General features: G+C 38.1%; 7 protein-coding genes across 9 annotated transcripts; 5 read left to right on the plus strand and 2 right to left on the minus strand.

Moving 5' to 3' along the window:
* Positions 1 to 34,313: 34,313 nt before the first annotated feature.
* On the plus strand, positions 34,314 to 38,050 carry LOC311300689 (uncharacterized protein). Its single transcript, XM_084425132.1, has 12 exons — positions 34,314 to 34,337; positions 34,535 to 34,592; positions 34,689 to 34,714; positions 34,968 to 34,992; positions 35,088 to 35,122; positions 35,221 to 35,346; positions 35,440 to 35,645; positions 35,742 to 35,836; positions 35,952 to 36,067; positions 37,088 to 37,228; positions 37,310 to 37,384; positions 37,797 to 38,050. The coding sequence occupies exons 2-12, from the start codon at positions 34,556 to 34,558 to the stop codon at positions 37,995 to 37,997; spliced, it is 1,083 nt and encodes a 360-aa protein (XP_084281258.1). The 5' UTR covers positions 34,314 to 34,337; positions 34,535 to 34,555; the 3' UTR covers positions 37,998 to 38,050.
* Positions 38,051 to 41,666: 3,616 nt separating this feature from the next.
* LOC311300679 (uncharacterized protein) lies at positions 41,667 to 54,096 on the plus strand. The gene is made up of 34 exons (XM_084425118.1): positions 41,667 to 41,740; positions 42,066 to 42,093; positions 42,182 to 42,281; positions 42,363 to 42,503; positions 42,998 to 43,209; positions 43,301 to 43,437; positions 43,651 to 43,769; positions 43,854 to 44,009; positions 44,118 to 44,326; positions 44,421 to 44,503; positions 45,619 to 45,749; positions 45,832 to 45,957; positions 46,081 to 46,271; positions 46,365 to 46,456; positions 46,910 to 47,040; positions 47,180 to 47,304; positions 47,392 to 47,509; positions 47,597 to 47,809; positions 47,920 to 48,090; positions 48,178 to 48,330; positions 48,417 to 48,466; positions 48,567 to 48,699; positions 48,800 to 48,882; positions 48,965 to 49,094; positions 49,579 to 49,769; positions 49,904 to 49,994; positions 50,247 to 50,370; positions 51,019 to 51,206; positions 51,293 to 51,448; positions 51,541 to 51,674; positions 52,367 to 52,506; positions 52,664 to 52,758; positions 52,852 to 53,104; positions 53,557 to 54,096. The coding sequence occupies exons 3-34, from the start codon at positions 42,210 to 42,212 to the stop codon at positions 53,637 to 53,639; spliced, it is 4,431 nt and encodes a 1,476-aa protein (XP_084281244.1). The 5' UTR covers positions 41,667 to 41,740; positions 42,066 to 42,093; positions 42,182 to 42,209; the 3' UTR covers positions 53,640 to 54,096.
* Positions 54,097 to 55,536: 1,440 nt separating this feature from the next.
* On the plus strand, positions 55,537 to 62,869 carry rmi2 (RecQ mediated genome instability 2; the record flags this gene model as incomplete). Its single annotated transcript, XM_084391476.1, has 2 exons — positions 55,537 to 55,907; positions 62,718 to 62,869. Exons 1-2 carry the CDS (start codon positions 55,610 to 55,612, stop codon positions 62,867 to 62,869), a joined length of 450 nt encoding a protein of 149 aa, XP_084247602.1. The 5' UTR covers positions 55,537 to 55,609.
* A 111-nt stretch (positions 62,870 to 62,980) lies between these two features.
* litaf (lipopolysaccharide-induced TNF factor) lies at positions 62,981 to 67,174 on the minus strand. Of its 2 annotated transcripts, none has more exons than XM_084391273.1 (4): positions 66,893 to 67,174; positions 66,409 to 66,633; positions 63,531 to 63,687; positions 62,981 to 63,441 (listed from the first exon to the last, which is right to left on the minus strand). In XM_084391273.1, exons 2-4 carry the CDS (start codon positions 66,620 to 66,622, stop codon positions 63,333 to 63,335), a joined length of 480 nt encoding a protein of 159 aa, XP_084247399.1. In that variant the 5' UTR covers positions 66,623 to 66,633; positions 66,893 to 67,174; the 3' UTR covers positions 62,981 to 63,332. The 2 variants fall into 2 exon arrangements, with proteins under 2 accessions (XP_084247399.1, XP_084247400.1); XM_084391274.1 differs by having other exon boundaries at positions 66,409 to 66,630; positions 66,893 to 67,091.
* A 1,229-nt stretch (positions 67,175 to 68,403) lies between these two features.
* snn (stannin) lies at positions 68,404 to 71,478 on the plus strand. Its single transcript, XM_084391599.1, has 2 exons — positions 68,404 to 68,545; positions 69,814 to 71,478. The coding sequence occupies exon 2, from the start codon at positions 69,912 to 69,914 to the stop codon at positions 70,173 to 70,175; it is 264 nt and encodes an 87-aa protein (XP_084247725.1). The 5' UTR covers positions 68,404 to 68,545; positions 69,814 to 69,911; the 3' UTR covers positions 70,176 to 71,478.
* Positions 71,479 to 73,393: 1,915 nt separating this feature from the next.
* Positions 73,394 to 92,636, minus strand: zc3h7a (zinc finger CCCH-type containing 7A). 2 transcript variants are annotated; one of them, XM_084420910.1, is made up of 23 exons: positions 92,451 to 92,636; positions 90,524 to 90,629; positions 90,153 to 90,192; positions 89,868 to 90,065; positions 88,939 to 89,097; positions 88,780 to 88,860; positions 88,537 to 88,590; positions 88,418 to 88,457; positions 87,625 to 87,929; positions 87,292 to 87,535; positions 86,221 to 86,252; positions 85,964 to 86,135; positions 85,692 to 85,850; positions 85,396 to 85,601; positions 84,985 to 85,085; positions 83,892 to 84,073; positions 82,654 to 82,724; positions 82,427 to 82,563; positions 81,644 to 81,749; positions 81,420 to 81,528; positions 75,558 to 75,691; positions 74,171 to 74,334; positions 73,394 to 74,084 (listed from the first exon to the last, which is right to left on the minus strand). In XM_084420910.1, the coding sequence occupies exons 2-23, from the start codon at positions 90,589 to 90,591 to the stop codon at positions 73,895 to 73,897; spliced, it is 2,952 nt and encodes a 983-aa protein (XP_084277036.1). In that variant the 5' UTR covers positions 90,592 to 90,629; positions 92,451 to 92,636; the 3' UTR covers positions 73,394 to 73,894. The 2 variants fall into 2 exon arrangements, with proteins under 2 accessions (XP_084277036.1, XP_084277037.1); XM_084420911.1 differs by having other exon boundaries at positions 87,625 to 87,926; positions 92,451 to 92,575.
* Positions 92,637 to 96,150: 3,514 nt separating this feature from the next.
* Positions 96,151 to 100,708, plus strand: pla2g10 (phospholipase A2 group X). Its single transcript, XM_084425922.1, has 4 exons — positions 96,151 to 96,447; positions 97,670 to 97,838; positions 98,394 to 98,500; positions 99,685 to 100,708. The coding sequence occupies exons 1-4, from the start codon at positions 96,411 to 96,413 to the stop codon at positions 99,831 to 99,833; spliced, it is 462 nt and encodes a 153-aa protein (XP_084282048.1). The 5' UTR covers positions 96,151 to 96,410; the 3' UTR covers positions 99,834 to 100,708.
* The last annotated feature ends 6,765 nt before the right edge of the window (positions 100,709 to 107,473 follow it).

The raw sequence follows: 107,473 nt of genomic DNA on the forward strand, positions 1-107,473 counted from the left end.
TCAGCTGCCCTGCTGTGTTGGAAAAATAAATTACATACTTTCGGAAAAAATCTTGTTTGACAGTAACTGTGTACAGCCATAATTACAGGGATGTGTTTGTCATGTTTTCATACCTTTACACAACAACGATGAATAGATATAGAAGAGATGTTCCTTTTTTCCGGGCACAGACGACAACATTGTCAAAAGGATCCCATTCACACGAAAACGACTAAAAACGCTGTATTATTCATGCCAGGCCAGTGGTTGGTGATGTCACTTTGTAAAGAAACAACTGCGCACCTATAGACTAAACATGTAATACACATGCACAAATTTCACGATATTTATCAGTTTCAAAAACTTTGAAACTGTTTTCAAAAGTTTGCGTTTTAGGCGGCCCCTAAAATGCAGTCGTCATGTAAATGAATGGGTATGACGCATACCATTTTCTTCGTTTCTAGTTGAAGAATAGTTAGGAACTCACAGCGCCTTAAAATGAGTCCAAATGATGTGCGTAGACTTTTTACAGTCTATGGCGCAGACAAAAGAAATTCCAATTAGAGAGGCATCATAAAAGCAAGATGAAATCAATGCTTTACTGAAGAAAGGGCAAACGTTTCGGTCACGTGACCTTTATCAATGGTTACAATGATAAGTGCAGGAGAGTAAGCAAGAGCCCTTCAGTAAAGCATTTATTTTATCTCGCTTTTTTGATGACTCGCCTTTGGTGGAACGTGCGCATGTGCGGACTCTCTTGAAGTGCCTTTCTTCGTTTGTAGTTGAAAAAGGTGTCGTGCCCCCTAGTTCTATACAGTTGTTGCTCTTACCCAGAGCCACTTACAAATAATAATAGGTAGACCCCCAGAAACTACTAGTATCACAGAGCGGGCGTGTTACGGATATGTGGTTTAAAATTTTTAGTAATCAAAAAGCATGTCTAATTAAGTGAAATCATGAAACTTATACAATTATTAAACTTATAGAACTTTTTCTTTATTATTCAATGAAGGTTTTTTTTTTTTTTTTTTTTTTACACAAATTTGGTGTTGTTTTTTTCCTGGTAATTAAATGAAGACATAAAACTTTAATTTAATTTAATATGAAATTAAACAAACTTTTTGTCAAACAACGTGCTCCACAATGATGAGCTTTACTGTTAAAATTAAAACATGGAAGAAAAATGTATTATTCCTCAAAAAAAAAAAGTTTTGATGATAATTTATTTGTATTAGTGTTAGTATTATTATTTCATTGAGGCGTATATAAATTCTACTGTACAACAGTAGCCTAATATATTTCTGTTAAACCGAACTTTTATTTTGACGGGTTGCCATGAAGACCTTTGAGTTTCTGTGTTTATGACATGACGATAGTTTCTCAAATGAAGCGGTTAAATGCTCACGAAGTGACTTTCAAAGCGGATCTAGAGTCTGGATATGAAGTCCATGCATTCATGTCCTCATATTAGGCAAAAAAACAGCGCGAGCGTGCTTCGTTGTGTGTGTGTGTGTGTGAGAGAGAGAGAGAGAATGTAGAGAGAGGTAAATGAAACTGCGCGTCGGCTGCAACATTCATTCATGCAGTATTCGTATTTAAATAGTCTTTTTGCGGTTTAATATTCACACACACTAGTCCAGATCGCGATCTGATTTCAAGTTTACTGTACTGCTTTTTATTTATTCATCAAAAAATGTACAAATTCCGTGAAATTCCGCGTTACAGTAAATTCCGTTCCCTTTCGAGAACAGTTCACTCGTATTGCATCGCTAAACGCTATGGGAAAACTCCTTTTCTCGAGAATATTGAAGCCTTTATTTTAAAACGCAGTGCAGCTGCACAGCCAGCACAGTGCAGAGCTGTATAGCGTGCTGATTGGCTGGGCTGCTGGAACTGCAGGAACCTATGGCGAAGTGGCGCTGATGCGCGAACCTATCAGGGCACTTCCCGCCTCGCTGGCGCCTCCCTGGCTACTGACTATATTAGCGGCCCATTTCGCCATAGGAATCAGATTTAATCTCCTTCAGCGACGACGACTCACCTCTTCGCTGATCTTCTCCTGCTTGAAAGCCTTCTCGCCATCGAACAAGCCCAGCAGCGGAACACAGCGAATCTGCAGCAGCAGTTCAGAGGACGGCGGCATCCTGCTCAGCGCTTCTGACTCGACGCCGTCCTCTGCTGATTCGCCGTTTCCCTGCGGCCATCCGGCGACGTACAGGGGTGCAAACAGCGCGCTTTTCGGCGCCTCCCGCTTTTTTCACTTCAGTTTGGGTGACTTGTGTGAATCGTGCAGATCCGAAGAGTTTTTTCTTTAGGGGGGGGGGGGTTGAGAGGGTCTGATTATAATGTATAATTACATTTTGATGCTTGAAAGTCTCTCGGTTTTGACAAATGCATATATAATTGTAATTTAAAAAATAGGCCTAATTATCGATTTTCAAATATTGCCCCTGTCAGTAGGCCTACAGAACGAAATATTCTGTAGCCTATTTTGCCGTCAATACTGCCGACGTTTCTTATATCAGGCTATATATTTTATGTTTAACATCCAAATGTAGATGGTCTGTCGGCGCACAGAGCCACGCAGTCGCAGACAGCACGCGAAGTTCGTGAACACCGAATTCCCTTTTCTTTCTTATCTATTTGTGTTTGAACAGACATGTGCACGGAAAAATAAGCCAGTGTCCGTCTCAACGAGTTTCCCCGTAAACGCAGTCAAAATAAAACGGATGCGTGTCATTACCGGTATTAGATACGTGCATTCGTCTTAAAGGGACAGGACCCAATATACCAATATATTTCTCAGAGAAAGAGAAAAATCACGTTTTGTCAAAAGATAAACTGTATTAATACTTAATACAGTCAAGTTACCTGAAAAACATAAAGCACTGCTTTATTTCTCGTGTATTTGTGTTTTATTGTATTTATATTTGTATTTTGTTTATTAGTTTCTATGCAGATGCACTAGGCCTACCCTACACAATTACCCCAATCATCCTAGAATTATTAATTCTTTACAAAAAGAGCTATTCAAATCATCAGGTGAAATTGTTTTCAGGAAGTAGCAGTAAAGCAAGAAGAAGAAGTGCAAGATAGTTTTTCTAAATTTCATTTGACTCTATGTGCCTAAAGGGCTGGGTTGGGGATGGTGGCAATGTAGTATCTGGATATTTACTGCGGGACGAGGGCTTCGATTACCTCTCTCTTTTTTGACCATACATGTGTTTGCACCCCTGGACGTATCCTTTTAACGAGCAAAAACTAAAAGGCAAATTTCCATCTAAAACAGCAGTGCGCCGTTGTTTCAAAGGCCGTGCCCCTACTGTGTCACATGCAGAGCCCCTCTGCATCACACAGAAGAGCACCATGAGTGCGTTTTCTGCCTAGGCAAAAACCATGCAGAAACTGCAATCACTCAGGGCGGCTGCTCATTGCGAGAACATGCCGCTCTCCTCTCTGTGCTCACGGATAGCTTTCTTTTTAGAGAGCGACCCCGCCCCTCGCGCCCTCCCGTTTCCCGCCTGCCAGGAACCTCGGAGGAAGAAACGGTGGTGTCAGAGGACACGAGGGCACGGAGACGAGTGAGTTGTCGAGACAGTTCCCCCTTCACAGAGCAAATCAGGCTTGTACAGCTGTTACTTCCTTGTGCCGAAAAAGGATGGCGGCCTCAGGCCTATTCTAGATCTCAGACACCTGAACAAGGCCCTCATTAGACGGCCATTCAGGATGTTAACGACCAAACAAATCCTCTCGCAGATTCGCCCAGGGGATTGGTTTTTGTCAGTGGATCTGAAAGATGCTTACTCTCACATCCAAATAGCCCCCCATCACAGGCCATTCTTGAGATTCACCCTCGAGGGGCAGGCTCATCAGTACACAGTCCTGCCATTCGGTCTGCCACTGGCACCTCGTATGTTTACAAAATGCATGGATGCAGCTCTCTTCCCCCTGAGACAGTGGGGAATGCGCATTCTGAACTACCTTGATGACTGGCTCATTTTGGCCCTGTCAGAGGCCGAGTTACGGCTCCTCAGCCATCTAGAATGCCTTGGGCTCAGGATAAACTTCTCCGAGAGTGTACTGTCCCCCAGCCAAAGTATAACCTTCCTGGGAAAAGTTATCAACTCTGTTGAGAGTTGCCTCACGCCAACCCGCACTCTCTCCATTCAACAGCTAGCGGCTTCATTCAAAGCGGGCTCTTACCTGCCCCTCAGAATGTTTCCAAAGGGCACTGGGCCTTATGGCCTCCGCATCGTCAGTACTCCAGTTAGGCCTACTGCGTATGTGTCCCCTCCAGCACTGGCTGAAGCCCAGTGTCCCGGCCCATGCGTGGCAGTTTGGCCACCTGCGTATCAGGGTGAACCAAGGCCGTACCAAAGCCCTGGCCCCTTGGAAAGACACCAACTGGTACCAGTCAGGTGTAAACATGGGTCTAGTCTCGAGGAGGAAGGTGGTCACGACGGATGCCTCCAACTTAGGTTGGGGGGCTCTCTGCGAGGGCAGGCCAACCTCCGGCCTCTGGTCGAGCTCAGAGAAATGCCTACACATCAACTGCCTCGAAATGAGAGCAGTCTTTCTAGCCCTGAAAATCTTCCTCCCGAGCCTGGTGGGACACCACGTCCTGGTCCGGACGAACAACATGGCAGTGGTGTCATATATACAGTGAGGAAAATAAGTATTTGAACACCCTGCTATTTTGCAAGTTCTCCCACTTAGAAATCATGGAGGGGTCTGAAATTGTCATCGTAGGTGCACGTCCATTGTGAGAGACATAATAAAAATAAAAAAAATCCAGAAATCACAATGTATGATTTTTTAACTATTTATTTGTATGATACAGCTGCAAATAAGTATTTGAACACCTGAGAAAATCAATGTTAATATTTGGTACAGTAGCCTTTGTTTGCAATTACAGAGGTCAAACGTTTCCTGTAGTTTTTCCTGGTTTCCTGGTGTTCAAATACTTATTTGCAGCTGTATCATACAAATAAATAGTTAAAAAATAAATCACTGTAAATCGCCAGAGTAGTCTCAGGTCAAGGCCAAGCAGCTTCTGCTATGGGCACACGCCAACCTGCGCTCGTTACGAGCAGTGCATGTACCAGGCATACTGAACCAGGGAGCAGACATGCTATCTAGAGACAATGTCCCCCCCGGGGAATGGTCTCTCCACCCTCAGACGGTTCACTTAATTTGGAGTGTCTTCGGGAGGGCAGAGGTGGACCTCTTCGCCTCAGAAGACAACTCTCACTGCCCAACATTCTTTGCAAAGAACAGGGATGCGCTGGCCCACGAATGGCCCAGTCGCCCTCTTTATGCATTTCCTCCGGTCTTGATGCTCCCTCAGGTCATCGAACGGATCAGGGAGAACAAATGTGTAGTCCTCCTAATAGCTCCTCTCTGGGGGACCCAGACATGGTTCCCCGAGTTGATGCAGCTGATAGAGACAGCTCCTTGGCCCATACCGCTGAGGAAGGACCTCCTTACTCAGGCGAACTGGACGATCTAGCACCCCCACCCCGACTTGTGGGCCCTCCATGTATGGCCCCTTCAATTTAAGTCCAAGATGACCTTTCTATCTAGAGGATTATAGCTGGTATAACCAAAGTTCTCCACTGTACCTCAAATCGGAGAAAACAGAACTTTCAAGCATTACCATTCCATATTGGATTAAGCATATTTTTTGCATATGAACAATGTCTTAAAACAAGAGTTGAGACTTGACTTATGTACTGCTATACTATATGAAGTGAACTGCATGAAAAGTGAGTAATGTTATGCTCCTAGGTCAGGGCTATTCAATTAGTTTAATTCGAGGGCCGGATTATTAAAGCGGAATGTTGAGGAGGGCCGGTGGGTTTAGCTTATTTATTGAAACATTATTTATTACTTATTGAAACATAACAGTATCAATAAATAAGCTAAAGTAAACCTAAACAAGTATTGTATTTACTTGGAAATGTGGTACCCAACAGTATGCAGATTTATGAGTCTTTAATAAATAACTTATTGACAGCTATGTACAAAAATATGAATTATATAAGATCATAGCTATTGGTAAGAATTATTTTATTTATAATTATTATAGGCTTAAATGAAAATATTCTGACAGTGAGACTTGATAACCACAGGTAAAACCATGCATGGCTACTCACTCACTACCACTGTATAACAAAATGCCTAAACACAGGTAAAAACTATACACAAAATGAATTATATATTCCTCTACCCACCTAATTAATCTACTGCAATATAAATGACTATAAGATAGTATTCAGTATAAATATTCCACATTTCTGCCCAAAGCATAGTAAATTACTACAGAACATTCATGGTAAATGTTTGTAAAGCTGATGATTAGGGGATTTAAAGTCTTCTAACTTCGTTCAAGGCACAATGTTTCTGCTGTTTACCTCATCAGTCGTGTTGGGAATGTTGAGGCTGCTTCATCTGATTTAAAACTAGTTAAATCATCGAGTGATTTGTGGTCTGTAACAGAGATGTGTCGAATTGAATCACTTCTCACTGGATGTCGCAATGCTGTTTAATAATAGTGTCCAAAACCGGGAGTAAACGCAACTCCTTTAAGCTTGCATTCCGTTATCCACTGGGCGGTGCTGCGCAGTTCAAAGTAAATGAAACTGCGAGTTGAACTGAAACTAAACTGAAAACAGTGCTAATTGTTCCATATTTGTTGTTACTGACCGAGAAACAGCTTCAGATGATTCAGTGACAGAGCGGTCCGAACGAATCTGAATCATTTCAGACCATTATGCAAGCGCATTTGGCCAATTCATGGAAAGGAAATAATTGAACCAAAGATCGAACAAAAGATTCGCACCATTCACAAATGATTGGTATCGCTGGTTCAGTCGACAGAAATACGGGACACACATAATAAATGCTGAAATATTCGGACTGAAAACGTTTCTCATATTTAGTCGGAGCGCTCATGGTACGCACAGTGCATATAGACGTACAGCTGCACGCGCCACTACGGCCACTCGCTTATCTAACCAAATGTAGCCACACCGCCAGGAAAAGAGGCGGAGGGAGGTTGGGGTGCCTTTGGGCCAGATGGAGATGATTGAATTGAATAGCCCTGCCCTAGGTGGACTGGGGTCAGGGTGCAACATAGGGTACATTCACACAAAATCAATTAACCAATTAATCAATTAATCAATTATTAAAGATTTATTAAAATCCACAAAGTCCTCGCAACACAAGGAATAAAGATGACCCTAGTGTGCAGTCTGTTATCAAAAAGCCAACCTTCAATAGAGTGCAGTTAGTAATCTTCTGTACAGGTAAACATTCTTTACAGCCAAATGGCGAAACGTCTCGGTTACATATGGTAACCCTCGTTCCCTGAGGGAGGGAATGGAGACGTACGTCATGACCGACTGATAGGAATCTCGCTAGAGAGGCCAATCTACTTCGAGTAAAACTATAACAAGCTCCTTTTTTGCTGAGGAGCCAAGCCTGGTAAGCTGGCCGCCCCGGCGGGCAGCAGCAGATGTGACGATGGGATGTATGTCTCCGTTCCCTCCCTCAGGAAATGAGGGTTACCATATGTAACCGAGACGTTCCCTTATCGGTTGGTCACTCTCGACTTATGTCGTGACCGACTGATAGGAATCCCTACCAAAGCACCACAGCTGCTGCACCCTATCCAGCGCCCGGTGTAAGCCTGTACCCCTTCTTGCCTGGACAGACGATAGGAAAGGGCTTACACAGAGCGTATCTGTCACTGTTGTTCCGTGATAACCCATACAGTGAGATTATTGGATAACACTGAGAAAGCATGCCCTTTCTATGGAAGGGGAACGCTGCGGAAGCCACTTTCTTCGAGGAAGTTATGTGGAAAAATACATATGGACTAGCCCGAAGGTTGTACTGCATATGAATATTGGGTAACTTAACCCAAGGGAAAGACACGAGGCTTCGATTAGGAGCAGCCATGGACGTATACACATATGGAATCCCCATAGGGTCACACATATGGAACCCAGCCTAACACCTGATCTCTGAAGGGAGTGGTAGGAACCTTGGGCACATAGAGTTCCCATGTTGTACTGAGATGTTCCCATGTTGTACTGACAACCATGTTGTACTGAGACCCCGGCCCGAACTCTAGGCACGATTCGTCGACCGAAAATGCTTGCAGGCCCCCTACCCTCTTGATAGAGGCCAGTGCAATCAGCAGCAAAGTCTTCAAAGAGAGAAGCTTTAAGTCTGCTGACTGCAAAGGCTCAAAGGGAGCATCCTGAAGAGCTTGAAGCACCAGGGAAAGGTCCCAAGAGAGTATGGAGGGGGGACGAGGAGGGTTTAACCGTCTCGCCCCCCTAAGGAACCTGACGACCAGGTCGTGCTTTCCAACTGATTTGCCATCTATGTGATCGTGATAATCTGAAATAGCGGCAGCATGTACTTTGAGGGTGGAGGGAGACAGCCTTCGCTCCAACCCTTGCTGCAAGAAGGAAAGCACGGACCCTATCGAACATCTTCGGGGGTCCTCTCGGCGAGAAGAAAACCACTCGACGAACAGGTTCCACTTCAAGGGACACGTCTCGTGGACGGCACCCGTGCAGAAGTGATGGTGTTAAGTACCTCTGGGGGTAAGTCACCTAGAACCAGAGATGGAGTTTCCAGAGGTCCGGAAGCGGGTGCCATAGGGTGCCCCGTCTCGGAGTCAGAAGGTCCTTCCTCAGAGGAATGGGCCAGGGAGGGACTGTCACGAGGAGCATGAGTTCTGGGAACCAGGTCTGGGTGGGCTAATAGGGGGCCACCAGAAGGACCTGCTCCTCGTCTTCCCTAAATTTGCACAGGGTCTGTGCAAGTAGGCTCACCGAGGGGAACGCATATTTGCGGAGGCCCCGGGGCCGGCTGTGTGCCAGTGCATCCGTGCCGAGTGTTCCCTCAGTCAGGGAGTAAAACAGCTGGCAGTGGGAGGTCTCTGAGGAGGCAAACAGGTCTACCTGTGCCTCCCCGAACTCTTTCCAGATCAGCTGAACTGCCTGGGGGTGGAGCCGCCATTCTCCCGGGAGCACAGCTCAAGATAGCTCGTCGGCCACACGGTTGAGCACACTGGGGACATACATGGCTCGAGGTGACCTCAGATGCTTCTGACTCCAGAGGAGGAGATGGCGGGCGAGTTGCGACATGCGACGGGAGCATAGACCACCTTGTCGGTGGATGTATGCAACGGTTGCAGTGTTGTCCGTACGGACCAGCACGTCTCTGCCCTGTAGCGGCCTCTTTAAGCGGCTCAGAGCGAGACGTACTGCTAGCAACTCGAGGCAGTTGATGTGCCAATGCAGTTGAGGGCCCGTCCACATCCCTGACACTGCATGCCTGTTGTACGTGGCACCCCATCCGGTGGCAGAGGCGTCTGTGAACACCACAGCACCACGGACTGAAGGTCTGGCGGCACGCCGTTGTGATTGTCACCCGGTGAGTGCCGTGATGGACTCGGCCATGAAGCCAGTGCTGAAGCGGTCTCATATGGAGCAGTCTGAGCTGAGTTACCGCTGCTGCCGCTGCCATATGCCCCAGGAGCCTCTGAAAGAATTTCAGTGGGACCGCCATCCTGCCTTTGAAGGTGTTCAAGCAGTTCAGCACCGACTGAGCGCGTTGCTCTGTGAGGCGCGCTGTCTGTGCGACCGAATCAAACTCCATACCGAGAAAAGAGATCCTCTGCATGGGGGCGAGTTTGCTCTTCTCCCAGCTGACCGGAAGACCCAACTGGCTGAGGTGCCTGAGCGCGAGGTCCCTGTGTTCGCATAACTGATCTCGAGAGTGTGCTAATATGAGCCAGTCGTCGAAAAAGTTGAGGATGCGAACGCCCTGTTCGCTCCGTGACTTTCGTGAAGACACGGGGAGACAGGGACAGCCCGAAGGGCAGGACCTTGTACTGATATGCTCGACCCTCGAACGCAAAGCGCAGAAATGGCCTGTGTCGAGGAAGAATCAAGACATGAAAGTACGCGTCCTTCAGGTTGATCGCTGCAAACCAATCTTGGGGACAGATGCATTTGAAAATGCGTTTCTGCGTGAGCATTTTGAACCCACCACCTTTCTTGGGTACAATGAAGTAGGGACTGTAGTGCCCTGACCTCATATTGGCTGGAGGGACATTTATTTGGTTCTTAGATCTTTTTGCTGCTTATCCATGCTGTACTTCGATGACTGGTCATGTTAGTGTATTGTATTAGTGTAGAATATAAATATTACTATATTACTAACCAGACTGACTTTATTTTCTGTCACATGTCTACAGAAGTTTTTACTGAGAATTAACAGAGGTTTAGATGTTGATGTCTTATTGAAAATGTTTTCGTTTGAGGTCACCATCATGGAGAGCATGAAACAGGTGATGATGATTTGACTGATGAAATCCATATGAATATAGATGAAGATGAGGAAGAGGAAAATGATGATTGAGAGTTTATATTCTACACTAATACAATACACTAACATGACCAGTAGTCGAAGTACAGCATGGATAAGCAGCAAAAAGATCTAAAAACCAAATAACTGTTTTCTATTTTATGTTTGAACTGTATTTTAGTTTCGCCATTTGACTGTAAAGAATGTTTACCTGTACAGAAGGTTACTAACGTTTACTCTATTGAAGGTTGGCTTTTTGAGAACAAACTAGAGTCATTTTTATTCCTTGTGTTGCGAGGACTTTGTGGACTTATGGAACCCATATGGAATGGTAATGCTTGAAAGTTTTCTCCGATTTGAGGTACAGTGGAGAACTTTGGTTATACCAGCTCTAATCCTCTAGATAGAAAGGTCATCTTGGACTTAAATTGAAGCTTATAAACTTGGGAAGTTTATCATGTACATTTGAGGCAGTGATATATCTAATAAAATGCTTGAAAATGATCACTTTTGATGACAATTTGTCAGGCGGACAAACATTTTTTTGTCTTTTGGGGTATGTTGAGGGTGATATTTGACAGCAAAAAGGCAGCAATCCCCATAATTTTTTTCTGCTAGTTTCCCCTATGTGTCAGGATACACCATGCAAAATTGTAGGGTTATATGGCCATTTATGTAGCTGCAGTACCGTAATATTCACAATTACATCATTCCGCCAGAAGCTTTTCCCAAAAAGGGTGTTTTTTGGCCCCTGAGACCAAATGGGGCCGAGTTGGGGGTGGTCATTATCAACTTGTGATGGCCCAAGGTATGAGATAATAGGAAATAATAGTGATAAAAAGGTAGCAAAAAACATCCTGAGGAGTGGACCTGGCTCCCGGCCTATAAGCACTATCGCCGAGGCTAGAGCTCCGTCCACGAGACGCCTCTATGCCCTCAAGTGGTCAGTGAGCTCAGCTCGGAACCTAGACCCCTACTCATGTGAAGTACCACTGGTACTTTCATTTCTACAAGAGCTACTGGATACGGGTCGTACCCCCTCCACACTCAAAGTATACGTGGCGGCCATAGCAGTCTTCCATGCTCCTGTGGCCAGCCAATCCTTAGGAAGGAACGACCAGGTCGTACGCCTGGAGGCTGAACCTGCCTCGTCCTCCCTCTATACCCTCATGGGACCAATCCACAGTCCTCAGGGCCCTTAGGGGGACCCCCTTTCGAGCCGCTTCAGTCGGCTGACTTAAAGCCACTTTCGCTCAAGGCAGCACTCCTACTAGCCCTAGCATCGGTCAAGCGAGTGTGCTATTTGCAAGCGCTCTCCATGAACGCTTCCTGCCTTGAGTTTGGGCCCAACGACTCCAAAGTCGTCCTCAAACCAAGACATGGCTATGTACCCAAGGTGCTCTCAACTCCGTTCAGAGCCCAGATCATTTCACTGTCTGCCATTCCTCTGTCAGAAGAGTTTATATAGAGTGTTCTGCCCCGTTCAGGCAGTGGGGAACAGCTCTTTGCATGCTTCGGCGGCCGCACCAAAGGGCTCCTGTTCACGAAGCAAAGATTGTCACGTTAGATAGTAGATACTATCTCTTTGGCCTACGCCTCAATGGGGCTTCAATGCCCCATAGGCATCAGGGCTCATTCCACAAGGGGTATGGCCTCTTCATGGGCATGGTCCAGTGGTGTACCAATTGAACACATTTGTGCGGCGGCTGGCTGGTCTTTGCTGTCCACATTTGTGAGGTTTTACAACTTGGAGGTGCCGGCTCTGCAGGCACGAGTCCTTTCTATCTAGGAGATCTTGGCCCCTGAAGGGCCCAAGCCTCTAGGTATCCTTTCGTGGGCTCCGACATCTGTCCGGTCCCCGTTGGTTTTGACTTTTAGTTCTACTATAAGCCTCGAGTTTCACAGCCCCAGACAGTAGTTCAGAGCGAAGTCGTCAGCTAATAGCACGGCATTTTGAAATGGGTTCCCGTAGCGTCTAGCGACGCAATACGAGTGAACCGTTCTCGAAAGGGAACGTACTCGGTTACTAACGTAACCTCGGTTCCCTGAGAGTAACAGGAATGAGTATTGCGTAGACGGCCGTGCTATTAAGCTTCACGTTCAGGTACTGTCGCTTCAGTCGATTTAGACTGATTCCTATGGCGATATGGGCCGCTAATGTATACAGTAGCCACGCCCATTTTGGCGGTTTACATTGCGTGAGGCGGGAAGTGCCCTGATAGGTTCGCGCATCAGCGCCACTTCGCCATAGGTTCGTGCAGTTCCCGCAGCCCAGCCAATCAGCATGCTATACAGCTCTGCACTGTGTTTTAAAATAAAGGCTTCAATATTCTTGAGAAAAGGAGTTTTCCCATAGCGTCTAGCGAAGTAATACTTGTTCCCGTTACTCTCAGAAAACCGAGGTTATGTAAGTAAAAGAGTACGGTTTTATGACTGGATTCCTTCCGTGTTTTCTGCATCGCGAAAAGCATAACTCCTAAAGGTACTATGGCGCTCCCACGTCCTTTTTTTTATATATATATTTTTGTCATTCTTTCACATGACCAGTGTTGGGACTAACGCGCTACAAAGTAACGCGTTACTGTAATTCCACTACTTCTAGCAGTAACGAGCATGTAACTAATTTTTTTTTTAATCAAGTAACGCAAAATTACTGAAATTTAAATGAGTTTGTTACTCGCGTTACTCTCTTTTGTGAAAAATGAACGCTTGCAGACAAGAAGACAGATAGACCTACTTTAGCTGCTTCTGATATAATGTCGCAGGACCTTATGGTGGCGCAATGATACACCAATCGAACAATGAGCATTAAACCACAGCATGGCTGATAGTGCGGATAGAATGAGCTTTCTCTCCTGTAAGTATGGACATTACTTTTCGCTCGTCGAAATTAAAGACAAAAATGTAGCGTTGAGTTGTCAATTATGTGCAGGTGTAAAGAACTTATCCACATCTAAGAGTAGCAATTCAAATCTTATTAACCACCTGTTGAAGCAACACGCTTCGACAAAGCTAGTAGCGAAAGACCCCAGCCTATACGATGCTGAAGGCGCCACTCCATGTAAACAACCAAAGCAAGATTTTACACGGACTGCAGTGCAGCCGATAAGCCAGGCAGAGCTGAATAAATTGATTGCTAGGAATGTTGTCAATGACATGCATCCTCTGTCAACTGTCGAGTCAGTTGCCTTCAGGCAACTAATAAGCAAAATACCAGTGACAAATGGAGGCTTGGAGCAAATGTGCAGGAAGATGTTTTCCAGCTATTTAAACAGAGAATATGCTAAAATGCAGGTCGAGCTAAAAACAACATTTGAGGGTTTACAACATGTTTCTACCACAGCAGACATCTGGACTGCTTACAATAAAAGCTTTCTAGGTGTAACTGCACATTGGATTAATCCGAACAACATGCTACATGGGAAATCAGCCCTGGCATGGCAGAGATTCAAGGGCCGACATACGTACGACATTATTGCATCAGAAATAGACAACATCCACTTATCCTATGCCCTATCTTTCAAAGTGACAGCAACTGTTACTGACAATGGCTCTAATTTTAAGGCGTTTCAAATGTACCAGCCACCTGAGTCAGACACTGAAGATAATTTGGAGGAGGATGAGGCCACTTTTACAAACATTGGGGATGTACTAGATAATGCTGTCGATGTCAATTATGTGGTTTTACCCCCGCATCACAGATGCGCATCGCAAACATTGAACCTCATCTCATGCACTGATGTCGATAAGTGGCTAATGTCAAAACTGGAAACGAAATCTATCTACAGAAATGCTACCACAAAATGCGCAGGGCTGTGGAACAAGGCAAGTTGGTCAGCGGTGGCTTCGGAGATTGTCAACAACGTTATGGCTAAGAAGCTGCTTGTACCTTGCACCACCAGGTGGAATTCGTTCTACGATGCTGTAGCTCAAATTTGTGAGATACCTGTGGCCGAATTAAATACAATATCCTCCCAACTTCAGCTGAAATCTATCAGTGAAAGGGAACATCAGGTCTTTAAAGAGTATTGTATTGTGATGAAGCCACTTACTGTGACTAATGACATTCTGCAAGGAGAGGACAATTGTTTTTACGGAACACTCTTGCCCACTCTGGAGACGTTGATGTCCAAGACTCTGGAATTAAAAAAACACCTTGCAATCCTTGATGGCCTACCAGAGGCATTTGTTCAGGTAAGAGCTGCTATTTTATTTTGAATTTATATTTATCCAATCTGTCTCTAGGCAATGTGAAGTAATTATAAGTGCAGGTCAATTTATTAGTGATTGCTCTGTAGTCAGATTTATGCTATGGAAGACATTTTATTCTTTTAATTCTAACTATTTATAACGTTTATCTTATTTAAAACACTGATTAGATTAAGACAACAGTTGATGGAGAAAAATGTTTGTTTTACCTCAGGTAACTGATATCCTGAAATGTTTATATCTGAATTTGGTCACACTTTAGATTAGTGTACAATTCTCACTATAATCTAGTATAATGTAGTGACATTTGCCTCAATAAACTCCTAGTTACTGCTTATTAATAGTTAGTAAGGTTGTTAACCCATTTAAGCCCACCGGCAACTATAGTTGCCGCAGTGCATAGTTGTCATTTTCCTTTTATAAGTATTTTTCTAGAGGTTGTCCATGTTTTATTTCTCAATGGCATGCAAGCAAACAACCAAATAAAGGATTTCAAGAAAAAAAAAAAGGTATTCACTTCCTCCCTGTCACATGAGGCTGTCAACTTCCTACCCCTACTTCCAGGAAGCATAGCGAAGGCAAACCCTCCCAAAGAAAGGTCATTTTCATGTTACTAATAAGTATTTTTTGTTGACATATATATATCTACATAATCATGAAGGTCTCTAGAATCATCCAAACAAAACAAATCTTACAAGAGATCTATAGTTTTTTGTATACTTAGTCAAAAGTACATATATCATGGGAAAATGGGGTATACTGTGTTAATAGGTTAATAAATCAAGTTCATTGGTCTTGCTTAGTGCATAAACATAACTTAACCCTTTAAATGACATCTCTATATAGATATATTTTTTTTCTTCATTCTATTTATTTGTATTTATTTATTTTCATTTAGCTTTTGATACACAATGCCCTGTTATGGCTGCACTTTGTTCTGCACTATGTTCCACAACTTTAACCCTTGTGCGCTGTTCGTTTGCGGTTTACAGTCAGGCTATTTGGGGTCTGAGAGACTCCAGGCAACAAAATGTAATTTTGTAACAATATATATATATATTTTAAACAAATGTAATTTTACTCAGTTTATGAATCTTTTACTCTACATTTGGACATTTTTACTCCACAAAATGTTTAAAAAAAGAATAGAAAAATTCTCCAAAAAGAAAAAAAAATTAATAAAAAATGTGCCTTATAAAATACCCACATTTCTAACTTCCATTCATGGGGATAACATGGATAATTTGACATGGTTTAGTGTAAGACTTTTGCCCAAATTTTGGAAAATGCCGTTGTTAAAGTAAAAAAAATCACTTTAACCAGTAGATGGATGCAGAGCTCTAAAAGTACTAAAAGTTTCAAACTAAAAGACATCTTTTCACAAGTTTTTCCAGTTAGATTCATATCAGAAATCACAATTATAACAATAAAAGTTACTTTTTGTCAAAGTTTAGCAGTTTTTGTACTGAAAAAAAAAAATCAGTTTTTCAATAATATTACATTATGATTAGAATCAAACCTGATCAGGATGTTAAAAAGAGAAAAGTTGGAGTTTTTAGAGTTTATCATTTATTTCAAACATCTGTTTTTCATATAATTCTACAAATTTAAAGTGTGCCACTTTATTTCTATGCGTGTTCTGTGTTGTTTCTGATTTTGAGGATGAATTTTGTCCATTGATCAAATTCATTTGATTCTAATCATAATATAACATTACTGAAAAACAGATTTTTATTTTTCAGTACAAAAAGTGCCTAAACTTTGACAAAAAGTAACTTTTATTATTATAATTGTGATTTCATAATATGTAGATATGAATACAATTGGAAAAACTTGTGAAAAGATGTCTTTCATTTAGTCAAAAAGCATATAGTGGTGCTCTGCAGCCATCTGCTGGTTAAAGTGATAATTTGTTACTTTTAAAACAGCATTTTCCAAAAGATGGGCAAAAATCTTACACTAAACCATGTCAAATTATCCATGTTATCCCCATGAATGAAAGTTAAAAATGTGGGTCAAAAAGCCCCTGAACAGCGCACAATGGTTAAAGCAAATGGATTTGTTGTGTTTTCATATTCAAGAGATTATAAGCTAGATGCAGTTTTTTTGGGTCTGCATCAAATGTTCTTCGACTTTTATACATAATAAATTTGTTTATGAATTAAGATTGATCTGTTGAAAGCAGTTATTTTGAGATAAATGCCTAATGTTCTCCTCCTATTCATATTTTACATTGAGGGGGTGCATACAACATATTTGCCCACCGGCAACTATAGTTGCCGCACATTCAAATATGATTTTCAAGAAAGAAAAAAAAAAAACCTGGGGAAAATAAATGCAGAACATGTTCACATAGGACACTATTAACAGGATTATATGCATGAAACCATTCAGAAAAATTTGGGCACAAATGGGTTAAGTTTAGGAATAAGGGATGTAAAAAATGGTCATGCATAATAAGGCATTAATATGTGCTTTATAATTATTAATAAACAGCCAATATCCCAGTATTATGCATGCTAATAAGCAACTAGTTAATAGTGAGAATTGGACCCTAAACTAAAGTGTTACCCTGAATTTTTTGTATTTTACCCGTTTTGTATTATAATGTTGATTTTGGGCAAAAGTATGGCTTTAATGTAAGTGTTTAAAACAATCAAATAACTACAAATGTGCTGTAAAATAACAGTAATCTACTGGCAGCTGTGGTTGCCAGCAATGGTCTGTTAATTTACAGCCCTTTACAGTTAATTTACAGCTCTCCTTTTTTACAGTATGTTACCGTAAAAATACCATGGAAGGTGACTCATATCATTTGGGAAACCAATTGCTTCAAACAGTTCGAGCTCAAAAACTAGTATTTATTTATACTGATAGTACTGTGAACTTACTTCATTTGAGTCCACTGAAAATTAAAATCTCTTAATATTAAACTGCAAACACCTAATGTGTAATAGTGAATTCATTAAAACCATGACTTTAACTGAAATCTTTGCAGTTCATATTTAGCGAACAATAGCACACATGTAGGCCTATATGCTAAAGTACTTAGCAAGGAGATTGTCACTGCATCAGCAACAGTTACTGTTTTTAAATAAACTAAAGCAACAGGCAGCATAACATCAGTATTTCTCTGCTCATCTTTGACTGAAGCACAGGCTCTACTCTCCAGCACAATGGTGACCCACAAAACTAATGAATTAAACTAACAGATCTCTCCTGTATCATCTTGTGCAAAAACACATAAAACACTTCAGATTAATATTTACACTCCTTATTAGTTATTGACATCGCATTAACTTTTTTCTATGAATTTTCAGTGAAATTAACTTCTTTCGTTTAATAAATCTGACTGTTACATTTTACAATATATTACTGTTTTTCCTTGATTTTACGGTAATCTACTGACACCTGGGTTGCCAGTAAATTGCTGTTTTTCTCCAGTTTTATGCCGTAAACTAATTTACAGTTGATTACTGTTAAATTACTCTGTTTTTTTATTTATTATTTAACACATTTAACCCTTTTAACCCCACTGCAAAATCTTCAGTTTTAAATGAACACTTGTGTGTCCACACTAGTTAATGATATAATTCAGTGATTAATTAACTGATGATTGAGCATTAGGGATGAACAATCTGGGGCCCTATTTTAATGATCGGTTACCAATGTAACCCTCGTTCCCTGAAGGAGGGAACGGAGACTTAGTCGATCGTACCAACTGTATGGGATAACGCCTAGTGAGCCCGATCAATCTGATTACTCTTAAAATCAAGCCAACAAGCTTTGGCAGGTACGTAATCAACACCCCGCCTTACCCGGCGGGTATAAACACGGAAGTGGATGCACCTACCAGTTGTTTTTCGCTGAGGAGCAGATCGTGCCCCAGTCAGCGGTGGTCCAGTAGAAGTGGATCGACTAAGTCTCCGTTCCCTCCTTCAGGGAACGATGGTTACATTGGTAACCGAGACGTTCCCTTTCAGTCGGGTAACGTTCGACTTAGTCGATCGTACCGTCTGTATGGGATCCTCTAACACGCCACTACTACTGTCACCTTCCAGTGCCTAAACACAAAGCTGCAAGAGCCTCCGCATGTCGGACAGTCGAGCTTAGGTCAGGAAGTCACTGCTGTTCCACAGGACCACTGGGAAAACGTACCTTGAAGGAGAGGTCTACGCTGCGAAGCAAACACGTGGAAAACACATATGGACCAGGCCCCTAAGCAGGTAGTACAACATATGGGATGTCATTGAGGTGGCTCCAGCCGCAGAAGGGGGGGGGAGACACAACCAGTCAATGACGGCAGAGGTGACTCTGCCGAAGGAAGATACGAGCTTACCGTAGGAAGCATGCCGTAGAGAAATACACATACGGGATCACCGTAGGGATCACAACGTACGGGCCCCACCTAATACAAGTTTCACAAGCATACAAGTGATTGGACTAGTATCAGACGCTCCGCCACGTCTACTACCGACAGGGTGCTCGGAGGAACTCAATAGGGTTCCGTAGAACTCACCAGAGTAAATTTACACACTTATCCAGTCCAAGGAGGGGAATGGCGTAGCAAGCCGACACTAAACTCAGGCTAATGGCGCTTTTCCATTACCAGTACCAGCTCGACTCGACTCGCCTCATATCGGCTCGGCTCGCTTTTCGCTCCGTTTTCCATTGCAGATAGTACCTCCACAATAGTACCTGGTCGTCATAGCGACGCTGCAGGAAACTGCCGTGACTTAATTTTCTACGTGACACACACCCGCTACCCACAGACACAGGACAATGGTGGAAACTGAGTGTATGCTGTTTTTGGATGTTTTTGTTTTTGTTGTTTTTTATTCAGGATACTCCGTCTGGCGCGTGCAATGATGACGCAGTGAATAGTGATGATTCTCTCTGACCAATCAGCAGTCTGCCGTGTTTTCACGTCACATTTTAGTATCACCCCAGCTCGCCTCAGCTCGCTCAGAACCTCGCCGGAGGTGATACGAAAAAAAGTACCTGGAAGCAGGTACAGGTACAACTTTTACACAGTGGAAAACCAAACAAAGGCGAGTCGAGCCCAGCCGAGGCGAGCTGGTACTGTGTAGTGGAAAAGCGCCATAAGTGAGGCTGACTTAAATGAAGGAGCCTACTAAGCCGTGAGTTCAGTACACATTAGTGTAATGTCGCCCAACCCCTAACACAATACCTGTTCAGCGAGGCACCCATGTCGATGCTTAGGAAAGAGCACACGCTCCAGATGGAGGGACTCTTAACCCAAGTGGACACGGTGCACCTTGGACTTTCACCAAGATGATGGCCACACATTCCCATGTGGGCCAACCATCGCACAGGGAACCGCCCTCCTTTCTGCTGGTCCCCAAACAGACAAGTAGTTAGTCCGGTACCGAGACTTTGCGTTCTGTTCTACCACCGCAGAGCGAGAGAAGCAGAGAAAAGTCAGGGCTGAGTCTGCCTCCTCCGAGGCAGCGCTCACAGGCTCACTATCTATTCCCATTACAGGAGAGATAGGAGCCTTGGCATATATCCAGGCCAGGGTCCCCTGCAGGAGAAGCCCTGGCACGAATCCAGGCACACTTCGTCAACTGAAATGATGCAAGTTCCCACCTTCTGAGGAGTAAAACACAATAGGAGAACTGTTACTTAAAACAGGTTTTTAACTCGCTACCTGACTACTCAGGGGACCGCTCCGAGTGCATGGCACTGGAGAAGTCTCAGAGAAGGTAAGAGCTATGCAAGAAGGATGACCCCTTGCATTGCTCAGAAACCAGACGATCAAATTGTACCCCCCTCAGAAGCCGCACCTCGACGTGCCCATGAGAACATCGTCACCCAGAAAGGTGGAGCGGAAGCCGCACCCCACAATTCTAGTGCAGGAGTTCTTATTTCTAAGAACGCCAACAAACCGGTTCTACTTCGGATCACAAGCAGGCCTCCAGTATAGAGGGGGCTCACGCAGAAGTATTAGTATCCATAGCTCTTTTAGAGATAGATACTGAACCACCACAACCAAGCTGCCGTTTAGGGCTCAGTGCGGGTGCCATCGATGCCCATCTCTGAGTGACTCAGAGGAAGTCAGAAGCTCTCGAGGAACAAGTCTAGTTGGGCCGGAACGGGGCCCATTCTGACATAGCACGCTGACGTGCAAGAAAGCTCACCGGGGAACGCCCTTAGCGTGAACCCTGGCGTCAGTTCGTTCCGATACAACCACTATCCCCAGTGAGTAGCGAAAAGATAGGGTAATACCCAAAGCAGCACGGATGACCCAGTGCAGCCCCGAGAATCCTCCCTACTGACACCTAGGGGGATCGGGTTTCCACTCTTATGGCGTTTGCTATCATGAGGCCCTGAGGCAGCATGATTGAGCAGGCCAGAGTTCTACTGTGGAGAAGCGTACCCAGCTTCAGCCCCATCGGAGGTAGTGGCAGGCGAGTTTGGACCAGCGTGGAAGCCCTTGAATTATCTTCGCTGAAACTCTAGGCGAAAAGACGCCAATGTAGTCTGATGCGCCCAACTTAACTGACTACATGCCCGTTATACATGGCCCCTGCGCTCATGTCCCCAGATCTGGTCTAGAGTCACTGACTCGAAAACCAAGACCTGTACACGGCTAAGGGTTTGGTAGCACACCACGTGAGTGTGCTACTCTGCCACGGCCACTAGCGAATCTGGTCTTTCCGACTCCGGCACACTCGTTGTATAGTCGCTCGATCAGAGACCATCAGAATGAACCGATCAGCTCCGAAAGCGAAAGACAACTGGTAGGTGCATCCACTTCCGTGTTTATACCCGCAGGGTAAGGCAGGGCATTGATTACGCACCTGCCAAAGCTTGTTGGCTTGATTTTAAGAGTAATCAGAGTGATCGGGCTCACTAGGCGTTATCCCATACAGTCGGTACAATCGACTAAGTCAAACGTTACCCGACTGAAAGGGAACGCAAGTATCAATTGCGAAACGCAAGTAACTTTGTGGGCGGATCTCGGGCGCTTTTGCTATTATACCGGCGGGATAAATGGATAAATATATATATATAGAGTGCAGAAGTTATGACGTCACTTTGTAGGCCAAAACGCGGAAGTGCGTTAGCATTTTAGCACTTCCGGTTCCCTCGCCCTAAAGTCTATGGGTTTTTTGAATGGGTTTTTGCTAAATCGCCTGAAATAAGGTCTGTGGTTAACAAAGCCTCTAAATATTTTCATGTTTTGATCTAGTGACATAAAACACACCAGTTATAACCTGCTTGTGATTTTTAAAACTTTATTGTGTCTTAAAAACGGTGGTTGCTAACAAGTTGCTAAAAGGGACTACATCCTTTTTGCGGGGACTTTAGACGTCATCATGACAAACATGAAATCTCTCACTAGCCCACGTTTCAGCTTCACGTTCTTAGAAGTTTACCTTTCAGTTAATATACATAACGTTATATACTTAGTCTTTTCAAATTGTAGTTTTTCCAAATATTGTTGTACACAGAATTCTGTGATATTAAGGTAACCGATTACCAGTTCTTTATTTCTGTGGAGAGACAATGTCAATGGTGTTTTGTTTTGTCCCGAGATGCAACCACAAGTCGTCGAATGAAAGATGCTCGTTTTACCGTTTTCCGTCCGATGTTACCCAGCGGAGACTCTGGGTTCGTGCCGTAAGGTAAGCTCACACAACGATGATTTCCATGTGAACACCGTATTTACTGCCTTAATGTGGCCACGACGAAACTTTAATGGTGCATATTGCTTAACACGCTAATGTTACTTTGGCGGTCAGATGGAGTAAAAAAGGCTAGCAGTAGCAAGAATAAACGTTTTTCATAACCAAATCAACAGCTAAAATACCTTTTGTCTTTCTCTTAAAATATCTAAAAGCTTGTTTACTTTGCCACTGTTTAATAGATTAGATCCGCTGCAGTCTTATTAAAGGCTAACGTTACGTCGAGAAATGTGTTTAATTAAAATATTCAAAATAATACCTGGTTTATTGACTTTTATTGTAACTTGTTTGGATATAATTATAGAAAGGGTGGGTCCTGCACCATGATATTTGTGAACTTGGCTTTTACCCACTTATAATAATATGATTGTATTTGTAAACAGCATTACCGGTAGTTAAGGCATTAGGTAACGATATTAATCTTTGTTATTTTAGTAGTAAATGTTAACTATATTTTATGTGCTATATAAACGTGGACAGATCAATGAAGAAGATTAATGTAAATGCTGAAAAACTCCATTCTAATTTAATAAAAAAATTATTGTGTGACCCCTCCCCCTCCCTTTGTAATTTTAATCTGTAAAGGTGTAACTTCCATAAAACCAACATTGCTTATTTTGAATTTATCCTTAGACGATCTGACCGGAAGCCCAGTGTCCATTCTCGCATCTGCAGCTGTCATTTTCCTGCAGGGGAAAAAAATTTCCCTGTTTTGTTTTTTATCCACAAATGATGTTCCCACTGGACAAATTTTGGAAGATCATTCATACTCCCTGAGACAGAATAGCGCTGATGTGCCTAAAAATGTTCCACCACCCATGGATGAAGAGGAGGAAATGGCTACACAATTTATGGCTGACAAAGATGATGAACAAAATATAGTTTGTTTACTTATTTTATGAAAATAAAGATGTTTACTACAACTCTTGCTGTGAGGTTTCTGTGGCTCAGTGATTAGAGCATTTTGTTAACTGTGCAAAAGGTTGCAAGTTCAATTCCCAGAGAACACGCTGACATGTATAGCCTTAATGCACTGTAAATTGCATGTCTGACAAATACACAAATTAAATGTTAAACTATTGTATACTACTACTTGTATACTATTGTAACTACACTCCAGTCAGCTCACAGTAATGTGAATGTGAGATAAAATTTACTACACTGGCTCTCACATTGGGGCTTGTGGATTACCAGGTAAAAATATATAGAAAATGTTAACAAAATGAGTATATATGGTTTATTTAGGGAACATATTATAATATATTATAATAAGCATTTGTTGATGCTATTGGACAATTCTATTTAAATTCAACATATATAATTAAATACAACTATTATATTAAATGTTTGGAATTTAACTGTGTTATGCTTGTTCAGATATTATTTGTATAGTTATCTTAAATACATAGAACACTATTATAACTCCTCTATCTCTCCCTAGTTTTACTTACCGAGACTCGATAAACCTTGTCCCTCATGCTGGCCCTTACAATACCGGCAAGTAAACCAGCATCTAAGCTGCACTGTTCTACATGTCCAGATTTACATAGTGGTTCTCTCTCGATCTATGGTTTTTCTATCGTCTAAGAAAAAGGACATAAGATTGGAAATTGATACGGCCATAGCTAACGTTAGTGCTTCTGAGATGGTAAAAGCGCGTTTTTTTCCTGGCGAATTAGCAAATGGTATGCAAACATACAATCAAACATAATACAGTGAAAGATAATCTTTAAAGTTTATTTGGGGCACAATGATCAGGCATAATAATCTTAATCACAAAGAAAATAATATTAAGGTTTATATAAACTAACAAAGTAATAAACGAATAAATAAAACATTAACAATAGATAAAAAAAATCTCAGAGAGGCACGCATAAACAAAATTAGTTTCTAACATTTTTGGAAAAAACTAATGGCCAATATTTCTCATGAAAAAGTGGATAAGTGTTCATACCATAGACTGTAAAAATAGGTTCATACAGTTCATACACAGCGCAGATCATAATGAGCGAGCGTGTTTTTTAAATTAAGTTTGAGGAATCTTGATGATGACGTTGATCCGCGACCATGGTGTGCTGGTGTGCTGTAGTCCGTTTATAGCCTACCGTTAGCATTTTATATCTGACGGCTTTATTTAGGCTTCAAAATGTATACATTTTGGATTAACTTGTAAAGATTATCTTGATAGACAAAACGTGTAAGGGTCACAACTCTTTGTTGAACACAGATCTTATTTTTTGCGATTTTCCAAAAGTCAATGGGGAAAATGCATAGCTTTTCGATCGAGGGAACCCATGCGCCGCTAACTTCCGGGTTGTCCTACAAAATGACGTCATAACTTCGGCACTCTATGCCGAACGCAAATCTGTAATGGGTTGGTCTGAAGTAGCTACATTATCATAGGTGTGGTTTGGGCGTAACGTGAAATAAACCAATCAGAGCATCATCTCACATTCCCTTTAAATGTGTATGCTAGATTTATGCCTATTTTTTCACATCTTCACGGACACCACAATGATTTTCCTCGTGTCGAATATTTTTCCTTGTAATTATGTATGGTTTGCAAAAATGTCAACTGCTGCGTCTGTGTAGATGAGAGAAGCAAAGTGTATGCGCGTTGTGCTCACGCTACATTATGGCCAAGCTTGTGCCCTTAAAATAGCATCTGAATGCGCCACTGAAAACGCACCACTGACTTTAGACTAGGTTTTTCCTGGTCTATGACGGAATTGTTTTCCGGAACTGCAAAATAGCACTAGGTAACGTTTGCGCCGGAACACGCCGCCTCTTTGCGCTGAACCGCCCCCCGGAGCGCAAGTTCATTCCCTAATTTACGTGCGTCTGTGGAGGGAACAGTCCGCTGTGCATCGGGTGCAAAATAGGAATGATACATGGTGTACAAAGTCATTTGCACTGGTTGCAAGATAGGGCCCCTGATGTTAACAAGCAGAATCACTGAAGGACAGAGGAACAACAAGAAGATAAAAAAGCGAAACACAAGAACTACAACTGACTTCAGCCACAGAAGACATTAAATCTCTCAAGATCTCAGCAAAGGAGGATTAAACAACTCAAAAAAAATAGCATTACCAGCTTCACTTATTACTAACTATTATTCATACGTCTACAGAAATTCCTATTGAGAATAAAAAGAGGTTTAGATGTTGTTTTGTTTCATTTGAAGTTACCATGATGGTGATCAGTGACTGCTTTAGATGGGCTCTCAACCCTTGACTTTAACATTAGTTTTTCTTTGGCTGCTATAACTGTGTTTTTGAGACACATTTGTTGTGGCAGAAACAAAGCCAACAAAAATGAGATCAGGTGTTGTTGATTATGATGTCATCACATAATGTTTGGATCATCAATTTCATCCCGTGTCTAATCCCTTATCAAATATGTGTTGTTTTAATACAGCTAAATTTTTTATTACTACACGGTGAAACTACAGCAAAAGATCAAGCAGTGCTGCGCGATCAGTTATGAAGGATTTTTTAAACTTATCATTCTCTAAAAAGATTTGATCTATGGCTTCAGATAGACGCACACAGACATCAAGAATCAGCCAATGAATCTCAACAATGTTGACAATCAACAAAAAAGATATCAAATCTGACAAAACACGCTACTAAATGTAAACACAAAACCAACAGCAAAAATTAAAGCAAAAAGTAAAAATTAAAGAAAATAACCAGACAATTCAGCTGCATAATTTATTCATTCTGCAATGCATGCTGGGAGTCATGGATGATTGTTTTGTACTATGCTGGTATCTAACATGCATTGCAGTATGAAACTTTTGATTGTCACCATTGTTGAGATTCATACACCGATTCTTGATTTCTGTGTGTGTCTGGCTGATCTAGAAGTTCAAAATGTTCTGAACATAAACCTCTTAAAATCCTTCATATTTTCTGGATGTCAAATCACAGTGATACAATCATCAGAAATAACAAAACATCATCCATAAAAATAAATTAGAAAATAAATGAGATCAGTGAATCGGACCACTAGATGATGATTGTGACCATTAACAAACAGCCATTGTCATCTGATCCTGTTTTCTTTCAGCTTTTTTACCAGAGCAAATGTATTTTAAAGACACAGCTATCGCAGCCAAAGAAAAACTTATGTTCAAAAGTCAAGGGTCCAGAGCCCAACTAAAGCAAACACTGATCACCATCATGGTAACATCAAATGAAAATAAAATGACATCTAAACCTCTGTCACCTTTTAATAATAACTTCTTTAGATGTCTGACAGAAATAGTCAAACTGGTTAGTAATAAGTGAAACTGGTAATGCTGTATCCTCTGCTGAGATCTTCAGAGATTTAATGTATTTTATATTCAGTTGATTTAATCTTTTTTTTCTGTTCTTCTTGTTCCTCTTTCCTTCAGTGATTCTGCTTGTTAACAGCAGTTGTTCATCAGTGTCTGAATTAACTTAGAAAATTAACTGAATTAACTATGAAATTGTTCGCTCAGTCGAGTGGACTATATTATTGAACTAATGTAGGGAATAGTGAATGAGCGTGTGATTTTGAACACAGCCTCTGAGTGTCAACTTTGAGCGCTGTTAATTCACAGTATATTCCTGTAGGCTACTTTCTCGAAAACGACAAATATCACCCAGAATGCATTTTTTTCTACGGTATATTACTGTTTTAATGGAAAACAGCATGTTACTGTAAAAATGTGGGTTTTTTTACAGCAATTTTTTACAGTAGTCTAGCAATCATAAAACAATGACCTAAATTATTTCAAAACCAAAGAATAACTTTCTTTCTCATTAGAAAAATGTCTAGGCTGATGGGACCCCCTGATGCCAAATATGCTTATTGTATAATACACTTGTTTTTAAAACTTATTTTAATACTCTTGTTATGTCTTTTGTGTCATGTATTTCAGGCAATCAAAACACGATTTGCATGTGTTCTTGAGGATAAAGATGCTCTACTGACTGCTGCAACCCTACCCAAGTTTAAGTTACGTTGGCTGCGTGACCAGGAGAATAAGGACCTGGTAAAAGCAAGTCTAGTAGCAGAATGCAGAGAATGTGCCAGAGCAGGATCAGCACCCAGGGGAAACCCCAACAACACAGCACCAGCCATCTAGCAAAGAGGATGAATTCTTTTGCTGTGATGGGAGTGAGGAGGATGCCTATGTCTCTGTTGAAAATGAAGTAGCTGATTACTTCAGATTAGGAGCCACAGGGATGGACGCTCTGAATCAGTTTCCCTTAATAAAGAGAGTATCACTTAAATATAATGCAGCCACTACATCCAGTGCCCCGGTGGAAAGACTCTTTAGCCTTGGAAACCTGATTCTCTCTCCAAAGAGAAATAGGCTCTCAGACCAAAAGTTTCAGAAGCTTCTCCTCTTGAGGTACAATAACTGGTTTGGGAGCTAGCAATGTTGTGGCTACTGGTCAGAGGTGAGAGATGAGACTTGTTAGCCCATTTTAACATTTGTTGAGAATCTCTTCTCTTTATCTCTATTTAGCTTTGCCATGAGGCATGTTTGTTAAACCATTTTGTTAAGCTTTTGTTAAATCACATATTCAATTATATGCAGCACCTCAAGGCACCTTTGTTTTCTCTTCTAATCAGTGTTAATACTGTAGGCCAATCACTTTTATTTTATTGGGCCTAATGTGGTAAAAAAAAAAAAAAAAGACAGTTGTTATTTCGTTTCAAGTCTTAAAAGGGACTTTTGTACTACTGCTTGATTTGAAGGCCTGTTATCCTGTTGATTAGGCTACAATAAATAGGTCTAAAAATTGTTTGTGTTTGACTGTTCAGTACTGTTCATATTTACATTTAAAAAGCAGACATAAAAGTGACTTAAAAGTTACTTTCCCCTTGTAACTAATTACTTTTGATGTACAGTAATTGGTAATTCAGTTACTTTTAAAAGAAGTAACTGTAACTAATTACAAATTTTCAGTAACTTGCCCAACACTGCACATGACAAAAACATGATGTCACATGTCATTCTTTCACAAGACAAAGCAATGGGCGTGTAGTGTTTCTTCACAAAGTGACTTTGCCAGTTACTGGCCTGAATAATACAGCGTTTTTAATGTGAACTTGTGAACTGGGATTGTTTTGACAATGTTTCCGTCTGTATGCGAAAAAAACAAAGGATTTTTTTATTTATTTTTTGCTTTAGAACATTGCTGTCATGTAAACATATCCTAAGATTGCTGTTTATATATATTTTTGTTAATAATGACAGAACAATTTATAATTTCAGTTAATTTAATTAATTTTCCTTTAAATGAGCTATTGGGCAGTCAGAAACAAGGTTTTTGTATACTGTGAGTGAACATACCATTCAAAAGTTTGGGATCAGTAAGATTTATATACTTTATTTCGGCAAGGATGCATTCAGTTGATCAAAAGTGACAGAAACGACTTTTACATTGTTTACATTGCATTTAACCAGCTTCGGCTTTTAACAAAGAACAATAAGGAAAAGGAACACAAAATGTGTTTATTACTACAGGGGAGCATGAAGAGAAATATCTGATAAAATATTTTTTTGTTCGAAAGAAAAAATGCAATGGAAACAATGCAAACAATTACACAACAAGATATCTCGCACATCCAAATATTAGCACCATATTTTATTTTGCAGTAAATGAAGTTAGTATCTTATGTTTTTCCTTACACCAAACTGTTTCCTGATGCATTGCAGACTACAGGGTCACAATAAAGCTTATAGCCTGCTTCAGAGCTGAAGTGCATCTTTATATGTAATTTGATAATTCTGTTGAAATATGGTTAAAGTGTAGTGCCGAATGTTTTTTAATATATTTGTAATTACACATTTGCAATAATAAAGTTTAAAATTTAGTACATTTAGAATATATTAACTTTAAATGTAATATGGAATAACACTCAAATTATAATCAAGTAGGCCATACTTTACATGTACTTTAGTGTGTTAGTCAGCACATCAAAATAAGTGCACTTCTTTAAAGCACGACAAAAGACTTAAGACTCCAACGTAAAACTTTTAATTTATCATTACAAAGTTCAAGTTCAAAGTTCAAAAGTGAAAGAAAACTGAAACAGTCATGAAAGCGTAAGTGGCCTTTTATTTCATTAATATTACATCATCTGCAATTATTTTTAATTTTTTTTACTTTTAAGATTTGAGCACACTACAAGTGCACATTATAGAAATACTGGGATTTAAAAATAATAATACTAATAAATTCTCAAGAATCCAGAATTTCCAGATGGCAGTCTATTCAAACAGGGATCTTGAACGAAGTCAACCATCAAGTTGAACAGGTTTTGATTGCCTTAAGTATTTTTTTTTTCTGTGCAAAAGTGCACTTCACAAGTGAAACTGAATCTAGTCAGACCCAGATCAATTCACTTTACTTTTTACTTGTCATGTTTGTGTGATTCACTACATGAATACCATAGCTACAGTACAAGGAGATAAATAAGCATTTGAAAAAATCTCCACCGAATGATTATTGGGACACATCCTAACACTTTTTGACTTTCTCAGTTTGTGTAAATCCACTTGGGGTTCAGATCATTTATTTTTCCCACATGTCTAGTACAATTATGTGGTTTTGTTTCAGTGTATACTTTTTTCTTGATTTAACCCGAAAGAATGGAAGTGAAAGGTGGTGCACGTTGTAACATGATCATAAAACAGATTAAAATGTTATTTGATCTAATAAAAAAAATATACAAAACAAATTAAAATAATTTGTCGATAAATAATTATTAATCAATAATATCCACAAAATCACAATCACACAAAAAACACAGCTATACAGCATAGTTCAAAACATAATAATAATGAATAATTTCTGAACATTGACTCTGTCTTTATTCACCTTTTTCTCAAGGTTTCTCAATAGAATTCATAAAAGTATAGAATAGAATAGCATAGTTCTAATAGTTCACCTGCGCAACTGGGATTTAAAGTGTCTTCTGCTGGTTAGATAAGCATTATAGTGCAGCAGATTAGTAAAAAAAATCGTTCACTTTGGTATACAAGCATGAAATTTGGCACAGATACTCTCTAAGGGCCACTATTTTGGAAAAAGGCATTGGCCACTCAAAAATTCAATATGGCGGCCATTTTTCAAGATGCCCGCTATTGCTATTCAATGCTTATTATATCAATTATTCAAACAGTGATCCAAGCTTAACATTTGATACAAATACTCTCTAAAGGACATCAAGAAAAATTCAAGATGGCCACCATTTTTAAAGATGACCACCGTTCCTGTCGAATATTAATTATTTCAATTGTTCAAATGGTGATGCAAGCATACAATTAGGCAGAAATACTCTTCAAGGAACACTCTTTTGGAAAAAGGTATGTGCCACTCAAAAATTCAGGATGGCCACCATTTTCAAGATGGCCACCATTTCTGTCAAATAGTCATAATGTCTGCTTTGTCTGCCTCCTCTCCTTTGACCAGATTAGTTAAACTTGCCAGGGATATAAAATCCGCGCCGGCATAGCTCTCAGGTTCATTGGAGTACACAAGCCTCTCCACCACGGCAAGGTGTAGTCCACAGAGAGGAAGGGCCACTGTTAGAAAAAGGATACGCTGCTGGTATAGGTTGCACATATCTGCGAGACGGAAGGCGGAAGGACCATCACAATTGAGACTGGTTTCATCATTATAGGTGATCAGTTCAGAAAGAGCCATAGGAAAGAATGCTGGTTGAATCGTTTCACTCTGTGACTCTTTCTCAAGCCTTCTGAGGTGGAGTTTCTCTCTGTTGTAAAGATGAATGAGACACAAATGATGGTATTTCAGCTCCTGGGCATTGGCATCAGCACCACTTAGTTGAGACAATAATTTAGCTTTTTTGAGTGTTTGTGCACATTCATGTAGTCTGTCATTCAGGTGCATTGTCATTACCTGACGTAGGTCAGATTCAGGAGATATGTTATCACAAAGAAAGCAAACCTGATCGTCTAGACTTTTTTGCATCATGGTTCTGCGACGCTTTGTTTAGCCTTTATCTCACTACATTGTTGCTTCTGGACACGAAGTAACTTTGTGTTGTTGAACCGAAGTGGACAATTGTAATGATACTTCGCTTGGTTCCTTCTCAAAGTAGCTTCTATACCACCACCTTCATCCAGTCGTTCCAGATCCAGGGTCATTGGCATTTTGTTCATCTTGTGAAAGAGTGGAATGTTGGTGGCAATCATTTTATAGCCATCATGTTCAGAAACATGATGGGTACGTGGTGATTGGAGGGGTTCCTTTGTGTCTGTCTGACAAAGACAACATTTCATCCAATCAGTTGGCCTCTTCGCTGACATGGGATTTTCATTTGCCATTTTGGGGGTTTGTTGTCTGATTAAGGCAGAGGGGTTATCCTTTTACCACCTCAATCATAGACATAGTACACATTCAGGTATGGGATACAACTAGGTACGGGTCACCTACACCTAGCCCGATCAATCATCCAGTGCCATTTAAGTCCTGTGTGATCTGATTTCACAAAATGTTATGCCTACATCACTGTTTGAACAATTGACAATGAGCATTTGACAGAAATAGGGGCCATCTTGAAAAAATGGCCGCCATGGTGAATTTTTGGGTGGCCCAAAAAGTGACCCTTAGAGAGTATCTGTGCCAAATTCCATGTTTGTATACCAATTTGAACGATTCTCTTGAAATATGCCATTAATCTGCTGCACTATTAAAGAACTATCTCAACTGTTAAATAACAGATACAGTATAAGTTTCAAATAATATCAGGTTTGTCTCATTTTAAATAAACAGAAAACAGAGATGAAAAATTAACCTCAGTAAGAAATTTACTTTTGCCATGGTTAAATAAATGTTCAGTTATATCTTCCAAAGATTAAAAAAAATATATATATTTTTTTTTTTGGCACAACTTTTTCTCTATAGTGTTGATATGGCAATTAGTAAATACACTAAGTTTCGTCATGCTAGCATGTGTGGAAAGTTTTAAACCATATATGTCATTCCTGTTCGTTTGTGCCCCGCTCACCCCTAGACACATGATTACTGAGTTTCCGTCAACTGATAAGCAGGTCTGTAAATTATAAGTAGTAGTTTCTAAAAGTTACAGTGTCTTTTTCTCAAGGGCTTCGTGTTAATGCTCCGCACGTATGGTATCATTTTCTTTGTACTGGGCCACTGACAATCAATGCAGCAGTGATTCCTGACATTTCTAAGATGATTTGATGGTTTGATGCTACCTATAATTACTGATTTTGTTTGTCACTCTGAAAAGAAGTCTTTCTGCACAAGTGCACATCTGGAATCTGGAAAATCCATTGCCAGATTAGTTTTTTTAATTACATTTTTTTTTACCCCTGGTTTCACAAGCAAGGTTCCCGCATATTCACAGACTTCTTTAAACTGAAAGCAATCTGCACTGTCAAATCTTAAAATATGTCAGTGCCATTGGTTTGTCTCAAGATGCACACACATGTTTTGTTTGGTTTTTTTCTAAGGCACCTTTATTAAACCTAAATGTCCTAATTGAGCTAAGGCCTAATAATATACTCTAAGCCCTGTCTGTGAAACCAGGGGCTGTTGCATAAACTGCTAAGAATAGTCTTAAAAGCTAGTCATCAAATGTTTTTTTTTTTTTTTTTATGTTTTTTTTATAGACTGTTCATAACTTTTTTAAATCAGTTACATAGATTGGTCTAATTTGATACCAAAAAGTAAGACTGCTTGCCCCTTGGCAAACTACTATTTGGTTCTATATATCTTAAGACACAGTCTTAACATAATGGCTATATGTTTATGCAATATTATTCATTTTGGTCCTTAATCAAAAATTCCATCACAGATTGTTTGAATAATCAATCATTTCTTGCTTTTTTTAATAGTTTCACTGATATGTTCACACTAGTTTGTTACAATGCTGTCATTTATGTTTGATTAGCATAATTTCACCTAGTTCAACTGAACAAAACAGACAAAGCAATGTTCTCAGTTATAATCTTATGCAAGAGGATGTTGTAAAAACAGCTATGCCAGACATTTCAGCTAACATATCAACACGTCTCCTCAATGGGTTCTAAAAGCAACAGTTCATCTATTGTATAAGTCTGTTGTATAGTTCAAGTGGGTTGCAGCTGAAAGCAGGTTAGACAATCTAAACTGGTTTAGTCTGTTGATGGTATGATCTATTAATGGCTTTTGTACAGTAAATGGCAGGCGCCAGAACCAGGCACCAGGCACTCATTGTAACACATCCAGACTTGTGTCAACAAGTGTGAAGTCAAATTAAACTGCTTCCAAATACACATTCAATAGAGCACTTCATGTAATTATGCACGGTTTATACACTACTGATGCATAGCAGGGTTCATTTGTTTTATTAGCTACTGTAAATGTCTGCGATTGACCTGTTTAGAATATTCGTGTTGAAGTAGATCACCTCAAAAGGCATTACACTGCATGTTAATGTTTTAAACAGATTATTAATGTTTTAAAAAATGCTGAGTTGTTTGAACCCAAACATGATGGCTTAAAACAACCCAGCATTTTAATGCATCAAAAAATGTAACTAATGTGGCCTTATTGTAAAGTGTTGCAATTTCATAAAAGGACACTGCACATTTATTGACATGAGCACTGTATCCATCATGTAAATTACAGAAGTGTCAACAGTGTAATAATAGACCTAATTACAACTGTAATCAAGCAATATAAGTACCGTAAGTGGATAAATCAATAAGTGGATTTTATACATTTGAACGTTAGTAGCCTACATGTATTTAAAAACGCCGATTAAAGGGGGTCTGTTTAATTTCCAAAGAAAAAGATATGCTGTATATAATTGATGAATCGCAGTTAAAATTTAAAGGAAACTTGCTTCTTTTTTGTTGTGTATGTAATCATGCATCTTGTTTTGCCCATTTCGAGAGCAGCCTAGTTGTTGGTCTTGTTTTGGATTTGCTGACGTGGGTAAGTTGACCCACACCCCTTTGATACCTCAGTTAATAGTGGAACTGCTAGGCTGCTGACTGACACACACGCAGAGAGACTCCTGTCAAAGGTAAGTGCTTGTGTCCTCCTCGCATTCCTGTGTTTGATGTTTGAAAAAACACAAATAAAAAGAAATATATATATATATATTATATGTAGAATAAAGAAGAAGATAATTATTCATCACATTGATCATTAATGCAATTTTTTCCTATGCAAGTTCAGTTTGTTTGAAATAATGCCATTGTTGCATTGTATTTGTTTTAGATCAGGGGTGTCTGTGTGAAAATGGCACACTTACAGCTTTCTGTGCTGTTTGCTTTAGGTAAGAGGAGCTGTTTTTTACTGATCTTAATCACCCAGTGCGAGAAATTATTATTTTTTAAATATATGTTCATGAGTCACACTTTCTCTTTTGTAGGATTCGTCACACTGATAAACGGACAGGTATTTAGCACTTTCTACACAACATTATTTTGTGGATGCTGCTTGTTAAATGTTAGAATCAATAAAAAATGTATCCTTGGTAAATATTTATTCAATCATTTTCCAAGTTTTGCTTGATTGAAAATATAAATGAGTGTTCTTGCACACTAGCTTTGATAGAAAGAAAACTAGCTTGAATGTGGTGATGATGAATCATTTACAATTAACAATGAACAGTTTTATGGATTTGATTTATTTTGTTATTTTTCTTCAGTGTACAGTGGTGGACTTTACAAATGGTGCGTTTTGAATCATTTTTGCCACAAAACTGAATATTCCAGTCAACTCTTTTCTTTCATACATTTCCACAATCATTTTTTATTTATTTTTACAGGCACAGTTTATAATAATGGTTCAGCATGCTCTTCAGTGAGTTTTTATCTTTTGATGCAATATGATGTGTGGGCAATATTAAGTTTCCATATTATGTGACTCATTCCTCACTTGTTTCCCCATTCCTCTTTCAGTTCTCAAATTCAGTGCTCAACAATGTCCTCACCTGTTCAGGGATACAACTTTCAGGCTTATCGCAGGGGAATCTCACTAATCTCAAAGCATTTACTGACTCAGCCTTTGATTTGTACACATTGCTGGTACAGTAAATCTGAATATCAACATATTTCAAACATATTAAAACTGCTCTTAAAAAAAAAGTCACCTATTTAATTTTTTAATCATCCAAACAGAGATCTAGACTTAACGTTAGTCTTGTGGTGAGCTCCATCAATAAGGTCAGGCTCAGTGGGCCAATAGTGGGAGCACTGAGTGATGTGGGTTTTGCAAGGCTCTGGTTCCAAGTGAAGCTCAGTCCATACCTGTCATCTCTGTCCAGAGAGACTCTCTCCTGCCTGAGTCAAAGCAGCAGCCTCACCTGCCTGAGCTTCCAAGCACTGTTTGTATATCCCTAGGCTACATAAATCATGCTAACATTCTCAGATATTTCAGCTATTTGGTGACGAAGAAAATCAACTTAATTTACATTTTACAGGGTACATGATCTAAGCACTCAAATCGGCCCTGAAAGACAAAGAATGGTGTATCAGAACTTCATAAAACCTTTTCTGGCAAGAAATACATCTGACGGTAGGCCTGCTGTATTTTGTGCAATAATATATTTTTTTAGATGTCAGCTATAGGCTACAGTTAAAAGACGAGGTTCTGGCTATGAGTTTGCTGACTTTAGATTTTTTTTCTCAAGCTGGCTGTGTGAAAATTACAACCAACACCACGGATTGGCTTATACGGAACTTTCAATCATTCTCTACTAGCGCAAGTCTGGGAGATTTCACAGCTCTGAAAAAGGACTTTAATGGGGTAAGTAGATAAAACCGAGCAGTTGAATCATAGCATTAAAGCCTGTTCACTCCAAGGACGATAATTATAACGGTAAAGATAGGGCCTTATTTTAACGATCTAAGCGCATGGTCACTTAGGGCATGTCCGAATCCACTTTTTCTAGTTTAATGATGGGAAAAATGGTCGCGCGCTAGGCGCATGATCTAAAAGGGTTGTCCCTATTCTCTTAATGAGTAATGGGTGTGTTTGGGGATTTACGTGAGTTAAACCAATCATCTCCCATTCCCTTTAAATGCCAGTTGCGCTCGCGCCATCACAGATTCGCTATTTACATGACGGAATTTGATAGTGGAAAAAGACCGAACGCGTCTCCAGAGCGCAAACGGAACTGCTCGTGCGCGACGTAAAAGTGCACAAGCAGACCATCTACGGGACAAGCCGGATTTCACCATATCTTTATGTACACAATAATAATCTTTTACATTGAAATCCTTTTATTTTAAATAGGCATGTTTGTGTGCTGCTGCTGCTGTGCGTCCCTGTGTGTTTAATAAGCAGAGTGTACGCGCGTTGTGGACATAGTAAAGCGCTCTTTAAATAACAATATATATATATATATATATATATATATATATATATATATATATATATATATATATATATATATATATATTGTGCCATTGACTTTAGACCAGGTTTCAGCTGGTCAATGGCGCAGTCTATTTCTGTTGCCTCAAAATAGCAACGTGCCAACAATGCGCCAGAACACATTTCGTTTTCAGACCAGCACGCCCATGGGCGCACAAATGGGCACAAGTGCATTTGCTATTTAAACAATGTGGCCCACAAACACATTTACTCACTATTTATCCCCTCAGGGGATTTTTAAGAGGCATTTAGACATTTAGACGTTTAGAATAAACTGAATGTTATCATCCTTTGGTGTGGAAGCTAAATATAGTCGTCATTATAGTTCTCGGTGTGAACGGGCCTTTACTGTTGAGGTCATTCATTTGAATCTGTTTTGTTTCTTTGCAGCTGGATGTCCTAGAGAGACTCAGTCCAGAGCAGAAAGCTGAGCTGATCTTTCAGTTGAATGCAAATGATGCCATCAATAAGACCTTCCAGAGTTTCCTGCCGCCGCAGCCGCCCACGACCATAACTTTTAACATTACCATTGTAAGATATGATGATGATGAAGTCCAATGATGAAACATGAATGAAGAAGATGATGCTAATTCTTGTCATTTCTGTGTGCAGAACCTCGTAGACATCCAGGTATATTTGAGACAACTGGGAAGATTCATCACATCATGTGTGACCATTGCTCAGACAGTAAGTGTGTGTGTGTGTGTGTGTGTGTGTGTGTGTGTGTGTGTGTGTGTGTGTGTGTGTGAAATGAAATAGTATAATAGGCCTATTTAGGCCGGGATTTTTTGAACATATGAATAGTTTGAAATACCAAATGATGAATCAAATTATCTGTATTTATAAAGATTTGCTATTAAATAATCCCAAATGAATAATTCAAAGACATTACATTATTGTGTCAGATGAAAACAAGGAATAGATGTTAAAAAAGGTGGCTTTAGAGTCAATATAATACATATACATAACCTAATCCTATTAACTGCCTCTCTTAGTTTTTCTTGTGCCAGGAGCATCACATTTTTAAAATGCCTTTAACTTAATTGCCTTAATATGCATAAGCCTGTTTGACAGATTTTCTGGGTTTGTTCTCTTTCAGACAGATATAAGCAGTATCAGAAACAAAACGCAAAAGCTTCTGGTGGACTGGGCCCTGAGCACCAACCAAACCTCAATAAATACTTTTAACATCGCCAACATCACTGAATGGCTCCAGATTGTGGTTATTCCTGTGGTGAAGAATTATCTGCAAACTAACCAGACTTTAACTGTCGAAGAAATATCCAAATTTGTTTTGTGAGTAGCACTTCTGTCTGCATTATAAAATTAGAGCACTCAGAAGAAACAGGAGGTAAAAATAAAAAATGATTACAGAAAATTGTTGACCTCTTTTTTTTAAGGCAACACAGGATGCCAACAAAGTGCAAAAAGTCTTTTTAATCCTTATTTTTGTTTTGTTTTCCATTAAAACAAAAAGCAAATCTTATTAAAACATGATAAATTAATTTGTACAAGATGCTAAGAGAACTGTTTTCAGAGAATCTGGAATTAAAGCTAACTTTTGGCCCTCAGCTAAATAAAACTGCATGTAATAAATATATTCTTTGATAACAAGTTTGACTATTTTCCCCCATATCTCTAAGGATTATTTCATATTTGGAAAACAAGACAAACATTCACTGGAAAACAAAACTAAAATGACTAATTAAGAAAAGGATTGGATTGCAGTGTATATATAGGATTGCCACTAGTACATATGTACTACAATTAAAAACATAATTTCCTCACAGCATGTCTGATTTGTTTTAACTAATGCTGTGCTCTTTATAATTTTTTCAGTGATCCAGAACCTCAAACTGCAGATCCTGTCAACATTTGTAAAGTCACCAGCAATAATAGTTCCTGTCTTGTAAGTCTTTCATAAACCACAAGTTTTCATTCTTATGCATAGTTCACCACACCCTGAGCAGGTCCAACAATGTCACACTTAAGAATGTGAAAGATAAAACTACCGCACAATGTTGTTTTGTTCGCATGTAGAAAAACTGGAACACCTAGTACAAGATGCAAATATCTCAAACAGATTTACAGCCCAGATATCAGCTGACTGCAGTTTTGGTATAAAGCTACTTTCTGGTCATTTGCAGATATCGCAGACTGGAGAGAGTCTGGAGAAAGCGATAAATTGTGTTGCTCAATCAAATCTGAGCTTCACTGAGGAAAACCTGCGACTTCTGATCACTAATCTCGCCATACCACTGCAGACACAGATGGAGCAATCCGTAAGGATACAAATTTAACTGGGGGGGGGGGTGTTATATTCAAAGAACTGGCTTTTTTGACAAGACGTAACTTATTTTTGATTCAGGTAACAAGCTCATCTCAGAGCAACCTCACAGCCTTGTTTGCAGAACTTCCAGCTGAAAGCTTCACATCTGGAAATCTTGCTGATGTGGAGTTCATGAGATTCTGGTTCCAAATCAAGATGAAGCCTCTGCTGCCCAAAATTTCAAGAGAATTCCTGTCTTGCCTCGCCACCCGTAACTTCAGCTGTCAGGCCTACAACGCCCTGTATGTTCCTCACATTCCGTTCAGCTGATATCTGAATTCACTTTCTGGATGTATGCGGATCCAGAAACACTATGGAAGCCCGTTTCCGCCATAGTTGAGTAAAAAATATAATTCTGTAAGACATAATAATGAGAAACGTTCTCATAATTATGACTTAAGTATCTCATTATATTGAGAAAGTTTCTCGTAATGAGTTATTTTGTCGCACTTCTACGCATGCGCAAAGCAGTGGAGCAGAAGGGAGTGCCACGCTAGCGACATCCGCTGGTCAAAGCCGTGTAAATGCATCACAGCAAACATTGCACGCTCTGCAGTGAATAACATTAATGATACATTATCAGTATATGAGACCGGCTGCCATACTAGATAGTATTTTATTCATTTGTAATATTCATTTGTATTTTTGTGTATGAACAAGCAGCAACACAGAAGGGTGATCCATGGATTTCAAATATTTCAAGATAAACTGATGATTTTTAATTGATGTTATTTAATGATACTACAGATTGCACTTCGTAGATCACACTGACTTTAATGAAAACAACTGTTTTGCAGAGCGTGCCATGTTTTCTGTGATGCATTTACACGGCTTTGAACAGCGGATGTCGCTAGCTAACCCTTCTGCCCCGCTGCTTTGCGCATGCGTAGAAGTGCGACAAAATAAGTCCTTACGAGAAAGTTTATCATTATCATATGTTAAGTTATTATTACGAGAAAGTTTCTCATTATTATGAGATACTAAGTCATTATTATGAGAAACTTTCTCAATATAATGAGATACTAATTAATAATTATGAGAAAGTGAATTATCTTTCTATATAAGTTATTATATAAGTTAAGTCTCATTATTAGGACTTAAAAAATCTTCTTTTTTTACTCAACCGCGGTGGAAACGAGCTTCAATAATATACAAAAATTCAAAATAATGAATAATAAAAAACGAATAAAAATAACATAAACAAGATAATAGCAATAGTGACAATAGAAATTATTATTAAATTAACCTATTACAAACACGTTATTGTTTGTTTTCTGCCTTCTAAAATATCTTGGTACTATTTCGGTGTGGCTAAAATTGATTCAGTTTGTGAGTGAACTGTCTGAGTGAATCAAATTGAATCACGATTTCATTAATTTGCAAATCTGGCAACACTAGTTAAGGAAAACACACATGACATAATTGTATCAATGAAAATGATTCTCAAGTCAGTGAACGGTAATCTCCATTGACATAATATTGTATTGTGGCACCGCAGTATTTCACTGGGACTTGTAAAAAGGATCTAGTGATGCCCCTGAGAAATGTGCTTGTCAAAAATACTTTTGTAATCGCTATCCTCTTACATCCTCTGTCTTATTTCTGCAGTTTTGTGGGGCTAAATAATAATTTAGGACTGATGAACAATGCAACACAGGGATGGATCCTCAACGACTTCATTGTTCCTTTCCTGTCACAACGTCAAAACACAAGTAGATGTTATTTATCATTCTATTTAACAGACACATTAAGAGTATTGTTAGACTCTTCATCATTTTTAATTTGACACATAATAGGCTACTTTACAGGACTCCATATAAAGAACTCAGTTTTTTCATGTTGTCGTTTCAGGTGTCGATTGCACGTTGCCATTTTACAACAGTTCGGACTTCATCCTGCAAAACTTTGGCGGTTTCTTTCCGTTCGCACAGCTTCAAGTTCTTTCAAAATTGAACCGCAATTTTTCAGCTGTGAGTCAAACGTTTTTGCTGTTAGTGATGATTCGAGTAAAGACTGACTGAACTCATATATAAAAGCTTTGTATGTGTGCCAGTGAAGCTTGTGTCTCATGTCGTCTGCAGGTGGACGTGCTTCCTTTTCTCACACCGGTGCAACTGGATGAACTGGTGTTCAGTCCTCCCGCTTCACCAACAGACCGAACGAACATCCTCACAAGAGTCTTTGACTTCCTTCTTCAAGCCCCTAACAGAGACAAACTAAACAACTTCCTCCCCTCTCTTCAGACTCAGGCCAGAAAGGTGCATACTGCCACAATTTAGATGTAACCTGTGTAGAAATAGCCTACTTCATTTAATAATAATGATATTTAAAAATATTTAAAACAAAATTAGTATTACTATTATTGATGTTGTTGTTTGTTTATGTATCAACTTTATTATCCATTTTGTTCCTGTCCAACAATGTAATGTTTTCTCTTTTGTCTCTTTTGCAGGCAAACTTCAGTTGTGAAAACTACAAAATCTTGTAAGTGGCTTTTAAAAATCAAAACAAATAGCGATCTGGATGTATTAGTGTTGATTAAGATCACATTTGTTTTGTCTTTTCTCTGTGAATCAGCTTTGACAAGATGGATCAGACATTATCATCAGTCCCTTCTAACCAGGCTGAAGCCCTGCTGGCGATCAGAGACTCAGTGATGATGATTCCTCCCGATGGTGAGGCAGAATCGAGCAATAACACTTGCTCATAAATACGTTGATCACATCAAAATAACTGAATTAAAATTAAAATTCTGCCCGAATTAAAGTGCGAATTGTGTTTTATTTCCCTCCAGAGTGCATTGAGAGAGCGAGTCAAGTAAGTAATGATGAACAAAAAGATACATTTCATGTTCAGTAGATTGTCTGTCTGTTTTTATGTTTCAACAACAAAAAAACAATTGTAATGCAACATTTGTTCTCACTCTTGCAGTGCACAACAACTCCTGTAAATGGTAAGCGACTGATTATATCCTACTTGATTTGAGATGTCAGTGATGTTTCTAAAACTTAAAGTCTTTGTTGTCTCGTCCTTTTCCAGAGTCTTCCCTCTGTGCAAGTGTCAACAGGTGAGCTTTTCTTTCTGCGCTCAAATGAGCTAAAGCACTGAGGACACAATGGTCTGTAATACATGTTGCATGCTCTTCTGGTTTGCAGCCGTGCTTTGGCTCAGTTCTTGAACGTGATGGCTCCGAATGCAACAGGCCCACAGAATCTTTGCAACTTCACTGTGCTGCAGTTTGCCTGTCTATCAACGGTAATATTACACAAGAGAAAAACACTTTGCTTTTTTTTAGTCATTGATTTAGTTTTAGTAAAAGCTCATTTGTGTCATCAGTTGTCACAGTTAAACTCTCAACAAGTGGCCGTCGTGTTGGCTTGCAAACAGCCCAGCAATGTGGGAAAAGAGACCTGGAAGCTTTTCTTCACTAAAACCAGCGCAAACCTTGATGATGCACTGCTAACATTTTCCAACATGGTAAGAAGCCTGTTTTTTAATATCACACTACTGGACAAATTCTTGGGGGCAGGAAGATTTTATAATTTTTTGCAAAGAAGTCTCTTATGCTCACCATTATACTTATCATTATTACTCGTCTTCAGTGTCACATGATCCTTCAGAAATCATACTGATTTGATGCTTAAGAATTTTTTTATCATTATTAATGTTGAAAACAGATGTGCTGCTTAATATTTTTGTGGAAACTGTGATTAATTAGCATTCGTTTGACATAGAAATATTATGTATTTACTGTCCTTGTTGAATAAAAGTAAAAAAAATAAAGAAACTCTGACTTACCCCAGACTTTTGAAATGCAGTGTATATATAAAATATTAAAAGAAAGTTACCAAAAAAAAAAAAAAAAAGTCTGAATTCATTTTAAACTAAATAAAATAAAACACTTACCAACCTCATATTACATTATGTTATATCATATTTAATGTGATATCTAAAATGTGTTTATTTTCCAGACTCCGAGTCCCAGCAATGTGTCTTTGTCTGATGTTCTGGATGTGCTTGTTGACGTCCGGGTCGATCGCTTTAGTCCTCAGAGGCTGAGAGATCCTGTCTTCATTCGCTCATGGTTTCAGGGGCGACTAAAGCCCTTCTTACCATCAGTATCTCAAAGAGCCCTGTCCTGTCTCAGCAGCAAAAACCTCACCTGTGAAAGTTACCGCACAATGTAAGTTGGTCTTAGTTACATTGTACGAAGTGACGAGGTAATTTTCAGACACTAAGATAAAAAATGAAATACGGTGTTTGTTATCTTTCAGCACTGAGGCTTTTGTGAATGCTCCTCTACGAGATGGACAAGACGTTTGCAATCCACTGAAACCTAATGCCACTGAAAGACAGGATCTGATCTACAAAGAGTTCATGAAAGCTTTCCTCTCTCGCAATGACACTGATGGTTGGTTTGGGATATTTTAACCCTCTTTGAATTCAACATGAAAGTATGCAAACGTTCACAATGTGAAATCATTTGCACAAATATTGTGTCATGCCCCGTTTAAAAGATCAAGTGCCAATGCCAAATACCAACTGTAAGACAACTTACAAATTTTGGGTTCACATTAAACTAATATAATGAATCACAATGAAAATGTTCTTGTGGCTCTTTCAGATCCCAGGTGCCTTACAAATTCAACCAACAGTACGCAGTGGATCAACAGAAACTTTGGGCCGTTCGTTCAGTCAGCTCCCCTAACGGACCTTGCGGAACTGAACAGAAACTTCACAGCGGTGAGTGTTAAATGTTGCAATTTATGCAAAACACCTTTGAAAAAACAACAACCATTGTGACAGTCAATTTGTTTGTCAATTTAGGTGGATGTTCTACCTCTTTTGGGTCTAAAACAACTAGTTGAGTTTTCAGTCACTCCTGGTGCACTTAAGGATCCTCCAAGTGTCATCAATGTCATGCAGCTTGTTAAGGATTGCCAGCTCTCCGTTTTCTTTGACCTTCTTTCCCTGAAAGTGAAGGTGTGAAAACGATGTTCATACTAATCAAACTTTTTTAAAAAGTACTAAAACAACTTTTTAAAGAGTAACTATGCTAATGATGCAATGATATTATTGTCTCCTGTCCAGGACGCCCGACTCACACCAGATGTAAACGCAGCACTGATAAAACAGATATTTGACAGAGCCAACCTGTCTAATATAAATGTCACTAATCAGGAAGTTCTAGTCTGGTTCCAGGACAGACTAAAACCTCTGTTAGCCAACCTTTCAGAAAGCCTTGTGTCTCCGTTTTTTACCATCCTCAGAGCAAGGGACTGCAATATCACTCAATCCGCGTAAGAACAAAAGATCTGTACATTGCATTTATGTGAGTATACATTGGAACACGTTGAAAGAAAACATTATACACTGTTAATTTTCAATTCACAGACTGAGGCTGTTAAACTTAGAATCTTCAATACCCACAAATACCAAAAATGCAATCTACAACAGCATTCTTCAGTCCTTCAGAGGTATTTCTTCATTAAACATCACATAAAAGTCATTGAGTGATGATACAACTAAAAAAGAATAAACTTAGTAATTTTATAAATATAAAAACAGTACATTTTATACTTATAAAATTTAAAGGGGTCATGACATGAGAAACCAAATTTGCCTTGATCTTTTGGTATATAAGAGGTCTTTGTACCATTAAAACTTCCTGCAAGTTTCATAGCTTTAGACGCCCTCCCCATTATAAACGAATCATTTATTTAATCAAGCTCTAAATACTGGATCCATGGTAAGAAGTGACGTCACGGTACGAAGTGACGCACCAGTCGTTTGCATATGACCGCCTCCAGCACAAGACTACTGTCTGTGCCTCATAGTCATTTCGCATCGTCGCATGATTCGTTGTCACGCGCCCCACAGGAGTCCAGTCGTCGACGTGCAGCGAGTGGGTCTCTTTACAAGATTGCTATGTGGCCGCCAAAGCCTTATTTGATCGGTGAGTGATGTGTAGAGACGATTGTGACAGGGCGCATGTTACGGAGAGAGCGAGCGAGAGCGCCCCGGCCGCGCGCGCGCTCTCTCACTGTCTTTCTCTCTCTCTCTCTCCCTCCCTCCCTCGCGCATATGCATCAAAATAACCCGTATTCAAGTGTTTCTGGTTACAAATCTGACATATTCATTCAAAATAGCTTCACACTGTCCATGTGGACACGGGGTAATCCATTCTTAGTTGTTAGTGGTGGACAGATGGTTCATTTTCTGGCTTTCTCTATCTATGTTAATAATTGATGCATAGGCGCTGACGTTAGCCAATCATAACAGTGGGTGTTAACACTGAACTCTTAAAGGGGAAACACCCCCAAAACAGACTGTTTGATTTAGAGCATGAGAAACAGGGTGGGAAAAGGTCATAAATAACTCAATTTTAAACGTTTTTTGTCCAAAAAACTATAGTAATACTATAATTGCACCTAAGGGAATATAATAAAATAAAATAAAAAACCATGTCATGTCTTTAATAAATGATATTTAGAAATTATTTTATTTTTATCAGTATCTTGTTTTATTCACTTAACATTGGATAAGATACAACATTTATATGTTTTTTTTTTTGTTTTGTTTTTTCTTGCAGGGCCACAGCCTCTGAGGTGCTACAGAAACAACAGCTTTATCACGTTCCTAAACGAAAGCCTGTTCGGCTTTGGGCCGCTTCCAAATCTGACCACCTTCCTCTCTCTGATACCACAATCTCGGATATCTGAGGTACGCTCCATATCAACTCTACAGTTCTGATGCTCAGTGTAGATGATGTAACTGTAACTGGTGTTTAATTCATGTATTTCAGCTCGTAAACTCTGCATCTCCTTCTGAGCTGGGAGCCTACCTCAGACAGCTGGAAGTGGTGAACAATGATTCACAAATCTGTGTCATCTTTAACAACTTTGTCAGAACCCCTCAGTTCTTTGACACCGTGAGTTTTGCTTTATTTGCACATAATACAATGTTCAAAACACATTTATGTAGGGACACTTACATATAATAATATTACAATTCAATGTTTTAATCATTGTGCGTGCTTATTTCTTTTTTGCAGGAAGAGGTTCCAGATCATCTTAAAAGCGCCATCCTTCCCTGTGTCTGGCCTCTGGCACTGAAAAGTGACAACCAGACGGAAATTGATTTGTGGTTTAACCATAGATTGAGGCTCTACTTGAAGTTCCTGAACAAAGATACACTAGGGTCAAAAGACACGCTGAATGCATCTTGCCTGTCATACAGGAAAATGTCAGTGCAAATGGCTACAGTCAAATCTGTTTGCTTGGAAGTTTAAATGCAAAGTCTTTTGTAACTTTTAAAGTGCTTTCTCTGTTCTTCTAGGGTCAATGTTTTAGGAAACAATTTCACCTTTAATGGTTCTCAGATTTCCCGTGCAGATGTGTACACCATCATTAAGACCTATCTGAAAGCAGGTGAATTAGTCTTTTTTTTCTCTTCAAAAATGGACTTATATATATTAAAGAAATTAATACTTTTATTCACCAAAGATCAAAAGTGACAACAAAGACATTTATAATATTACAAAAGATTTTTATTTCAAACTCTATTCATTAAAAAATCTTGAGCAAATATATGATGGTTTCCACAAAAAAATATTAAACAGCGCAACAGTTTTTAACATTGATAATATAAAATGTTTCTTGAGCAGCAAATCATCATATTAGGATGATTTTTGAAGGATCATGTGACACTAAAGATGAGTAATGATGCTAAAAAATAAATTAGGCTGGAAAAAATTCCTTTTAAAAACATGTTTTAAAATAGTAAACTGTTATTCAGTTGTAATAATATTTAACAATATAACTTTTTTTCTTACTGAAATGTATGTATATAACAAAAAATAATAAAATGTTAATACATTTCAGACGCTGCTCCAAAATGCTTCAACCAATCTGACGCGACACTTAACTCAACTGCGTGGTTTGTAAACCACATTGGTACATTTATAACTTTTCTGAGTCTGGACGATCTCTACTCTTTCGGTTCTGAGAGCACGGTATGAACTATATCCACTTGTTTGCATAGATAAACCATCAATACTTGATTTATCATCAGACCATGTTTTGAGTGACATTATACTGGTGAAAGCGAATTAATACATATTGCTTATTCCTGTCCCATTTTGTTGTTTGCAGATACAAATCTTCACTGTGAACCCTGAAAACTTAAAACTTTTCGATCAAAAGACACTTCCACGGAATGTGCTCAGCCGCTACACTGAACTCCTCTTTCGGCAAAACCCCAGCTTTAGTTTGTTTGAGTAAGTTTGAACTGAGACCAGATCAAAATCTCAGAGCGTTCTCCGAGTTCAGTTGTCAAAGCATTAACTATGTTCTCTGTGCTCTAGCTTGCCTTTAGTTTTGCAGTGCGATGCCCCAGTATTAGCCTTTACAGCACTAAACGAGACTCAAACTAATACTGTTCTTACAAACTTTAAGTCATCTTGCTCCAATGTGGATCCTGCAGTAAGTATTCCATCATAACTCAAAGTCAAGTCATTTCTTCATGTAACTGTGTTGTAACTGGCTGATATTCCTTATACACGTGTTCAGATATCTACAGCCCTTGCGGGAAACATCAAAACCATAGATGCTAATGCTATTAGCAGTTTGGGAAATCAAGTCGTTGGCTTAACAACTGCACAATTAAGCTCCGCATCTCCATCGGTTCTTATCTCTGGGCTCTCAACACTGAGCAATGTGTCTGGATGGAGCTTTGGACAAGCCCAGACAATCATAAAAGTGCTTCTCAGTGGAACATTTCAGGTATTTTTTAAGTTTCCAATGGAAGAAACTTCCCTTAAAAGTTGTTGAAATTACCTCTTCATCAGAACCTCAAAATAAATACAAGAAATAACTTTTTGTACTTTCTGCAGATCACCAGTTCCAGCAGCTTGCAGAGTATTGGATCCCTGATTGTTGGGATCCCTTCAACAATACTGACATTAATTAATACGGCACAAATTCTCGAAACATCTAAAAACATAGAATTTGTAAGAAACATACTGAGTGCCCCAGATATTGTTCAGAAGACCTTTGTGACCCAGGTATGCGAACAACATTCATGCGCATTAAGAGACATTTCGAGTGCAAACCATATAAAGTTGGGTCTTAAACGTCTTTTCTATCTTTAGATAATCAGAGTGGGTTCGACACCATCTGACCTAGTGACAAACATTCCCGATGATATGGCTGTTCAGATTCCAAGAAACTTTGTGAATATTCCCTCCGATTTAGATGTAACAGTCGTGAAAAAGTTTAACAATAAAAAATGGAAACCTGAACAGGTACTATAACTTACAAAAATAAAAATGATTCTATAGTTTTTACATGTAGATGGTTTTTTCTGCTAATGGCATGTTTTTATTTATAGGCAGTTCTGTTCTTTGATACTGTTGCGAATGCTTTTAATCAATCTGATGAGTAAGGATCTTTGCAAACTTTTTTTAACTGGTTTATGCAAAAATACATTATGAGTATGCATTGAAAGTAACAATGGTAAATGCATGACTTTTTTCGACAGCTTGTCAGTGGACGTTTTGCAAGGATTTACATGCTCCCGTGTACAGACATTTCTCCCAGCTAAAACCAAAGGCCTGATCAAAGCCTGCCGACGGAGATCAGGCAGACCTAAGGTGGTACTGAGCGAGACTCAGGTGAGAGCTGACAAAAACTGGTATTTAAAAATATGTTCAGTTGAGCTTAAACTCAAAACGTGAACAAATGAACATGATTTGTTGCTAATTGTTTTCCTAGCTGACTTGCATGTACAACATTATTAGAAAGGACTCAATTGTGGATTTTACCAGCTATCCCTCTGATATGTTGCTGTACTACAAGTAAGTTTTATCTGTAATTTTATTAATGTTCAGAAATTTTTCAATGGACTATTCTGTTAAAGTTGTCTGTTGTCCTCCTCAGTTATGAAACAATCAACAAAACCCTCTGCAAGGCATATTTTGCTGAGGTCGGAGCAGCAGATCTCTCAATCTTTTCAAGCACACTGAGTGGAAGAAGGGACATCTTGTGGAGAAATGCTGTAAATTGCTTTGTAAGTATCGTCCAGTGATATTGATTATTTAAGGCCCAGACACACCAAACTGACATCAGAGAACTAGCAATGACGAAACCCGACTGCGGCGTCGCCTGCATCTAGGCCAAAATGTTGTGCTTGAACACACCGCAAACTAGCATGTTGAGAGGAAATAACTCTCCATACCAGCAGATGGCAGTAGTCATTCCAAAAAGCCAAACCGTCACTTTTGTTTTTCTTTTTTTGTGCACTGGTTCACTAAGCTAAACAGCCAATCAGAGTGATCTCTCTCACCAAAGGGCTCAGCCGCAGATTTAACATGCTCAATCAGCCGAAAAGCCACCAACACTGTTGTGTAATTGTCCGAATTGTGTGTAAAATGCACTGCAAAAATCAGCTCAACGACGGCCCGACGATGTCCGATTGTCGGCTTGGTGTGTCACGGCCTGAAGATATTATGATTTGATATTTTTATTAAAAATGTACATATTATACAATTCAGGGCATTAATGGAACAAGCATCCAGAAACAGGATTTAGCAGTGCTGGGCAACTTGGCATGTGCTGCGAACCGTGAATTCATTACAAACTCAGACCCAGAAATCCTTGAGAACTTGAAGAACTGCAGTACTCTCTCAACTGAGCAAATAACAGCCATGGAAGCTGTTCTTCAGAAGGGAACTTCAAAATATGGGCAAGTTATCTTGATATTAAAGGAGTCAACTTATCATTATGCAGAGAATCTTTTTTTCAGTCCTTATTATGTGCATTAGTAAGTGCACTGGTTATGACTGTCTGGTAATGAAAGATTATGATTGTATTATTTAGACCATCAGGAAGCTGGAATCAGAAAACGCTTAGTGATCTGGGAATTCTGCCCTTGTACTTCTCAAACAAGTTTTGGGGATCATTCAAACAGGTACATTACATATGAAAACCATACACAGTTGAGCTTCACTGTAAAACTACTTGGATTGCGTTTTACAAGAAAATACAGTGTTAGCCAAAATTGCACATTTAATTCAATGTTACCTGTCATTTCCTTGTAATTATTGGTGAATTTTACTAGCAATTTCGGAGTGAAAAGTGTTTCAAAGTAAAACCTACACCAGATTTCAGTAAACACTGACTAAACCTGTAATATTTTAAATGTCCCTCTTGTTTTAAACAGAGTGATTTGAGCAAGTTCTTCAAAACCTTCTTAAAATTTGTGCGTGTACGAAACACACCAAAACCACAACTGAAAAGTCTGTTTAGGGCAATCATTCTACCCTTCACAAGAGCCAGAAGAGCAGGTATGCCATATTTATCTCAGATATTCTTTTTAAATATATTCTCATATTTTTACAATTAAACAATGTTGTCCTGAGTGTGCAAGTGTGATCCATATCCACCTAGTTTTTCAATGTGAAAGTAATCTATTTCCAGTAAATGTGCTAGGTTTCAGATTTATTAGCTGCTATAGGTAAATAACTAGAAGAATAACAAAGTGCAGTAAACAGTAAAACTATTTACCATTGTAAATGGTTACGTGATTTGTGATTGAAACCAGTTTATGATTTCAATAATAAGTTAAAATAAATTAACAAACACCAGTTTGCATTATCATAATGGACTGTTTTTAATCGGATTCAAGTTCAAGTTGCAAATGGCGCCCGCTCTTATGTTAAAAATAAAGTGGATAGAGTATGGAAGCTTGTTTCCCCCCACGGAATAAATAAATAAATAAAAGTCACAATTATGACTTTGTTTTTTTGTAATTGCAAGTTTATATCTCACAATTCTGATTCTATAAACTCGCAGTCGCAGAGAAAAGTCAAAATATTGTGAGATAAAATGTCACAATTACCTTCTTTTTTTTTTTGTGGTGGAAACGAGCTTCCATAATAGAGTAACATTTAACCACAAAATTTCCTAAATCATTTGTTCACTTGTGTTTCAAGCGGGTGATTGTACCACTGGCACCATCACTAGTACTATCATCAGCGATGACGCCTTCCCCTTTGGATATGATGAGTTGCAGTTCAGAAACTGTCTGAATGCTATTGTAGTGAGGGACAACCTCGCTAGCCTGTGTGCAAAGATTGAGGATAGCGCCTTCCAGAGAATCATTCTGGACAAACTCAATGAGGTAATATGTCATATATTAAGATCTGATCAAATCATCCAGGACATCCAGGACAGTTTTAATGTATATGCATTGCTCTTGTCCATCAGACATCACCAAATGGCCTTTCAGAGGATCAGGTCCTGGTGCTGAAGTCAGTGTCCAGGAACGCAACAGCAAATGAAATAAGCAAGTGGAACATCACTAAAATCGACACACTGGCTGCGCTGATGAATTCGGATGATGGCGGATGGTCCTCTGAACAGGTGCAGATTTTGACATGAATTTTCTGACGAATCTTACTTCTTACAGATGCCAACTATTTGGTTTTGTGTTAAAATATTCATTTATCTTTCAGAGCAAACAAATCATTACCAAATACCTAAGCGCTAACAATAACCTGACTGCCACTGAGCTGAATGTAGTGAAAGGACCAAATCTCTGCTCTCTGAATGTCAGCACAGTGTCAACAATATTGCCTGAAAGCATACGGTAAAGACTTAAGCCAGATGTAGTACTCTGAAATGTTTATTATTGGTTGGTGTATATTTATGTGTATATATATATATATATATATATATATATATATATGCACACACACACACACACACATGCTATTTTTCAAAAGTTTGGGGTCTGTAAGATTTTTTCATGTTTTTGAAAGAAGTCTCTTATGGTCACCTAAGCAGCAATTATTTTTTAATAAAAATATAGCAATATAACAGCAATATTGTGAAATATTAAATACAATTCAAACTACATTTGATTGAATTTTACAATGTAATGTATTCCTGAATCTTCTGCATGATTCCTCCCGTCTTCAGTGTCACATGATCCATCAGAAATTATTCTAATATCCAGAAACATTTCTTATTATTATCAATGTTGAAAACTGTTAACTACAGCTGATTAATATTTTTTTTGTGGAAACCATGTTGCATTTTTTCAGGATTGTTTGGTGATTAAAATTCCGCAACGATTTCTTCAAAATAGAAATTTATTTTAACATTAAAAATGTCTGTACTGTCAGATTTGATGAATTGAATGCATCCTTGCTGAACCCAACATTTTTTTAATGGTATTGTGTGTGTGTATATATATTTTTCCTGACAATACATAGTTATATATTTGTATTGCATTTAATGCTCAATCACAAGATTTCTCTGTATTATCCTCAATAACAGCCAGACCGATGCTTTGGATGTGTCTCAATGTTCATCTGACAACAAGAAGGCCCTCTTCACCATTGCTAACAGAGCATTTCCCATACCTGTAAACCAGAGTGGAATTATGTCCATTTTCCAGTTAATGGAACCCTTTCTTGGTAAGTGAGCACTTTAATTGTCAATTAAAGCCCACCGAATGACCGAATGCACATGCACCTTGACGAATCGTCGTGCCACTTTTAAAATACCAGCTCTGGTGTGCACACAGATTGACAAACAATCAGTTCACTTTACGCTTTTCTTGTTTTCTTGTAGGTGGTGCAGATCTAGCTTACATTAGGAATCTGACAACATATAATGTCAGCATGAGCCTGTCCACTTTCAGAAATCTGGACACAAACGTGATCTTGGTGAGCAAAGAAAATCATTTTATATTTGTCATTTCTTCCTCTATGTTTTCATCATGTATACACATCACGACGTCCACTTGTTTTATGTTACAGAGCCTCAGTGTGTCAGAGGTCGTGGGTCTTCTTGGTAACAATTTGCAGGATCTGAAAACATTTGAAAATGACACGGTCGTACGGGCCTGGATCTCACTGCAGTTCCAGTCGGAGCTGGACAAACTGGGTATCAGTCTGACTGGAGGAAAAGCAGACCCAACAACTGCTGTCACGACTGTCACGACTGTCACAACTGTCACGACTGTCAAAGCTACCACTGCTGTCACTAAGCAGACTACTTCAGGCGCTCCAGGTGAGTTGGCAAAAAATAATCTTAAACCCTGCCATCATTTACTCACCCTCATGTCGTTCCAAAAACTAAGATATTTTTAATGAAATCTGAAAGATTTCTGTCCCTCCAGACGGAAATGTTTATAATACGTGAATAAAAGCCTAAATTAAATCTGTTCATCATATAAAGTGACCATGTCTCTTATAAACCGCTCCATTCGTATGGATTCGTTTTGAGATAAGAAGTCTTTATGAACGTTTTGAAGCATCAGAGTTTAGGGTGAATAGACTTTCAGTGGAGGGACAGAAATCTCTCAGATTTCATTAAAAGATGAACATAAGTCTTATTGTTTTGGAATCACATGAGGGTGAGTAATTAATGACAGAATTTTCCTTTTTGACTGAACTAACCCGACAAGTTTTAAAATGCTGAAGCCTATTAGAAATCATAACTTTATGTTGTTGTTTTTCAAGGAATTGGACGCAGTGGATGGTCAGTTTCTCTCAGCATACTTGTACTCATTTTTACCATCATCAAAGTGGAGATTATATACTGACCCCAAATCGGCCACACAGTAACTTGACCAAATAATGCAACTATGAGACTCTCCAGTGGACTAAATATATAAATATATAGAATTATTACAATCTAGTCTACTTAATCTGTTTAAAATCACACATTTTTTTTTGGCTTGTCATTTGTCTTATTCTATAATTCATCCTATTTATAATTGTCCTATATATATATATATATATAGTAATTGACATATATGGAAAGAGAAATGTTTTACTAATAGTCCAAGGATGTACAACCTTTTGATTGAAATATGTATACAACTCTCTTATACAATAAAGCTTCTATATTTAAGTGCTTCAAATATTTAGAATCGTTATATGAATGTCTTTACTTTAGCATCACAAAAAAATTAAATGTTCTATGAATGGTGCCTAATTATTTATTATTTATGTCAATGAATAAAATGGTATAAAATGAATAAATGGTACTCTATGATGAACAAAATTACAGCTATCCGGTTTATTATTTCTTCATAAGTTTTTACAGAAGATTCTAAAGAACCAAAATCAGAATGTATAGGTTGCTATACGTATCTTTATTCCTAACTTTAAAATCAAGATGAGCTTTATATATGTATTGATTTTGAAGTTAGGAATAAAGATACTTACACATGTATGATTACACACACATTGCTGGCTGAGTATTAACTGTTTACATGAAGGTTCCAAAAATTAAGAGAAGTAAATTAGATTATATAAAAAAACTACAGTAATCTACAGTAACCTTTTTATTGATTACACGATCGAGTTATTCTCACAAAGGGTAGTACATTTTTCATAATTTACTTCCATAACATTCATATAAAGCCTACTGCTTATATATGGTATGTTCAGAAGGTTTTCCAGGTTTGTGGAATCGCACACACAAGTCATGTGCTGATCAATGAAAACTCAGATCCACACAGTATGTGATCACTGGAACACATTAATTCTTATATGAATTATCACTCAGTGAGTCATTTAACCACTTATTACTGTCTTTGAAAGGCTATTGTCTTTAAAACACATTAAAATGTACAAATTCACGCCATTTCATATTTACATGCAATGCAGGGATACCTCAACTTGTTTTGTCATCTGAACCTCTTTGACCTAATATTTGTTCTTGAAGTACCCCCTGAGATTTTAAGGAAAAAGGTTAGATCAATAATAATAAATAAGTAAATAATAAATAATAATAAAATTAAGTTCACAGTTCTCTGATGTCAGTTAATGGTCATATGACATGCAAGTAAACATAAATTATTTCAAATTATTAATTTTTTCTATACTTTTTATTTATAATTATTAATTATAATTAAATTAATAGCTTTAATTAAACACTGCACGAACCCATACAATTGTATGCGCTTCATGTTGATAATGGAGTGTATTTTATTCTCTTTGAATTTTTATATAAATATGGTACAAGATTATCCAATTCAAAACAATTTGATAAACGAGGTCAAAATAATCACAAAGTATTCTGATTATATTACTTTAAAGCCTGGTTTCACAGACAGGTCTTAGATTAAACCAGGATTAGGCCTTAGTTCAATTAGGATGTTTAAGTAGCTTTTAAAAGCGTGCCTTAAAACACATTACTGTGTGCATCTTGAGACAAAACAATGGCACTGACACATTACTTTCAGTTAAAACAACTCAAACATGCGAGTTCCCTTGTCTGTGAATCCGGGGGTAAAATGTTATGTAAAGGACTAAATTACTTACTCAAATAATTGTAATGTAATCTGGAATCAGTAATACCCAGTAATCTACCCAGCAAATACATCAATGTTACTGTACATACATAGTAACAACAATACATAGTTATATCAATGTTTTTGTTACATTTTTGGTAACACTTGTTCTACTGAATACTCTGAGCCTTTATTTTGAAATAAAGTCGTCACGTCCGGTTCCTTTAAAATAAAAATAGCGCGCTTTTCACCAGCGGCAGCCAGGATAAAAGATGATGGGAGCAAGCGTTCTCTGTGCAGAAAAAACTCGAAGTCCTCCAGTGAAAGTGTTATCCAGCCAGCTGCGTGAAGGGAAAGAGTGCCAAACATCCAGCGGGAGGCCAGCGTATGTTATTCGACGACTGGGAGCGGCTGAGCGGAGCTCGTTACAGGTGTCAACGGTCTGGATGCAGGGGACAGTGCTGGAGGTGCAGCCCGATCACAACACGGTGCTCATTCTGGACGAGACAGGAAACTTCCTCGTCAGCGGCATCAACAGCGTGCCGAAAGGAAAACCCTGCCTGAGTCCTGGTTAGTCGCTTTTCAAATGTTTTTAAGACCATCTTTAGAATATTGTCTTTGAACTTCCGTTTTTGCGGTCGCTCTGTATATTTCTATGGCATTGCTGTCCAGGACTAATTAGCTTTTGAAGTGGATTTACTTAATGTAAAGTTAACTAAAGTTATCATTAGGATTGCAACATTTAAAGCAGATGTATTAACAAATGTCAGTAGACCGGTAAGATTTTAAAACGAGCCATTCATAAATACGCAAGATCGCTGTGAAAATGAAAATGCAGACCGGTGTTACAATATATTCGGTTCCTGAAATATTTGGTTCCAATGGGTGGAGCTACCATGAATATTCACGAGACCATAGCGTGCATGGGCGGGGCATATACAAGCGAGTGGAACAGAAATTATTAGCGTGAGCGCCTCAGATCGCGTTTTGTCCTAAACTACTGCTAACTGTTCGTTTCTCACGAATGACTGAGATTAAACTTTTTAAATGTATATTATTGAATGTTTAAATAAATATTTACAAATATATTCTTGTGTTTTGATTCTGTCTCCCAAAGTTGTCTGTAGGCTATTATTGAAATAGCTTGATGATAGCTCAAGACAACATAGGCTACTTGGAGTTGCATGTTGTTGCATGCTTTGAATGTTGCTTTACACTCAACTGAAAATCTTTTTGATACACAACTGTCAAAGGTTATCATAAATGTTAAGCTTCAGTTGCTTTAACAGTTGTTTTCTCTAGCAATGCTTTAGAACATTGGTCAAATTAAGTGATAATTATTTCAATTGTATTGATGTATACATAGCAAGGTCCAACTAAGTAATTTTATACTCAGTTTGTGCAATTTTTAGTTTTGAATGTACCATTCCAAAGGTAAGTGCACTTAATTGTAATAAAACAGAGACAAAACTCCAGCAAATTGATTCATTTAATTTAGTTTTTTATTTGGCAATGCCAAATTTAAAATTTTCTTTCATTGATATCATGCATGGGAGTACAAAATTAAGGGTGTTTGCATCTAGGGCAAATAAAAACCTCACTGTATAATATAGTATAAAACCTCATCTAAAAGTAGTATGGTGTTACTTAACTCACCTCTCATTGTGAAGTTCTGTGCCCTTCTAAGAAGGACATATTTTTAATTTCTTTTAGAAACACCATGAGGAACCTTTCCAGATTTTTTTAATCCATACAAGGTTTTAAACATTTCCTTATCTATATTGACAGCCCAAGTGACAAATTCAACAAAGATGGGTTGGTTTATTTATATGAATTGTGGTTGAGACTCGTTATTATTTTAAAACATCACCATAGCTAATTGGATGTTGAATTCTTCACAAACAATATGTACTGAACCAATTATTTATTGGCCAAAGCTGTGTACAATAGTAAATTGCACAGACATAGAGGTCAGAAATAGAGGTCAGTTTCTCAGGTGTGGTGGGATATGGGCATATAATTAAAAAGTATTCTCATTTAAAGAATATAATACATATAATTTTTATAATATAAATCTATATGCATAAAGTTATCTACCTATCCTAAATATGATCTATTCTAGACTGTTTAAAACTGATAAACAAAAACATCTGTTTTTTTAAAGCATTCATTCATTAACTCGAAATTATTTTTATAGTAAGATACAGTGTCTTAAAATTACATATTTTATTCATATTCAGCTGTAAAAACAAGAATGTTAGACAAGAGAAAAAAAATGGGATCAAGGACAAAATGAATACAGCAGGACTAATAAAATATTTACTATATTATTCAAATATGTATTTATAAATATACCTTTCCTTAATATTTTGGTATACCCATGCCCTTTTCTGTTCACTTGTTTACAAAAAGATTACATAAGAATGATAACAATACTAAACTGATAAGATGTAGGCCTAATTTTTATCATTAATTGTTAGTCATTATTATCAATTAATTTGACCACTGTGCATTGCTAGAGAAAACAACTGTTAATGCATCTGAAGCTTAACATTTATGACAACCTTTGATAAAGTAAAGGTTGTGTATCAAAAATATTTTCAGTTGAGTCAAAGCAACATCCAAAGCATGCAACATGCAACTCCAAGTTCTTATGTCGTCTTGAGCTATCAGCCTATAATTTAAAGGCAATTTAATAATATGCAGACAACTTTGGGAGACAGAATAAAGACACAAGAATATATTTGTAAATATTTATTTAAACAGCAATCACACACCTTTAAAAATCCTAATCTCAGTCACTCATGAGAAACTAACAGTTCTATAATGTCAGCAACAACTAATCTGGGAAAATTTGGAGAAATATGCCTTTATTGTAGCCAGGTCTTGCAACGCTTCCTACAGGATTAGTTCAGTTCAGGTAAACTCAGAGTACTGAAACACATGCTACAAAACGATGAATTATTTATAAAATATATACGACTAGTTTAAGATTAACTTCGTTCAACTTTATTACCTGTTTGAAATAAATAATCCATAAAACAAAACGAGCAGGCGCTCACGTTAATAATTTCCGTTCCACTCGCTTGTATTTGTCGCCCCGCCCACGCTATGGTCTCGTAAATATTCATGGTAGCTGCTCCACCCATTGGAACCAAATATTTCAGGAACCGAATATATTGTAACACCGGAACGAGCACAGCGCTGAAAAGGGGCGGGGCTTCATAAGGTCTGTAATATTCCTTTTTCTGCCAAATTATATTTTATAAATAATTCATCGTTTTGTAGCATGTGTTTCAGTACTCTGAGGCGAAACTCAATAGAACCAAACTGTCTATGAATAGAACGCTCCATAGCAACAGTTGCCCCCATGACGTGACGGCGCGGCCGCCATTATGGACTGAAAACTGAAGGAAAACGCCGAAAATAATGGGAGTCAATGGCACTGAACCAACTTAACATAACAAAAACTTAACATAACTTAATTTTTTCTGGCCGTCATATCTAAATATGAAAACAATTTAAAATACATTAATGAGGATGACCGACGTTAAATGGCAGAAAATGTTACGTCTATGTGTTGGTTATGCATGGCCTAATTACCCTTAGGAAAATTGTATTTTGGGACAAAATATTACTATAGCGGCTCTAGGATATTATAGAGGTATTACAGAACATAACATACTTCTGTGATGTTCTGTAATACCTCTATAATATTTTAAAGCTGCTATAGTATTTCTATAGTAGTCTTATCGTACTTCTATAGTATGTCCCAAATTACTATAGTATTCCTATAAGATTACTATAATTTTTTGTCCCAAAATACTATAAGATTCCTATAGTACTTTTTCGTAAGGGTACGTCCCCCACCGAATCGGCTTCATTAGCCTACCACTTACGGTTTGCAAAGATACAATTATAAAATTACTGCAAACCTTTAATCTATCAATATTTATGTTCTATTATGCATTTTCCTTGTTATATGAATAACAGAAATTCATGAAATATATAGGCAGACACACAGTAATAAGATATTTATTCAAATGTTGATTTTGAAATTAGTGAACATCACCATATATATGATTTGGAAAAATAAATAAATAAAATTATAAATGAACATTTCTAAAGACAGTTAATCTTTTACATAGAATATCACAAAAATATTAACAACTTGTTTTTTCAACATCTTCAGTGAAAGTGCACACAGTGAACGTTTCAATGGCAAGAACAAAAACAATCTGTGAATGTCCTATTACAGGCGGAAAGGTACAAAAAAGATGTGCAATCTAGCAAGTGCACACATGAACTATAAACAGTACTAAAATGGAAGTGGTGCCATAAGATCTCAGTAATTAATCAGACACCACCATCTATTGTGTGTGCATTTGTGTATGAGAAGTTTTTTTGTATTTTTTTCTTTTTGTGAGAGAAGAGGCATTGACATAGAATGGAAGCATTAGTCAAAAATGATTGCAGAACACTGCTTGCGGTTTGACCACTTGCTCATCTTCACAGTTTGGTTGTGTGGCGTGCAAACTGGCGCTAACGATTTCAGCAGCTTTCAGTCCATAATAGACCTTTCTCACAACTTCCGTATTTGTGACCGGAAATACGCAATCGTCGTGGTAATCTACTTCCTCCGCAGTCAAAGCAACATAAACAAATGGCGCAAGCAACTAGCAAGAGCTATTGACACGCTAATGATGTGTCATTTTAATTAACAGTTCAGTAACAGTTAGCCTCGCTCTCTACTTACCTTGATATTTATGGACAAATTCCGTGTGGAATTTTTTTTACCCTTTATTTCGTTTTTTCTTTTTGGTGATGAAGTTTTCCTCTACGAGTCGTCACATCAGCAAATGTATTATTTGGCAAATCCGTTAATGAAGTTGTGTAGACTCTTTGATCCATTTTAAACTTGCCCGCGTTTATGTTTTTCTGGTGTGTTGACGCTTGACAGGAACTCCGCTTCCACAACGATTACGTATTTCCGGTTATTGTGAGAAAGGTCTATGGCGGACGCGCCTCCGCAGCGCCATCTACAGACTGTTACCCATAACACAACAGAGTTCCAATCATAGATATCATATATAAGCCTTTATATGATATCTATGGTTCCAATAGCTTCTATACTCTTTGATAGAGCTGGTAACTTAAGTCCCACCCATCCGTAAAACCCCGCTGGACCTCTAGGTTGAAAAATCGTCAATGCAAGTGAATGTGAGAAAATAATTATTTTCTGGTCCCGTTTGAATTGTGCCATGAATGTGAACATATGTTGTCTGTGAATTTTTTTATATAATTTTTCATGTTACGAGTTTGACAGTATATGGTATGATTCTTTGGCTAGCAGTTGTGGAAAAGACATAACGAGAAAGACTACATGTCGCCTATGTGACGTCACCCCATAACACATTTTCCCTCCACTTGTCAAATCACGGTGCTAATGCTGGATAATCTATGGAGACAGATCGAGATGCCTGTGTGTTTTGTACCCAAATGTCACCATTCAAACCAAATGGGCTGTTCTTTCTTCAGATTCCCGCGTCGAAAGCAGCGAAGAGTTGTAGTCCACAAAGTGCTCTCACACAAAGTCTAACCGTATCAAACTTCTACCCGCTAAATTGTAGCATTCTTCACACGAAAAATTCTATAAAAAATTCACAGACAACACACGTTCAAATTCATGGCAAAATTCAAACGGGACCAGAAAATAATTATTTTCTCACATTCACTTGCATTGACGATTTTTCAACCTAGAGGTCCAGTGGGATTAGCGGAAGGGGCGGGACTTGCCAGCTCTGTTAACTAAATATGTGTTGCTATGTGTTATTTGTTGCTTAAAGTCCCTGTAAAGTCAAAATTAAGTATGTGTTCTGAGTTTGTCATACCACCGAAAAATGTGTTATTAGCCACCCAGCCCAAATTCAATGATTAAAAAAGCCGCCAAGTAAATAAAATAAGCTATCAAAATCTCGAAAAAATGAGCAGTAGTCTCAGCTCTCAAACGCTGGGGGCGTGTCCGCTGGCTGCGCTGAAACCACGCCCACTCGCGGGAAATATGACTCGCGCACAGCTCGTGCATGTCGGCGCGACGGGAGGATGAAGGCCGAAGCGGACAGCGGGAGATAGTCGGTTCGGCCCCATTCACCAGTAACAGCGGATTATCAGTGAATTCCAGTTGTCTCCAACGAAAGTAAACTATCCTGATCTCTACAGAGGCGGGTGTGGTGGTGATCATCAGCTCTCCATCAAGGTAACGTTAGCTCTTCACAAGATAAATCCACCTCCTCTTGATATGATCATTTTTCGGAAATTTAAATAAGGACACCAATCTGTTTTCTAAGTGATTGCATCCAGGGAATACGCATTTACATGACGAAGGCATAGCCAGAGCCGTGGGCATAGTAGCTAGCAAACTGTAGGCTGTCTGATAGTAACTCGCGATTGAGCGATAGGCTTAGTGACTCCGTGCGTCATCAAGTAGGGGCCCAATCAAGCTCAGGGGGTCGCAGTGCGTCATCGAGCCCCCGTTTTAGCCCCGCCCAAAAAATCCGGCTCACAGCAAGGGTGAAAAACTGTTAAACGGTCTAACTCCACAATTTAGTACTTCACAGTTCTCAGTCTTTGTAACATGTTTTAGCAATACATTTCTAGCACTTATAATGTGTTTAGAATTTTTTTGTAGAATTGCCTTTACAGGGACTTTAATATTTTTTTTGGAACCTATTATACTTTTTTTTCAGGATTAATTGATGAATAAAAAGTTCAAAAGAACAGCATGCATTCTAGAAAAATCATTTTAACCCATCCTTGCTAGTTGCTACATAAAAGTAGTAATTTCTTTCAAAAAAGAAAAGGAAATAAATTACTGTCCCCAAACTTTTGAATGATTAGTGCATATTGTTACAAAACATAAATAAATTGTTCTTAAAAAAATATATATATATATTATTATTATTATTTTTTTTTTTTAAATAGAGAACCATTATTAAATTGTAATAATATTTCACAGTAGTAGTGTGAGTAGTGTTTTCACACTGAAAAAGTGCACTTCATTGGACACTTCATGTCACACACTTCCTACGATCTAGAGAGGGCGAGGGCATTAGACTCTCAGAACAAAATAACCGTATAAAAATCATACACTAGAGGGATGAGTTCATAGTGCATAGTAAGTCATTTGGACCACAACAATACTGTTAGTGTTACTTTGTGCTTATTTACATGTCCTGTATGACCCGTGAATATTAATTGGGTTACATCCGCGAACATGCCACAAAGGAGATCTTTTCACCAGTGAGGTATTTTTATTTTAGCATTTGCAGTGTTATCAGACTATCTTTCCTATGAAAACAAATAGATTGTTTTTGTCCACAGGTAAATACGTCATGGTTATGGGTGTCATCCAGTCTCACAATCCAGAGCCAGTGTTGCGTGCTGTGAAGATGGCGGATCTTTCTGAAAATGCGTTGATTCACCGGAAAAACTGGATCTATGAAGTAGAAGATCTCCAGCAGATTTTGCCCTAAATCTTTTGTTTTACTGATTTCATTTTCTTTGTGCAGCTCTGTGCTCTCACAGTATTTGCTAAGCAAACTAAGGGAGCAAATAGAAGTCACAAAACATGTACACAACAGGCGTTTTAAGTGAGAAAGCATAGACGTATTTATTTATATACATGTGATATTTTTCTGTGTCAGTTTGATTAACTGAGCATAACTACTGTAATTATGCAAGAATCACATACAGAGAGTACAGAGATTACTTTACGATTGTGACATTAATACAATTGTAAAAAAAAAAAAGATTACATTTATTTTTCAATTAAATCAGTTTACAAAGAAAAGACGAGTATGTTTAGGTGTGCGTTTATATTTGAATACATGTCTGTGTCGATACCCAGATATATTGAAACGCCTCTTGCTAAATAATTGATTCACTGTAACCTTTTTTTCCTTTATAAATACACAGTAGGTGTGTTTCACGACCGCTTCAGAGTCTCCTGTGGGATCCTAAAACGCTGCTGCAGTTCGGGCAATAGTGTGTCACATCCTTCAGGTTGTCTACACAGAAGGGAATCAGGCAGCAGCCGTAGATGCATCTACAACACAAGAGACACGAGCAGAACAATCAGGGGAATGTCCTTGTGCTAAAGACCAAAACTGGATATCATGCAATGCTTGATCTTACCCAAAAATGGCCAGGCCCGCACAAGAGAGCCAGACTAATGCTCCTGATGTATGCTCTAAACGGGTTATCACGTTCTGTTGGCATATTGGACAGTTTGCCTGCACCGGAACATCCCCGAAAACCAGACCAGGCTGAACGTACACGGTCTGAACCGATACTGAAGGACAACAAGAAGAATGTTTAGAAATACTGTGCATGTTTATTATTATTCAGAGTGAAAGAGTTCTGATACATTAACTAGGACATTTTAGGACCCCCTTGAAAACGAGATGGTTCATCTCAAGGGGATTATCCTATTCAATAAACGTGTGGAGTGTGTGAGTGAGTGTGTGAGTGAGTGTGTGAGTGAGTGTGTGAGTGAGTGTGTGAGTGAGTGTGTGAGTGAGTGTGTGAGTGAGTGTGTGAGTGAGTGTGTGAGTGAGTGAGTGTGTGTGTGAGTGAGAGAGTGAGAGAGTGTGTGAGAGAGTGAGTGTGTGAGCGAGTGTGTGAGAGTGTGATAACAGTTAAAATATCAGGGGCTTCCTAAAAAATAGATATACTGGGAACAGTGTGAGAGAGAGGAAAAAAAAAAACACATTAACATGATCAGTAACGGGAAGGCTAGAGAAAATGCCTCAGGTATTGATCATGGCGGTGTCCGAAAGCTGGAAATATTGGAAAGGACGCGTTCCAAGGTAAGTCCGAATCCAATGTTAGCTTCACTTCCTGTCTCCTGAGATCCCTTCATCTGATCATAGATGTATCCTTTGCTCCCTATGATATCTCACAATACTGTGCTTTACATTCTGTGACAGTTAAGATAAAAATCTGAAAGTTGGTTGGTGGTCAGTTTGTGTAAACTTTTTCCACTTTTGATGTTATTTCTAGCTAGAAATTACTACTGTAGTAGTAATTAAATATTCACTTAGTTTTCACCAAAGCTCTGTCTGTTTAGTTGTAGATAATTAAACTGTTACACTGCCTCAGAAGTCTGTCCGAAATCAGTTTCTTGAGGTGCTTGCGTGCACAAACACTGCCTGCGAAGTCGATCGAGGCAACAAGTCACTGCCTAAGCTTTCGGACGCAGCCGATGTATGTGTGCTTTTATTGGTTTTAACTCAGGTAGGAAAATGTTTAATGAAAGATATATTTGTCCTATTGAAAAAATAAAGATTTTAAATATAATCATGTGAAAGGAAATATATATATATATATATACAGTACCAGTCAAAAGTTTGGAAACACTACTATTTTTAATGGTTTTGAAAGAAGTATCTTATGCTCATCAAGCCTGCAGTTAAAAAAAAAAAACTAAAAAAAAAAACAGTAATATTATGAAATATTATTACAATTTAAAATAATGGTTCTCTTTTTTAATATACTTTAAAATGTAATTTATTTTTGTGATGCAAAGCTGAATTTTCATCAGCAAGTACTCCAGTCTTTGGTGTCTTATGATCCTTCAGAAATCATTCTAATATGCTGATTTGATACTCAGTTATTATCAATGATGGAAACAGTTGTGCTGTTTAATATATTTTTTTGGTATAATTAAAATTAAATAATTATAATATAAAATAATTAAAAAAAATTTTAACTGCAGGCTTGATGAGCATAAGAGACTTCTTGCAAAAGCATTAAAAATAGTACTTCCAAACTTTTGACTGGTACTGTACATATATATATATATATATATATATATATATATATATATATATATATATATATATATATATATATATATATATATATATACATTTAAATAAATTATAATCAAATATCTAAAGTATTTTTTTTATTAAAAGATTTTACATGAAATATAATTTCTTATATGCAAGATATTTTTATTTAAATTATAAATAAATATTTAAAAGAAATTATCAACAATTTTTTTTATTGTGGGTTCAGCAGGACAAACACAAATCTCAGTTGTTTAACCCAAACCTTGCTCACTCGAGGTAAGCAGGTTCAAAAACCGGTGTCTGAAGTAAGTTCAGTCAACCCGGGGTATGAAACTCAGAGTTAACGGTGACCGCACAAAGACATTCTCAACCGAGTGCCATATCCAGGAGTCACCATGAAAACAGACCCCAAGAAGGCGGCTATGTGTGAAATCGCCCCCTCTACCCTTAAAGGTATAGGCACCATTCGAAGGAAAAGCCATTTGTTGTGGTGTCCGAAACCATAGTGGACATTATTGAGTTCACTCATTTAATTCCATAATGCACCGCAATAACGAGTTTACAACCGATATACTAAAAATACTCATAATGCACTGAGGTTCATGCTGAATTAATTCTGCGTTTGGCGGGAAGATGGCGTATGCAGATGAATCCATTTTCCAAGCCGCTATAAATTTCTATTGAATTGATTATTAAATTGTTTAAATAAGGTTTATATTAGCTAGTTTCCATGACAGAGTTCAAGATAAATCTTTTCATGTTACTACTGAAGTTACACCTCTGAAGTAAACTAACCCTGGAACATAACCTAATCTGGAGCAAATAAGAAAATAAGTTGCTTTGGCAACTTAAATACCCTAACAGTTACCTAACCTCATAAGTTGAGGTTATCGGCTTCTGAGTAAACATACCCAGGTAAATCAAACAACCTGGAAGTGTTCTGGAATACCTCCCTGAACTAGTTGCTAATAGAAAATCCTAAATATGAAAGTGTTTAGCCTAATTAGAAAATGCAGATACAACCAGCTTCTGTTTTTAGCTGGTCCAAGTCGGTTTATGTGGTTCATCAACAGCAGAAGTCAACTAAGATAGATCTGGCTTAAGACAATTATTCTTACCTTCTGAGTGATGTATACAACCTGTATCTTGTAAATACTTGGTTTTTTTCTGAGTTTAAAAATGTGTGGTCAGATAAAGTCATGAGTGAAAGCCATTACCAACAGGGGTGGTGACAGGTTGACCTTGTTGGGGTGGTGTTGGATACATCTGGCCGTAGCCTTGTGGTGGATATGGAGGCACAGGTGCCTTCTGGTCAGCCGGAGCATAGGGCCCTGCTGGGTACATTGGGTTTGATCCCAATGCCTCATCATATGATGGAGGAGGCGGGTATCCCACAAGTGTTCCTGTCTCCATTGGGGGTGCGCTAGCCATCGCCTCGACTGCTGGTTCAAATTCAAATCAACAAAAGCTTTTTAGTAAATATAAGAACAGTGGTTATTGTACTGTCACGTTATTCAGAGTAGCCTATTGCATAATTCCTGACGGATCAGCGCAAGCTTCACTTTTCTGAGAATACAAGTAATCTAAAAAAACTAATAAGCTACAAATAGCAATAAAGTTGTGAGAGTTGTAACATCAAAACGATAAAGCGACGATCGGTCAGAAGATAGAAACACTTACTTGAAAGGAATACACACTTACTGTTTGTTTCGTTTTCTTGTGAACAGACTCGCGAGCGACGAAGGAAACGTTTCCTGTTTGTTAGTTCTGTTACGTAGCCTAACGTTACTTGCTGTATTTCCGCAATACAGATGGGTGGGCTGAGCTCTGTTTAAGATCACACTGGAAAGTGTCGATTATATTATATGTGTTATGCGAAGTCAATATCTATACATAAAGTATAGGTAAAGACAAGTAGCGATTGGGGATTTTTACAAAAGCGAGATGTTTCGACCTTCCCTCAAGTTCCGTATTTGGTCACATGAGTTACAGGCAGCGCGTCCCTCGTGAGACTGTTTGTTAGTGTTAACTCGGTTCAGTACTACTCACTATTTAATTTATTTGTGCTCGTATATCTTTACCTTGGGGGGAAATATAGGAGCTACTCTTGGTTAAATGCCTTGATAAGAATGATATAGCTTTTGGTTTGGCTAGCATTGTTTCCATTATTTTTATCTATCCATCTATTTACATATTTATTTGCATTTGCATGAATATATAAATGTATGAAGTGTCAGTAGTACATATTGATAAAAAAAAGTGCATTTACATCCTTTCTTTGGAAGACACGGAATTAAACAAAACATTGTGCATTTAATTATATTTGTAGCTAACGTAAGAATACAATTTATTTTATTTTTATTATATATATTTTGTACACACACACTCTCTCTCTCTCTCTCTCTCTCTCTATATATATATATATATATATATAAACTAAAACTTTTATTCATATGCATATGTGTGTGTAAACACCCATATATTTAGATATAGCCTAGATGTGTCTGTACACACACACACACACACAGGCTCTCTCTCTCTCTCTCTATATATATATATATATATAAACAAACTTTTAATTATATATGCATATGTGTGTGTAAACACCCATATATTTAGATATAGATGTGTCTGTACACACACACACACACAGGCTCTCTCTCTCTCTCTCTCTCTCTCTCTATATATATATATATATATAAATAAAATAGTTTATGTTAGATGTGATTAATCACGATTAATCGATTTGACAGCACTTTTTTATTTTTTACATTATGGTGTCTCTATGTTGTGTTGTGTTTTGCTTTTTCTATTTTTATCTTTCTCCCCCAAAGGACTTCGAGAGATAGTGCACTCCTGCAGAAGAGAGTAGGCTATACGTGCAAAACATTATATAGGCTAGTGCATGTCTGTAGGTGGAAAGGTGTAGAAAGATGCAATGTCTCATGTTCACAAATACATCTTTTACTGTCTATGTACATAAGTTAGTCTCTTTCCATTTATTTGTGAATGCAAAACGAATATCACCCCCATAGGAAGTCCTTCTGTACTGCATATACTGAGCACCATTAGATTTGATTGGATATTTGCCTTTTTTGCAGCCGTGATCTCATTTCCTGCACAGTGACAAGCTGTGTGCATTTATTTATTTATATATCTGCTCGGACTGGAGATGTAAGCGACTGGATTTAGATGTTGCTGTATATAACATAACATCTGGATCACTGGACGCGGACGAGCGGACTGTGTTCTTGCAGCTGTCAGCGCGCGCGAGCGTGAACTATCGTGATTGCACGAAATGGTTCGCAAAACGCACATAAGTGTTATTCTTTGATAAAAATCGGCCTAGTTTAGGTAAGATTGACTTTAAATTACATTCTGTTCTTCTTTTTATATCTCTAATTGTACTCGATAAAACCTGTCCATTACGTCTAGGGCTTGTTTAGATCGCGTAAAATCGCTGTTTTGTGGCAAATGTCTATTTTTTTCCCGTTCAAAATAATTGTTTGGGCAAAAATAATAAAACAACGGCGGCAGCGATACTTGCTGCTGTCGTTTTTGTTGATATAGCTCTGTGCTGCATGAATGTTGTATGGTGCTTCAGTTAGTGCTACCGGAAAGGCCTCGTGCCACTCTTATAATTCAAGCTCGAGCGCATTTAACACTGGCGCGTGGGCAAAATGGAAAGTCTTCGCCAAGATGCTCGTGGCAAATGCGTTGCATAACCTGTGGCTTTAAGGAACCATGGCGTTTAATTAACTGTGACGCAGGTAAAGTTGAAAAATGAAGTGTTTGTCGCATATCTCAAGAAGCAGAACATTTTCAGGAAGTTTCTTGGAATATGTGATTATTGTACACTAAAAAAAAAAACTGGCTGCTGTGGTTTCCGGAATGTTTCTGTAAAAATACAGTAAAAATGTAAACACATTTACAGAACAGCCTGTACATTTTACAATTTAAAACAAAAGATAATATGTTTTGACTGGAAAATCTTACAGCTCTTTTTTGCTGAATTAAGCCAGGTACTAAAATCTGTTTTATAGCCTACCTTTAATCGCAAGTCCACGATAAACACTTAATTATGGAAGTTGCACAGTGTCTTGTCATGTAGCCGCCTGCCCTACATATACAAAACACCATCATGGTATCTCAAATGACTCCCATAATGTACATAATTTATAAAAATAAAAAAAAATGTCACACAGGGAATTCTGGAAATGTCAGTTTACGGCTTTTCACTGCAAATAATTCGATGATTTGTTCTTTTGTACTTCCAAAAATGGCAAGTAGGTATAGCTGCAGACCCGAGATCTCCAAAATGAGAAGATCTGAAGAAGAAATAGGAAGAAGCCACACTTCTTAATAAGCAAATGAATATGTTTATAAGGGAGATCTCCGATTTGGCTGCAGCTCTACCCTTCTCAAAAATGACACAGTTAACAGTATTTTACTGTGAAATGAAATGTAAGGTTAGATCTAATAGTTTTGCCTCAAATGTAGTAAGGGAACTTTTTTACTGTAGCATTTTTAGTCTTTTACAGGTAAAATTACAATGTTTTTTTTGTTTTCATTTTTACAGCGAAGAATCATCCTGAGTTTGTCAGTCATCTTTTGTCTTTCAGATGTAGGAGGAGCGATCAGCCAAACCTACACGAACCCTGCAGAACTGCCTCTGGTGGACTTGTGAAGGCCAGCAACTGAATTTCCCTCGACTGACAGGATGTCTATCATGGATCATAGCCCCACCACCGGGGTCGTCACCATTATTGTAATACTCATCGCCGTCGCCGCACTGGGGGCTTTAATTCTTGCCTGTTGGTGCTACTTGCGGCTGCAGCGCATCGGCCAGTCTGAAGATGAGGAAAGCATCGTCGGAGAAGGCGAAACCAAGGAGCCCTTCCTGCTGGTCCAGTATTCGGCCAGAGGCCCGCGGGTAGAGCACAAGACCAAGCTCACTCCTAATGGCACCGAGAGCCACACCTAGTTCCCCTCATCTGCCTTCGCAATGCATACTATGTAGTGGGTCCAGTTTTTAGACTCCGTCAGTCTCGAAGAATTTCAACCCTTACAATATCACTCAACACTGAAATGAAACCACTCCGTGTTTTAAACAAGCTGATAAACGAAGGCAAACCTAGTGCATGCAGTTGTCTAGTTGCTTTGACTGTTGATTTGTTCGCCCCATTTTGTGGTGGTAGAGCCCTGTTATAATGTGAAATCAACGACTGTATAGCGTTTTGTGCAATGCTGTTCATTTGTAAAGCTGTAGCCGAGTTCTGAAGCTAAATCAAGATTCATTCGTTTTCTTTAGTTGTATTTTTACTGTACCATTTCATCCAGAGCTGGCTCTGGTGTTAGGAAATTCAACACATTTCAATGGACTGATGTCTAAGCTTTAAATGTTTTTTTTTAAATTTTTTTAAATTTTTTTTCAGGAAAATATTTTAGAATTCCATTAGAAATGCTTTATTGAATTGCAATAAAAAAAAGGAATGTCGGTTTTCATTACAAATAAGCACTTCAGGATACCATGACTTGCCAAATTATGTAAATTGACTTTTGAAAGCTCTTACATTATATTGTGTCATGTTTAGGATTATGATTTCATCTTTCATGTGATTTTATATCAGCTGGTTCCGGTCTAAATCTGCTAGGAAACCACTAAAAGAACGAAACGCCAATGACTGAGGTAGCCTATACTGTGGTGACCCCAGAGGCGTTCGTTTATTTTTATTTTTTTTGTGGTTGAGCACATTTCTACATGCGAAAGGGTCATTTGAAAGTGTAAATATCATTTTTATAGATGACTGGATGCGCAGCTGGATACTGAAACGACATTGCCTTGAGTTTTTGATCTGTTTCTTCACAGTATTATTTAATTCCAAATATGTTTGTGATAACGTCATGTTTGCTGTTTGTACATGTAAGATGAAAGTGAGACAAATGATTTATTTTTATACAATATTCATGCAAATGTCAGTCAGGCATTTAGAAAGAAAGATGAAGCCTGAAAAAGCAGCGCTACTATGATTTAATTGATGTTACTAATATCAAATCTTTAGGGTTCTGTCACACATTTGAAGTCGACAGGGTTTTTTTTTCTGAATGATGTGCTGTTCAATATACAGAAAAAACAAGAACAGTACATGCATGTTAATTTAATTTGAGATAAATAAGCTACTTTTTATCATTAAAGCGCTTAGTATATCGCTTATGTCACTCCAGCCTGTGTGTCTGTCCAGTGTTTGACCGTACTGAACAATAAACCACCTCTGTTACTGGGGAAATGTCTGCTCGTGTTTGCTTTAAATGTAAATGTAAATCTTTTCTCTTGTGATATTTTGCATGAGTGATGAGCATTTATGTATGATTTTCTTTTAACATCAAAAGTTAATTTCCGTGGTTTTAATTGATTAGTCATAGTCAAAAACACTTCCTGTTTTTGGTGTAAGACCAACAAAAAAGCAGAAGGCAAACCGCATTTCAGCCCAGAACTGGAAAGAAATAGGCCTACCACACATCTCTATGACACTGTGCATTAGTATACTCTATTCATTATTGTGTTAAGTTTAGTTGAGAAATCGCTTTTACTATCAGCTCAGTGTTTTATCTGAAAAGACAAACAATTAAAATATCTGATCCCATTCTTTTTTTTTTTTTTACTATTTTTAAGAGGTCTCTTCTGCCCACCACGGCTGCATTTATTTAACCTGAAATACAGTAAAACAGTAACGTCAAATTACGTAACACTGTAAACCCGATTAAGTTGGCAAAACTCAAATAATTTGAAGTAATCGGTTACGTTTATTTTTTTAAGTTAAGAAATTTAACTTTTAAGTATAGCAGAACTTGCATACTTTTATTTTGTACGCAGATATTTCAAGTTTAAAGCAATTAAAATGTATGAGTAAGTTTATTCATACGCAGTTTCAGACTATCATGCAATCTCACTTTAAATATTTTAAGTAGTGGAAAAACTTAGCTTGCTTTAATCAGCTAATTGATGAAATGCTATCTTACTAATAGGTAACACAATGTGTATCAGCATAATATAGCACATGCTGTACAGCAAATTAAAACACTTATGTTCTCAAACTAAGGTCATGCTCCACTCCTCACCATGATGGTAACCCCCCCAAAAAAACCCATTTCACTTCATAGCATTTACTCTCCCTTTTGAGTGTCATGGCAAAGCATGCTGGGAAATAGAAATCCCAGCCCAGTTTCAGTTCAATTTAAAGGAACACGCTGACTTTTTGGGACTTTAGCTCATTCACCGTATCCCCCAGAGTTAGATAAGTCCATGCTTACCCTTCTCATCTCGAGTTACGGCACGCACGGAGAGGAAAATGGTATGAATGGACTTATCTAACTCTGGGGGATACATAAGCTAAAGTCCCAAAAAGTCGGCGTGTTCCTTTAAAACAAGTTCATAAAACTTGACTTACTTAAAATGTGTCAGTTTTGTGAACTCAAAATTAAAAGAAAGTTCTAAATACTCATAAAAGTTAATTTGATTGAACACATTTGTATAACATGGCTTGGCTCTAACCAATTAATTTTTTTGAGCTTTAGGGTTTACAGTGAATTTAAAATAACTTCCATTTTAATATAGCATTAAAACGTAATGGATTTTTTTTATCATTTATTCTATCCACATATTCCTGTGATGGCAAAGCTGAATTGTCAGCATCATTACTCCAGTCTTCAGTGTCACATGATCCTTCAGAAATCATTCTAATATGATGATTTGCTGCTCAAGAAACATTTCTAACTAGTTGTAATGCGTAATAATACGGAAACCTCAAGAATTGTTTTTCAGGATTCTTCAAAAGAACAGCATTTATTCGAAATAGAAATCTTTTGTAACATTGTAATGTCACATTTGAACAAATGAATGCGTCCTTTCTGAATCAAAGTATTAATTAACTTTAAAAAGTTTACTAGCATCTAGCAAGTTTCATTAGCACAAAAGCAAGCAGTTAAATTCAAGTGAAATGAAATAATTATTACAGAAATACACAGCAGATCCAACCTCACAACCCATCAGGTGCAGCTGGCAGGATATCGCCTATTCATGATCTCCCCCTAGTGGCTAAAACATGTCTTGACAGTCACGTACAAGTCCTTCCCCTTTTCGATCATTAATACACTGATGCTGTATGACTTCCTTCCTAATTCGCTTTCAGGAACTACGGACGCTGAAAAGATGAAGACTTTATTGTGTTTATGTCGGTCCATATAATACCAACAGGCATTAACACAGCAAGCAGACAACACAGTAATTTGGTGCGGTTGTAGAATAACAGATACAGGACCGAACATTCCAAAACAAATAATAAAAAAGGCGAGAATTTGTCACAGAAACATTCAAAGGGATTCTCAGAGGGCTTCTCTCACTATATGCCATGCCTATACTGCACTTCTGCTGGGTTTCATTAACAAAATCCAGTTCCTGAAAGGTGATCCGCTGTGTGCTATTTAATAAGAGAAACACAAAAAGGCGATGGTGCGTTTACTTAACCGGTGATAAAAGCAACAAAGCCGTGATTACTCAGAACACAAGGCCAGCTCTGTGCTTTCCGTGAAAATCCAGAAGGAGGATGTCCTCCCTTCTCCACGGACTCGCCTGATTCAATACTGAACTCAAGACATCATAGTTCCAGAACACCCGGCATCAACAGATTCAGATTCATTAAAACATTACTTAATATCTTTAAGCAGAAAACTATATTTGCCAAAGTCATTATCATTTGGTGCTATCAAGTGATCTTTTCTGGCTTTGGCGAGTTTCATCAAAAGGAATTCTCTTCTGTCCATCCATTCCTTCAGCTCTTCATCTCCATGTGCCAGTTTACAAAGCTCTTCCTCTGTGCAGGTGCCCTTGAGGAACCTGGAGGGATGGAAGCCAATCCGTTAGGGACAACAGTTAACCGTTACCATGATCTGAGTGGCGTCACACATTAGCGTTAGGCTCACCGCTCGCAAACTTTGAAGGTGCCCGTGGGGAAGCGATACTGCCAGCAGTTCTGATCGTCCTCGGAGTTGAACACTCGCTCTTTGTGCTTCTCGGAGGTGATGTGCTGCTGCCACTGCTTATCGCTATTGCAGTTCTTCCCACACAACCAGCAATGGTTGCCAGCCTGACGAGACAGCATTTAGAGGTTACGAGGATTGCATTCATGAAGAATCGTTTGTATGAAGAAATGAGTTCAGTTATTTTTCATGAAAGGAAATGTGCACTGAATGACTACAGATGTCACCGTTTTCACAAATTTGCTTTTTGTAAGTTTACACGGAGACGATAATGGTATCGTTTTCAAAAGTTTGCATTTTCAGGCCCCCAAAACGCTATTGTTGTGTAAAAGAACAGCCAAAAATCCGTTTTTAGTAGAAAACGGTGTCGTGTACACGGCCCCTAAATATCCTCAATAACTGACTGCAAATTGGCATTCAGATCTGCCTCCATTCAGTTAGCAACACACAACTTCCTATGATCAATTCCCGATGGACAAAAAAAAAAGAAAAAAAGAAATCATGCCCTACATACACACTCGGATATACGTCACAACAGGGAAGAAAAGACTATCGCTTTCAAGCCCCAGAAAGATAGTGAAGACATCACAAAAGACCTCCAGTGGTTTAACCTCAATTTTATGAAGCTAAGAGTGCTTGAAAGTTGTAGTTATGCAGACTGTCAATTCATTAAAAAGACCTTCATTTGTGTTTTGAAAATGAACGAAAGTCTTACAGATTTGGAACGACATCTGAGGGCGAGTAATTAGACAGAATTTTCATTTTAACTTTATAAGTCTGTATGCTTTAATTTGTCCTAATAGGTAAAGGATTTGCTCATGAATATTAACTGCATTGTGACAATTGGCCAGTAGGCAGCAAAACAGATGCTGTCGTTAGAGTGTGTTTGTGCTAATCAGTAGGTGGCTTAATAAATATTCATGAATCATGCTAAGTTATGAGACACAGCGCTCCCATTAGGCTACCAAGCAATATGACGCAACTAATATTCATTCACAATACCTTACCAAATAAATTTCACATGAGGTGTACATACAGGACGTGTTTAGTGTTCAAAAACAGCTAAAGGAGCACAATGGACTGGAACAGATTGCAGGGGTCGAGACGCATTTTTAAACGTTTGAAAAAACTATTTTTGACCCGACACGACAAACCGTGGTCCAAGAAGGTGAAAACAGAGAGAGACAGCAGAGCAGACAAAGTATAATAGAGCCCTGAGTGTATGTGCTGTTCTTGACAGCCAGCGTCAGCATGTACAGGACACTCTAAGATGGACCAAGGTTGTGTCAGACAGAGGTGTGATAATGATGTTTCCATAATGTTTCCATACCACGTCCTCAGCGTAGTCCGTGGGCATGTGAATCTGTTTGCCGTTCTCTCGGGTTGCAATGTTGGTGCTCTCCTCGCTCCAGCCCGGCTTCTGAGACTGCAGCCACATTTCATACAGCTGCTCCATGTCTGCAACTGCATACACACGATCATTATAAGAGATGCATGTCTGTCAACACTGGGTGAAAATGAGTCAATCATATCAAGACCACAATTCAAAAGTTAGGGGTCAGTAGAACTTTTTTCAGCATTGATGATAATAAATGTTTTTTGAGCATCAGATCATCCTATTAGAACGATTTCTGAGGGATCAAGTGATACTAAAGACTGGAGAAATTATGCTAAAAATGTATCTTTGATCACAAGATTAAATTACATTTTAAAATATATTACAATAGAAAACGGTTATTTTAAATGGTAATATTTCACAATCTTACCGTTTTACATATGCAGGTATTGAAGCGTATGAATAAGCTTACAGCTATTTGGCTAATGATTAACACAGGCCTGACTGACGTCTGCAGAACAGGGAAGTTATTAAAAAGGTACACTATGCAACTTTTTGTTTAAAATTAACAGAACTTAAATAATGAATCAATACATCAATCCTTCCAAAACTTGTTTTCGTCTTTCCCTCATTAACTGTAGTAAGCCTATTATAGGTGTTTATTAGGGCTGCACAATATATTGAAAAATTATTGTTATCGCAATAATAGTATGCGATATCCGTATCGCAGAGAGGTGCGATAAATTGCATTTATTTTATGTGACAAGCATTTGTGTGATGCATGCATGCATAGGTTGTTTATCCAAATTGGGGCCTTACTATCTTTATACCCGCCTCCCCAGTAGGTGCTATTATGCTATTGGCTAGATCGGGCCCAAAGGGGAACCTAGTGGCTCAGAGCAGAGAGTGGAAAATAAAAACTAATGGCGGGAGTAGAGACAAGCGAGTGAAATGACAACAGCGAAGAACCTGTGCCTAAAAAGAACTGCACGTCTGAAATATGGCAATATTTTGGCTTCAATAGAGAAGATCTGTCATAAATGCAGGTACTGTGTAAGGGTACCTCACATATCGCATCTAAAAACGCATGGAAAGCGCGCAGCGCTGCTATCTCCTTTCCACAAGCACTTGCGTCTGTCGTTGCTATGCAACCATGACCTGCGTGAGCTTGCAGAATTCTGAAAAGTTGAGATGTTCTCATCTCGTCGCAGCATAGGCGGGCCTGGAAAAATGTGCTTCCATTTTGAACGAATTTGCACGCGCAAAAAATGTGATATGCGAAAAATTTTGCCCACGTCGAGAGGAAACTAATCTCCAGTCATCTGGAACGCAACCTCAGGGAGCTAACGTTATATGAAGACTTCAAAAAGTGTAAGCCCAAATCTACCAAAACTGCTAACGAAATGCCAAGTAACAATAACAGAGTCTCAAAGACAACCATTAATCAGTTGCAATTAAGTGTTGCATGTGTAACGTTAACTCCTTATGAAAAAACTGAGATATTCTTCTGAAGATCAGAAGAATATCTATTAGCCTACCTGTTTATTTTAGTATGATCATTACATATATAAATGATTAAAAAAAACTAGGGCTGAATGATTAAATCGCAACAAAACCGCACGCGATTTGCGATTATCTTATGCGCAGCTTGTCAGTGGAGTGCGGCTGACTGGTAGTAAATACTGCCCCATTAGAACACCAGAGGGCGCTCTCATGCGAACACGATAAATATGCCCCTATCGCTGTAGCTGAATAAACAGAAGATTGAAACGCTTTGATTAAACATGACTTATAAATACACGACTGCCTTATTCTGTGTAAGAAGGCACATCATCTCACAGGAGGAGCTCAGCAGTTTGGAGTAAATGCATGTTATTAAATGTTGTCTGTTGTCAGTGGCGTTTTCTTGCGGAGGCCAAGGGAAGCCAGGCTTCCTCACTTTTTCAGAATATAATCGTCATTTAATAAACACTTTTGTTTTCAGTTTACGCAATCCTTCTGTCATCTCCTCATCGTCTCTCTTCATTCATTACTGAGTGTTTTATGATGTGTAAAACAGCGCCCCTATAAAAGTGACATGGTGAATGAGCGTTGAAAACATGGTACTGCACCCTGTGTCTGTGAGGAGGCCAGGCTGAGTTGGCATCCCTTGATAGAAAAAAAAAAGAATGATTAACCAATCAGGTGACGCTATTGTCACGACACTGCTCCCCTGTGATTGGTCAGGACAGTGTCAACGGAAGCCATGAACTTGTTGGCATCAGGCCAATCACATCACGTTATCATCGTCAATGAATGAATGAATGAAATAGCGGAAGATTTGTGGTTTTGTGCCCATCTTTTTAATTCCTTTATTTATTGACCATACACTCAAAACAAAGACACATTTAAATGTAAGCCTTACAAACAACCTTTTCACACGTAAGTTTTTCAAGGCGACCGTTATTGATCGTAGTATCACTTTATGGTTCCCATGGAGACGCGTCTTTCATTGCTTGTCACACCGCAGGCACAATAGCGCTGAATGATCAGCTTTTATTTCCTTTTTTTATTCAAAATTTCACAAATTTATTAGCTATAGCAGGATATATCTGATATTCCGATTGTCAAATATGTGCAAGAGGATGTGTTTTGTTGTTCAAACACCTTTATAACAATCGCGTTAGTTGAGCTGTATGCGCAACATATTTTAGGTATCTACGTGCTCAAAGTGTTGGATTGTAACAAGCGTAAGTCCCGGTAAGATGATGCTGGGCGCTCTAATAGTTCATCCAAATAGCAACATATAAATGGTAACGTATGATTTTCTGCCCCCACCCCTTAAAACACACAGCTTAAAGGTTGTGTCTTAATTGGCTTCCTCAGAAATTTTCCCCACGCCACGCCACTGTCTGTTGTTGGACAAGAGGTTCATAAATGCTTCTCTTGTTTTGGAAAGATGTTTGACGCGTGTTTTTTCAAATGCACGTTATAAGTGACTCAAACTCTCAGTGCTTTCAGATGGAGCAGCGTTTACAGAGCCGTACATCAATGACAAACTGTGCATAAAAAAAAAAAAAAAAAGGCAGCCTTTGCGATTTTAAAATCGCAATAAGCCATCTCGATTTAAGTGCGATTACTTGGAAAGTGTGATTATTCGTTTAGCCCTAAAAATAAAAAGTAAAAATAGCATTTCTCTAGGGAAATGTTATATCGCAAGAAATATCGTTATCGCAATACTCAACAACATCGCATATCTCATATTTTCCCAGTATCGTGCAGCCCTAGTGTTTATATTTTAGATCTGCTAATGGTTTTCACAGGAAATTGCATACATACAATCACAACCTGTGTGTCTCTCGTCATTTCCGTAAATACAGAAAAGTTGCTCCAGCTACTTTGGTGTGTATGGTGTGGGAGTGGCAGATGTTAGTTGTCATGAGCAAGAAAGGTTGACATGAAGCAGCTAAATCTCAAACCTCTGGGAAATCACCCGTTTTAAATAAACAGAACAATGGAGAATGAGAAAGCGACAGAGCTCGTAATAAAACAAGAATCATCACCACCTTGGCTTTTCTGAGATGGCCTGAACTGAGGGATTTGAAGTGTTGTAAAAGCGATGCTGAGATGGTGTTTTTATTACTCAACAGGTGATTAAGGTAATTCATTGAACTGATATATTACCATATGTATCTCTCTAACAAAGTACATTGTAAAGCATTATCTATTGTAAAGGATCACTTCATTATGGTTGTTGTAGCGCTGTGCTGGAATTGGTGAAGGTACCATGAATATTAATGGGTAAAGCTACAGTAAAGTCTTCAGCTAGAGTCATCTTGAGATCCTTTCCATCTAAACTGGTTATATCTCTTAAAAGGTGCCATAGGTGATTCTCTGCAGAATCATTTTTTTGTTTTGCTGGTTGAAAGTCTCCTCATATCCTGATGGCAACCACTCTGTTAAGCGGTCTAAATGCATTTAGTCGTCTGGAAGGTGCGTTCAATCGTTGAGTTAGGTCCGAACGGTCCTATAGCATGTGTTCCCTGTCGGTCAGTGTTTGCATACCACTGCGCAGGCTGTTCACGCAGACATAAGTCATCAGTGTTCACGTACGAGAATGGCAGGCAAACAGCAACAACCTAACTTTCCTTCTGAACTGACAACAAGTGGCACTGGCAAAGGATCTATCTATCTATCTATCTATCTATCTATCTATCTATCTATCTATCTATCTATCTATCTATCTATCTATCTATCTATCTATCTATCTATCTATCTATCTATCTATCTATCTATCTATCTATCTATCTATCTATCTATCTATCTATCTATCTATCTATCTATCTATCTTCCTTCATCGGAGCCAAGCAGACTCTCATCGCAGAAACCCTGGCATGCAAGAAATATTATTACACACTGATAAGTTTTGCTAGCTAAACAAATAGAAAACTTGCTGCATCTAATTCCGTTTTTAAGAATTTGTTTACGTTACTTCCAAAAGTGTTATTCCGCAAAATGCGTGCAGTTTTATTTCTTAACCGACATAGGGCCAAAAGTTACATAGCGTACCTTTAAACCAAGGGTTCTCAACTCTGGCCCTCAAGGTCCACTCTCCTGCAGAGTTTAGCTCCTTGATCAAACTCGCCTGCCTGTAACTTTCTAGTAATCCTGAAGACCTTGATCAGCTTGTTCAGGTGTGTTTGATTAGGGTTTGAAGAAAACTTAGCAGGAAAGTCGATCTCAAGGGCCAGGGCTGAGAAACCAACTTTAAATGAACAAATGGTACATACAACCACTCACTTGTGTGGCCACATTATGACTTCGATACCCGTCTAAAATATCTCGATACCAATACTGAATCAATACCACGGCAAAAAACTAAAACACAGTAAAAGTAACTGAATAACAGAACTTAAAATTCTTAAAAAATTAAAAACTCACTTGACCAGCATGTTCCTGCCCTGCTTTTTGACCATTCTCTCTCCTTTATTTAAAAAGAATTACATGCCACAGTGTGAACGCATCTCCTTACAAAGATGTTTGCAATTATCACATTATCATGTCATCAATCACATTCGCTAACCTTTCACAGTTCTGAACAGGTTGGGTGAAATTACAAATCTTTTTTTATGATTTTACAAGTCATTTATTTAATTTCACATTTATTATATATATTTTTTTAATATAATTTTATAAAATCACAATATATTATAGTATAATTTTATTTTATCTTCGCTTTTAAAACTAAGTAAAGATGCAAATAACAAACAATAAGAACAAATACAACATTAGAAAGATACAAATGAAATAGTGCTTTAAAGTTTTAAGGTAGTCTACTGTCTAGCTCCATACGGATCTATTGTTTCGATTCAGGAGTGTCATCGCAACGTAAAGTTAAAGTGAGAAAGGCCCTTAAGCCCGGCTGACCCTGAAGTAACATCACACGTCCCACGCCTTCTTTTCTCATACATGCATTTTTTGTTTTCTAAGGTGTCAATAACTTGAATCCATCATGCGCTGCACGGATACATTTTACTCCCTGCCGGAAGTGGAAGCAGAACACTGCACACTAGCCCTGACTCCTGCTGTCACACATCGACGCAAAATCAATCAATACGACTCTTGTTAGAATGCTGTCATTCTTAAAGTACTCGTAACTAATGAAATGTGGAATCGTACCATTTTTAATAGCAGGGTCTCGCAATTATCTTTCTAGTACAGGTATAGTGTTCAACACTACCACTCTCCATGTATTGGTTGTCATCATCTGGAAATAATGACCAATGAAGCTAAACTAAAACAAAAATAATTTCTATATAAGCGTGTCCCTAAATGCAAGTCATGCACCTTTAGCACTCAAACACATAATGAACTTACTATTGTTTTCTTTCATGAAGGTCCATAGATCTCTTTCTTCTGTGCTGTGAGCAAATGTGCAGTTTCCAATGTACTGGCACTTTTTGCCTGCAGCCACATGCAAGCAAATCTAAAAACATGCATGAATAACAATTATTCAAGAGAGTGACAATTTATGAACCATCCATTTATGTGCATATTGAAGAGAAATGGACTTTAACATGAAAAAACAATATAACACTTACTTCAAACTGAGCAGGAACAGGTTTTTTTGTTGGGAGAGGTCGAACTGTGGTCCACTTTTTCCGTTCAATAGAACTAACCAGAACCACTCGTCTCTCTTTAGACCAACTAGTTAACATAAAGTGACAAGTCATGAGTTTACATATATACATGGGCATAATAGGTCCCCTTTAATATTCTGCCATTTTTCAGCCTTGATTTTGTTTTTGGGCTTTACTAGACTGGCCAGATGTTTTGGACTGTGTTTCTCAAAAGCATTGTGAGCCAAGTTGATCGCAGAGACCACTGGTGGCAATGGTTCTACAATGTACTTAGGCTTACAATGCTTTTGGGAAACGCAGCCCTGTTCAATTCCCGTCTCTATTACGCCCCTCCTTCCGAAAAGCACAATGTGCTCTGATTGGTCAGCTGGGCCAGTGTGTTGTGATTGGTTGAAACTCAACACTACAATCAAGGCGTAAATGCGTTTTCATCTCCCATTATTAGCATTAACTTTTTCGTATAAGTCAAAAACCACCTCAAGCGAGAGTCAAAATTTTTTTGTGTGAATTAAGGGATTTGAAACAGGAAATGTGTTAAAGAATGTACAAGCTATTTTTTGACATGAAATGAAAGTGTATGGTGATTCACGCTCTTCTGTTCACTTTCATTACATGGAAAAGAGCAGTACATTAAACATTTCTCCTTTTGTGCTCCACAAAAGAAAGTTGAGTGGGTTTGATACAAAATTCAAGCGAATGCCGACAGAATTTCCATTTTTGGATGAACGTATGAGCAGGACTCACGTATGCCTGGCCTTGGCACTGCAGTACTTCTTGTTTTTGTCCGGCTCGCTGACTTGGCCGTTCCTCCAACACTGAGCACATACAAACTGCATCTTCAGGTTAACTGGCCCAAATCTGCGCAGGGCTGGTGGGAGCTCCTAAGGAATTGCCACAAGCACAATATAAGAAATCTCTCACAGAAACATGGGTATATACGCGTTCTATTAGTACACATGTATAAATTCTACCTGGGCTTGAACAGCAGCATCCATATTCCAATATTTCTGTGACTCCTGAACAATACCTTCGTGTGAGATACCTGAAACAGATAAAAAAAATACAACAGTTAGCGTTTCCCATCAATCTTGATGTCTGATAATTCATGAGACTTAAAGGTATAGTGGAGGATTTTCCCGAATTTTAGAAAAGAACCGCCCTCTCCACTTTTTGAAAAAATGCACATGCGCAACACTCTACCTGCTCCCGAGAGGGAACGCCTATTAAACGTGTGCACGAGAGAGCATGCACGAGCCTAGTTCTCCTCGTGCACGCTCTGTTTACAAGTTGCTGTTGGCATGCCTCATACAAGCCTACTTTCCTTTACCTGTCGAGTAGAAACTTCGCGACTGAGGCATCAGTGGGAAGCCCAACCTGTGCTTTTAGCGCACGCCAGCGTGTGAAACAATCTCCCAAAAACACTCTAGCTCAAAAAAATTCATGCAAGACAAAATGTCAAATGCCCTTCCGTGTTTTATTTACTTATTATACTGATCGATTGAGTGAGGACTCAAGACATGATCTGCAATGGAGAAGTAGCTTGTTGCGTTTGTGTAATAAATACTATGTGAACACATTGGAATTATCAAAAATGAACACACAAGGTTTTAGAACATTTCAGCGTGATACCTTTTACCAGGTCATAATTACTTTAGACAAATTGAGATGTTTACCGTGTCTGCGCGGTGCGTGACTTGTGCCAGGGCTAGCATCGCTAATCATAGCTTACATTAACTTTTACTAGCAGTGATTTTAAATGGATTTCTCCAAATAGCATGCCAAACTTTACCTGTCGAGTAGAAACTTCGCGACTGAGGCATCAGTGGGAAGCCCAACCTGTGCTTTTAGCGCACGCCAGCGTCTGAAATATTCTCCCAAAAACACTCTGGTCTTGTTTCTTTCTTCAGAGGCCTTTCTCTTCTTGTCATACAATTCGTAGACACTTTTTCTCTTGCGACCCTCAGACATTTAGAAAAAACACGGTGAGAACGGGCGAGCTTCTATGAATGGCTGAAACCGTAGCTCACCACACATATACACCCGAAAGTGCGCATGCGCAGAAAGCGAAAACTACCTAGGGACGAGCACGTACGACGGCCTTACGTAAACACCAGATCACCAGAATGATTGACAACTAGGAGGACCAATAGTCTTGATGATCCACCCGGAAAAAGAAAATCCTCCGCAATACCTTTAAGTAGCTGCTCACCTCGTTCACTCTGCATCATCCATACTTTGAGCTCGATGAGGCTGTGGGCGTAAAAGCAGGAATCCTCACGCTGGCAGCCGTATCGTACCTCATGCCTACACAGATCCATCTGGCAAAGAGGGATGTATGGACGAACTTTGGAGTACCTGACGGTTTTGTCCCTTAAATAGTGTACAAGGCACCTAAAAAAATAAAATACAAAAAAACACGGTGTTAGTGTCAAATTTCTATACAAGTAATAAAAGATCTCACCTAGGGCCAGGCAATATAGACTACAACGAAAATGTCATCACTTCCTGGCTCTCTGGAACACTTCGGTTTGATTGGTCAACTGCAGCATCTTTGGGTAAAATGTTTTTGTATAATGACCACTAAAATTGTTGTTTAAAATTGTGTAAAAAAAAACTATTGAAAAGAAATAAATCAATTGTTAATATTTTTATTTAAATATTATGTTAATTTGTAGTATATTATATAAGTATTTATTATTTATACTACAATAGTGATTTTAACAGATATATATATATATATATATATATATAATAGATATATATATATATATATATATAATAGATATAGATATATATATATATATATATATATATATATATATATATATATATATATATATATATATATATATATATATATATATATGAGATTAAAACCATAATAAAAAGCATTGATTTTTTTTTTTTTTTTTTTTTACTAAAACATTTCAAAACATGCGAAACAATAGGTTTTCGGAGTTATGATGAATCTGTGATTCATGCTGATTCACTGAGAAAGTTTGAAAAAAATGTATTAAACTTTTGAACTCTACTGATTTTTAAATCATGGACAATTAAATCTGTGTCATGGCATGGTGGGTGTGAAGCTGACCTATGGTCAGAGTTCAGGAAGATTAACGGGCAAATAAAAGATACAGAATGTTGGTTTTCACCAACAAAATAATATTAAATATATAAACACTGAATATATCGCCCAGCCCTGATCAGATGCATTCAATATTTTCAGACCAACTGCATTCACTGCAAAGCATGAATCTGCACATTTAGTGTCTGTACATGTCTTCACAAGAAGAGATGCTTACTTCTTTTCCTCAAACGCATGCTTTGTCACTGGGTGAGAGCATAGACCGGGGTTGTCCTTATTGGTTTTGCTGATTATTCTGGGTTTGTGATCAAAGCATACCTACAGACCAAGTCACACATGTTATTTTTACAGCTCCTTCAAAGTTTAAACCAATGCAAATTTCAGCAATGATGAAAAACAAACACTGAAACCGAAAATCCATTCTTTCGAAAACCGGTCATTCCAGTTCAATGATGAAATGAGAGGGTGTGTTAAAAGACAGACAGTCAGCTGCTGAAAAAAATATCTCCAACAAGAACGGCCGAACTCAAACATAAAAAACGTAATTAATTTTGGTCAGCTTCCTTTCAGGTGTATCATGGATTAGTCAGTAATTACAGCAAGCCATTAGAACAATGGCACACTTTACCTCACAGAGGAACATAAATATCCCATGGTGCTCCTGTAGGATTTTGGGCACTGTCACACTGATCTTAGGTCTATATCCGTAAGGATCACACAGATTATCCCTGCAGATGAAGCCTTTGCGTTCTAGCGTCCACACATCAATTTCTTCTTGGCAATAAGCAAAGGTACAGTGGCCAAGATACCGGCATTCTTGTCCTATCGCCACATCTATAAAGAACATTTTGATGATTGTTAGTAAAAAATGAAATAATCTGCAAAACGGCAAGAAAAGGCCACGAAGGAGAACAGTGCAAGCACCTTTGCAAATATAATAAGGCCCCATGTACTGGTTTTTAGTGGGTCTCGGGCGAATAAGCTTCCACGTTGGAAGATCTGCATGTTTGGTTCTACCCAAAAGCAAATCTTTTTTGCATTTGTGGTCCTCTGGAAGGTAAGCATAATCCAGCACTCCAGGTCCTGTGAATACAGTCATAAAAAAAAAAACTTATGCAAAACGTCATTGTTTGCATATTTGCATGTGAGCACTGCAAACGCTGCCTAGCAACACATCCTGCATGACTGACGCTTACCGGTTTTAATGTAGCATGAAGAGCAGGCCTGTTTAAAATCATGTGTATCAGCAAGTGGGTTCTTGGCAAGGTCTAACTGCGGTGGATAATCCTGCGCGAATGTCCCATCGGATGTACTGAAACCCATCCCAATGGGTGGAATGGTTGGCACTGACATGTCGCTATTGCCCAGCTGAAAGAGCAAATAATGGGAGATTAACCAAAGAGAACCAAAGAGCTGAATATTCAGGAAAATATTGAAATAAATTAACTCTTACCGACATAAAATGATGCTGGCTAAAGACTTTATCTGGTCCATAAGGATTAAAAAAATAAAAACAGGAAAAGAAAATCAGAAATTATAAGTAAAAACAAACAAAGAAATAATAGTTTCAGCAGACACTGACAGCAGGGTCCAAAATTAACACTTGTCAGGACACCAAATAGAGGTTAACAATGGGCTTTAATGATTAAATAAAATAGCACTTTACTAGGATCTGCAAATATTGTGTTATTAAAGTTTCAGTCAATGACAATGACCCGCGGTGCTCATCACAAATAAACCAGGAAATGTGCTCAGTAATAATGCCACTGTCATGGAGTGCTGCAGTGATGATGTATTTTTATAGGCCAATCCGGACGTGAACATCAAGTGACACTCAATTGGATTTTCCCACTGGCTTTTGGATTACAGAAAATAAACTGACCAACAAAAGTTTGATTCTTGCACATTTGTTCATCATAAATAATCTTCAGAAATGAACAACTTTTACGAATTTGAAATCTAAATACAATCGCTTAAAGTAAAAAACTATAAACTAACTAGGCTACACCACGGTCGCACGATTTAGCTTCCAACAACTCTTTCAATCTCAAGTCAATAATTTGAAAGTTTAAGTAAGAATTGTTTGAGCGTGATTATAATCCCAACGAGGCTGTAAAAGCGGACTAGTGAGCAGATGAGTTCACCTCAAAAAAAAAAATTTGAGGATGTCCTCATCCCATGATAGTCCCATTTAGAAGCTTAGTAAAATCTCGAGTGAGGTATTACTAATGAACTTTTATGTTGTAGAAAAAGCCATGGCAGTATTTTGAGCTTATAAGGTTCAACAGACCTTATTTCAGGCATTTAGCCAAACCCCATTTTGTTTGGGACAAAAATGCTAACTCATTCGTGGGTTTTAGGACTCATTCCTGCAGCACTCTATAATGACAGTTTACAGTTTATTTTATGGTGAGAAATAACTGAGGCTGGCAAATTATCTTAATTCACTCAGCATTTACAGGTTAGGTAAAACTGTAATATTTTACCCCTTTTCTTTTTAAATTGAGAAAGCAGAGCAACACACCTGTCTGAGAATCTGAAATCGACAAACTATCCAATGAATCCAGGCCTGAGGAAAATGTATCCAGACCAAGAGAATACGATGAAATTGGCTTGTGGTACGGAGCGGGCAAATTTATTGTGCACTGTTGAGCCATACTCAAAAACGGATGGCTCAGATGAGAAGGCATGAGTAAAGGACTCCGTAATGAACTACTGACGGAAATACTGGTCGGTAAAGGAATAGGTCCGTCCACTGTAGGAATATCCTGGGTGGGGAGAAAAAGGCAAACATCAACATGACTTCTCACATGCACTCAAAACTTGTGTTGAGCAGAAATGCGTTACTCTGTCTCACCAAAGAATTAGAAGGACTTGCTCTGTCCAACAGCTCATCCAGATCATCCCCAATAATATCTGTATCATAGTCCAAGCGGGTGTCTGGTGATACATAAGAGTCATTGGGCCTGGTTCCATTAACCAGAGGCATATGTAATGGCATGGGAACAGGCTCTGGGTGATGGGTCTCAACTGGGACTAGCGGTGGTGAGATGACACCGACGTGAGGCTTAGACTCGACTTCTTCCTTCTCATTTACAGTAGAACACACTGGCATATTGACTGGTGCCGGGCAATCCATACCCTGCATAGACTGGCCCACTTCTATGGAGACAAGGAGACAGTGACGAGCTGACTGCAACTGATTCACAAATTTATGATATACACTTCCGTTCGGTGTTTGTAAGATGTTTTAATGTTTTTGAAATAAGTCTCTTTTGCTCACCAAGGCTGCATTTATTTGATCAAATATGCAACAGTGATATTTTTTGAAGAATATTATTACAAATTAAAATAAATGTTTTTAATATACCTTAAAATGCTATTTATTCCTGTGATGGCACTTTTTTGTATGTTGTTTTCTTCCACACTTTTGTGGAAACAGTGATAAAAAAAACAAAAAAACTTTGATGAATAGAAAGTTCAAAAGAGCAGCATTTATTTGAAACCTAAATCTTTTGTTACACTATAAAGTCTGTCACTTTTGATCAATTTAATGCATCCTTGCTGAATAAAAGTATTAACTTCTTTAACAAACAAATCTTACTGACCCAAAACTTTTTAATGGCAGTATGAGACATACACTGACTCACCCATTTCAATATCCTCCACAGAGGCAGAGTTTTGAGAATGCTGTTAGGAAACAAAGCAGCTCAGTAGGGTTGCTGAAATTCTTCATTTTAAAAACACACATGCACATTCAGCATCTTACCTTATCATTAACCGCACCAGATAGACTTGCACCAGGCAAAACATTTAAGGCAGGCTGATTTCAAAAGAAAGAAAAAAAGACTGGTGGTCAAGGCCAAATATTTACAGATTATGAGCTTTAATGTTTTTCACCATAATTCTAACCAATTAAATTCTTTCCCCCCTAATTAGCTAGAAAGTAGATACGCATCAGATTATTTTGGTTCCTATTTCCCCCCTGCATTTGGAAAAAAATATATGTTACCTTGTGTCTCACATAAGCCTTACGGATTTTCAATCCCAACATTTTGGCAAGCTCCTGGGTCATTTCAATCACATGAGTATCCTGTAAAGCAAATGAAACATGAGGAACCAAGTAATGCAAAAACTACTTGATTAAAACCTCAATGTAAAGTGCTCTGACCTGAGGCACTGCCATAGAGCATTTAGCAACCGCCTCATAAGCCTCTTGATGTCTTCCCATTTCCTTCAGACATCGAGCTTTCCGGTAAAGTGCTTTGTAGTTGCTTTCATTGAGTTGAAGAGCTTTTTCAGAGTCCTCTAGGGCTTGATCGTGCAGTCCCTGCATCAATAACCACAAACACATTACAGGCAATTAAAAAAAAAAACAACTGGGACAATTAACTTTGCAGCATAAGCAGTTGTCAAACACTAATGGAAATAATGTTAAAATGTTGTAAAAATGTTACAATTATATACTAATGAAATAGAGCTGCATGATTCATCGTTAAAAGATCGCGATCTCGATTCAAACACCCCCGCGATCTTATTCCGAAATGCCAAAGATTCAGCTATATCTATTAGATCTTTGACAAGCGAACATTCAAATCTGCGTTGACCTGCCGCTGATCAAGAATACAGTTATCATGTATAGGTATGAAACAGCTTTACAAACAAACACAGGATATAAACACTGATGTCTACGGTAACGATCAAAATAGACTAAATCACCTTTTGAAAGTAACTTGATGCGTTTAAATAAAGAATGTATCAATGGCATTGTTACAATTACGTCGTTACATGCGACAACTGACTGTTACATTTATTTATTTGCCACTGAATCAAAAGATTCCTACAAAAATGCTAATTCTTCCAGTAATGAAACGAGTGAAGCATTTATGAGCGAGTCACTGAATCATTCATTCAAACCGATTTACGTGGAAACAGTGACACTTTTATCCATGATTAGAAAATTCAACAGAACAGATATTATTTGAAACAGAAATCTTTAGTAACTTCATAAATGACTACGGTCACTATCAAACAGTTGAATGCATCCTTGCTAATTAAAGTTGTATATCTGCATACATGCAAGCGAACGCATATTCTTACAATGTTCAAGTAGGACGCAGCACGGTTCGCGTGAAGCTTCTCCTTTATCTCTCGAGGGATGAGGATGTCCTCTGATTCTGCATACTCTGCTATGTTTAAGGCCTCGGTGTATAATTCAACAGATCGTGCCCATTCGCCTTCAAGGAACACATCATTCGCCTCGCCATACAGATTCCTCACCAAACTCTGAATGAATACCTTAAAGGAATGAATCGATGCTTAATATAAACATCTAATGCACAACTGCAATCAGTGCTGGATTGACTGTGAATGAGACACACTTACCTCATACTGCTCCTGAGAACCAGGAAAAGGCAGGGTAGATCTACAATTAAACAGAAGATAAGGAAAAAACATTGAGACTATAAAAACACAGGTGCAAGGAACATGAGCAATGAGAGATTTACTGAGAGAGAAAAAACATGTCATTATGAACCTGTGTGTCATAAATCTGTGTAATTTGCATTCCATAAATTGTTCGACCTGCAACCAAATTCTTTTCATAGGACAGAAATAAACATCAGTGGATGAAGTCCTTCTCAAACTATTTCTCTCGCTTTTCAAACTCCATAACAAAACCTGAAGTCTTTTTCTTCACGATCAAAGCTCTCTTACGTTCGCAGGTTTATACTAATAGTTAAAAGCAGAATACTTACTGAATGAATTGTAGGCCTTTCTGAATGTCCTGCCACCGGCTGCTTCGGTCCTGGCATGTGGCTGACATCTTCCCATACGCATGTAGGACCTGACTATGGTCAACACCTACGGTTTCATACAGATTACACGGATACATTGATTTAATTGATGCATTGAAATATATCTTACAGTGCAACAGTACAGTAATGTATAAGCATTTCCGTTCTGCTCTCTGTTAAGAGCTACTAGTCTCACCCAGCGCATTATTGCCTTTCTTTTATTAGCGCAAAATGATTCTTTAGAACATTCGTTTCAAAGAAGAACCGATTCAGCAATTGAACGATGGCTTACTAACATGCAACATGCTCTTTAAAGGCATTTTAGAGGTATTATTCATGTGCATGTTCCAATAGATATAGAAATAGGCCTACACAACACACATTGTTGTTTAAAGAAATAGTTCACCAAAATATGAAAAATCATCCCATAATTTATCACTGGCTTCCGGCAATCGCCGTACACGCATTCACAAGAGAGTCGGGTCCCGGCAGAAGTGTGACTTCTGACCTGACATATGACGTAGCTCCTCTTATATCGAAATCCTCCAACATTTTTCTTTAAAACATCTTGTCTTTGACTTCTAATTCATGACCAGCATCCTCTGCGCTTGTCGATTCTCATCCAAGCTTATGCTACGTCTACATCCTACGTCGGGTCAGAGGTCACTCTTCCGCCAGAACTCGACAGCCGTTGCCGGAAGCCAGTGATTATAGAACTTAAGTTTTAAATATGGATATTTTTCTAACAAAAACCCCACCGCTTTGCTTTAGAGGGCACTTTATCAACCAACTGGAGCCATATGAATTACTTCTATGATGGATGATGCACTTTTTGAAGCTTCAAATACTCCGTATTCAAACACTACTCAAAAGCCATTACAAAGCTGGGAAGAGCCAGAATATTATTTAATATAGCCTAATTCTGATTGTGTCATAAAGAAGTCATAAACACCTAGGATGGCTTGAGGGGGAGTAAACTAGGGGATAACATTCATATTTGGGTTAACTATTCTTTTAATGCATTTTTCTTCGATTGTAAGTTTCTTGAGACAATTTAGCTCGTAAAAAAAAGTCGTTTAGAACTAACTATAGTGTATTTATAATACAAACAATGCTAAAATTACATGACATATCAGGGCGATTACTGACATGTTCTCGGCCTATGGCCCACCCACAGATATAATTAACAGTTCAAAGATTTGTCGATTGTTGACTCGGTACAGTACAGTCTGGTTTTGCAAACGGATTCGTTCAAAACACCTTAAGTTACTCGAAAGAAAACACAGTAGCTGCTAAGGAATTCAGTATAACACATATCATACTTCTTGAATCTTAACCCACTTGGCGGAAGACAATGGGGATTCACAGAAAAGTGGCGTCTGATATTGGTTGATTTAACCACATTGAAACTTCTCGCTTAGGTCATAAAAAATCTCATTACAAAACTATCGCAATAAAGAAACGCCTGGCTGTGTCTCAAAGCCAAGTGAGCCGCCTAACTTCACCGCGGTCCATAAAGGAATCTCCGAACGCGCCTTCGACGTCCAAATGTAACGTTACAGTCTAGATAGGCAGCCCACTCGGTATTGAAACACAGCCATTGTATGACCACATTTTTTCACAAACTGAAAATTCCAATGGGTATTTTTGCTGTAAAACGGGCAATGAAAGCTCTGACCTGTTTTCCCCGTAAAGTCAGGAACACGTATATCTTGTGTGCTAGCCAAACGGTTGGTCGTTCAAACTCTTGTGTGAAGAGTCGCTAGGTAAACTAGCATGATAGCATTTTACCGCGCACCTCTGCCCACTCACTCGGCTGAACAGCGGCCGCCCAAGTATATGTATGTAGGCGAACAAATCTATTTATTACTACTTTAACAACACTCACCTTAAATAGACAAATGACCAGCAGGAAATAGACTGTTCCATACAATCGCTAATGTTTTCATGTGTTCGTCAATCCTGCCTCTTCTTTGGGCAACGTGATCTTCGTGACGTCTTGTTCACTTTTTCGGTTAGTAGTTGAAGATGGTTACAGCGCCCTCTTTCGGACACACTCGAAACCAGCCGGCGTGATCTTCTCCGTTCTCCACCTGCGTTCATTTTCATCTGCCCATGACATGCTAACTAGAAACATTGTATTTTGAACATTTGTTTAATCTGCTATTAAGTAACTATGTTATTTACCGGACCACATTTACAGGAAATAACTTTTTTTTTTTTTTTTTATCTGTCTTCTTTGCACGTGATATATATTACGATAACACAGACAAAACGTTCTCGATATTTTAAAATGTGCAGCGCCAAGGTTGCTAATGAAGACTAGCTACGTAAGGAAATGTAAGTATGAAATAGGGATAATTTAAAGTAAAATAAAAAAGAGAGAAAGGAAAGGAAACAAGCCCAGATAAATAAAGGCAGGCCTATTCAATTGCCTATAATAAGCGCTAATTTGTTTGGCTACTTATAAATAAATAAATGCAAGGACGGGGAATATCAATTTGAATTATTTAATTGGATTTAAATTATTTTGTGAGAAGAAAGAGGGCATGATGACTGATAAGACAGAACATAAGTTTGGAAATAGTCTTCATGCGGTTAGTTAGGGTGAATGCAGGGAAAGTGGGTCGTTTAAGTTTGATTGTACTGTGCTCAGTGGGTTGGTTTATACTTTCAGAGCATGACAATGTTCTTTAATTATAGAAACACTATTTCTTTAAATGATAAAATGGTTTTGGTTGATGCAATATGTCACTGGCGGGTGTGGCTACATGGTTAAAGGTAGAAAACCCTCTGACATAAGATTTTTTTTTATTATTATAAGGTTGCTCACTAAATGTAAACAAATATTATTGTTACATTTCCTTTGTTTGTTACTACAGTTAACATAGAATCAAATGCAAAGAATCAAATGTTTAAATGGCTGGATTATGATTTCACTTTTTTAACTATAGGTAGTCTCTAATGTTGCTGTTTGAGCATAAACAACATCTGCAAAGTTACAATGCTCAAAGTTCAAAGCAAAGGGAGATATTTGCTTTTTAAGGACTACAATAAACGGCTGGTAGGGACTACACGACATTCCTCCCTGGTTAGTGACATCACCAACCCTAACATTTACATAAACCCCGCCCCCAGAACACAATTTATAGATTACCAAGACAGAATATGCTAATCAATGACTAGAAGATAACTACACATAAACTACATAAATTCATCAACTAACCATTCTTAAACCTCCTGTTGCATTACATATTGTAACTTCTTCTTGAGTCTCTCCATCATTGTCTGAATCCGGTTTGAACATAAAAGGCTAAAAGTTTTAGAAATTTTCCAGTGCATGTCTGTGTGAGTGCAAGCTGTTGTAGCTCCGCCCTCTGCGCTGGGAGCAGCTGCTCATTTGCATTTAAAGGAACAGACACAAAACGGTGCGTTTTTGCTCACCCTCAAAAAGTGACAATTTTAACATGTATATAAAAATATCTGTGGGGTATTTTGAGCTAAAAACTTAACATACACACTCTGGGGACATCAGAGACTTATTTTACATCTTGTGAAAAGGGCATTATACCATAGCCTGGTAATACCAAACTCTGCTACTTCGCTTTGCTTCCTAGACAGAGTCTGGCATGGCATAATTGAAAAGCGTTTTCTTTCTCGCGGGGAGGCGCTTGTCTGAAGTTTAAAATCATTGGTTCCCGTAAGCCAATCACATAACGTTTGGTTATGGCGTGTGTTATGCGCATGCTCAGCCGCATCTAACTTCCACTGTAAACACATGTAGTATGATGCGAAAACAAAACCATCGAGCGAAATACCGGAGTGAACATGGCTGTGAACGACTTTTGCAGATTATGTGAAGTAAATCTACGCATCCACGGTACAATCAGCGTCTACGTCACGGCTCTCAGCCCGCCCTCTGTTCGGTGATTGGCCGGCTGTTTTCAGGCCGGAGGAAAACGGAAAGCTATTACGCTGTCTCAGACAGAAGCGAAATGAAATTGAGCGGAAGTAAGAAGTCTGACGTAGTCAGGCTAATTATACCACCCCTTTAAAAATGTGTTAGTTTTCCCCACTTTGGCTGGATGTGTTAGATAAAGTGGGCCAGTTGGATTCAGGTAAAGCGGGTGACCTTTAACCTTCAGTAATTATACTCAAAATCATTAAATAAATTGACATTCACTGGTTATTTTATAGTTGACATGTATAATCTACTTTTTTATAAAACAGAAATGAGTGTGCCGTTAGGAAATTCAAGAAAGGAAAGAAAGAGCAGAAAAATAAGACGAGGTATGTTCAATCTGTGGAGTGAAGAATGGATGAGAGGAGCAAAATGTAGATGTATGACACTTTAAGTTCATTTAAAGTGTTTAGAGAAAACTGACAGAAAAAAAAAGGTTTACAATATGGTTACCATTTTAAATGTTCCTCTAATTGAAATTTTGTTAGCCTATTTGTTGATACATGTGTTGTAGTCGCATTTTTTGTTTGTGGAGTGTGTTGTAGAGTTAATTTTCATCCATATTCAGATTTCTGAATATTCTGATATTCAGATTTCATTCATTTTAATGTCAACACAACATGTTCTATCAGTTGCTTTGAATTTTACACATGCATTGAGTGAACTGATGAAGTTCACTCATCTAGGCTATATGCTTTTGGGTTTGTTAAATATTTTGTGGAAATATATCTTTTTATGATAATACGTGTGTTAATGAATCATGCGTTTTTACTGCCCAGAAACAATTTTGTCCGATACTTGCAGGCTCGCACACTGTAAAAAATCCAACTTACGTTTTGTATGACAAATTCAGTTTTTAAAGTTTATTCAACTATTTAACATGAAAGAAGTTGAGAAAAGTTGAGATAACTCAAACACGTAAGGTGAGAAAACTCAAAAATGTCCTGCAGCTGGTTGCCTTAAACTTTTAAGTTTTCTCAACTGTTTTTTTTTTTTACAGTGCAGTTTTATCCGTAATATCACCTCAATTTCCTAGTCTGTTAGTTGAAAGATAATTTTAGCATATTTGGTAGGCTACTTTATTGGGTATTTGTACATTCTTATTTGGGGTCAGTAATTGTTCCCTTTATATTAGGTATGTCCTGGATCCCTGCCTTCTGATCTTACCCCTTTTTTCCATTTTTTTCTATTATGTTAAATTGTACAACTGTGTTCTGGAATGTTTGGAATTTTGTAATATGTGGTGAAACCTATAAATAAAGTGAGAGAGAGAAAAAAGAATATTCCATTGCCTATAGCCGTACTACTACTAAAGTGCACAACGTGCAAAATTCAGTTGAGTTAAAGAGTTAAAATTGAGTTTAAGTTAAAGAGTTCAGATTTTCAAAACTGTTTAATTTAGGCTTGTGGCCTGAATCAGATTATGAATAGATCGTTTACAGATGGAGAAGGTAAATATAGCCTTGTGCTGCTGCTGGCGTGTTCGATCATGATTCCAGTTGGCAGCTCATCCAGTTTATGCTGTTTGTAAAAGCCAACCAGCCATCATAGGGCGGTCCCGACTGAGCTGAACACCCAACCAGTCATCAGACAGAGGGGGCACATTATCCAACAGTCTCAGACTTTAACTTTCAACTTAATTTTAACCCAGAGGAAACATCAGCCTCCAGCAGTGAGAGAGAGAGGGGGAGAGAGAGAGAGAGAGAGAGAGAGAGAGAGAGAGAGAGAGAGAGAGAGAGAGAGAGAGAGAGAGAGAGAGAGAGAGAGGATTACAGTAGGAGTGATGTCCTGAGATTACTCAGCATCTAAAATAAGCCCAGCATTGAGGAAGTCTGTTTATCCGAGACTGAAGAACAGAGACTGGACTATTACCTGACTGTGAGCACAATGACTGCGCTGTATCACACATTCCTGCTCTTTACAGGTGAGACTGCTCACATCTCATTTAACCATTCCTTCTCACGCTGCTTTCTTCTTATATAATCTACATTTAGTCATTTAGCTAATCAAAGAAATGAGATTAGGGTGGACTGCCAGGACACCTGTAGTGTGTGTGTGTGTGTGTGTGTGTGTGTGTGTGTGTGTGTGTGTGTGTGTGTGTGTGTGTGTGTGTGTGTGTGTGTGTGTGTGTGTGTGTGTGTGTGTGTGTGTGTGTGATGCCCCCATAAAAACAATGTGCATTTACTTTTAATCTATAACATATTTAGAAATAAGTTTTGCACGTGCAGGATGATGATGCATAAACATATGCTTATTTAGTTGTTATAGAACAAAATGTTAAATTATTCAAAAGCCCATCTTACCTCACTACTGGAGTAAGAAGCCTCCACTGGCCAAACTTTTACAGAATGTATGACTTTTGATATAATTGTTATTAAACTTTTGGTTACACTTTATTTTAAGGTGTCATTGTTGCAGTGTAATTATATATTTAAGTACTGCGTAATATTAAGCAACTACAACTTATAATAAACTTATATATTATATTAATTTATAATAGCCTACATACTTTTTAATTTCTATATATTATTGAGAATAAAATTACTGAGCAAATGCATTTAATAGCTATTTTTAAAATATGAAAGTATTTTTTGTATTTTTAAAATGCATAAAAGTTTGTTTGTTTTTTTTAACCGTAAAATGACTTTGAAGATACAAAGTATGAATAAGTTTAAGATTTATTTATTTATGCAGAGTGGACAAAACAAAGTAAAAATTCAGATCATATAAAAAAAATATTCTTATGACTAAGAGCGAAACACTGGTCATTTAGACTTAAGAAATCCCACTGGAATCTAACACTTAATCGGTGGAATCTGACACTGCATTGGTGAAAAATGGCCCTATTCTTTCCTTGGGAAACTCTAGACAATAAAGCACATGAATTAAAACTTTTACCACTTAGTTTGTTTATAATAAATTACTATCAATGTAAAATATTTCGGATATGGTATCATAACAAATAGCATTATACTGTATGTGAGAATATGGCAATATATTTTAAAAGGATACAGCATGTTAAAAGTGTTTTAAAGTAATTGGATAAAAGTGTCTGCTAAATGTATAAGAAATTTGGTGTATGTAGAAAATCGGTTACATTATAATGAATACCTGCCGGGCTAAATTCCCCCTTTTGCTCTTTTCAGTCAGTATGGCTTCCCTGCAGCCGCAGAGGTCTCCGAGGAGTAAAAGGGGTCTGCTGGAACTAGCTGGGGTTATCAAGTGCAGCACGGGGCGATCAGCTTTATCCTACGTGATGTACGGATGTTACTGCGGTGCTGGGGGTGAAGGGTGGCCCAGAGACAGAGCAGACTGGTAAGACGCCTACAAACATCAGTGCAGTTCTGTTGTAATGCCAGCAACAAATAAGCTGTGATTGCATGCACTTCTCTTTGCAGTGGTTGGATCTGCTCAGTCTTTTTTTTAAATTTACTCCATGCATCTTGGTCACAGCGTGTCCATTTCTGTGGCATTTTCCATCTGGGAAAAGAAATACTCCCAGCTCTCCCACACACAAAATAACTGTTTCCCTTAACCTCAGTTTAGGATGCAGAGACCAAATTTCGCTGCTCCCAGAGAAAGAGCTCTTTGGAAGTAGACAGCGAGATGAAAAAGAATAAACAAACCTGCTAATATTATTGCACCACATTCCACAGCGGTATTGTTTAATCTAGTCTTACAGAGTCAGCAGTTTATCTGGCCGACATACTCAGCGGCGCTCTGTGTGTGAGATCACGTTGTATTTCTGCAAGTCTACTTGAATTATACGTTACATAATGAAGAAACAATTCAAAACCAGACAGAACTGGGCTTGGTCCTCTGTGTCGTTTCATTAAAGGTAACCTCAAGGGCATGTGTTCTTCTCTATAGGTGTTGTCACAAGCATGACTGCTGTTATGGGGATGCGGAATTCGCGGGCTGTCAAACGAAAACGGACAGGTATCAGTGGACGTGCGATGACAAGCAGGCTGACTGTGGTATGATGTGCTATTTAGATCTTAAACACCATATTTACATTCTTTTACACTGTAAAAATGACATGATCAATAAGTTATGACAACATATGTTTTTACATTGCTTTAACTCACCAAAAAAGTTAAGCAATTTTCAACTTTTACAAGATTCAACTCATTTTTTAAAGTCAGTTTATTGTAATTTAAGTTGAAATTACTTAAACATCCAAGTTGATTGTACCTAAAAATGTAAGGCAGCGACTTTTTTTTTTTTTTTTTACAGTGAAGAATCACTTTTTACAGTAAAGAGGAAACTGGGTGGGAAAAAATTTTTTGTTTGGTCTTTTCCTTCAGCTTGAGGAAGTAGTAGTAATACAGGGTGTGTATTATAGCAGACGGGACACTTCAGGCTAAAAAGACTAACCAAACCACGGGATATTTTAAGATCTTGTTCTTGCAGTAAACACCATAATGTGCAATAGGCAACACTCATGAGATTTACATTGCTTAAAGGAGAACTCCGGTCAATTTTAACATTGAGCTCATTTTTTTGTACATTTGGAGTGCTGTCAGTACAGAGAACAACGACAAAAATCGGTGTTGCCTACACCGTGTTATCCTCTTTTTAAAATTTGCAAAAAATGATGTTTATTCAGCCAGCGCACATACCTGTATTTACATCCTGTTTTCGGTCGAAGTCCACAGTAATCGATTGTCGAGTTCACGCGCATAGGTTTAGTACCTATGATCACGCGCGTGAACTCGACAATCGACTACTGTGGACTTCGACCGAAAACAGGATGTAAATACAGGTATGTTCGCTGGCTGAATAAACATCATTTTTATTAATATCTTTCACACTCCGAAGGAATCACTCACATGACCTGTGCACTTGTAATGACACATCAAGGATGTTAAGAGCCTAAAAGCAGGTTTAAATATTGCCCCATTGAAGTCAACAGGGTGCAAATTTTAAAACGAGGATAACACGTTGTAGGCAACACCGATTGTTGTCGTTGTTCTCTGTACTGACAGCACTCCAAATGTACAAAAAAATGAGCTCAATGTTAAAATTGACCGGAGTTCTCCTTTAAGAGCCATAAAAGTTATGGTTTTAATTTATGGTTAAAATATGGTTTCCTTCACTCTATATGCAAACTACTCATTTTACACAGCCGACAATTTACATTTATGTGTCTTCAACGCAGACGCGCTTAATGACAGATGTGCGAAAATCCTCTGCCGATGTGACAGGGAAGCGGCCGGATGCCTCAGAAGGGCACCGTTCAACCAAAAGTACGCTATGTGGCCGGATTTCCTCTGTGGATGTGTTCATCCCACCTGCAACATTTACTAATGTCAGGACCTAATTTGGTTAAAAAAAATCTTGTAGAGCTTGTATTGTATGTTTGATGAATATTGTTTTGAATTTATATTGTTAAAAGGATTTCTATTTTCTACATGTATTTTATATTTGCATAGTTGACTTTCAAAAGTGAATGGATTAAAGTATGTGCAAAATATTCACAATTTAGCTCATCCTTTATATATAGCCAAATTACAGTCATGACATCAGTGTTTTCTGAATGGCACTTCACCATTTTGGCCTGTGGGGGCGACCGGGGCTAGTTGTCACACTAGTTGCCTGTACTATAGTATTTCTCAGGATAGGTTTAGTTTAGACAAATGTGTCACAAACAATAAGTACCGTTCGGTTAGGACCTCCTCATGCAGACCCCACAATAGGCCTACACAAAACGGCTTCAATACACAAGACATAGGCTATACAGGTTTAGCATTTCCTGAGAAACAATGTCCCTCTGATGTTTCAATTGTATGGACCCTTTTGGTTCACACCTTTACAGACAGAAGCAGTTGATTGCATCTGGGGCAGATTCAGTGTAATTAAATCTGATATTCACTTTTACATTATGCATTTTACAGACTATTTTTATCCAAAGCGACTTTAACGAACAGAACGTTGAGGAGCCAACTATGTTTTATATACTCAATGCAGGTTTATTTGACGACTGGATTAGGAAGAAAGCTGGAGAAGAGTAGAAATGCTTAGAAGATTATGTGTGTGTGTGTGTGTCTGGGCGTAGCTTGCGGGGGCTATAGCGACTGAAAATATGCTACTAGTTTTACAAATAAATGATATTTTCAACTTGAAAGTAAATATGCCTTTACATTTTGAATTGTTACTATGTAAATAAATGAATGAATCCAATCAAACTTACGTCTCCACAATCTCATTAGAGATAGAAGTTATCACATGATGAATCTTCATTTTGGCGGTAAAAGCCCAACATGTCTGTTTAAAGCAGAAGGTGAGTGCGTCATCCGATGGATCTGGTTGCGTGCAACTCCACGCGCTTGCTGCTCTCTGTAGTCAGTAGATCACTTCAACATTAGACTATATGGAGTTACATAGAGTGTGAATATGTAGGTTTACTATAGAAATGCTAAAATGTTGACTGACAGGCACTCCATGGTGACGCGATTTTCCCTGCAAAAACGTCCCAAGTAAGTTCTTAAAATAAAAATCAGTCTACTGGCGTTCACAACCTATAGGAAGTCGAGGAAGGTCTCGTTTTTTTAAGTTTCGTCAAAACAGCTTTGTCATTGACAACAAAAAAGCAACGAATACATGGGAATTCTTACATATAGCACCTTTAATGGCTTTTTAGAAAAATTCAACAGCAAAACAACTATGGCGAAGTCAGCTAAAATGCGCCACGGTTTGGTAAATTGCATATAATACCATCAAATAAGCTATGCTTGAGATCAGATCTAATGATATTTTTTTATAAATTAGCATGGGTCTCTTAAATGTATCTTTTTTAAATGTGAAAAAGTATAATTGTTTTAAAATTATGAGAGTTCGAGTATCAGCAGGTACCTTCTTGAACCACACAACATTCAGGTAAAATGGGCCAATATAAAAAGAGAACAACACAGGTCATTTCCGCTGAAATCATTTTATTTTTAACAGTAAATTGACACTATTGTCTTTAGTGTGCCATAGCAACACTGTGACTCTGTAGGCTATTTCATTAAATAGAAAGTTGAACAAATATTTAATTAAAAAAAAAGTTTTTTGTGTGCATGTATGTGTATGCTTGTCAAACATTTGCGTTTGATTAAACATTTGACTAAAAAAAAAAACCCCACAAAAAGAACCACTAACATTTCCTGTAGCACTAGCACTCCTCGTTCTGTCATTTCGCCTCTGGTTGTGCTGACATCTTCCTTTCTTTCTCTTCTCTCTTCTTGTCTCTGTTTCCTTTCTTTGCTTGTCATTCTGCCATACTATCTATGCAATAAAATTTTTTAAAGATATCTAGACATATAAACCTATTTTCACCCTCAATTTCTGTGTAACTTCTGTGTAAAAGTGTGTGTGTTTATGCAGCCCATTTTAGCTGAAAATAGTGGCCCATTTAAGCTTAACATGCATGCCATTTCTACCTAAAATTACCCTTTTCACAAAAATCTAAGTTTCTTTTTTAAATTAAACTTTTTTTATTTGAAAGAGCATGTCAAAACATTGTTCATAAACCTTTTCTTTGTTGGTAAGCTTACTTATAATTACCTTATAGCGATGAATGAAATGTATATGTCAGGCTCACTTACCTTACAATTTCTCTGACAAGCTTGATGTAACACTCTGCCCTGCATGCCTTAAAAAACTCAGACCAATTAAAATATAGTTACATGTCAACAAGTGTTGAAGCAACAATGCAAGATCAGTGATTGGCTGTAAAAAAAATAAAGAGATATGACGCTACAACCTTATTTGGCCCATTTTACCTGATAGCCCATTTTAGCTGCACCCAAAAAAACTCAGCAAAAAATGGAACAAACAATAAATGTTGTACAATATCAACGTTGCAGCTATAGCCCTGATCTTCCCTGTAGTGTATTTCATAAATTAATGAATAAATAATATCACAGATTTCATATTGATTGTGCAGGATTTTTATACAGATAACACTTAATTCAGTGGTTCCAATATAGGGGACCTCTGCAAACTGCCAAAGGGGACATAATATGATTTAAAATGGACAAAGCAATCATGAAAATAAGCCAAAGCCACACAACATTTCAGTTGAACAACTTTTTTTTTCCTTTGAGGAACTTGGATTTTTCTTGGATTTTGGTCTCGAAAAACCTGGGTAAATGAGGTGTGATTGCTAAACCTGGAAAAGTCATGCATTTTTCTAGTTATCCCAAGCCCTAAAATACTTTATCAGGTAGAACTTGTGACTAATATATATATATATATATATACATTTTGTAAATCATGAACAACTGGAAAAGTCATTCGGCCTTAAAGAATATTGTTCTGAACCCTTTGACTTAACTTTTAAATGTAACTTATGCCATATGCTTGACCTCAATATGTTCAACCTCTCATTACATTGTAAGTCATAGAAAAGGGGAACATATTTAGCGTTAATACACAGTATATGTCTAAGAGAACTTCTATGTAATGTTAAAGAGTTATGGCACTGATCCAGCATACATAGGCCTATACAGAACAAGATGAATGGATCATGCTGGAGCTCAAATATGACCATAGCTGGTCTGGTGTGCAGTTTCTTTTACCTAAAATGAATGTGTTAATATCCAGGGAATGATAAGAATTCTCAAGCTGGCAAAGCTTGTGTTGTCTTTTCTAGGCCAAAGAGGAAATCTAGCTCCCCCCACCCTTTGTCCTTAAAAGTCTCCTCATAAATGGTGTGCGTCCTTTGCTTATCCTCGCTCTCATTCCCAGCATTACACAGAAATGACATCAAGTTCATTAATAGAGCTTGTTGTCTTTTATGCGAGTGTATGAGCTGAATGAAACTAGAGCAGTGGAGGGAATCATAGGCCTTGACTGATGGCTATTGGTTGCATGAAACTTACCTCTAGGTGGCACTATAGCATCTGTTTTCATTTACACACAAACCACAGACAACAAAAGGATTTTGGTCCTTTTCACTTTATTGTTTTATCGTAATCAGCGCCATTACAAAATATACACAATAATGGGCCTAATCAATATTTGAATTATATTATATACAGACAATACATTGCTTTTTAAATGAGATTCCAGTCCGGACTAAGTCGTTTTTCATGCATGCGCTTAATGCTAATAGAGAATATTGTCTTGACTCATAGGCTATGCATTTTGGTCTAAACAATACTTTGCTCCGACGTAAACCCTGCTGTACAAAACCATATTAATGAAGATTAATATTAAGTGCGTCTTCATAGTGATTCCACTGTCTGCACAAAAGTAACTCAATTGTTGGCTCATGTGTAGATGAGGTAATTTAATAATACCAGCATGTGTCTTTTGTTTGTTGCGGTGCTTGTTAAGGGATTTAAATGGACATAACTGACCTTTGTATCCCATAGTTTACTCCTTACATATGGCTCTCATGTAAAGTTCCTCACAGTCTGTTGTCAGGCAGGGTGAAGCTATCTGAAACAGGAGAAGATCTGCCCAACAGAGCCGGGGACTGAGACCTGAATATCTGGGGCAAGTTCCACAAACACTCACTCAATTGTGTCCTGCCATCAGCGGTTAATGAGCGATGAAGTTATGGAAGTCATATGCTTCTGCAGTCACATGGAAGGAGGGAAAGAAGAGGGGTTTTAATTTCACGTCTGCATGTCAGCTTGTTTACTTCCTCTGAGAGCATCTTGAAATTGTAGACAATGCTCTTACTTGTTTGAGTTTTTTTTTTTACTCATTGAGCATGGGGTGTTCTTTATCTATCACTATAAAGTGGCTGCTGGAACCTGAAAAACAAAAAACTGTAACTTCAACTTTTGTATTTGTACAGGCCGGGTAAAGATGATACTAATGTCGGAAAGGGGTATCTAAACATGCTTGAACCATGATACCTTTTACCACTTGTAAATCAATCATCTTTGCATAACTTTTTGTAGTCTGACACAATATAAGTCAGTATATTGATAGATTTTACACAAATATCTCAAAATACAGTGTCCTCAAAATGTTTGATAAAAAGAAACCGTCTTTTCTCTCAACCGTTCTTTTCTTTGCAGCATGTGGTCCCAAGTTGTATTTAGTGAATCTACACTACCAATCAAAAGTTTGGGGTCAGTAAGAATTTTTTCATGTTTAGAATAATATGTATGGTATGTATTCCTGCTGTGTGTGATGTCAAAACTGAATTTTCAGCATCAGTCTTCTGTGTCACATGATCCTTCAGAAATCATTCTGTTGATTTCCTGCTCCAGAAACATTTCTTATTATTGTCAATGTTGAAAACAGATATTTTTGTGGAAAGCGTTATACATTTTTCCAGGATTCTTTGACGAAAGTAAAAAAAAAAAACTTTTGTAATACGATAAATCTCTTTACTGTCACTTTTGATCAATTTAATGGATCTTTGCTGAATACAGGTATTAAATTCTTTCAAAAAAATCTTTTGAACACATGAATTAAGCCAGTTCCCCTCAAATTCACAAGGAATAACTAATTGACATCATAGAAATGTTGCACTTATGTCAATAGGAAAGTATCAAAATAGAAAAAGAAAAAGTTGTCTACATTTTTAAACCCAACAAACTGCTAAAGCTAATGCAGTGAATTTCATTTTTAAATGTTGGGAGGCTTCTGTATATGTTCCCAGAACAACACACGGGAAGGGCCACATGCAAAGATGACCATAAATTAGTACAATTGTGCAATTGTCCCATTCACCGGGATTTAATTGTCAGTTAACTAGAAAAAAGTGATCAGTTGACTTAACTTAAAAAAGTGAGGAAAACCATGCGTAACTGAAAAAATCTTGACAATTCCACATAACCGATTGGGTTTCATAACAATGGGTTTCATCACTTTTTTAAAGTTAAGTCAACTGATCCCTTTCTACATAAATATTACAATCTGACCCTTTAAGCACCTTTAACCTGTAGCTGCTGGGAGAGGAGAACAGGAAGGTCTCTGGTGGCTTCTTCTGAACACTTGGAATCAAGAGATCAAAAAGATTTTGTTAGTAATAATGTATTCCAACAGATAGTAAATGAAACATTTAGAAACATCCAGTATACAGAACATGGTGACCAACTTCTTTAAGATGGTAATAAAACACTGTAATATTACCACAGTTTCACCAGGGGTGTAATTGCTTCTCTTCGAAAAGCACTGTATAATTTAGTTCCCATGTGTAACCCAGTCTAGATGATCACCTTCATAATAGCAAGCCATATAATTACTCTCAAGGTTTAATGACCTGCACTCGAACAGCTCAAATTGTATCAGTGGGTTTATTTGGAGCTTGGCATTTTATATAAAAAAAAAAACATATCCTTCCAGAAAAAGAAAGCATTATGATCACATGATAAGGTTTACCAGGGCTTAATTGGTGTAACATGATAGCATATTGCTGTGGCTTTCACACCATGAGAGATGGATCTAATTGAAGTCTCTGGAGAACCCAGCTAGCATATGGAGCTCCTCTAACTGTTTCCCACCTGGCAACCGGCGGAAGGAAAGAATCTCTAGCTTTTTTGGTCCCAGACCCTAAGCAACAGCCCAATGAGTATGGTGTGTGTATCAGCTGACCTGCAGTCTCATGACTTTAGTTAACATTTTCCTTTTTTTTCTTTTTTTTTTCTGTGATTATTTGCCAGTAGCCAGTGAAGTCAACATTTCAATTAAAATATATTTTTTTTCATTGGTTTTCCATCAATTTTGTTCAAATTGCAAGACTGTTAGGATGGTTTGTGTGAATGAACGTTTGTTTTGGTGTGTTGTTTGTCCAACATTATACTGCTAGTTCAGAGAAGCCAGTTCATTTACTAGATGAGCTTTTATTTAATGAATTGTTGCCTCTTTGCCACAAATGCAAATTCTTGACAAAAACACTAAAAAGATTGACGTAGCTTGAGGTAATATGTATTACATATTTTATACTACAATATTTAATGATTGTAAAAACAACTACACAGCCGAGAGAGTGGGGTAAGATGAGCCAGTGGGTATGTTGACCCACCCCCTTTATCTTGACAACTGTACACTTTTCTTGTCATGTGACCATATATTTTGGAACAACCCATAATTTCTGCCAGACGAAAAGGAGAAACACATGCATTGGAGGAGTGAAAGGTACCCATTTATTTTAAAAACTGTTTTTGGCTTGTCAAAGTAAAAATGTTAGCTGTTACATCAAAGGAAATTTGTCCAGGTCTAAAAATATATATGATCCATATTGGTGATTTAGCAATGCCAAGAACCTTTCGACTAAAATGTTTATTAGTTTCAGAGACATTTATTTGTTCATTTTAATTCAGTTTGTATTTAATTTTACTCTAGAAACACTGTTTTTGGGGTAGGTTGCAACTTTGGTGTTCAACATATTGTTTCAGAAATTCAAACAGTAAAAGATATTGAAATTTCTACTTCATTTGGTTGGTTTTATGTTTTTAAGTTAGCTTTAAGAAAATAACTATTATTTGTAAAAGGAAATTTGATTATTAAAGTTGTTTTTAAAATAGTTTAATTATAAAAAAAATTCACATGGGTTTGATTCAGATTCATTTACATGGTCAGTTTACACACTGGTGGAGCAACTTACCCCTAACCTGGGGTAAATTGAGCCACAGGAACACTTTTTTTTGTTATATTTTGTCATATGGTTAAAAAAGCCATATTTTTTTAACTCTTTGTCATACATTCTGATCATTTAAAATGATATGAAACCTCCTGAAATTACCGTACTTTACATACTTTCATTGTACTTCTGCCTACTTTCCACTTATCTTGAGGACCATCAGGTAAAAAATGGACCATCTTACCCCACTCTCCCCCTATCTTGTGTGTGGGCGATCTATGTGGTATTTCATGATATATGAGTTATTTGAAGATATAATTAAACTATATAATTATAACTGATTTTTTTTTTTTATAATTGTATATATAGGCCTATACAGTGGGGAGAACAAGTATTTGATACACTGCCGATTTTGCAG

Source organism: Rutilus rutilus, assembly GCF_951802725.1.
Source record: "Rutilus rutilus genome assembly, chromosome: 1".
Taxonomy (NCBI): Eukaryota; Metazoa; Chordata; class Actinopteri; order Cypriniformes; family Leuciscidae; genus Rutilus; species Rutilus rutilus.

Coding starts and splice junctions, on each gene's coding strand:
- LOC311300689 (XM_084425132.1), top strand. CDS start 34,556: ATGGCACACTTACAGCTTTCTGTGCTGTTTGCTTTAG. Junction 34,715..34,967: donor TCACACTGATAAACGGACAG/GTATTTAGCACT, acceptor ATTTTTCTTCAG/TGTACAGTGGTGGACTTTAC. Junction 36,068..37,087: donor TGAAAAAGGACTTTAATGGG/GTAAGTAGATAA, acceptor GTTTCTTTGCAG/CTGGATGTCCTAGAGAGACT.
- LOC311300679 (XM_084425118.1), top strand. CDS start 42,210: ATGGCTCCGAATGCAACAGGCCCACAGAATCTTTGCAACTTCACTGTG. Junction 43,438..43,650: donor CTCTCGCAATGACACTGATG/GTTGGTTTGGGA, acceptor TGGCTCTTTCAG/ATCCCAGGTGCCTTACAAAT. Junction 43,770..43,853: donor TGAACAGAAACTTCACAGCG/GTGAGTGTTAAA, acceptor TTGTCAATTTAG/GTGGATGTTCTACCTCTTTT.
- litaf (XM_084391273.1), bottom strand. CDS start 66,622: ATGGCTAGCGCACCCCCAATGGAGACAGGAACACTTGTGGGATACCCG. Junction 63,688..66,408: donor ACCTGTCACCACCCCTGTTG/GTAATGGCTTTC, acceptor GTTGTCCTTCAG/TATCGGTTCAGACCGTGTAC. Junction 63,442..63,530: donor GCGGGCCTGGCCATTTTTGG/GTAAGATCAAGC, acceptor CTTGTGTTGTAG/ATGCATCTACGGCTGCTGCC.
- snn (XM_084391599.1), top strand. CDS start 69,912: ATGTCTATCATGGATCATAGCCCCACCACCGGGGTCGTCACCATTATT.
- zc3h7a (XM_084420910.1), bottom strand. CDS start 90,591: ATGTCAGCCACATGCCAGGACCGAAGCAGCCGGTGGCAGGACATTCAG. Junction 90,193..90,523: donor AAAGGCCTACAATTCATTCA/GTAAGTATTCTG, acceptor GTTTAATTGTAG/ATCTACCCTGCCTTTTCCTG. Junction 87,930..88,417: donor TGTGGAGGATATTGAAATGG/GTGAGTCAGTGT, acceptor TTGTCTCCATAG/AAGTGGGCCAGTCTATGCAG.
- pla2g10 (XM_084425922.1), top strand. CDS start 96,411: ATGACTGCGCTGTATCACACATTCCTGCTCTTTACAG. Junction 96,448..97,669: donor CACATTCCTGCTCTTTACAG/GTGAGACTGCTC, acceptor TGCTCTTTTCAG/TCAGTATGGCTTCCCTGCAG. Junction 97,839..98,393: donor CCCAGAGACAGAGCAGACTG/GTAAGACGCCTA, acceptor TCTTCTCTATAG/GTGTTGTCACAAGCATGACT.